The 117,766-nt window shown below is 40.8% G+C and overlaps 3 protein-coding genes and 1 long non-coding RNA gene across 16 annotated transcripts in view; 1 reads left to right on the top strand and 3 right to left on the bottom strand.

Annotated features, from left to right (window-relative positions):
- The window catches only part of PLEKHA7 (pleckstrin homology domain containing A7), a 149,742-nt gene extending 133,306 nt beyond the window's left edge, over positions 1-16,436 (bottom strand). For 2 of the 5 annotated variants that reach the window (XM_066997621.1, XM_066997618.1), the window contains exons 1-3: positions 16,267-16,435; positions 16,078-16,154; positions 15,916-15,973 (exon numbers count right to left, since the gene is read on the bottom strand). In XM_066997621.1, the coding sequence (XP_066853722.1) occupies positions 15,916-15,973; positions 16,078-16,154; positions 16,267-16,349 (218 nt within the window). In that variant the 5' untranslated portion in view covers positions 16,350-16,435. Of the gene's footprint in view, positions 1-15,915; positions 15,974-16,077; positions 16,155-16,266 lie in introns of all 5 variants that reach the window. The other 3 variants (XM_066997619.1, XM_066997620.1, XM_066997622.1) reach the window with 3 other exon arrangements.
- Positions 16,437-16,498: 62 nt separating this feature from the next.
- Positions 16,499-25,180, top strand: LOC106033825 (uncharacterized). 4 transcript variants are annotated; one of them, XR_007165630.2, is made up of 5 exons: positions 16,502-16,705; positions 16,916-17,017; positions 20,792-21,039; positions 21,685-21,854; positions 22,567-25,180. It is a non-coding gene; the product is annotated as an uncharacterized lncRNA (long non-coding RNA). The 4 variants fall into 4 exon arrangements; XR_010831748.1 differs by having other exon boundaries at positions 16,499-16,705; positions 20,792-21,854; XR_010831749.1 differs by having other exon boundaries at positions 16,499-16,705; positions 20,792-21,854; positions 22,652-25,180.
- A 33,567-nt stretch (positions 25,181-58,747) lies between these two features.
- RPS13 (ribosomal protein S13) lies at positions 58,748-62,403 on the bottom strand. The gene is made up of 6 exons (XM_048070205.2): positions 62,296-62,403; positions 62,086-62,134; positions 60,901-60,979; positions 59,995-60,164; positions 59,538-59,638; positions 58,748-58,828 (listed from the first exon to the last, which is right to left on the bottom strand). The coding sequence occupies exons 1-6, from the start codon at positions 62,316-62,318 to the stop codon at positions 58,795-58,797; spliced, it is 456 nt and encodes a 151-aa protein (XP_047926162.1). The 5' UTR covers positions 62,319-62,403; the 3' UTR covers positions 58,748-58,794.
- A 150-nt stretch (positions 62,404-62,553) lies between these two features.
- On the bottom strand, positions 62,554-112,166 carry PIK3C2A (phosphatidylinositol-4-phosphate 3-kinase catalytic subunit type 2 alpha). Of its 6 annotated transcripts, none has more exons than XM_048070201.2 (33): positions 112,024-112,166; positions 99,093-100,267; positions 93,908-94,008; positions 92,514-92,671; positions 90,736-90,856; positions 89,965-90,076; positions 89,316-89,395; positions 89,147-89,210; positions 86,593-86,736; positions 84,437-84,479; positions 84,136-84,349; positions 83,928-84,050; positions 82,097-82,264; positions 79,782-79,890; positions 78,893-79,035; positions 78,078-78,266; positions 77,538-77,631; positions 77,176-77,270; positions 76,678-76,858; positions 75,981-76,085; positions 74,924-75,016; positions 74,038-74,167; positions 72,431-72,567; positions 71,607-71,776; positions 70,673-70,829; positions 70,138-70,247; positions 69,112-69,319; positions 66,841-66,965; positions 66,298-66,415; positions 66,120-66,201; positions 65,603-65,712; positions 65,241-65,366; positions 62,554-64,730 (listed from the first exon to the last, which is right to left on the bottom strand). In XM_048070201.2, exons 2-33 carry the CDS (start codon positions 100,200-100,202, stop codon positions 64,548-64,550), a joined length of 5,103 nt encoding a protein of 1,700 aa, XP_047926158.2. In that variant the 5' UTR covers positions 100,203-100,267; positions 112,024-112,166; the 3' UTR covers positions 62,554-64,547. The 6 variants fall into 6 exon arrangements, with proteins under 6 accessions (XP_047926158.2, XP_047926156.2, XP_047926157.2 ...); XM_048070199.2 differs by having other exon boundaries at positions 93,908-94,014; XM_048070200.2 differs by lacking the exon at positions 112,024-112,166 and adding an exon at positions 110,389-111,623 and having other exon boundaries at positions 93,908-94,014.
- Positions 112,167-117,766: the final 5,600 nt, after the last annotated feature.

Here is a 117,766-nt window from a genome sequence, read left to right on the forward strand (position 1 = left end):
ATTAAAGGCACAGAAGACAGAATCTAAAAGAATCTACTCTGAATACTTAGGCTTTGTGTAACTACAAAAAGCACTGAACAATTCAATGCTAACTAGGAATACAAAGATGCCAAACTATTGCTTTTTCGTTATGAAACTAAGGAGCTTGGAGAAAAGAAGCATCATGTCAATTCTATTTTTCAACAATACACCCAAAGTGAGACATTTAAAAGCACATTTATTCCTTAGTAGCAGCACAGTTGGCACCAAAACCGCCCTCTTGTGGCACAGCAGAAGCCTGCAGAGCCTGTACTCAATTCTTGCAAAGAACAATTTAAAACAAGCATGTATTTCTCAGGTCTTGTTTTGAAGCTAAAATGAAATAGGAAAGCATGTAATAAACTGAACTTAAACTGCAGACATTGTCCAGAATCTGAAGAAATGTTTGAACTTGGTTTCTCTACATGGTGCTTTTGAGTGTTACTGTAAGTAGCGGGAGCATCTGGTCCCTCCTGTAAATCTAAGGATAATCAAACTCCTTGGGAAAGCTGTTCTGGGAACTGAGCACTGGTCCTTTGACGGATTCCTGAAAGGGGAATTTTCATGCCATTTCAAGTCTCTTATTAAAGACTGTGTGTAAAAACAGCTTTGCTGGGAAAGTACTGGTGCATTTCAACGTCGCCAACAATAGGCAACAACTTGCGGGCCTGCCTCCCTCCCATCCCACAGACTGCCGATCCCCAGGGCCGTACTGCAGGCAGAGCAACAAGCGACAAGCAGCATCACTGCACGTTGTCCCCCAGGGAGCACAGCTAACGCACTGCTTATTTCTCTGCAAGACAGGAGTGACCGGGCAGGCCTCAGGTCCGTTATCTGAGGAGGGGTCTCCCCGTGCACGGACAATCCAGCACAGCTCCCAGCTCACTCTCAGATCACCCCGGGCTGCATTTGCCCACCGCTGGGGACGCGGGCCAGATTATTGCTGAGGAGAGTCACCGGCAGCCCATTTCCACAGTCTCGCTCCTATGGAGGCAGTCAGAGGCGAAAGGTGCTGCTCCGTTCTTCCAAATGCAGCCGAAGTAGGAAACAACTGCTTGTAAGCGCAGGAACACCAGATTTCAGCTGCCAGGGAATTTGTGACAACCCAGACCATGGTCGTATTTCCCTAGAACACGCTCGAAATGCCACACGCAGCACTGCTCAGCAGAACAGAGGAGTGAACAGGCAAGCCTGAGAGCCGAAAACCCCTTTTGTTCAAAAAGGAAGCTAGCTATTCGGTCAGTATTTTTACCTCAGTGTGATGATTAACAACAACCAAAAAAAAAATACACAGCTCCTTCTCAGCCTATTATAATCCCTCAACCAAAACCCAAAATTTCAGCTGGAATATTCATACAACCTTAGAAAAATAACAAAACATTTTAATGATTTGAGTATCTGAAACTGTCTCTTTTCAGACAAAAAACCATCTATGTTTGGTTTATAGAAAGGCATTTTCAAAGTTCTCAATTGAGGTTCCAAATTACGAGATAAATTTGTTAAAAATATTTATTAAAAATATTTTTAATAAAGTTTTTACTTAAACATCAGCAAAATTACTTTGTCACTTCAGAAGAGCACAGATAAAAAAAAAATGGACAAGCATCACTAAGCATTTTCTTTAAACTGGTTTGTACGGAGCTGTGGTGCAAGTCTTCCTGCAAAGAGTCGGATGCGTGCACTGTTCAGCGGACTGCCTTGTGTCCTGCAGCAGCCTGGGACCGCCTCCCAGCCCCAAATCGCAGATCCGCTTATGCAGTGGTCATGGAAACGCACAAACGCACACGGCTGACACTGAGCATACAAGCAGGTTCCCCGGGACAAAGCCCGCTAACCACACTGCAGAGCTCCTCGGAGAGTTCAGGAACTACGCAGGAGAATCGTGAGACCATTTACCAACCCAGCATGCCAACACCGGAGATCTGAAGGTTTTGGGGTGGTTTTGATCACTGTGCTCATGCTGCATTTTCAGTAAAGATTCTCAAAGAGACGAGAATCAAGAATCATTAAGCTGTACTCTTCTAGGTGTACAAGTTCAACAGCTCTTTTGTTTCCAAGATTAATCAATTTTTCCACCCTTTTGAAATCAATAAATCAATATTCTCTTTCACAGTTATCCTAGTTCGTGTCTGTTTTCTACATCACAACCCTGCTACCTAAAAGGAAATGTTAACAACCAGACACTGAGTAAAACTATCCCATAGGAAAAAAACTGTTATCTGGTCAAAACCCCAAGCTATCAAAGCCAAAGTCTTTCATATAGTTTTATCTAGCTCTCCTTCATTGCTTGCAGAATATAAGGAACTCATACACACTTATACACGCCCATATAAAAGGAGTGGTATGGGTCAGGAAAGAAGAGAAGAAGAAATCACCAGGTTTCCTTATTGCCTCAAAACAGCTGTGAAGCCACACCTCAGACTCCGATCAGTGGTGCTGCAGCTTTGCACAGCTTCCTCTTCAAGCAGCGTTCCTGGTACATACGGTAACAGTAACTCAGCCCAGACCACCAACCTGCGCGCTGTCCCCAGATGTCGGCAGCTCTCTTAGCCTTCTGCTCCTGGAAGGAAGCCCTCAGCCTCCGTACCCACCCATCTCGACCCAGCAAGGCGCCGCTTTCCCCGCGCAGGCAGAGAAGGCCTTTTCCCAAGCCCTACAGGAAATACCTCCTCACAACCCTCGAGCAGTTGAGTGCTAAGGTCTGCCATTTGCAGCTTCGCTTCAGCATGCGCATGCTGAAACAAGCTGTGTTGACTACGCAGGCCACAAGCATCTGCCTCTGACCTCCTAACAAAACAGGAACACTTCCCCAGCAGCAGCAGCACCTACGCCATGGCCAGTACCAACTCTGTACAGAAGGCGAGCATTTAGCTGCCCACTGTCGATCCCTGACTTGTTTGCAGCTACTCCGAACAATTAAGACCACATATGATATAAGACACCATTACACAAGCCACCTTTAAAAAGGCAGCTGTGATATTTAAGATAAGCCTCCTTAGCAGCCAACCTAAGGAGAAGCCTACGCTTATAAGAAATGTTGATTTTTTTTCTCTACGTACATACTAAGCAGTGGCTCATTTGAGTGGGTTGGTCTGCCTTTTTTCCCCAAGCACTCAAATACTTGCTTTCCACAACAGAAAATCTCCAAAGGCTGTTTTTATTTCTATAAGTTTTTCTTTATTTCCAGAGAAGCATTACCTAAGTATAAACCTGTTTTTCATGCCCTGCAGAAACTGTTCTTAACACCTTTGGGGAAGGCAGGGCGGAGGGACAATCGAGAGCTAGAAAACTTGAAAGGCCATTCCTCTGCTGTGGAATTTCAGATTAGGCGTAAACTCCTTCCTCTAACTTTTAGATCTGTTGAGAAGCAAGTATCCATCCTCTTGACTAACCGGCTTAAATAAATGCTTCACCGTAAGAGTTGCCCAGGTCTATGTGAACATAAAAGGTCCACACTTCAAACAACAATGGAAAATTAACAGGACAACTCTACAAGCTAGAAGTTTACTGACCTTTTAACAGCTGAAACAGGAAAAAAAAAATCAAGAAAGACAGACAGAATTCTTCCCACTGTTTTCCAAAGCTTTGGGATCTTTTTTTTCCCTCAGCATCAAGCAAAATACCCAAAACACAAACATTTCCTTAAACCCATTTGTCTCAATAAGCAGAGTTTTTTGATGATCTTGTTCTACAAAGATGGCAAGTGCTCACTTCTCGGAAGATTTTCCTAGTATGAGATACAAAAAAAGCTTCCACTCCACAAACCCTTAGAGTCTTTGACCTGCTGGAGCTTTCTGAAGAATACTTCCTTTAAAGGACGAGGAGGAGGTTAGCTACATCGTCATAAATGTATTTCAACATAAACACATTTAAACACCAACTGATTAGGTAGTGAAAATAATTTCACTGTTCAAATCTTCCAAGATGAGAGCTCTGCACCTTCCTTAAAGAATGGAAGCCATTATAAATGCATTTGCTATCTTAGATGGAATGACATGAAGAAAAAAAAAAAGTCACATGATTTTTAGTTTTCATACATACAATTTAAAATTCTGGGTTTTGTGTTTGGTTGTTGTTGTGTTGTTGTTGTTTTCCCCCTAATAGCAAACGAAGCACAAAGGCTTGTTTTTAAGAGCTTGATGTGATCAGGAGCTATTCAAAATGTATGCACTTATGATTCTTTAAACACGACAATACTGCACAAATCTTTCCTACACTATCAGAAACTTCACATTTTAACGAGTTAATTTAACTTGCCCACAACACATGGTGATAAAATAATTCTTGTACCTCTGAGCTACTTTGCAAAGTTTGTTTAATGCTTTAGTTTCCTGGCAGGCACAGAGAAAATATTTCCTCTTCTTATTCAGCTAATTTAGTCTACAGCTATGTCAGAAGCTGAGAAAAACTACAGGAAAACACTTACACTCATGTTCATTTTGCAATTTATTACCAGGTAGGAACAGAAGAACAAATTCACAGACTGAGATTAAAAGCAGTCTGAAATTAGAACATGACATCAAGATCTACTGTTTACAGTGATCTGAGGCATTCATAAAGAGTCTATCAAGAAATTCACAAATCTATTTCTATAACGTATCCATAAGAAACAATTTATGTCAGCTCAACTCAGAAATGAAATTCAAGTGGGACCCACATATTTGTTTGCCACGACTTAAGCTGTTTTGGGACCTCTACTCCAGATCACCAAACATTCATTTCTGGAAACACGGGTGCAGCATGAAATAACCTCTGAAAGAATTCTTATACCATATTCAGAAAAATCCAAAACATGACACACAAACAGCTACAAATAAAGAAAGCTACTTCAATTGTTAAGAAGGGTAAGGTTAACAGATAGAAGTAATTTCACTTATGAAGTCAGAAGTTCCAACTAATGCTAAATTCCACAGACTCCACTTTGCACAAAAAAGAAGTTTCTTTGCTTATTAGACAGAAACTGTTTTTGTCTACCTCACAAGTAGTTAAAAGCTTCCAGGAAGGTTGTTTGCTTGTACACAAATCCATTCCTACATGGCAGGTCCAGATGTTTCCTAACCATTTATTTCATACCTTTTGAACAGGGCTCGACCCCAAAACTTTGGAAGAACAGGTTAACTACCTTCAAACCAGATGAAAACACAAGGGCTTTTTTAACACTCTTATTCTACTCTAAGTCTTCACGTGGGCACTCTTCACAGACTGTAGCACTCAGAATTCGTACCTTCTTCAAAATTCTAGTCACCTCCCTGGTAGACAAGCCTTATACACCAATTTAGCATTTTCACTGCAAACTTCAGCAGCCAAAATAAATGGAATGTCAAGTTAATTGGCATGGAAGCTGCTGAGCTAAGTGAATAAAACAAAAATAAGTAATACAATAGAAGTGTAAGTTTTCATATATTTGCAGAGGCCAGCAGATTTCTACATATCTCTAGAACCAAGAAACCTTGTGGCAGAATACTTAAGAACTTGGTTAAATTAATCAAGCATAAAATTGTGCTTAATTTATTTTATCTTTTCACCTATGCATTTTACAAAATGCTGAAATTCACTAAGAACGGCATTCTCAGCATGTTTCTTTAAATCGGTTTCACCCAAAACCATTAAGCAGACCTGATAACACGGGGAAAACACGTTCATTATCAGTACCAGAACTCCTAAAGGTGAGATGAAATGACAAAAGGTTAATTTAGCATTAACTTTAAAAAAAAAAAAAACTGTCCACATTGAACTTTATTCCTAATCTGACTGTCTGCATTGCCCAGGTTTGGAATCATCACAGTTTATTCAGCTCATTAATAGAACTTCCTATTGTGCTTCTAATCACGTAAATCTTAAAAATTCATCAAGAATAAACCATCTGAAACTTTCTCTCTACAGGAAACGAACATAATACTCACTAACAGGCCATTAACAGTAAAAAATGTATTTTTTGCTACACCCACATAAAAAAATGTAATAGGCTTATTTACAACGTACCTCATCATAGTTACAGAAACCACTCTGGAAAGAGCTGTATGACAGCCTAAACAAATCTCCAAGCCTTCTCATCTCCCTACACAAACAAAATTCTCTTCTGTACATTAATAATTCAAAAAGTCTTGTTGCTTTATTCCTTACATCACTTAAAAACACAATCTGCATCTGCTTTTTTAAAAAAAAAGATTTCAGGCAGTGCTTCATTCAACTTCTACATCACCTTTTCCTTGAACTTCTGTTGTCTTCCTACCACACTGACACAGGAAGAGCACGCTGGTAATCAGAGACACCCCTTAAAGCGCTAACTGTAGTTCCTTAATTAGGTCTGTCAAGGAAGACGAACTGTAAAAACTGAACTCCTGTTGGCATCTGTAGATCGTTTCCCTGCGACTGCTGCTTTTGTGGTGAGGGAATAGAAAAGTCACGTTATTCTCATAAAGAAACTTCAACTTCCCCCTTGGTTTCTCTCTTCAACCCTCTTTATTTATCAATACCATAAAACTGGTTATTTGCAACTAATTCAAAGCAAAGCTTTCCAACCCTCTCACATCATTAAATTTTACATCCTGTCCACCAGTCAAGAATTTGTTCTCCTCAGAGGTGGCAGATACATACATACATACATATATGTATTTATATATATATATATATATATACACACACATATATACACACACACACATCGTTCACGCCTTCATCCGTGCCTGCTCATCTTCTCCTGCAGCTTCCAGACCTTCTCATTACCCGGGTATCCATCCCCAAGCTACCAGAACCACAGATTTGACCAGTGAAACGACGAGCATGTCAAGCACAAGAGCTGACTGTTACATCTACAGAAACAGTAAAAGACTGAGATTCCTTACAAGCAATACTGATGCAGCAAAAGTTGCAGAAAGTTGCTTAGGTGTTGGCTGTTTTTTCCTTTTTTCCAAGGCCCTTTAAATCCCCCAGAAACTCTCTTTGAAACAGTCTACAGTATGCAACACAAACATGGCTTCTGAATTTCACACCAACCAACCACATACTGAAGAACATGCCACAAACGTGATGGTCAAAAACATGAGTACTGGTTTACTTCTTCATCACATGGCATTGCCAGACAGCTCAGTAATTCACTTTTCTTTCCCCCACTCCGTTGTTTCAATATTTCCTTAGACAACCCAGTACTCTCCAAGAGTATGGAAATGCGACTCGCAAGAAAGCCTTTGTCCGAGAGGCAGATGCCCAGCTTCTCAACCCAGTTAGCTTTAAGAGCAAAACAAACAGGCAGTGACCCTAAAGAACGTTACACTGATATTAACACTTGGTAAGTAAAGATGCATCACTTCGCATTTTAACTAAGAACTCTAAGTACGCTGTCAAACAAATACATCAAAGCCTGATTTGATGCCTGTAATGTATTGATTAAAATAGTTTCATATGATGATTTTGCACGAGACAAGTAAAAATAAGCCACTGGTCTTTTTAAAAAACATTTTTTTATAAGTGAGCTTGAACTGAGACTCACTCCATGACTAACTGGACCAGCAAAAGGAAGGGGATCAGGCTACTCAAAATTGAATACTGAGACTACACGCACAGTGTTGAAGGAATAAGTCTCATCACTCTCTGAAAAAGTTTCAGATATTCTCCCAATCTCCAGAAAAATATGAAGAAAATATTAATGCTGCTTTCCCAATCGATGAAAATGACATATAGTGAATCACACTCATTAGTACAGTTCTGTCTGCAGATGTGCAGACACTGATAAAATAGAAAATTTATTACTCTAAGTATTTGGATAAGTCCCATTTTCTTTCCCTTTGATCCAAAGTAGGCATTGAACTTGAGCATCAAGAAATTAACCCTCAGAGCCCACATCTAAAACACCTAAAAAAACAGCTTTTAAGGACACATTAAAAAAAAAAAAAAAAAAGACAATGGCCTTTTGACTTCTGATCTACACAGGCTGATAAACAAACGCAGTCCCTCCAGCTTTTCTGTGCTCTCCGTGATGTTAACACCAACATCTTTAGTTCACCAAAATGAGTCAGCCTTCCACCCAGAGAAAGGGTTGAGATACGCTGCAGTTAAAAGCAAGTTCCTGCTCAAGCACTTGGCCAGTTTGAAGACTACTGTGAAACTATGACATTTTGAAACAAATATGTGGCTTGCAAAAAGCCAGTAGCCCTACATTTTTTTCGGATAAAATAAAGTAGAAACTTATGAGCAGCTATGCTGCTTAGTCATATTTGACAGTCCCGGTCTAAACAGAGCTGCCGGTAAATCACCTGCATGTTGCAACACCAATGCACATTTACAGAGTGCTCAGTACTCTCTTCTTAGGTCAGGATATTTGGCCTCTAGGAAGTAAATAAAGAGTAGTAATAAATGTCTTGGCTTGACACAGCACTGTAAATATGATTTAGTATCACTCAAATTCTTCATTTCAGCAGTGTATCCAGAACTCATTCAAAACTTTCTGGCATTTGTGGTTGTATTTTTTTAAGCTAAAGATAAATCCTTCAGAGATACAGATAGGCAACAAGGAAAACAAAGGCTTAAAGGAAGAAACCTTCAGGAAGAAAAGCACATACCTACTACCTACTGGCAACAAGCTTTTGTACCTGTCTAGACAAGTCAGTGATGTTCTTGCCAAGTACTACGTGGCAGACACCCAAAAAAAAGAAGGGTTGGGAGCTTAACCAGATTCTTTTTGGTTTTTAACTTCTTTAATTAGAAATTTGCTTCTAAGGACAATATCTCAAAGCAGAAGTTTTGGAACTGTCTAATAATGCTGCAGGAAAAGACAATTAAGCTACAAATAAAATGAGGTTTTAGCCCCATCTTTTATCATTATGCAAGCCAAGGTCATAAAAGAAATTAAAAAGCGCATCTAGAAGGCAAAGTCAAAACAAATTAGATTTAACAGTAAATTTGAATGTACAGTCATATTGGATAGCATCAGACGTGATGTTAAGTACATGTGACACTACATCATTCCAGCTGGTCCTTGCAGGGATGCAGCATAACAATACTAAAGCAGTATACTTAGTCTGTACCAATGAAATGTAAATGTTCGAGATGATGGCATACTTTGATCAATAGTGAGATAAAAACCTCACTTTAGTGTAACCCATCTGCAGCGAATGGAAGGATTCGAATATGCAGGGCACAGAACCAGGGAGAAAAACCTGCACCTATGTACTTCAAAGCACACACACACTTCTCCCTTCACCAAAGCACTTGCTAAGACTGTTTAGTATCACCAGACTCATCTGTAAAATGTACTTTTTTATTATCCATTATAAAATGCAAAGATATCTTGTATGATATATTTGTCCACAAATCAGTAAAGTTCTTTTAACTAGGTCTACTTGCTACAGAGTTCAATGGTTACTGATAGGTTGATGAAGCAAACTTCTTCAACAAAAGATGTACTGTTAATATCAAAATTCTGCTGTTCCATATATGTTAAATTATCTTTTTTTGATAGATGAGTAATAAACTAAACAAAATTAGAAGCATTGAATAGATTATCTATTTCCTCACCCGATGCAGTAGACATACTACACACTTCTAACATCAGTCTAAAACGTGACGCAAGATGACAAAAACATTTTTTAAGGCTAAATCTAAACCTGTATGTTACAATTGTGTTTATTTTTAGTCTTTACATTTCAGTGAGACTTTCAGAAGCACTGAAACCCTCACTGCAACATACCTCAAACACATGCACATGTTCAGGTGCCCACAGACTCAGCAAGTGCAGAAGTGGATCCTGCTTCAGGAATCAGGCTGAATGACTCAAGTGTGGTTTTGACAGATTCATGTTAAAGGAGCTGAACGTGTGCCAAAATAGGTGGGGATTTTGGAAGAATGATTTCACAGGCTAAGAGGATGCCAGCAGCTCTGGAGAACCAAATCTTACCCTGCTTTCTGAGCTACAACACATCAGTCAAATAACCCCAACCACGACAAAAGAAAATTCCTCTGTTTCCCAGACAAACTTTACCTGTCAGAAGCACTCAACGCCCAAACGACATCTCTACTAAGTGGGAATTATGCTGGAAATGTCATGTAAAGGAGGTCTTGTTGGTGTCCTCAGGTAGCCAAAATTCAGTTTTCCCAACAATTAAGTGTGTCTTTTGGAAGGAGGGCAAATGGGGACAGACAAACCCAGCTAAGTAGTTCTGGTGCAGCCTTGTTTAGAAACAAACAAAACCTGGGGCCTCCCCCGTACACTCCTTGCCCCCCCAGGCACGCACACAATGTTCCTCTTGGTACACGCCGCTGAATCGAACCACACACGGTGTTTGCCTTCTGCAGAGCTCCAACCCTGCTCTTCCAAAGGGCGCCCTGCAATTCAGGCTGTACCCGCGTCCCCTCTTCCCTTTGGCTGGGAGCTAAGGACAGAGTGCTTCTCAATACAGTGCAAGCAATACAATTTCCTTTTTTATACAGATCTTTTTTCCTCACTGTCCAAACAGATCACTTTTCCAATCATAAATTTAAAACAAAAAAAAAAATCCAAAAAGCCACCATGAGTTCACCCAGCAGCTTTTCCCTTGCTGCCCCATTTCCTGCCAGTGAACCAGCAGAGGCCGCTGAAGACCGTCTCTGCTCCTGCAGAGCTGCAGGATGGGACAGCTTTCTCTACCCTTACATTCCACAGCAAAACCCAGTTCTAGCGTTTTTCTTCCACCTGTAAATTTATGATCTATTTCTCCACCCATCTACAAATTACTCTGATGAAGTCCAGTCCCCTCAAGAGCAACTCTGAGCTCTAGGAGCCGCTCATGACCTACAGACTGCTGCATACACTCCCTACCAAGCTTTATCCAAACCAGAGCCTCAGCTGGCGCTGTGGAACCAGACGTTTCTTTCCACAAAAGTTTCTCCACGACACTTTAGAACACGCACAGCCCCTGCACTTTGCCAAAGACTACACTCCAATGCTCTAATGGTGGTGACAGCTTGTGCTTTGGTCGGGTAAGTGGGCACGTGGTCCCAGCTACAGCATTTCTTTCCACTTGAGGAACTCCACGCAACTCAAAGTGGCAATGCAGAGCAAGGACAGAGCGAAGTACTTCACTCTGGCCAGCTCCTTGCAGGTGGATTTCACACCACTTTGTACTTACTTACACGCTAATTGAAACCTTTTATGTAAGCACGGGTCCAAAAACCACAAAGAACATCTTTTGTTTCAAAGATCTCATCATGAGGGATGTCACTGCTCCTCATTCACAGGACTTACGTGCCCCAATACCTTCTGCTTCTATAGCAATAGTCACCACAGGAAACACCATAAGAAAAAACAAACAAACAAACGCATTTAGAGCAGGCCATGGCATCCATGCAGTAAGTAGTGCTTTAGCCCACCTAGACAGCCACTAAAATGCAGCAGCCTTTGACATTCTACTAGGAACTGAGAAGACATCAATTTCTGTAGGGCAAAAGAAACATGGTGATTACACTTATTAATGAGATTATAAAACAATCTTCTCAGATAATCACAATGGCTGAACTCAATCCAGATGGTCTCTTCCCCTTCCGCCTCCTACGATTAAATAATCATTACCTGGGTATCATCTACAGCCCACACGAAGCGAATCCAAGCTCCGGTATGGTTTCCAGTGACAAGGTACCTGAATGGATGCGTTTGGAGAACAGAACCACAGCTACGAACACAGGCTTCAATTGGGTGCTCACTAATTCCCCTTTTTAATATTTCCAAATGCTTGAAACCACATACTGTCAACCTTTCTATACACAATAAAAGCTTTAAAAAAAGAAAAAAAAGGCTCATTATGCAAACAGTTACAGACTTTTGCTACGAACAATGGCCCTTAAAAATGTCTCTTGTACATCCGCTGCTACCTGATGAAGATCCCAGATTGCATATGGTTCACCTCAAAACTGATTTCAGGAATCAGTCAAAGGGCTAACTTTGGCTATTTAAGTGCCGATTTCCACGTGCTTGTGCCTAACTTCAAGCTACACTTTGAATGCAGTATTACCCTTGTGACACGCAGTATTATTTCGGCATTCTAAAACAACCTCCACAGCTTGCAGTATGCTTTTTAAATATATTTTAATACAAGTCTGCCAGGTATTAACAGTGGAAGAACAGATCCTTTTACATACATAGACATCTCAATCTTTCAAAGCTGTAAGAAGGTAACAAAAAAGGATTCTAGATTTTCACTGCCTTTCAACTTCCCAAAGTCTTTTGGATGATCAGAAAAAGACAACAAGCAAATTGAAAGAAAAGCTTGAACTATAATGCATACATGTACTGTTTTTGCATCACCTATATTTTTCCTTGCATGTCACAACTCCTTCCCCCGAAAGCATCTGCTAGCCGTGCTTCGTATCAGCAACCCAGCTACCTGAAACAACCCTAGCAAGTGTTGCAAATCGTCAAGTCAGGAAATCGTGAAGTCAGGAAAGGTGCCTGTCATACTGTTAGACAAAGCAACACCCGGTCCTAGGAGCACTCCTAAATCAATATTCCTCTTCAAGTGGATCAAAGGCTGGCATGCTAAGCAAATTGAATACTCCATTTCTGGGGTTAAAAAAAAAAAATGTTAAATTGCTGTTTTTCGCACATTCTTGTCATCCAAAGAAAAGAGGAAATAAGTCATACAGACAAAAAAAAAGTCTCACAGTTCAGGCAAAGGTGACGAAATTGCAACCTTTCATAATAGGTATCTATACTGAGTAGAGCTGAGCATGCCATGACTCTATTTGATTAAGAAAAGATGTTGAGGTTATGTATACAGAAAGACATAAAGCTGCATATAAAGTTATCCCATTTTCTCCTTACGGCAAGCTGTTTAAGTTGCAAATAAGCTGCAAAAGTGTGATTTTACTGAAACTACCAAATGGAGATCCAGAAAGATAAGTGTACATGTCATTTATTCAATGATTTAGTGATTTCAGTGTAAAAGGCAGGACTACCCCAACAGGGTTTGCCATTATCAAGAAAACCTGAAAAACCATCAGTACAGTCATTCAGGAAGACCTGGATGTGCAGCACTGGGAAGAACTAGAATGAAGCTTCATAGATGACTTCCCAACAGAAATTACAGTCCTAAAAGTAAACACAGCAAAGGAAAGGAAGGCTCTAGATGTATCAGTCAGTTGGCAGCATTCACATGTGCTGTCAGTGTGGGTGTCTGCCCCAAAAAGGCAAACAAGCTCAAACACAGAAAGCTGAGAAATTTGTAAAGCCAAGAAAGCACTTTTGTTGTTTGAGACTCACAAAAGCTCATTCCAGTATACAACTCAGCTCGCTCACATGCAGCAAGGATGACTTCATACTGCAAGAGGTGCAGAGAAGGACTACAGATAATTCACCAGATGGAGAGCCCTTTTTAGGGGACTGGACAAAGAACCTCGCTTACTTAGTTGAGCAAAACAAGACTAAGAAGGCATGCAATTTCATACAAACATCTTATATAAATAACCAAAGGGAAAATAGCCCCCTTTTGCCCACCCTAATGTACAGGACAGCTGCTAAACTATCAAACAGCACTGGCACAAAACAAACCAAAAAACAGATTATAAACCAGAGCACATCAATTCAGGAAGCTCCTACCCATCCTACCCCCTGGAAATTTCAGAGCTCCCAGCACAGGGAAAGGGGAGAAGCAGCTTAACTGGTTTCATTAAGCTTGACCACCTTATAAGCCTTTGTTTTACTACATGATGTTTTGAGACTGTCCATAGTACTGAAGGAAAGAATAAATACACGGAGGTAAATGGACACAGAAATCGTTGATTTTTAAAATGAAAGACAGCTCACATCTAATATTTCGTTTAGCATTTTGATTACTAATGCACTAGAAATTAGTTATATAAGTGAAGTTAGTCTACGTATATTTAAATGTTTGATAACATGTCCCAGGGGAAATTATTTAAAATAGGAATAAGACTTAAAAGATACATAAAGAAATTGATCAACGAGGAAGTTACAACAGGTTGCACCGAAGTGGAAATTGTCACAGGAGACAGTGGTTACTTGTAGCATTCCTCCTAGCCCCATTCAATAAATTAGTAATCAAGGAGTGAGAATTAAGTACGTGGTCACGAAATTTCTGTGGATGACACCAAACTGGAAACTATCACAGGTACAGAGAACTGGATAGTTAAAGAAGAGCCCATGAGTTTTGTGGACAGGAATGCTAGTAAATGGTATTTAATAGTACGACGTGAAATCACGCATTTAGGGACCAGTAACCTTTTCTGTAAGCTGAGAACTCATCACGTGGAAGCAACATAGGAGGAACGCACAGAGCAATGAACTGTGGAAATCCTTATGTAAGGATGCTGATGCTTACACGAGCAAAAGAGGAGCTCAACACATCCACGTAAAAAAACTCCAGAGAAATTCCACCCTGAGATGGAAACAGAGAGGCTGGAGCTGTCCTGGGGGAATTATCACTGCTGACAAGGGTACTGCATCAGGTGAATCGGTGGTCTGAAATAGTACAGATGAACTGAGTTCTGTCAAAAATTGCTGTTGCCCCTCGCAAAACATTTTCTTGACTGAAGAGGACCAACTTTAACTTTTATTTATCTCTGTAAAATACATGCTCCTTTCCGAATTTCATTTCCTGCAGCAATTCCAACTCAAGCTAAAGAATGCTATTAGCGCAAGTTATGACAATGCACTGCACACAAGTGTAATTTAATGGATCTGAAATTAAAAGTTTTGTAATTGCCTGACAATCAAGATACAAGAACACTCTTCCAAATAGAGCAGCTGGGAAAAGGAACCGTAAGCTGATCTAAAAATTGCCTCAGTAAACTTTTGGACAGGACAGAGGAACAAATGGGTGTATTCCTGAGAAGCAGTAGTTCGTGTTTCTGTATTTGTGTAAAGGATCTGTTTACACTACACTGACAGCCTGGATAGGTACCATATTTTAGGGTTCCACTGGCCACCTGTGGAACCAGGAGGACTTTCATTCCTTTCTTTCAAGGCACTAGACACTGGCTGCAGTTTAAGAGCGGCTGCCATACGCAGTATCCAGCCGTGCCCCAGCGCCGTGCTGCTATCTCGCGTTCACAAGCTGAAGGCAAACCTAACCGCCTGGCACCGAGGGCTCCCTGGGTCAGCGCTGCCTGGCTTTTCCCTGCTTTGTAGAGTGGGGCCCGATGCATGTTTTCGGATCACCTGGACTTGTGTTTAACAAACATCCTACTACTGGAGGTATTCCAGATGCTTTCGGTCAGTCAATCCCTCCTTCTCCTAGCACAGGGCGGTTTCGAAGTTTGACCTTTACTGTAAAGCTCAGGTTTGTCAAAGGTTTTGGGGCACGCTCTGGCTTATCAAAACTGAACGTCTGTCACATGGGTGCCAGCAGCGGCCTGGGTTACTGTAACAGCCCCGTACTGAAGCAGCAAGGTACTCTGAGCGTTTTCCAGCCCGTTACGGTTAGTTTCCTGGAACTCATCTTACTTTTAGACTTCCCAAGGAAAACGCAAAGGCACCGCAGGTGACACACAACCACCTACCCGCAGCGCCTCCGCGTTTTACCGACCTGACCGAACCCCGACCTTCACCGCAGCGCTCACGCGTGCGAGTTCGCGCTCACATTTCCGAAGGAGGCTCCCCGGAGCACCCTGTTTCGCTGCAGCATCCCTGCGGCTCGCACCAGCGGCGGCCCCGGGGCCCGGCTCCGCACCCTCCCGCACCGGATCTCCGCGGGGCCACGCGCCTTAACCCCCCGGAGGTCGGGGCGAGGAGCGAACAAAGCCCCGAGCGGGCAACCGCGGGGGGGCAACCTGTTGCCGGGAGCGGCGAGGCCGCCGCTGGGTGCCGGGCCCGGGCCGCTCCCTGAGGGCTGCCCGCCGGGCTGAGGCGCCCCCCCCCGGGTCCGGTGGGGTCCGTCCCGCCCCGCGCCCCCCGCCGCCCCACTCACTCACTCGATGAAGTAGCTGGCGCCCTCCTCCGAGAAGCCCTCCTCCCAGCCGCGGGGCAGGTCTGCGGGAGACACAGAGAGAAAGGGGGAAGGGGGTGAGGGCTCGGCCCCTCGGAGGGGAGCAGGGGAGGGGCGCAGACGCACGCACGACCCCGAAGGGCCCCACCTGAGCGGATCATGTGGCCGGAGTTGACGGGCTCCCCGGTGCGCGGGTGCAGCCAGGTGGTGCTGCGGGTCAGGTCGCTGCGGGGGGGGAAGCGGACAACATGCACCTGTTAGCGGCGGGCGGGCGGGCAGCGAGCGGCCCCTCCCCGCCGCCCCCCCGTCCCCGTCCCTCCCGCCGCCCCCCCCTTACTCGATGAAGAAGACGCGGCCGTCCCTGCAGACGCCGTAGGACCAGTGCTCAGGTAGCGCGTCCCGCCCCACCGCCGCCGCCATGTTCGCCGTGCGCGCAGCCAGGCGGCCGGCCGGCCGGGGAGGGGGTGCGGGCCGCCGGCCGCCGCTCGGCGCCCAGTGCCCGACCCTGCTCGGCAGCGCCCCCGCGGCCGCCGGAGGCGCGGCGGCTCGGCCCGGCCCGGGCGAGGGGCGACGCCTCCCGCCCGTCAGCAGCAGGAGGAGGAGGAGGAGGGCGCCCGCCCCGGGGGGCTGAGGGGCCGCCCGGGCTTTGTCCGCCGCCGCCCGCGCTGAGGGGAGCGCTTGGAAGGCGTGAGGTGGATGGGGAGCGCGGGCGGGAGCGTGAGGTGCCCGGCGGCCTCCCGGCGGCAGGGAGAGGCCGGAGGGAGCGAGACCCTCAGGTAGGAGGGAAGGTGGCCGCGGGGCTGAGAGGGCGCAGTCAGGTAGCGGGTGTCAGCACTGCGCTCGGCTACAGCAGCGAGTGAAGGAAAACGGAGAAAACTGAGGGCACAGCTGTGAGGGAGAACGCGGTAATATGGAAGGGAACGAGGGGAAACTACTGCTTTACGGGGAAAAAACAACGCACGTGTACTTTTTCTTCTTCTACGTAGCCAAAAGATGTTATCAGAAGGAAATAGGAGGTATGAAAAGTGGCAGCAATGCACAGAGGGGGGACTTTGCCCTGCTTCACGGGACCTTCAGCCAACACGCAGGTATGTGCATCTAGATGGCATCGTGTGGAGCTGTGGCACACGCAGCCCCTACCAGCTGCTCCTGGCTGCAGTCGGGATGGTTCAGGGCGATACGAGTGTCAGCCCTCCAGCATGGGGAGAGCACGTCGGGCTCCTGGAGGGGCTGCAGCCCGTACGCAGAGCACCAAGAAGTGACTGGGTTGGTCCTTCACCCTTTTTGGCCACCGGGCGTTATTACCGTGAGACACATTATGGGAGAAATGTTGCAAAGTGGTTTGACTTGAGTTACACATGAGGAAACATGGGTTTAAAGTCCAGTTTAGTGGGGATTTTGTGAAAATCTAGCAAGAGTTTTACAGCTGCAGAACTATTTCTAACTTCTACAGACTGATTTCCTTGACATTACACTATCATATAGTTCTTTCTCAGTTTTTCCATCTTCCTACTGGAAGGAAATTCACAGAATTTTCACTTATCCTGCTTGATTAAAAAGCAGAAGAGAATGACTTCTAGCCCTTTATCCTGTCAAAGTTTTGATCAGAGCTTCCAAAACCAAAAGTTCTGTGCTGCTTTTCTTTGAAACCCTATCAATTTGGGGACATGCTGGTAATATGATTAGAAGTGAATTAACACATAAAGTACCTGCGGTAAGTTCAGTTCTCATGCAATTATACAGTAAATCAAATACTAGTTGCTTAGCGTCATTACATGTGAAATCTGCACGGAAGAGATAAGAATCTCATGCTCTAGAGAGATTAATGTACCTCAATGCCATGGAGCAAATATTTCATTCTCTGTCAGCTGTGTGAACTCATTAAAGTTAGCAGGTAACTCCACCACACTTTGGCCAAATGGATCTCTTCTGTGAATGTGTCCAGACTACCTTAGAGCCTACATCCAAAACAGCCAGTGGAGAGCTCTTCCTGACGCTCATCTTACCTGAAGTGTGTATGAAGAATCGCCTCCTTTTGGTTGCTTTGAACCCAGCTCCGATTTAATTGATTCCCCTCAGTGCTGGCAATGGAAGAGTCCAACTTCTGCAGGGCCAACGTTAAATTTAGAAGATTCTTTCTTTGCATCAAGTTCGAAGCTCCCTCTTTTTCAATTTGTGACCCTTGTCATATTACCAAATCTTGAGCTGATCTATCATAGTGCCTGTAGCATTAGAATACATACATCAGTTAATTTCAGATAAATGCAGTATTTAAAAGCCATGTTCTATTGTAGTAACATGCAGAGCTCTATTCTAAAATTAAGATCAAGATAAAAACAATCTAAATTCATTAAAGTTCGCAAGCTGACTTGTGTTGGGTTCATCATCAGGAGGCAGGTTTATGACTTAGAGCAGTGGAGAAAGAATGCCTCCAGGTATCATTCATTTATAAGTTTACCAAATTCTTCTGATTTTTTTTTTGACTATTTTTCCTGCTTATAGCTGGTGCTAAAGCTCTAGTTTCAGTTGTCCCTGGCTGACCTCAGCCACTTTTATTTTCTTTTACATATCATTTATTGCTCTTGTAGGGAACTGTCTGGAGTAAGTCATTCGGAGTTAAATCAGGAGTTTCAGGCCACAGTATCAGGAATTCAGCTAATGGGAATGAAATGTGCTATTCAACAAGATTAAGAGTCTAATAAAAGCTAAGAGTTTCCAGGCTCCCTTTGTCGATAACTGGATAACCAAAGGAGATATGCTGAGGTCCCCAAATACTATGGGTTTGAACCCACATTTGGCAGCTCTATCTGAATGCATTACTAGGGTTATTTGTTCTGTCTGCATCCTAAGAAGCACTTTCTCAGATAATTTTTGTTAAGTTTCTTTTGCCTAGGGAGGACAGTAATATATTTAAAAAGGTACACCAAAATCTTTATCTACACTTTGCAACTTCAAGAATAAAATCAAACAACCAAATATGAGCACCCTTTTACTTTCTTTTCAGCCTTTTGCTTTACAGTCCACTTTTATTGATCACCAATATCTCACTCATTTCTGGTTTTTTTTCTTTTATTTTTTCTCCCCAATTCTGTATTATTTCCCCTGCCTCATTGAGGTCAGCTTATTTCCCTGCACTTTTTCAACCCTTCATATAACTTTTCAACAAAATATACAGAGGAATCTAGAAATAACACTGGAAATGCTTTGTAAGAATCTCCAACCAAAAAAGTCTTCAAGTATGATTTCCATCAGTCACAATTAGATCCAGTGTCTAGGAGGTTACAGAATCACAGCTGGATTTCACACAGTTGGCTGTGTACTCTAATGATCTATTTTCTATTTTTTCTGAGAATTGAGTATAATTGAATTTGGTGGTCTTAGAGGTCAAGAGCTGCTGCTGTTGCGAGAAAACTTAACTGAAGTGAGCTACAATACATAGAAAAAACTGCTAGTTATGGCTTTTTCATAATTTTTCATGGTCTGAACGTTTTTTAAAGGACAAAGACAACCAATGAAAGGTGAGAGGCCAGTCAGAGGCAGAGCATTTGAGAAGCAATGAATTCAAATTAATGAATTCTGAATAGGAAGGCTCATAAGCCATGTTGTAAAATGTATAATATGCCTTTTAACGTGATTTGCCAGCTCTGCTCAGAACAGCTGAGAATTAAAATGATAATAAGTTATGTAGTGATAGAGATTAATTTGGAAGACCATTTTGGAGCAGTTTGCCCAATTCTTTTTCTGATTACACTCAAACATAGGCTGTGCAACTGAGTTGTTCTTCAAGACTGTGCAGTGAGATTTCCATCCAGAAGTGACAATTGTTTAAGAGACCAGAAATCAAAACCTAAATTCTTACAGGCAGAAGAATATGTTAATCAGACAATAGGGAAAACATGAAAGATCTTGGAGAAATTCGGCTAACCTGTACTCCAGGAACATTTCCGATACTGTTTTGCCAACATTGCAACACTGTTGCAGGTGATGGAGGAACTTCACTAAGGAACAGGTAGGGTTTATTCATTCAAATTAAGGAAAACAACTTCACTGTTAAACTCTCAAACAGCATGGGAAAGTCATCTCAGATAACAGCATTAATGATTCCAAAAATAGCACAATAAGAATAACAGGTTTGCCTATCTCTAGGCAACTCAAGGAAACATGCTGAGGTCCCTGATTGCTATAAGTCTGAATCCACAGAAATGGTAGACTTCAAACACTTAAAGACACTTCCTGGTAGGGTCTCTTCAAAAAGAATTATAAAGAAAAAAGGAGACCATTTGCTGTTGATTACCTAATGTCAGTATCTCAGTGCAGAATAAAAATATTAGTGGCATCAACGGGGCTCTTCAATAACCTGAAAAATCAAAAAAGGCCATGCAAAGCTAGAACCCATGCCGTGCCGTATGATTACAGCACACCATAAAGAAAAAGATCAAACATGCTGACAGTTTTTTGTTTTTTTAAATCCGAGATACAAAAATTGCTTTCATCAAGAAGATGGCCAATAAAAAATATTTAACACAGACAAAATACTACCTTATTAGGTATGAGAAGCAAATAAGAAAGCAAAAATATCTTTTTTCCAAAATAAAAATATAGTATTTTTTTAAATACATATCAATCAATTGTATTCCCTGTTCACCCATTTTAGGGTGAATATTAATTATCTTGATTTATACGAGGATAAATTTGAAGATAGATACTGCATAGAAAATTTCCCAAATGTAATTTTCAATAAAATAGATTAAGTAGGAATATGTCATGATATTCTCTTTATCACCAGTTTTTAAAGGCTGGTCCAGACAAAATTTCTGTCAGAGAGATTCTAAGTATTATTTGTTGTTGTTGTTGTTTTCCAGATCAGGAGCTGTGAGCAGATGATCTTACAAGATCCCTTTTAGCCTACCTTTCCAGGAAAACAGAAGCTGATTCAAAATTATAAGTTTTTTTAGAAATAAGAGGACATAAAAATTTTCATCACCTGCTGCCTACTGAAGAGCACCATTATCAAGTGGCTACCTAGCTCACAGAAAGAACGTGTGGTAACCACATGATCCACAGAAGACAAAAGAGCTAGACACAAGGAAGAGGTGGCAAGAGTCAGGAGGTATGTACAAAAGTCAGGCAAAACATCTGCAAGATGTTGCCTGTTTCCAGCCTAAGTACTTTTCAGGACAGGATTAACATATATCCAAAACCACTATCCAAAGCAAAGTGACAATGGTGGCCTTTTCATGAAGGATATTAGAAAGCATTCAGTTTCAAAAAGATATTAATAACTGATTGCTTGCAATTCCAAATAAATGTTGAAGAGAACCAGAAAGGTATTGTCACTGATGGATTGCGTTTCATCTTTTTGTAATCATTGATATTAAATGAAACAGATCTTTTGCATTTTGTGGACAGTGCAATTTATGCCATGGGGAAAGTGATGGCAAATATTAGCAAAAGTAAGATTTTTAGAGCCTGCTTCCGTTGCAATAGATTAAGAGGTTACCCTAAATTTCCATGGGACTAGTGTCAGGCAAGAGTGCCAGAAGATAAATAGAGCTCATAAAGCAAGGAAGATTAAATAATGTAAAATCTATTATTGAGGGAATTCTAAATACGGAAAAAGGAATTATTCATTTTCCTGACCACTGGAAAGAATATAAACAAGCTCAAATTGTAACCGCGTTTCCTTTGAGAACATTATGGAGCATGGCAGACATTGCACAAGGGTATTATTCAGGCTTACTGTATCACTATGCAGTATGATCTGACTGATGACTGCACACATGGATCAGCTGAGTCTGTAACACTGCTGAGCAAGACAGATGGGAAAATGACATTGAGAAGGCAACACTCGTGCTGCATAACAAATCCAAACTTCTCCTTCCAAAACATGCTGAACTCTCCTAGGAGTAAAACAAAACAAAAAAGGTAACTATTTTTAGTCAAATGGTTTTCTATTCCAAAGCACTGTCAGTGTTTAGAATTGTATTCATGCTAAAAGCACCTTTGTGGAATCCAGAAGATAACTTCAAAAGAATTTTACTTGTTTGTGTTTTCCATACAAATCTTCATTTTTTATCCAGCTGATTTACCTTTTAGATGCTAATATCTGAATATATGTCCAATTCCTTTACTCACCTGAATACCCTGTTGCCTAGAAATTTTTTATTTCAGGAACCAAGTTAAGCTTGTCCCCTAAAATGCACAAAAAAGCATGTGAAAGCAAAAATGAACGAAAACATTGCCTAATGACTATGTCAATTTACAATTTTCTGTCACATGAACTTTTATAGTTACTATATTTAACGCAGTCCTATCAGTTCTCTTCAATTTTTTCTTTTTCAATTCCCAAATTCCCAATAATTTACATATCTCATGCCTAGAATCCTTGAACTAAGTTATATTTCATAATCAATAATTAAACTAGTAACAGTCATAATTTTGTCTACGTATCATTCCAAAATAACACAAGTGTCTATAGTTATCAGGCTGCACAGTGTTCGAGTTATTTGTAGAAGGGAGAGATACATTAAAAATGCAAAAGAACAATTACATGTCAAAGTACAGGATCATTTCCAGAGATTTAAACAAGATTTATAATGAACAGTTAAGGGTCTTTTTCTTACTTTCTTTGGCAAAGGTTGCTGTAGGCCTGACAACACTGAGAAGCACTGAGTTCACCATTTACACATCTGTGGCTGTCAACATATGTTATTTTTTCAAAGCAGAGACCTGAAGCCAGTTTCACGTGTGTCATCCCACAGCCATGTGCACATGGGCATGAAGAGGAGATCCTTTTGTAAGAAAAGGCATGAAATAGAAGATGGACATCTCTAACTGACCATCTAAGACTAAAAGCTGAAAATTTGAAATCCAGCTATTGAATTTTCTCAAGTTTCCTCACTGACTATGCACTTTCCTCCTGCTCCTTTTCCCAGAATTAGAGACCTCACTTTTCTCTCCTCAGTCAAAGCTTTTTTCCCAGCTTCAAGCCCACCATCCTGTGTAATAGCTCCTGGCTGGCATTACCCTTTTCCAGGACCTCTGGCAGCTGTTATGACTATATTTGGCTTTTTGCAACTGCATACCACACCCAGGGCAAGGAGAATGTCACATATTCCCAGTAATCTTCATTATGACCTGTTTTCTAGAGAAACTAAACATCACTGAATTCAATATCCAGGCTCCCCCTGAAGTTTGTTCCTCATCTGCACCGTAAGACTCGAGACACCTCCCTGGAGTCCCCTCAATAACAAACCCCACACAAATCTCCAGACAAAATTCAGTTTTAGTGTCTTCTGTCCAGTCTTTCCAGAAATGTTATTTTCTCAGCAGGCTCATAACTCACCGAGGTCTCAGCCCTCTTTCTAAACGAGTTTTGCCTGGCAGAGCAATCACTTCTCACAGAGGTCTCCCAGTTCCTTTTTCAAAGACTCCTTTGCAGGAGAATCTAAATTTTGGCTACCTGCTTGTCTCCAGGAGCAGGAGATAATGCAGGGCTAACCAAGCTCTTTGATTTTTCTCACACTGTAAATACTTCATCACAGGTTTCCCAATACCCTACTTCTTTTCTGTTTCTTCCATCTTTCTGTTACAAGCCTAGCAGCCATGACTTTTTGCCAATCCTCTGCACCCATTTTTTTTCTCTTCCTATGCTGGACTCTGGTCCTTCCATGGTTTTCCAGTCACCTGCTACACAGCTATATCCCCTTCACCCCAGGCTTTGATGGTTTGGAACAGCAATCAGTCAGTTTCTAAAGGCAATGTGATAAAGCATCTCTGTGTGAGCATGACAGAGCCAGTAGCTATAGTAACAGAAAAGCATACTTTAAACAAAAATGAAACAAGAATAAAATCCAGGAGAGGTCTCCCATCTTCCCTCTACCCCCAAATATTGCAGGGTTCCCTAAATATACTCCTACGTATCTTTACTTAACTGTATCTCCTCCCTAGCCCAAAACAGGGTGAGACAGAAATAAAACTTCCCCCCCCCCTAGTTTAAGGGCAATGGCCTCACCAGGGAGTCCCAGGAGGAGGCTGGGAGGTTAGCCAGGGTTTGGGAGAGGACGTTTTCCACAGCACAGTGGTGCTGCGCTGCCTGAAGACATCTATCTGTTTGCGTCCCAAAGCAGGAAGGCTGCCTGCCGATGCTGGTGACACAGCTTGCTGTTGCGCAAACCTGGACTGCAGTTTCTGAGAATTCAAGATTTTAAAATAGAAATCGTTTAAAACAGTAACTTTTAAACCAGAAGAGCTTTCTGTGAGTTTTGAGAAGAGCTCCTGAACCTCACTGCACGGATAAAGGTATTAAAGAAAAGGTGCTTTTTTCAGCACTCATATATTCTTCACTCCTCTAGAACCTGTGTAGGTGGCCTTCCGCAGAAAGGACCAAAATAGACCTGGTGCCTCAGATTACTTTACAGGTCAGCAGGCTGCAAAACGCTGTTCAGTAATTTAGTGCATTTATACATGTCACACCTTTCCATTCTCTCTTTTTAAAATATGAGCGTGGAAAGAGATAAGCAATGCAGGCTCAATTTGCACAAAAAAAGATGTTTAGTGAACTCCATATTTTACACAAATTACAAGAAATGATTTTTTTTTTATTTACTGCAGTATCACCTTTCAACAAATTATTCTTTTTAATTTGATATTCCCTTTCTGAGGGACTAAGACTGTTCCATATGTCTATTAAATACACATAAATGTGTTCATATTTTCAATAAAACCCACCCGAAATAGATTTCCTTTTAATCATTGAAGTAAGTTACCATGCAATTAAGGAGAAAGAATTACGTGTTTCAGCAAGTTACATCCTAACAACTGGAATATTGTTATACCTGAATCAGTTTTATACTTTGACGTCTTTCCATTGTTATCGTATAATAGTTAAAAATCTCTATGGTTGTTATAAGACATTGTTATAAATAACCTCTATTATTTAGATATCTGACGGATGTAATCTCTACAAATGATGAATTATATCCCACTTCTTAATTACACAGTCCTCTGAAATCTAATTTAAATAGTAGCTAAGCAGAATAAATACAAAAAAAAAAAAAAAACAGTTCGCAAAATGATAAATTTAGGTTTTTGGCTCAGCACTGGTAATTTTTCCACAGATGATTTTGCAAAGTATCATCTTTCGCAGTATCTTCTTAGGTCAGCGTAATCTGGATTTACATATTGATTCATTCAGTTTCTATGTCAATCATATCACAAAAATTTAATAAAAAGAACAACTCTAAGTGTTCTTCAGAGACTTGGCAATAATTACTCCCCTGTCATCTCAGTCAAGCAGATGTCTTTCACATGTTCTGTTTTTCAGGCATAACGACTGTATGTTTCTTTTGGGCACTGCATACTTTGCAAATCAGTGTTTCATTCACTGAGATGTTGATGGCTGCCTTAACAACATGCCACACAGGGGTTACACTTGATAAAATTGGAACTGTATTCTGTCAACAATAATTATGTGGGTGTTTTGCTCGTTTCCTGCCATAGCTGTCCCATGGCAACAGTGTAAAAGCAGCACTCTTCTTAAATACATAAACGAATCCTTACATGACACATTTCTGGCTCAGGTTTGGCAAAGGCATGGTGAAAACAAAGACTTTTTTGAGAAAACATCACAACTACTCTTCCACTGTATGCAAATCTGTCAGGGACGTGCTAATTCCCAAGTGGAGGGTACAGCTTTGCTGCAGTAACGGCAGCAGCAGGCTGAGGTATTTCCAGAGACAAAACAAGCTAACATTTTCACTTCAGGCCATTCTCTCCACTTTCAGACTAATTTCCAAAGAAATACCTCAACTGAAGGTCATTATTACAATTAACCCTGCTTTTGAGGCTGTTGTTGCTGCTAAAGCAAATCAGATAAAAACGTTAAAAATTCTACTTTCTATCAGCATTACCTCCATCAGGACTGTGAAAAACAGCTGCTGTTAATGAAGCTACTGCCCTATAAACTCTTGAAAATAATCAAAGTTTGGTGCATGGGAAATCAGCTTTATCATTTCCAGTTGTAGTTATTTTGAGAATGTTTTTCTAAGATTGTTTGGTCTGATTGTAAATCAAGCTTAAGAACAAAAGGTATCCTACCGTACATAAAGCAGTCACGAGAAGAGTTAGGATGCTGCAGGCTTTTACCCTGGGCTCAGCGAGCATCTGAGTGCCAGGCTGAAAGGGCCTGGTGGCAGCATCAAGCGCAGCTCCAGCTCCACTCCTTCAAACATCAGCTTCAGTGACAAGACTAGCAAAAAAGGGCATGAGCACCCTGACTAAACTTTTTTCATTCAAGTCGATGCTAATGTAATGGGAAACACCTGGCGACTAACAAAGTGGGTCAGATTCGGGGTGGATATGCAGGAGAAACTGTTTAATAGCCCACCATATGTCCCTGGAAGCATCCTTTCTTTGGGTTTTAACATTCTGGAAAGATGTTAAGAATAAACTGTAGCACTTGCCAAGTGTAAGACTACTTGCAGAATTTAAGATGTATCTGTAAGAGCATTCAGTACACAACTGTTTCACACTAGGGGAAAGAAATGCAGCTCAAAATAAGGAGACGTGTAATGACAAGCTGTGTATTGGTATATTGACAAAACCCAGTTTGCCTGGAATGTCAAGAGTTAGTCTCATTTTAGCCACATATCAATTGTCTTTTGTATCGTCACGTGGATGTAAAGGAAGCCCTGAGTGTTTGCTGTCAGCATCTGATTAACCACTGAATTCTAACCATGGTTATGGAACAAAGAGCAATTTTATTTGATGCCAACCATTGTCTGCAGCAGTGCAACAGCACGGCTTCCATTAGAGGAGGATGAATTTGAATTCTGGTAAGATGTGGGGATGAAATGTTAACTTAGGCCAAATGAATATTCATATAGGAAAGTGAAAATAGGTGTCAAGGACTTGCTGCACTTAAGTCCTTGGTTACATGAAAACTGTACACCATTTGACAAAACAACACTGGTTTCTAATGATTCCTTTCCCCATATAATTTATTCATCTATTCCAGAGCAGTGTTTCAGGGCTTAACAACTATTTGTAAAGCTCTGGCTGAAATGCACTCTCTAAATGCAAAACATTACACCATTTACAATGAATGAAGTAGTGTAGATTACTGGTTCAGAAAAGCCACCAAAGCTCATCAGCATGTGCATTTGAAGGGTGTATTACTTCACAGGCTAGGAAAGCCCTCTGGTACCATCCCATCCAGCTGAAAGGCTAAGTGTGTTTCCTTCCAACCGAGTCCTCTCTGAAGTGCACAGAGAAAGGAGAAGTTGGGTAATGTGGTCTCTTTTCTTATTTTCATCCCATTTCACCCTTGTTTTTCCCCATCGGGGGCAATGCCATATCATGTCTTAAAGAACATCTGAGAGAATTACTAACGAGGTTAAATAGCTATATCACTGCCTTTGGAAACAGCTTTCCTTCATTTCTAAAAGACAATAACTGTCTTACTGATATGGCCTGAAGCTCTTCTCAATGCTTTGTGAATTCAAGCACTTTTATCACTATCAATAACATTAAGAGAAGAGCAATGGAATACCAGGAGAGCTGAGCTCTTTCGGCCCATCTCTACCACCTTGGCACACTAATGAAGTCAGCTGCCGATTCTTGCACAGCCATGTTTCTCCTTAGGAGACCAGCTTTCTGAAATAGACATTTCTGGAAGTAGATAACATGCCACTGACTTCCGTCAGCAGAAATGGCAAACAAGATGATCTCGTTTCCAGGCAGGATCTGCACGATGATGCAATTCTCTTGTCCATTGTTGCAGTACCACTGCGTCTGCTAAAGATGCTCTGTGCGATTTTAACTAGTTATATGTCTGTTGGAGAAACTAAGATTTCCAAAATAGTAATTCTCTTAAACTTTTTTTTTTTAAACGTTATCTGTACACTGTGATAATTACATATTATTCCCAGTGATAAAAATTGACATAATGGTAATTATGATGATGAATAGTTCCATTAATTGTAGAGGCAGACTAAGACTTTGTAAGAGCAGGTTTTAGTACAAAAAGAGATACATCAGGTACAATAAACAGTGTGGAATTAAGTAGTCTTTCTTCCCATATTACCTGTCTGTTTCCCAAGCATTTTTTTTCTACATTATGGGAATTTGTGCTCTGGACTGAGAACTCAGGAAAGGCAAAACTTTGGCTTTTAATTGTACTTTTCTGAACATTAATTTGTTTTTCTTACAATTGCTCTTACTTTCCTCATACATAGTTCCTACTATATCTCAGGACACAAGAGAAGATACAGTTTAGATTTTATGCATCTATGCCAATGTAACAACAACAACAAAAAAACTTTTCAATAGCTCATGCTAGCCTCATGGGCAAATAGAAATATAAAACTTTTTTTTTTTTAATAGCCAACTTTAAAGTCAAATACCATTTTTTGTCATTAGCCAAGCATGATAAGTAGTTTGGCTAAAATATAATCTGAGTACTAGGGGTCACTGTGAAGAAGAAAGATGACCAGAATTCTAGATTATACCAACTTCTTTGGCAGTACTGTATATGCAAATAGGATTTATAGAAACCACCATCCATCTGAAAGAGGCATTAATTAAAATGTATGGTAGCCTAAGATTACATTTTATTAATTCCAGTTTGCAGGAAGATTATGTCTAATGATTTTCTTTTGGAGTCACTGTTTTTTGCACGTGGAGCACTGAAGATTTTGATTCTACTGGCAGAGTTACTCACATTGTTGCAAACTCAAGTGCCAATACCTTGATCTTTCAGTGTTCGTTATAAGTTTTTGCCCCAGTGTGATTCTCATATTCTAAAGGGATAACAACTACACATAGGGCATCAGGAGTTGTAATTAATTTTGCATCAGTCCAGAATAAAAGCCAGGCGTGCAGACAACCAGTACACTCCAGCATTCCAAATACCCAGGGTAAATTACTGTAAACAGCCCAACACAGTTCTCAATTGCATCATTGCTGCTTTACCCCAGCTGTGACAAATATACAATTTCTTGTAAATACTTACGGTTGAATTACACTGTATATGGATATTAAAGTATGTATGGCATTTTCAGAGACTCATGTATTCAAAGTATTCTAGATGAAGGAGACACGAATTAAAAAATAATCACCACCTTCATTTTAATTCCTTGAGGGGTGGGAACATCCTGACCACCGTGAAGAAAGTATGTTAATATTCCATCCTTTAAAATATTTTGGAAACATGCAGAAACTGTGAAGAACATCAGTGTGATTAAATGGATAGGCAGAGAGACAAAGATAAGATCAATTTAGCTGCTTAAATAAAAGGCAATGATTTGGCACAAGTCTCCAGAATGTGCCTGTGTCCAATACTACTAGTAGCAGGAGCATGTAGCACACAGCACATTCCAACAGTAAATCTCAAACTCTTCTAAATAATAGTAATTAATCACATTAGTGACCCAAGTACATGGAGAGATTGACCAAAGGGAGTTAACTGTCGTCTGAACGCCCAGCATGACCAGTCCTTCTAAATTTACTGTCAGGACAACTAAAACTACAGCCAGTCCTGCAGACATTTAAGTGCATCTTGAACTTACGTACATTCAGCCACTGAAGTCAATGAGTCACCCTGCTAGCGTAAGAACCTATAGGTGCCTACAGCACCCATGTCTTGCTCTCAGTTGTCTCCCTAGTAAGGACATACAAAAGGGCACTAGGACTTCCCATTCTCCTGCAAGAAGGTCTGTGTTGTAGATCTTCCAAAACATTTGGCCATGCCTGGCAGAGGTGTTGGATGCACAGGGAAGGAGACTTTGGAACCTCACACCTGTTTTGTGCGTCTTAAGGACTCGGTTAAATTGCTCTGGTTTTGGGGCACCACTAGAGCCTGTGGTGATTGAAGGGTCTTGGGGCACCACTGCAGGCTGGGGTTCTGTGCCCAGGTTGCATTCTGGTGGGTGCTTTTAATGATGCAGCATCCTCGAATTCATACCCAAGCTTAGCTGTCTGAAGCGATCAATGCAATATATGTCAGTATACAACGAGTGCAAATATTTGTAATCATGTCTCACCACGGGTGCCTCATGACCCGAGAGCAAAGAGCAGGTACATAGTGAAAAATGAGGAAAGCTCTTTCAGACAGGCATGGGGGAGCAGAACAAGAAAGGTAGCTCCTGCCTAACACGCAGGGATTCAGGCAGGTTTTTGGTGTTCTTTGATTTTTGCTGGTTTTACATGTCATGAATGTGTTTTGCAATTTGAAAATCCTCTTGTCTCGTTATTTGCCTAAGTAGAAATGTCATTCCCAGAACCTAATTTTGAGCTCCTGCAGGAAAGTCTCTCAGTGAAAGCTGCTGTCATCTAAAGAGGCAGCAAATCACTGTCAGAAAGCTGCTGTTGATCAGCTTCCTGCTTTCCCATTCCCTGAAGCAATGAGCATTGAAAGGCTTCTTCAAGGAACAAGAAAAATCAGATGCATACCAAACCAAAGGTCACAGTCATTTTTTTTTATTTTTTAAACTTAAAATGTTACTAAGGCTTCTGTTCACATGAACTATCAATGCAACTAAATGCGTTTAGCAACTTCTTTGGTGAAGCGTTACCCTCCTCTTGTGGGAGCATGTCAGATTATTTAAGACAGCCAGAAAAAACAGATGTATTGTTTTGACCAAGAGCAAAGGCAAATGACTGAGCAGGATCCGGTTATGACAGCAAAGCAATCACAAAGCTGCACACAGCTACAGCCTGCTGCCAGTCCCGTTTGGTCAACGTGCCCATGCCAGCAGCGTAGCAACGGGGACAAGATATGGAGGGTTAAGCATAACCTCCACCTTACCTGCAAGGGAAAAAACTGCTGTCCTTCACCCAGGCTCCTCGTGTGGCATTTTCCTATCCTTGCAGGTGATATCCTTGCCCCCCTTATCCCCTTCCTTCCCACAACTGACCTGAACCAAATCCTGCATTCAGACTTGACCCATACCTTAAAGCATCTTCTAAAAACAATGCAGTTGCAATGGTACAATTGTTACCTGCAGATAAGGCTTGGTCTATTTTATAAAACTGGAAAAATTACAGAATATTTTGTTTTACTGTATCACTTTCACGAAAGCAGGGAAATAAGTCCAGCAGGAAAACTTCCCTCCGTCACACAGTGTATCTTCAAGTATGGGACTGCTATCCTGGGTGCACAAGCACAGACTCAGGTAATACTTACAAGTGTGAGAGATGCAGGTTTTAAAACAGCCTTCCAGTGGGAATAATTGTAACTGTTTTTAAGACAGAGCTTGTCAGATTTCAGAAAGGGACTGAATGCTGTTCTACCTGTGATAGCAGTAGGCTGGATCCAATGATCCAAGAAGTCCAATATTTCTAAGCAAAGAAGAAAATGAAAGCACTGAAGTGCTGGCAGGAGGAAAAAAAAAAAAAAAAAGAGTCTTGGAAAGAGCAGCAATAAAAAGAAGCTAGTTACACATTAGCTAACATACGTGCTTCTATGTGGCTTCCATTGCTGGGTTGCTGAGCCTCCCAGAGAGGAGCGCGTGACCCAGCAGGGCTGGCACAGTCCCTGCCATCTAACAGCTCCTTCGCCTTGGAAGATAAGCAAACATCACAAAGCAAGAAAGAAACTGTGGTGGCACTAGAGACCTTAACCATAATCAAGGTGCCTCTACACCATGCCATGCAAATGTGTGCTAAGGGAGCCTTCCTACTCAGGAGAGTAATGCCTTTAAAAAGACAAGATAGAAGACAAAAAGCAAGGAAAGAGAAGACATGGAAAAAAGCCAAAGTCACAGACTTTAAGAGGCAAGCAGTCTCCTGAGTGTAAGGCCAGTGCCCCATCTACTCAACAACTCTCATCTCACTTGCCTTCCTTCTACCTCCAGATCTTCAGACCAAAACCCATCCGGTGGAAGTCCACTTCAACTGAATTTGGTGGGTATCAGGACCCAGAGGTAGACATGGAACAATGAAGAATTTTTAAATCAAGTACACAGATTGTTTTGCAGAGGGTATAACAGCATCCCAGCCATTGTAGCTAGTGGGATCTGGCAGATTCCCAGCAAAGAGTTACGCGTTTGCTGAGCTATAACTATATTCTGCAGGCCTGGAGGTGGAAGAGGGAAGAGAATAACGCGTTCATTCTAAGCAGCAAAAGTTTCCCACATCCTAAAAACCTGCTTGGAGATTTGGGATGTTCTGCGAACTGGGGAGAAGTTTCCCACTGTGGAACAAGCGATGTTTCTGCCGTTTCCAGTGGAAAGGGATCCATCTCCTTGGTGGCCTCCTGCAGCTTGCTGTATCATTTCTGCTGAACGGTATTAGAAATCCCAAGTTGAGAAGAACTGGATGCAATTCTTACAGCTGCAGTAAGGCCACCTACAATGGCTAGCATCTCTGAAGTGGGATAACACTATTCCTGCGTGGGCACGAGGGAAATTTAGCTATAAGAATGGTTGCACTGTGGATTATTTATCACGTCTGCCTGTGGTTTACTAAGCATGCCTCACAAAACATTTTGATTTACATTTGGTGGCATTTTTAACCTAACAGTTTCATTGACATAAATATTTAGTATACCCCCGCCAAAAAAACACCCCAGAAAATTAACATACAAGGCAAACAGCAAAGGACTAATTCAAATCCCCTTGGAATTTCCTCAGGAATCAAAAGCCACATTAGAATAAACATTTGCCAGCTCAACAATTTGAAATGTCTTATACACATCTCTCTAATGGCCTCTGTAATAACTGACAGAACACAATACGTAGAAGAGATGCCAGCACATCACAAATAGGAGGCTGTTGAGAGGATTAGGCATAATCCTGTCTCACCAATGAACAAAGAAAATAGGAAAATGGAACTGCGTTATGTTGAATAGCACTGAGTCAAAGATACACTTATGACAAGCTTATTGTGGTTGTTTTGTTTTGTGTCCCTCTCCCCCGCCCCCCCCAACAGAGCTTCACTGAGAAGGTCATGCATGAATTCTGGAAAAAAAAAATGGCATTATTACTGAGGAATGCCAGGCAAAGCAGGAAATAATCTTTAATTAATTTGTGAGGAACTTTCATTTGGCAGACACAGTCCTCCAAATCAAGACAGAACAGTAGCTTTTTTATTAAGCTGGTAAAAATCGACCAAAAGTGAAGAAATCCCATAGTTAAAAAGCATTTCAACAATGGATTTTTTACTAGGAGACGTCATAGAAATCCACAGGGAATCCTGGCAACGCTCACGAGGGTTTTTGTGCTGAAATCAAAGGTATTTCTGACAAATGTAAAGGAAGAATCTTAACATTTTCTGCTCTCCTAGACTTTGATTCAGGATTTGATTTCAGACACTGCAAAAATGCAAGTAGCTTCGAACTTATTAATTCTAAGAATTCAAAGTACGATACTTTGTAGTTTTTTCTCTTGTTAATATTATCACTGTTATTCCGTTTCCAATTGCCACCTCCATCTCCCAGCAGCTTGTACAGGTATTAAGAGATATTTTTGTCATTGGTAAAACGCTGCAAGAACTTGAGATAATAGGCACTTCATAAATGTGATGTGTTATTTTAGTGAAACTGGGACAAACCGCTCATTTCAGACATAATTGGCTACCATTGTAAAACTGGAGCATCCATAAAAAACTGGGACATGGTATGTGTGAGTGCTAATATTTATCTTAATGTGGCAGGTTTGTCTCGGGACAAATCTGGCATTCACTCCTATATTAAGGGGTGTAAGAAAAAAAAAATCAGGAGAATCTCATCTTTACTTTTTGGAAATGTTCTCTGGGAATGGGAAGCAATTCAGCAAATCAATGCATTTGTTATTCACATCCAGAAGCCAAAATTTAAATCTAGCCTAAGCCTAAATGGAAACAAGTTGGGCAATTTCAACATAATCCCTTCAGAAATGTATTCTCCTCAAACGAGCATGGCTCAGCACAGTAGCAGCTTTGTACAGGAGAAGCCGCACACTGAACATAAGAAGTGCTACAGTTTAGGCTAAGAAGGAGGGTCTTTTGTTGGCAGCCTTTGTAATAATATCCTATATAAATTCATAAATAATCTTAACATATTGACATCCTGTAAAGGAAATGTGGAAAACTTGCCTACGACCTGCCTGCATTAATCTTCATTCTATCCTGTGCTGGCATGTTTCCCAGTTTCCTATGCCCTAAGTTCACAATATCTGTTTTTAAAGGAACACACTGATCCTCACAGAGCAGAGTCCAGAGAGCCTGATCCGCTCCTAGTTTTAGTTTTTATATCCTCTTTGCCTAAACAAGTAGGTTTTGAAGTACAGTTTCTAACAAGTCAATGGAAAGTGCTTTTACGTGAAAAAACTTGGCGTCCAGATGAGATGACTTAACTGTGTGGATTTATTGCACCGTCAGGCCTCATGGACAGAGCTAATATAAAGGGGGGATGCAGCGAAGCCCAAGCTTATGGTCCAGCCATGCTAACACGCATCAACACCGGCCAACAGCTTTTTATCACGGTCTTTAAGCAAGTGCCAAGGAACGAAAGTCCTAGTTAAAGTCACAAGGCTGTTTCCAGCCATACTCTGCAAACTCCTTGCCATGCCAAACAAATTATGCCTTCATGAAGTGGATTTGGTGTGGCTGTGGGGACTCCTAGTGCCTTCCTCTGGCTGAGACAGCGAGAGGTGAGACCAGAGCCAGCAGCTCATAGTCGCTGTGCTGGCACACTCAGAATGATCCCAGAACGATAAAGTGTTGCATATTGTGGGACAAGGAGGTTCAAGGCTTTCTGTGCTACAGAACTGCTTCACCAGCCCAGGAAACTGTCACAGCAAAACGCTCCTGGTGTATACCCAGGATCTCCTGGCAAAACAGAGCTCATGGTGGGGCCAGAAATCCACCCTCCCTCTCAGTAGAACAAACTGGCTAGGCAATAACTCAGCTTGCCAGAGTACCTGTTTCATGCATGGACCTCTACCGTCACTTCAGGAGCCCAGCAGAGTTCATCCCTCTTCACAGCCCACCACAAAGATGCCTTCAAGGCTCGTTTTGTAGGTCTGACTTGCCCTCACCTGCAAGAAGTCAAGCAGTGAGGGCTGGCACCTGGGTTTTGGGAGGAGACTGCCCCGGGGTAGCTGTCATGGTGCCACTGAGTACAAAGCCCCCAGGTCTCCCTCTGCTGAAGTCTTCCCCCTGCGCAGCACTCAGTTTTCTACCAGCACGGTCACCTCTGGCAAGGCCTAGAGCATCCCAACTACAGAGACAGCAAGATCAGAGCATCACTGGCTCCTTCAGTGAATGCTGGGGAGGGGAGAGCACAAAATCTCTCCTTGAAACCCTGGGGAAAGGAGCAGGGCTTGCTGTTGTCCTGGTTAGGAGATGTCATTGTCACGTTCACGCTAACTGAACGACCGCACCACCAAGTTAGAGGAAGAGCTAATATGGAGTTTTTTGGTGCATGTACATAAAACCAGAGGGACAACTGATAGCGTGTCTGAGTAGTCCTACCTGTGACTATCCCAGAATGTCTCTTCAAGATCTTACTTTCTACTTAATGGCGCTGGCATGACTTCTTTTGGGGTTATCAGGCACCTTCTGAGATGAATACATAGCTTCCGTATTCATCAGCTCCAAGGTTAGCAAAGGATACTGCCTGCTGCTGTTGCTTATCGAAGCCAATTTATTGAAATTAAGCTGGTTTACCTGCTGGCATACGTGACATGAATTCACCGTACTCTCTAACAATCCACGATAATAGCCCCAGGGAAAGTTTGGAGCAGCAGGAAAAAAAAAAAGACTAGTACTATTTAAAACTTTTCTATGCAAAGTTCTCCTGTTGCAAGGCTGTTACCCCATAGCTCCTGTCGTATACAGCATTCAGATTATGGATCGTGCTAATGGAGACACGATGCTAGCAGGTATTCTAGGTCAAGTTCCATACACATTCAGCACAGCTACTGTGAGTTTACTCTGGTCTATTTGAAAGAAGAGTTTATCCCTCACTGAGGCTGGGAGGATGTGAGGGCAATGCGAGATGACCACTTAAAGGAAATACAATGCATCTTTTATGTACTGGAGATCACGAACATCTCTGTTTCTAGCATTTTGAAGTTTTCCCTCTGATGCGCAAACATAATTCCCACTGATATCTGCAGCCTGATCCATGCCCCAATTCCCACAGCCCTGGCACGCTGCTCTCAGTGACAAGGGATGCAGAGGACAAAGACAACAATGAAAGAGCCATATCAAAGCAGGTAAAACTTCTCAAAAGTGTATGTCTTAAAATGTGTGTGTTAGACGAACGGGAACAGAAACGATGTGCCTGAAGTTGCCTTTCTTACTCCACTAAAAGGACATGTAAGAAAAAACATAATTCCACTGCCTTAGCAAGACATGTAGCTGGTATTTGCTCCCTGATCACACTCAGTCACAGCTTTCCCTCATTTTTATACAAACAGTACGTCCGGTCAAGACAAAAGTTCCACCCCTAAGGCTGATTTAATTTGCAGTTTGGCTTTATCGGCTGGGCACAGGAGAGGCAGTTACCACGGCGGGGCTGCCCCCTTCTCCCACCTGACTCAGGCTTGCTGTGAAGGACGAGCTGCCGCAGGAGGTTCAGCGCCCTGCAGTGGAGCACTTTGTGTCAAGGGCGGCTGCCAGCAAAGCAGCATTTTTTTGATTAAATAATATTAATAAAGATGACTGTATTTGCTTTCTGTTTTCTAAGCCCCAGGTTCACACTCTTGAGGTCCCACCCACCCCAGTAAGAACTGGAAGCATTACATCTTCAAATAACATGACTGAAGGCCTCAGAAAAAAAAAAAAAGCTATGAAGTACATAATAAAGCATGAAAATTAGTGATACTCGATTCGGGATTATATTCGATAAAGCTAACAGCCAGAATTATTCTACTGCTAAGAGCTGCTCTAACACAGCAGAACACAAAGTTTAATAAAAGCTCGCAGGTTTACACTTTACTTACGGACAAAAACGATGAATTCTGGCAGGGTGAAAGGCCAGACAGAGACCTGCGCTTTGTCATTTTTCAGAATGTCTTTATTATTGGAGCACTGAAATTTTGCTGCAGCGAAATTTCAACGTATGGGAACAGGGACTAAGGGCAAAGAAAAACACATACAGAAGGAAGCTCAAGAAAGTGCTGCCAAAACTCCCAAGTAGCTTCCAAGAGTTTATTTCACTCTACTCTCATCCCAACCATGCGACAACCACGAAAAACAGAGGAAGGATGTCTTATGTTGGAACACTGACCTGGGGACATCTGAGCTCAGTTCCCAAACATTTCATAGACTTTCAGAGGGACCCTGTGACTCAGTTGTCATCTTACAAATATACAAAGGAAAATAATGTTTCCTCTCCTGCGCGCTGGTTCTGTCCTTTTCTTCATCTCGTGAACCTGTCTCTTATAAACCATTCAGCGAAAGGAAGTCCTGATCTCACCAGGAGCCCTCAGGCACTGTAAGAGCAAATAAAGACTGGGGAGAAACCTGAACTGAAGCCCATCTCAAAGCTTTGCAGAAGTTCAGATCCGGATCTGCCTTTAGGAACAGGAACATTTCTATTGTAAATGGACTCCTCCCTTTGAGCCAGTTGTGAGCAGGCATCCCACAGTCCTTCTTCCATCAACCTTCAGCTTTTTGACTAAAATGCTTAAAGCAATCTAAAAATACAGCAGGAATAAACCGTGCTGCCTGAAATTCCACCTTCCCTCCCCTTGTATCCTATGCCTTTTATTCTGAAATGGACAAATGGCAAAAGCAACAAAAGGGTGATTATTAATCTTTGATCCTGAGTCACTTTCTCTTACAGAGACCTATTCTTAATCTCAGGAAGTGCGATACACGAGCACTCCCACAGGCTGATTAAAGGTCCAGGTATGGGGTCACACAATGCACAAAGAGAGCTGCAGAGTTTCAGAGCGTGATATGTATTTAATGTCTGATTAAACATAACCACGATAAAGAATGAAAAAATGAACATTCCCAATGATTGCTCTGACTGTGAAACTGCCACAGAACTGTTTGAGGTAGTTATGTTAAGAAACTGAGTGGCTTTTTAAGAAAGAAATGACTAAGTCTGTTTTCCAGACAGTTACCCTGGATGATTACAAAAGAGAGCCCTGCAAGAATGCCAAATCGTTGAAAAGTGGCACTGTGCCCTTCTCAACAGAAAACAGCAGTGTGGACCTAGGTTTTACTGGCTTACCCCAAAAGCTAAGGGACAAGAATTGAACACAACTTGAGTGAGGAAGCCAGCAGCTGAGATTTCAGGTTTGTCAGTGAAGAGACGCTTAGCAGAAGGGTCAGAGGTGATGTCTGGAGGTGTAGAAGATAATGACAGAGCTCAGATACACATCAAACTGATCTGGTCCGGCAGAAAGCAAATGATCATTAAATCCATTTTTGATGAGAACAATTTGGCTTTAGACAAAATTTGCATTGCTTCTGAGGGAGGACGCACAAATCCGTCTCTCTCTTTATTTCTTCTGAAATATAAGAAGAAACATTTTAAAAATAACATCAAATTCTGAATTCTGAAAAGAATACACAAACAAACCAGCTGCGGTGGGAGCCCCATTCAATCCCTGCAAACTAAAATAGCAACACGCCTGCAAGCTCTTACGGCCGTTCCCTGTAAAAGTGACTTAGGACAACTCTTCTATCAAGGGATTTGCAGCGCTCTGAAAAGCGCTGAAATTGTGGATGACAACAAAACTGTATCTCTCGGGGAGCAGGCAGCGCAGGGAGAAGGGTGGCCTCGCAGCCAGCCTGCTTTGGGAATGGAATCCGAGCCCCGCGGCCCCGCATTGGGCAGGAGCCGCTCTTTTCAGCCACACAAAGGAGGACGCGTGAGCATGAAATCCACTTTGAGCACTGCTCACCCTGCATAGCTGCGTCTAAAGACCGCTTTGGCTTGGCCACCGTGAGGAGCTGCATTCTGATGTTCAAAATGTCAGAAAGTAACTTTTTTTCTTCTTTCTCCCATCATCCATAGGATTTTTGTGTTCTACCAACGTCACCTTAAGAATCCAGCCAAAGAACTTGATTCCTGCTGTCACTGGAGTTTACAGAGTTTGCAAAGGAAAACAGATGTAAAGATTACAGAGAAGCACTTTTCTGTTAATCTACAAGTCCCTTGAGATTTCTGCATCCTTTGTCAGGAATGAAAAAGCAGATTTGTTCTATAAATTCACACTTCACATAACACTAACATTTTTTTTTAGCTGGTAATCAGAAAAGAACTAGCAAAACCTTACAACAAAATCAACATTTACTGGACCTAACAGCAATTCAGAATGTATCAAGAACTGTGCTCATTTTATCAGCAGAATGGCAACCTTCTAATCAAGCATAAAGGCTTACTCACCTGCTCTGGCAACAGATTGTTTAGCCTCTGAGAGACATTTTGATTAGACAAAAGACAAAAGAGAAGTTTACAAGCATTTTACAACAGAAACCTATAAAGTAGTACGTGCCCTTAATTTAAGCCTGGACTTAGTCAAAGGTATTCTGGGAAGTCCTAAAATATGAAAATATATCAGCTCTTAGATATTATAGGGGCTATTGTCCTGACGACTCTGTATGAGTAGAAGAAAAAAGATTATGTCCTTACTCCTGCATGTACTGGTGAAAAAAATACCTCTGCTTCTGAGGGTCATAAAATGCCATAAATTGATAAAGCTCTAGAAACCCCTGGTCTCATCTCACTGCGTATTAGATATGTATTTCACATTCAAATCTAAGTTGCAGCAACAAACAGCATCATAGCCTGACCTCTTCTGCGGCGGTACAGTTAGCCAGCACAATTTGTGTCCTGTATGACTTCGCTTGCTATAGCTGATGTTTTACAGAAGGGCTGTCAAGGACGCTCCTAAGTACGCTAGGAAAAAAAAAAAAAAAAAAGAAAAAGAAAAAACAGAAGCACCACTAACAATCAAGACACAGCAAAATCCCTACCTATTCTATATAGCCATTACTTAATATGAGGGCTGAAGTAAAGCCAGTAACAGCTACTGAAGGTTAAGTAGAGGCATTTCAGTTTAGCAGCACTGCATTATGTTATTCTTACCTTATTTTTATTTTTTATTTTCTAAAAAAAGCTGCTGTTCTGCATCCATGTGCTGTAGTGGAAAATTCAGTAGGATGAATGGTTCTAAATTTAGGATGCAGGACACTGCAGCTGTGATAACGTTTCGGAAGTGGAAGGCATAGTAGATACATGACATTCAGATAAGGAAAGATAACTATTTTTAGTCAAAACGATGCTCAGTTTTGGCTACTTTAGGAAATGCACTAATTCATCTAATCAGTTCAGATACACTTTATGCCAGCTCTCATCCTTGCTGACAAGATAGCACATACTGTGACTACTTCTGCATATTACTCTTCTGAAAACTAACCGGTAAAGCAAGACAAAAGTAACCAAATTTGCCATTTTCCTTTCCTAAACATCCAGCAGGAGGTATTTCAAGATATGCTGACAGCCTGCTAGTCTACTGTACCCTGCCATACTACAGCCATGGTCTCCCATACTTTTCTCTCACCCAACTGCTTTTGTTGGTCTCCTCCATAGGGATCAAATTAGCTGTTGATGTATTTCTGCTAAGTTCAGCCTTTATTTTATCAAAAGATAATGCAGTCTCTCTCTTCCACTATTTCAAGCTTAAAACGCTGCTCCATGACCAGATCGTTAACTTTTTTTTTTCATAGCAACTTCCTCCCCATTTATATCTATCCCTCCATTAGACACATCTCATCCTCAGGTAATCCTTCCTGCTTTCTTAGCCCACCTTCCGTTGTATCTCATTTTGACACATACTTTCCTTGTCATTTTTAGACAGCAACTTTTCTGTCACATGGACTAGACCGTTGACAGCTCCAAGTCAAGTCACAGTGGTAGTTTTAAAATCAGACTCCGGGCTTTCAACTCAGAAACTACAGTATCCACACTTTCAAAAATTTGCATTGAGTTCTGTTGATAGAAAGCTATCTTTGCACAATTCAGTGAAAATGAGTCATTTTGATTAACACCCAAATGTACTTATATTTTGTGAAACTGAAACAAAATATCATTAAGAAACTGCACACGGATCAAGGTTCATTCCTTCCAAAGAAATCTGCCCTCTCTCCAAATAAGAACTTTTTTTTTTTTTTTTCTCCTGGGTGGGGGGGGGGAAATTCTGAAAACAGGGAGGGTTGACAGTAGTGTTTCAGTTAATGCTGCAGCTCTGGTCCCCAGCCAGAAAGGGGCAGGGAGCAGCGAGTCTACTGGCACAGCTGTAATGGTTTGTGTATGTGGCGCCTGGGCACCTGCAGAGGAGCGGTAGTTTCGCATTTCCCCAACAGCACACAGTTCAGCAGATTAATTTCCGTGTTTGTAAATGAGGCAAAGTCTGGGTGCTGATGAGCCCAGTTCAGCATTAGACGTATCCACAGAGAGCTCCTGTTCTGCAGTTCCACAGAGGAGGAATCTCACCTCTCAGTGCACTCAGCAAAAGCGGGTCTGCAGGTCTGAAGAACTGGCTATTCAATGCACAAACTTGCGTGCATCAGCAATTGTACTCTTAGCTATACCAGAAACAGCACTGATGTCACTGACCTGCACCAGTGAATGCTGGAGCAAACATCTTTGGATTATCAGCACAGTGCGACAAAAACGTATATAAATTCCTTGAAATTCCACAAAGAAAGATCCCACAGTCATTTCAATTAAGTCTCTAAAAAACTCAGTACCTCAAATTAAGCACCAGACATCATTTTTATCCCTTAACCCTGCTGAACTCCCAGGAGATTTGTCGTACTGTATGTGAACTTCTCTTGCAGTACTTCCATGCACATTTTGATGGAAGAATTAGGCTGCCAGAAGCTCACACTCCCCTAGCATATCACACCAACACTGCTCTCTTGTGGCAAACACTTAAAGTGAAATATCGATGCTCTACATACCACAATTTAGCTATAACACAATCCTGTTGGCAAAGGGTATATACAATAAAAAAATCACCAATAAAAATGAATGCTCGGATTTTTGATAGATAAGAGATGAAAAGCAATGACAGATCATTAGACGTTGCCTTCTCAGATGCAAAATATTCAGCTGTTCATCCCCATGCCTATATCAATGCCAAGATTTTCTGCAGAAAGCACTGCTACTGCAATTCCCTTCTCCAACATGTTCTGAGATGCATTTTTATCAGACCAAAGCTTACAGTCTTTCTGTGAGTTTTCAAATGCCTTCCAGAAATTCAGATTTTGCTCCTCAAAATGAAAGACTATCTTTAGTTCTATCTGTCAGGCCTCAGTTATCTCATCACTTGAATTTACACTTCATTTGTAAATCAGCCACTTCTTCCTTTTCTTCCTTAAAATCAGTACAAATGATTATATCCCGGGCATGATTCATATTAGCAAGCTAGTGAAGATAATCTAGTAAACTGCTTCAAGCATTCATTTTCTTGATTTGGAGAGTGCCAATGAGGGGACAAACACATTTAAGCAGGAAGACTCTACCTAATGACTAAAAAGTATGTGCCTACAAATGAGAGATTCCCAATTTACAATTCACAGTTGGGTACCTAACATGTCTAAATCACCACCAGTGTCTGTGGAGTATCATTTTCATGGGCTTTGAAAACACCACTGATTCCCTGCTAGAAAAGCTACTGGATAAACTCTTCCCTGGATAAACACCCGCCAGCAGGTTTTCTACTTTTTCTCTTTGCGTGTTACAAATGCCAAAATAAATCATGTTTTTGCTTCATCGTGGTAGAATCAATTGTGCATAGCATACACAATAACCATTAAAAGGGCAAATATCCTTCAAACAGGTGCGTACAAGCATACACTGTGCTTTGATAGCTGGGTGGATCATTATCAAGGGACTTTGGGACATCATTCAATCCATTCATGTACCGATCAGTGCAAAGTAGGTGAGATCACTAGTGAAAGCAGGTTTTTACAAAGGAGTGACTTGCGCTTCCCATCCGCTGCCTTTTCCTTCCTTGAGGCATAATTTGACTTGCAGAAGTCAAAGCTGCTTTACATTTGTTACTGAAAAACAGACGGCTGCATGCAAATCTCCCACTCTAGCCAGTAGGTGTTTTGTGACTTCTTTTTCATTTTAATTCCTACTGTAAAATTTTTGGTAAGCCAAAAGAAGCTGAGCTATTCCCATTAAAAACTGATAAAAATGCCCTTGAGATTCCTAGGTCTTGATTTAATATTTAGAATTCTTTTCAGAAAATGAAGGTTCCAAACGGGTCTCATCCTCCTCATTTTAGCAAATGAAATCCCACAAATTATTGATATTCCACAGATTTTTCATGTCGATTCAGATTTCTAAAAGTCAGTTTATGATCACGAAGTTGGGCCCGGTGGCCCACGTTAACAAAGCAGAGCCTGCTTTTATAAACAATAATCCCATTTTGTGACACTTCTTTAAAAAGCGTAACTCTACTGCAGCAATCCCCTAGTTTCTTACCTGAAAAGACCACCTAAAGTGACTCTTCGGGCAATCAGGAGAGGAAGCTTTGCCTCCAAAACCAAGTATCAGTTCCCCCAGCACAGGAGCTGAAGCAAGCTCTGTGGGACAGCACCCAAGCTGGCGACAGCCGACCTCCCATGGCCCAAGTTGCCTGTTCAAACTGCTGCAGGACAGGCCGAGGTGACGCATCTTGGAGCACCCTGGAAGTGGTTTGCAGGAGGTGAGAGGAGATCTGGAGCATCTCCCTGTGTCACAGTCAGATGGGACCAGGCCACGCAAGTGGCCAGCTCCCAGTTTATCTGAAAACACCAAGCGGCAGCTGATAACTTACTTTTGACAGCTGGAAATTCAGACTATAACAGCCCAGAGCTCATAGAACATAGTCTGGCTGGGGCATGGCACATGATGTAGTTAGTACTTGATACCCTGCAGAACAACGATGGGCACATTTCCCTTAAGTCACAACATGAACTCGTGCCTTAGACATACTGACTGCTCTTCCAACTTCAATGCATTTTACAATCACGCTGCCCAGAGGAAGAATTTGTGTTTCCTGCACCTTTTACAAACAAGTTAATTGAGCCACCTCCCCAGGGCAGCCCCTAGAAATTGAACCTTTCTGTCCACTCTGCTTTTTCAGAAAGGTCATGGCATCGGTGTCAATCCTTCCTCTAACTTCTCCTCTAAATATGAATAACCCTGGACAAACAACAGCCCCATGCCAAGGCCGAGAACTGCATCTAAAATACCCGGCCCTCAACAGCTACCCTGGGAGCCTGAGGAGCCGGGGAACCCACCAGTCAAACCCACCCCGTAACACCCCTCGAGGGAAGACCAGCAGCACTGCTGCTGCTCTGAAGCTCCAGGAGGGTGACCCAGAGATGAAGGCTGATGACTCTTATGGAAACCCTGCCCTATTCAAACACACACAACTTTCTTTTTAAAGTCACAGCATAAAGACACACGTCCTTACAAAAAAAGTGTCCCAGGCTAAGACTCATTTTGCTCTGCCACTGACAACCTGCCACACGGCAGAACAGAGGCGTCCAATATTTCACTCAATTGTCATATTTTGATTGCATCTGTCACACGCCAGTAGATCTTCAGGTTGAGATATATGATGAGCTTTCAGATTTCCTTTCTTACAGCTTCATACTGTGTGCCTCTACAGGAATGAACTTGTCAACTCAAATGCAAAATGAATGAATGGCTTTTAATCACTTTGATAATGTTAACGTTATTGCTTTGACAGGATAGCAGCAGATACAGTTTGCTGATTCAGCCACTTGTATAACGATCTAACGGGCTTTTCTGACTAATGCCATGCTCTAAAAATATACACTGGGCTAATAAATGGGCTTCTGCTACACTGAAAAACAGGCTCATTAAGACAATTCCTCTGAAAAGTGGCATTTTTATGACAAGATACTGAAGCATTTAATTATCCTGTACACTGACAGAGCTGAAAGAAATTAATTAAGAGAAAAAAATGTGCAGCAATGTAGCAAATCTTGAGGAAAGAAGCGACTTCTCACACAGATGCCCATAGCCGGTAGCGTAAGGGGAATTTGGGAAGAACTGCGAGGCTGTTTCCCCAAGGGAACCAGTCTGCTGATAGGAGGCAGATTGCCATCCACTTACACAGAACAGAAGGCCAGTTCCTACAAGGAGGCCTGTCATTACAGATCAATTAAATCTCTCTGCTGTAGTCTATGTAAGAATATTGGCTGCCGTTGAAGGACAGTGAAGTCAATAGGTTTGGGAGGGATGGAACAGCCCTGAGTGGCAGCTGAGGTAAGGGCCTTATTTTCACCACAGCGTTTACTCGGATTAACTACCCTTAAGCTCCTTCCCTGCTCGTCAAAAATCTGTGCGTAAGGAGAGTCAGAAACACTGCTCAGGCTGCAGCACGCAGCAGCGTGGCTTGTGTGGAGGTTGAGCAGAGCTGGCACACGCTGGTGTCATGCCTGGAAGCTGCTCCGAGTGACTCTGAGTGCGACCCTGCAGCCAGCAGCGTTGGTGCAACTGCGGTGACAGCGCTGTAAGGTAAGTGCGGGTGGTGTTAGCCTGCGGTAGCTCACCTTTTCTGGCCATACCAAACAGGAAAGTCAACCTCATGCAATCCCTGTCTCTTCTTGGGCAGGGATTTGCTCCTGCCTTTGCACCGCTCTCTGTCAAAGCTATTTTTTGCAGTGCCAAAGAAAAGAAATACACCAAACTGATCCCTAACATGTTTTACGACGATTTTTTTCTTCCCAGACTATGAGTTCTCACTCCAACCAAGCACCCTGCTGCATCAGTAACCTTGCCAACACTGCAGAAAGGGCAGTGAAAGGACAGGAACAAGTGCCAAGGAAGAGACTGCTAAATCCTGCTTAAGCAGCACTGGTGTCAAACGGGAAATCCACAGCCCTCGTCCCCACTGCAACATCAAGCAAGCCTCGAGGAAATGTTTCCTTGAAGAGCTAGCACTTAACCAAGCTAAAGACTTCTGCATGTGAATGCAGGCTGGACTAGAGGCAATGCTTTGAGCTGAACTTCAAAGTGTTCTAGCAGTGAAGACAGGCCTAAGGTGATCAGGAGTGCAGCAGACGGAGTTTTTCCTGGGAAAAAGGGCTTCACTGGGCACTGACAATTCATCAGCTGTTGACTACAGTGTGGGTTTGATCTTGCCTTTGTAGCAAGTCTGAGCGGTAAAAGAACTATGGGCTGTGGCCTGCGTGCCACGCACGGCTTGCTAGGGCAAAGCCTCCAGCCCCCAGTCATTTCCAGCAGCTCTTTCCTTTTCTGTCACAGACACCCGCGGCTCACACAGCAGGGAGAAGCCTCAGGAAATCTAATCAAAGCACCCGCAGCTGCTCAGACAGCCCATGCCAGTTTATTTAACCATGAAATAGGGTTGATTTTTCTAACCTTTCTCCTTTTGTCATTTCACTGTTTGGTTGCCGTTCTGAGTCAACGACGTAGGTCTATCTTCGAACCACAGTGCCGAATTACGACAGTTTTGGTGCGAGGACTGTCACAGCCAGCAGCCCGCTGACAACAATGGAGGAACGTACATCTTCCAGAGTTACAGGTTCACCCTACCAAAAGTAGCATACCATTCATTGCTGTTTGCGTTTAATTCTATACACGTGCATGAAAACTAGAGCTTTTTTCGCTGTTGGCACAAAAGCACAGCCACACCTATACCTGCTTGGCTCAAGCCTTCAGAGAATTGTCACTGTTTGTAACGACAGTGTCCCAGCACGAGCATGGATAGCCAACCACCCCTTCACTAGCTCTAAACAAAAGCACAATCCAAGCCACAGCATTAGAAAGCATTTGCAGATATTAGTACCAGCGGGAAACGTGACAGAGGACTGCAAATATTTTAACCAAGGGCACACACCTATGTTCCCTGCCATCCTGCCAGATGTACCTGATCCACACTCCCTGCTTCCGAGGCGCATCTCACCAGTGAGGATCTTAAAAACAGCAAATGAGGCATGGGGCACACATCTGTGGCTGACGCGCCCCGGGGAGACTCGTGAAGAACGTGGAATGGGCTGCATGGGTAAACACGCCGCCTAGAAGGTGGGGAAGCAACCAGCTAGATGGTCCCCCTCGTGTTTCCCTGCCTCTGATTGCCATTGCAAAGCAGGCACGAGAATGTCCCTGCTCCCTCCCATCCTGCCGTCAGTGGAGCGAAATAGCCCTGCACCTGCTGTGCATTCCCGTCTGCGCCGGGAAGGTGACCCCGCTCAGCAGGAGAGGGCTGCAGCGCTCCCCTCCTTGGGAAGGACGCTCCTTCACGAGCACAGCCAGTGCCTCTGCCCGGGATGCACAATATTTTTACTACCTCCACTGACAAAGTGAAGCTGCCGTTTAACCAACGGGTAGTGACAGGTGCTAATAGTTTAAAGAAACATATTCCACTCCAAAGTGTTCGGCACATCTCTTCTTTACGGAGGATAAGAGGAGGGCTGAAAACAGCTGAGTGGACATAAAGAACTCACAAATGCCTTATTAATAAGTGTGCTGGATCTAATGATCTGTGAAACTGAAATGAGATTATTTGGATTATCTCATTAAACAAGAATAATAGCAATAGTAACCAGGCGGTAATTAGGAGTGGGCCAAGCCAAGGACAAACTAAACAATAGGGGCCAAAATGCTCTTAATTTATACTCTGCGTTTTTGTGCCTCTATTTCCACACCCAGAATTTATGAAGAAATCTAGAATCACGGCCAACCAAACAGATCGACTTCAACAAGCAGAAATTGAGCCGCTAGCTACCCCCGGCTGCATGGGTTTGCCATTTCCTCCCTCAGCCTAAAACAACCAGCTCGAGGCAAAACTGTGGCAGAGGCTGAGCACCAAACAGAAACAACACTGATCTCAGGCCTTCGTTTTAACCGCTGGCCATCACAACCTCCCAGCAAGAGCGCTCCTCAGGGTGGGAAGGTAAGCGCTGAACTGGTTCGATACACGACGAAGCACCACCCGGATTTTACCTTTCAGGCTGCACTTATATATAAGCGCGCAGAAGCTCTCCGGCTGAGGCCAACACCTCCGCACCCTCCCACAGACGGATGGGGCACAAGGAATTGAACTCGACAGATGCGGCCTGAGTGGCAGCTAGGCCAAAAGCCCCCATATTGCAGCCCCATGTAACTATCGTTGTGCAAAACACGCTGCTCCCAACGCCTTCCCTGAGAACTCTTTACTTACCAGGAATAGCAGGCAACATGATGTACAGCACAGTGGTAAAAGGCTTTTCCAGAGGACTGAATAAATGAGTCTAAAAAGTTAAGACAAACTGCCCAACGGCCTAGCACTTGACACACAGCACTGTCCTCTCGCGAGCTTCCTAAGGCAGCCTGATGTAGCGGCACTTAATGCCCCAGAGTTATTGAGGCCACACCACAGCCTGACAAACACAGACTGCGTTTATCAAGGGAATTGAAAATCAGAATGTCCATCGTGCTCGTCAGGACGTAAAGTGTTTATGTCCCTCTTAAGGCTTTGCTTCCACGTACTGAATTATTAACATTAGCAACAACAAAAAGGTAATTGAGGGAAGCTGCTTCAAAGAAAGATGTCTTTGTTATTAGAGTTATTTCAGTAAGAACAGAAGCCACAGCCTTACCTAACACGCTCGTAATTCTCCATGGAGTGTAGTGCCATTTGGATTTTGCTTTTGTAGCAAGTTTGAACTTTAAAAGACCTATGGTTCATAAAAACATCATTTCAAAGATGACAATACTGCTGTAATAGTGTGGTAGACATTTAAAAGACAAAGGGAAGGGAAAAAATAAAAGCAAAACCAATGACCGCTCAATTATCCCGAAGAACTAACTCTAGCACAAGAAAAGCACTCAGAGTGATTCAAGAATGAGGGAGGAAACATTTGAACAGCCATAAAACGGGGAAAAAAAACTACTAAGAAATCCCCAAAGTGCTTTGGCACCCCTTTGAGAGGAACTATGATGCTGCTACATATAAGGCTCATTGTCCTAATTCTCTGTTTTTTTTTTGACTTGCCCCTCACAGGGCTGCTCGGGCTGTGTCCTGCACGCCCCCAGGGCACAGCAAGGCATTCCTCCAGCCCGCAGCGTGTTCCTCTCGGCCTTCTCTCTTTTTACCACTGACCTGTGTGGGACACACAGCAGGGAGGGGAAGCGTTCCCCAGAAAAGGCACTGGTGGGAGCCGCAGGACCCAGGAGCTCATCCCATGCAGTTCCCCAGGTTCGGTGGGTTGCTGAGCACAGACTGAATGCCTGCTGAGGGGACAAGCCTTCCCCAGCACAGAGCGAGCTGTGAGCCCTGCACCCACTCACTTTGGTGCTGCTGAGGGTGTCAAAGGTGTTGGTGGCAGGACGGGGATCAGTGAGCAGAAAACAGCCCAGCACCTGGTGGACAGGGAACATGTCCAAAGACATTCTTCTTCACACGATCTTCACCCCTAGAGCAAGGCGAGGTGAAGCCCCTGTCAACACGTGTGAGGTTTGGCTCTTTCCTGAGCCACAGAATCGGTGAAGGTTCCCATTACCAGGAGCCAGCCTGGATGCTGGCAGCTGTGAGAGGGCCCGTTCCTGTGTTTGCGAAACTAAGGCAAAAAACTAGGCAATAAACATGTTTCCCCTTCCTCCTCCACAAAGAGATGCCTGCAATTTAAGATGGGCAGTGATAGCTAAGGTTAGCTTGAATCTACTTTATCCAGAGGGACCACAGCTGGAACAGCAAAGGAAGGCAGACTGCGCTCCCTGCCAGAGTCCCAGGCTGTGGGACCGCCGCTGAGCTAGATCATTGCCACCAGAACTACCTGTTGGCACAGCAGTCACGACTTCATTTGCAGCATGGTCATGCCACCTAGAGATGCTGAAGAAAAGCACAGAGAGAACCGGTGTTTTGGGGGGAAAAAAAAAAAAAGGAGAAAGAGAAGGGCACTTAAAGGCCATAGAAAGGGCAAGATACATCAGGATTGTACGGAAAGAACTGAACACAGACCAATTTGCAACACGACAAAGGTTTTCACTGATTCAGTAAAGTCCAGCTACCGATCTACACAAGTGTAATTCACCAGCTACTTGAGTAATTGAAAAGACAGTTATTTTGTCCTACATCCAAACGGATAAATGGCTTGTGGTTTCTTGTTTGACAGCAGAACAAAATTCCTGGCAAGGAGAAGTAAATGTCTGCAACTTAAGCGGAAGGCTTCTGTTTAAGCTGACTCTTAGCTTGTGCGTTAAAAGGACTGCAGCAAGGGAAACTGCATTTCAACAGGATGCTGCCTGCGTGACTGATGCAGGGGTCAGTGTGAGCCCGCCAGAAACGGGAGTACAGCAATCAGACAGCCCATCTTTGTGCCCTCTGGGGATAGATGCTGTGGAGCCAGGCACTGCTACTTCTGACAAAGACTTTTAGCCAGGTAAGGAGATGTCTTCAGCAGATCTCCAGGATGCGTTGTCTTGGAAGGGCAGTGATGGAAGAGAGAGCACTCAGAGCACCCCAGCTATCTCTCTGGCACACGTCAGAGAAAGCTCCAAATAACGCACATCAGGACGGCAGGCACTCTACCATGCTCCCCGATGGGGCTCTGTACTTCAGTAAGTGCAGGACTACTCAGGGACCAGAAAAAAAAGCCACTGCTCCAAACACACATCACAATTATAACCCACAGCCTGTCACATTTTTGTAGATGTGAAATTCCTACCATCTCCAGCTCACGCGGGAGGGAGTATGAAGACTGAAGTTGTACTGACAGCCAGTACCTTGGCACACATAAGGTGCTTGCGCCTGCTCTGTAGTCTGATGTTAACAGGGCTTGCTTTCTATCACCACTAATATGCCGTCTCAAATGTTTGAAGATTAGAAGTCAGAATGCAGAGAGGAATGCTTATTAGTCAGGTTATTCTGAATAATAATAGCTCTGCTTTTTAAGACTGGCTAAAATACATGAACCAAAATTCTTGCACATTTGCATGAGCTCAGATGGAGCATTACGCAATCCATGAAGCAGCTCTTGTGAAAGTTCCCATGCTGAGTTCAGCAGCTGAATCAAATCCAGCCACATAAAGTCTGTGTAACCCCCCAGCACTTCTGCTTTACTGTTGGTGTTGAGTTTTGCCTGATGCTCACCGCTGTCACTGCTGCCTTCTGGAATGGGTGCTTAGTTTTGTGTGTTTCTGTAGAGTAGCCGTTGCAAATAGCTGCCTGGCGTTCAATATGTGTGCTGTTAACAGCTACCTGGGAGGAACTCTCAGCATCATCGTCCCAAATGCCATTTCACTGGACCAACTGTTTCCCTGCAGAGTAGGTGACATGAGCAAAATACTCCAGTTTAACATGGTTGTTGATCATGTGGCACACTGGAATGAAAACGCAAAATACACGCGTGTATGCAACAGCAAAAGGAATGCTCTCAACCTAAACTACAAGCTGTGTAAACAGTGCTAAACTGCAGCGTGCCACAGGGTTATCGATCTTTGTGATCAACTCAAGTCAAAGGCTCCGTTTTGTTAAACTGTATCTACCATTGGTGGTTGCACTATGACACTTCCCATTATCATTCTTTCAGACAGGCTTCCAAACTTGTTGGGGAGAAGAATTTTACTGCCGTTTAATACCAAACAACACTGCAGCAGGTGCTTTGTGTGAAGAACATTGTTTCATTAAACCACTCACATTCAGCCCTGTTAAGTTTGATCTTTGGATCAGAAGCAAGGCTGATGGGAATCCTTACCTGAAACAGAACCTCTCACCAGACCAATTTGTGACCCTCAGATTTTTATTACACAACTGCAGAAGGTACTGATGTTTGCTAAGTTCCACACAAATGGAACATTTCTAGAGTCCACTGAAACATAACCTCTATCCAAGAGGTAAGGGGAAGCCCAGATATTAAGCAGCTAAACCGAGGGGACAGCTGTGCAGTACTTTACCACTGAGCTTGAAAGTCAAGAGGCTTGAGAAGTGAGAAGTGTCGGTGTCTCAGCTGTACAACAGGACTAAATTCCTAACTTCTCCTGCCTTATATATCCTGCTCTGCGATATCTGAAACTGTCGTACACAGAAAGACAAGATAGCAGAGGACAACCACGTCATGGCTTGCTCTGAGCTGGTAGGAGCATGGAGCTATGTGCCCCGCAGGAGCACAGCCATGTAGACAAAGCTCTGAGACCACATTTGGGTCCATTTGGTCCTGGCACTCTGTCAAGGAAGGAGACTAGGCCCCCACCTAGGACAGGAAAAGGTTGGGGAATTGTTACCTTCACTCTCAACCTTGCACATCCATCAGTGTCACCAGGGGCATCAGTAACTGCCCACTGCTGCCCACCAAGCATCACACTACAGTACCCTGTGTCAGGACTGAGTGCCAGAGTTTATGCCCCGAATGTCACTTTAAACTGCTTCCATGCTCAGCTGTACACCACACACCCATTTGCGTATAAACACCCATCTTTGGTTAAAGTGTAACTTCATTATAGGTTCACCAGGCAGGACACGGGGGGACCCAGAGCATAGGAGCTCCCATACCTAGCACTCCTGCTGCCCCCAGGCAAACTATTTCTCTGCTTAGTGTCTGTCTCACGGTAAAGGGTGAGGAACAGTGAGCAGCACTCTATCCCCACACAAAGAAAGCACTGAAATGCATGGGTCAAAGCACTGTGCAAGAGCTAGACACTGGTAAAATGGTGTTATAGCAGCGCTGAAGCTGCACTCACATTTGGTGAGCTGCAGAAAACCAAACACTTTCTCCAGAAGCTATCCTGGACATTACACAACACTATCAAGTGTAATCATAGTACTTGGTACCACTCAAACAGTTACCTCCCTCTGCATCACAGGATGTCAGCTTCATTTGGTAATCAGATAGGTTTTTGAGATCCGTGATTGACAGGAGCTACCAAAATACAAATTTTAGGTATTAGTCTCATCATGCCTTCCAAATACAATGGATCTGAATGGCAAAATACTAAAACAAGGAGAACCCAGATCTGACTTCATTGCTAAAGAAAGTTACCAGGAATCACTACTGAAGTGAAGCCTAAGGACTTATCTGTAGGACGAGTTTGAGTTTTAAATTGAATACCCAATGCAGAAAATAAGTGTTACTATGTTAGCAGTTTCTGAAGAGTCATTAATTTATAGCCCTAGTTTTTCCAAGAATGTCAGAGCTGAGCAAGGTGGGGTGGACTTGAGTTCAAGGAAAAGATGCTACAATTTTTCCACTGTTAAAAAACCTAAAAACACAAGAAATACCACAAGGAAATATGTTAACAGCCTGAATTTCACCACAGCTTTCGGTGTGTCCCAGCATCCAATAGCGTATGTTATACTGAGAAATATGTTTCCATCCTCTTCCCTGCAAATCTCAAATGCCTTCACCATCAGAACTGATCCTCTGAGATTTGGATCCTCCCCAAGTTCATTTAACCTGATCAATTTTTAATGGCTGTCACTGGTTATTTCACCCAGTCAGTCAACAGCTTCTACAGTTCAAAACACCAGCCACCCTCTTCCCGCTCTGGCATAACACAGGGCTCAGGATCTACAGAAATTATTCATCTGCATCATAAAGAACTTGAAGGAGCTGTAAAAGAGATTGATCCCTGACAGCTGCACTAAACTTGAAAGCCCCTTCTTGGCTCTGAAGAAGGAGAATTCTGACCTGAAAAGGGGTCTTGAGCGAGCAGCCTCAAAGGGAATAAAATATCAGTCTGTAAAACCAGCACTCACTAGAAAACTCAGGTGATCTTTTAATGTAGGTACACCACTTGCCTCAGGCACAGCCAACATAATTACTTGCCACACTAGCTCCAGCTCGCAGGTTGATGTAACAGACCGTACCTCACCTCCTTTTGTCCTAAGTACTGAGCAAGCCCCCAGAACCACCAGAACTTCTACTCTAGTGACCACGTCCTGCAGGACAGCGCTACCATTTATCCTCACACCCAGTACATACTGCTCTGCCGCTAACATTAACCTTTGTGCTGATGCAACGCTGGTTACTAACTCAGCACTGGTCAATGTCTTCACTGCGTACTGCGGTGGCAGGAAAGAACTTGTGCTAGTCAGCAACACCGATCATTTTAAGGCTCACAGGTTTCTAACCAGAAGGAAAATTTATCCTAAAAGCAGGAGACGGTGGAGAGGAGTGAGGAAAGACATGTATCCAACTGCAAGCATGCCTAGAAATCCTCGGGAAGCAAGGAAAGGACATTCACAGACATCCCATTTGTGCAGCGACCACTGCTGAACCATTTCCTGTTGCCAAGGTAGGAGCTCAACGAGGGACGTTACCAAGGCACGGCAGCGAATTGTCATGCAAATGATGCAGGCATTGAAGGGACTTCCCGGCAACAGAGCACGTTTTTTCACCAGTTTGATCCTAGCACTGAAAATGAAACAAAACAACTGCGTGATCGTGAAGCAACATTGGTTTCAACCAGAACCACCAGCTACCCCAGAGCTGTGGGAGTACCAAACCTGCCTTTGGTGAATTCAGTAGGCCCTACTGCTCTTTATTTAAATGGGAACATAGAAAGAAATAGGCCCTTGAGTTTGGAGAAACACGTGCAGTGCTTTTTAACTACATTGTTTTTCATGAACTTAAGTGACACTGAAAACAGTGGCAGAAAGTAACACACAACCCTTCACACAGAAAAATCAGAACATACGTTTCACCCACATTGTGCTATTTGGGATTAACTCACACGCAGTGATTTTGAGTTGAAAGCTCTAAAAGTCTCACAGGCAGAAACTGAAACACTTTAAAAGGTGTTTTCAAGAAAAAGTAGAACATACACTTGCAGCCATACATTTACAAACTTTTTTTTTCTTGTAACAACTGCATTATAGCTTGGATGATACTATTTTTTTTTGCCCTTTTCAGGTTCAGAAATCTATTTCCAGCAGTGGTAATGACTTACCAGAATAATTGGTATTTAATTTTCCTTACTTGAAACAAATTATTACAAGAAGAGTTGCTTAGTTTTCACAGAAGTACTTGTAAACAGAACTATTGATTAGAAAAAGTGACAGAGGTAAGGAATTTTTGGGTTTTTTTTGCATCTACAGGGAAACTAGTCACAAAATCCTCAATGAGGAGCAAATATTTAGCTCTGAGGGAGTCCTCTGGACATGACCAAATCAAAGCTTTCTCTTAAGTTCCTGTCAGGGTTAATCTTTCCCCATCCCTAACAGTTACCTCCCAATCTCTCTCTAAAAACAAACATAGAATTTGCGTGTGGCAATCACTTATTATTTTAACAATAGGAATAAAGACTCACCTTTCTGGACTTACCATTTCAGGACAAACTACAGAATTATCAGGGCAAACACAGAGAACGCATAGAAACTTGGAACAATGAAAAGAAAGGCAAAGGCTGAGGCCAAAGAAAGGCAACGGAAGGAAGAGCAGCGTGCCCACCAGAAGAAAAATGAAATGGCTGGCTATCTGAGTGGAAAAAACAACCTATATATATATATACCAAACAACTCCCTTGTCCCTGTGTCTGTGCCATGTCCAGCGGAGAACTTCAGAACAGAAGGAAAACCATCCGTTCCCTCCTTAACTCATGGGAATGGCAAATAATGCCAGTTACCAGCAGCTCTGCAAGAGGGCAGGGTGCCTCAGCAGCCAAGCTTCAAAAGCAGTTGCTTACGAGCCAAACGAAAGCAGCCTCTGCCATAAACCCCACAGCCTGGCAGCTGTGTTTCTCCTAAGGACAGGCCTCACGGCACTGGAGAGGCAAAGGCAGCAGGGCAAGCCGTGTGCCAAGGTCCACAAGAACAGAGTGCTCCTTTCTGAGGCATGTCCTGCCATGACGCAGGAAAAACCTCACACAGGAATAGGAAAGAAAACCATAATCACTCAGATCTCTAATGGCTGGGAGAGCGAAGAGACAGCAGGAGACAAAGAACAGTGGAGATTCAGCTAAGCTGCCAGGCATGAGGCTGAAACAAACGCAGCTTGTGAAACTCAAGCCAAGACAAAGAAACCATGAAGGCAAGAGATTTTTTGACAGGAGGAAGCAAGAAAGCAGCGTTGCCCAAAGCCCACAGAACACCCCAGACTGCTGGGCAGGAGTAGGCCAGAGAGGTACCTGGAGGTAACCGTGGGACAGAGATGGCTTGTTGCGTTTCATCTGTATTTATTCCTACTATTACATCCCTCCATCCAAGGGAAATGATAGTACCTTCACCCAGAGGGGCAGGAAAGGCTCCACCATTCTCCCAAGCAGCCATGACCTGTGTGACGTCCAGCTGACGTTGGCAGCTGGAGCACAAGTCCTGAGCTGCCTGGGACAGTCCCGCTGCTTGGCTGGCTGGTAGGACACTACCTGAACGAGTTTCACCATCACCCAGGCGCAGTCCTGTCCCACAGCCCCCCAGATTAAACTTACCTCGCATTTCCACAGCAACAGGTTCCCCTGGCCTCGGGCTCCTCTCTCCAGAGGCACGCTGTAGGACCGCATCCTCCCAACGCCAAATTCTGGAGGCAGCAAACGTGGTGTACCTTTCTGTCCTCAGGAGTACCTTTGACACCTGGATTTGATCTTACTGCAGGACCAGGATCTGTCCCTTTATAACTTCGCTCCCGACATCACAGTACAGCATTTACCCAGTACTCCCCCCCTCCTCTGCTCCTGGGAGGCACACCCCACCACTGCAAGCCACCCCTGCCATTCCCTCTCCTTCTGGCAGGGTCAGCAACGTTCAGCACCACTGGAAACGCAAGGTGACAACCAGAGCACAGAGCAACTTGCCCTCAGCCACTCCTTCAAGCCGGGGCCACTCATGCTGAAAAGGACACAAAAGGACCAAAATATTGCAGTAGCATGAAATACAAGTTGCGTAAGCTTCAGTACTACTGTGCTCAAAGCCATTATATCACTTGGCACTGCATATATTTACATCACTATTAAATATAATCTGTTCACCGGTGTGGACAGACTGTTTGCCTTCACACTTGATCTCTAGGTGGCACTGTTCATAATACCAAACTTTTTAAAACTGGTGTTTCAAAGTGCCATCTGCTGGTACTCGAATTATTTACACAGAGCTGGTTCAGAGAAATGGCTACTGAAAGTGACTGCAGAGTTCTCATGGAGTTAGCTGTACCTCAACCCCAAAGACCCATAGCACTTTTTATTTTTATTTTTTTTTGCTATTCTCATAGTTTATTGCAACTACATCCCAAAACACTTAATAGATAAATACAAGAGCCTGGCAGGCAGACACCAGGAGCACTGAAGGAAAACCACTAGCAAAGACTCTTAGGAAAAGCTGTTGCTACACTAATAGGATCTGGCAACCATTTATACTTGAACTTGTGTAGGGTTGCCTACTTTCAAGCTCCGCAAGAGCTACCCTTATGCTGTCTTGTAGTGAAAAATGACACTTTGTGCACTGTCAGCTCTGCCTCCTCTTTCATTTCTGAAACAATACGTAAGCAAAAATTCACACTTGTAAACACCTGGCTGAAAGCTTAAGGACTTTTTTTAAATGCTGGCCATTACAACTAACGAACAGCAAGAAAAAGACTGACCCATATTGCCACGTCAGCTGCAAGCAGAGAGAAATCTCTTCTTCAGCTCACCAATTTCTAGTTACGCAGAAGTAACAGCAGGTATCTTGACAGAGCGTGGAAGCTGGCAATCTAACTTTAAGATGGACCAGACAGCAGCGCTTCATAGAGTTCAGCTGGAGTGCAGTGCTCTTCTTTTAAAACTGTCTTAATCCCAAATGCTGTATTTAGTTTCACGATCAGAGTACAGGAAACCTGTCTTTCTGCAAAACTGGAGCCTGGTGCCTTTTTGATCCATTTCTTACGGCTAAGCAAGCAGTTACTACACTTTAAAAAAAACGTTAGGCCTATTTTAAATTTACTTAAATGCCTTTTAATGCAGCAAAAGTTAAGTAGCGCACCAATACTTAAGAAGTACCGGTCACAACAGCTCAGTAAAACCTCCATTTAAAATTTTATCTTACAAAAGACACAAAAGCCTGTCGTCTGCATTTTAGCAGAAAGATGACTCCTTGGGTCACAACTACTTCGAACCTGGAGGCACAACTTCAGTAACAGTGACTGTAGACCAGCCACTGCCCTTTGGGTTTAGGGGAACTGCCTCAGCAAAGACATGGCATCTGAGGAGCGCTAAACGGTTCTATTTACCCAAACCTCAAAGATGATTCTTAGAATTACTTACAAATGACACCAACAGTTACCCAGAACATCCGTTGACCTATGGCAAGTGCTACTACAGAGGGAAGCAACAGGAGCCCCAGGACCAGGAAGATGCATTTCAAAAAGGAGTTCCTGCTGGCATCCACAGGGCAAGGAGTCCTGAAACGGTTTGTGCAGGTGTGCAGACATGCACACAGAGGCATGCTCTTTCCCTCAGCTGTCAGGAACTGTTTCAGATCCATTTAAGCTTTCTGCACCCGTTCTTCAAGAGGAATGGATCCACATTAACCTACGATGATCCCATCTACCTTTCCAGTTTTGTTTCCCTCCGTCACCCCCAATTCTTTCCTCTCCACCTTTAAGTTTCCAATTTTTCCTCCTGCCTTTGTTTTCTTCCCCAGTTCTTCCTGCAGGACACACACAGGAATGGCACCATATTAAGAAAATGCACTTGCTGTGAACGACTAGGTTACTTGTCTAACTTGAATCTACCAGATCAAAAATCAAGTTCTAGCAGTCACACACTCTACGGCTAATCCAGACCAGCAACAGCCACTACCCAGATGTGCAAATGTAGGATGGCAACGTGGAAACCACCACCACACTTGTGCTTCAGTCCGAGAACCGCCCGTTTACATCTAGCTTCCTGACACTGACCCATGTTTGTAAGACACCAACCACTTAGAGACAGCACAAACGTAGTCAATGGGAATTTATTCTTTCAGTAAGTCATAGCCAGCTCTTATGCGACCAGGGCAGAAGCTGTCGATGATTCACTAAAAAGAGAGAGAAAAATAGAAAGAGGGGGAAAGAGAGAGAAAAATATTAATTGCAGGGACAATTATTACAAACCAGTTGCCAAAAACCACTACTTCAGTTCAAAGCTTTACCCACCAGTCCTGAGCTTAATCACAACTCTTAAAATTCTATATAGGATAAAAACAGACTTCACCCTTCCTTTTAAAATACAAATAGACAACAGAACTAAACCCTGTTCAAAAACCTGGCTGGCTGCACTTCAGCCTTTTCAGAAAGAAAAGTTCTGAGACTAAGACTTCTACAGGAATTCTGCAACGTTGGCTATTTTTTTCCTAGAGAAATGACAACTACAAATGACTATCAATTGTCACCACAGCTACTGAGCCATTTCTCAACAGATTTTCAGACTAACACAAACTATAAAAGTATCTCAGTAAGAACAGAGTGCGCTTTGTGTAAAGTGTTAGAAAAATTGTCTAGTACACAGTGGCTTCACTCATTGAGACAACTCTCCTTTTCCAAGTGTTGTAGCAGTCATTTTACCCAGCAATGAGCTCCATGAATTTACCAGTTAATAAATATGAAAATATCTGTTCTTTGCAAGCTGGTTTACCTGTATGTCTGATCACAAATGCACTCTTGATCCTTCTAACAAAGGACCCAGCATATTGCTTACTAGACCTAGAAGACCGCAGTGAAAACAATAACCTAAAATAGAGGACTTACTACTTCCAATTGGGCGGCAGTACTCTCTTCGTTTTGTAGTAGCGAGCCAGACGATGGATTCTGCTTTCAATCAGAATCAGGCGGAACTTGGCATCTTTATCCTATAAAATAACATTGCATTACAACCAGGATCTACTTTGACTTCTAGGCAACGTACATTTCAGATGAGCTCTAGTAAAGTCAAATATCCAAAGCTACTGCTGCAAAATCCATACTCCCACCGTCTAAGTCCGATGCGTATGGTAAATTCATAAACCCCTCCTTAACGTGATACTGAAAAATCAGAAAATGTGAGAGTTGATAGTGATACAAAACAAGGCATAGGACAGCAGAGGGGCTCTCCCCAGGTGCCTAGGATTGGTTGCATAAAGTTTTAGAATCTATTCTAAGAAGTTATAAGGGAACTACTGTATTATTTGAAAAAACAAGTGGAGTTCCTATTTTGATTAGCACTCACCTTTCTGTTTCTCTCAAGATGCTTGCGAACAGCAACAGCTTTCTTGATCAAGTGATAAAGATCCTCTGGAAGGTCTGGGGCCAGTCCCTTTGATTTAAGGATTCTCAAAATTTTGTTGCCAGTAACAAAGCGAACCTGGGCAACACCGTGAGAATCCCTCAGGATCACACCTGAAACAAACATTTACATACTGCACTGAAGAGAAAAACCTTACACAAACAGATGTTATTACTTTAAGGTCCATTTCACCAGACATCCAAAAAAAAAAGTTCTCTCTAAATATTGGTTAAACCTTTCTGGTAGAAACCATGAACAGCAGTAGACAGTAAGTGAGCAAAATACTATTCACAGAAGCTGAAATACTATCAGAGAGCATGTTAGAGGCAACTGACCCACCCATCACATACAGGCAGGTAATACAGTAAGTGCTACAACACTACATGGAGATCTTCAGCAGAACTTGTTAAAGCTAGGAATACAAACACCCTTTGCTCTGGGGGTAACAAAGACTTCAGGGACTACTTCGGAATTAAAGTAAGCGTGTCCTATTAGAACATTCTGCTCAGGAGCTCCAAGCTAAAAGTTAACAGTAAAGTCAAAACAGGAACTGGTAAACTGGAGAAACTAAGCTTCCCAATAGCACACACTAGTACTCTTAAAGAGAGGTTCTAAAATTAAAGACACCTCACAATTTCTGACTGAAAAAATACCTACTTCATCAAATATGCTTCTTGCAAGAAAGAGACACACTGCATACTTCCAGTGGTATCCACATAGTGAATACATACACACCACAGAAAACCTGTGTTTTCTTAATATATTTAACACAAGTTGAGGTAATTATTACATTTTCACGGTCAGAAAGACGTGTTTTGCCTACATTCCGGTGTTATTCATGAACCTTACCAATTTGTGAGGGAGTCAGGCCTTTTTTTGCAAGCTTGTAGATCTGCTCCTTCACGTCATCAGAAGTAAGTTTCAGCCACTGAAGAAAATTACAAAACAAAACAAACAACAACTGATGAACACTGATTAGTACAAAGGCACAGACTAACTATGAAAGCCTATGATACGTGATGGAAATAGCTGTTTTGTAATGTTTGAGAAAACAGTTGAGAAGTTATACTTTTAATGATACAGAAACTTATTTAGATTCTGTGAATCCATAGTGCTAGTCAAAATGGTGGAGAAAGACAGAGGTGAATGAAGAAAGACTGTTTAAAATACCCCCATGCAGCCTCCAAACAGCTGTTTTATCATTAGCTGCCAGACTTAACACGTGAAAACAAATTTATAGAAAAAATCACTGCCACTGGGAAGGAACTCTTTAACTGGGCCTTTGACAGAAAGGCAAAGCTGAGAACCATTTAGCCATCCATTCCCTGCTACACTACCTACAGAGATTAGTGGAAGTCAGACTCGAAGTACACAAATTAATTGAAAATGAAAGAACTTGATCTCTATCCAGATAGAACTGTGTCTTTTCTATTATTTTATGCATTAACTTGTGCTAATGGAGTCACTGCTCTGTGGTTATCAGAGGAAGAACACCAACAAACTGGGTAATCCCAACTCCTTCCACAAGCTACAACAGCTCCCAAGAGTTTTTCTTCCCCCCTCCCCTCCTTTTTTTACACTGTTAAGTTATAAAAATAGAAATGGTTAAAGACTTATTTGGAAATGCTCTGTTGATTACAATTTAGAAAACAAATAAAACCCACAGGGTTCTTCGCAAGCATAGCATTTGAGCATCCCAATCGTTATCCAAATACTTTAAGCAATGTTAGTATACTTCACGTAGCTTCACGATGTTTTATTTTCAGTTATATTCCTGTGCTTTAGCTTCCCGGTTCTGATGAGCTATTTTTCAGAGTATGGTTTTCTATACACACCACAAACCGATCTTTCTGTCAGCAAACAGATCCCCCAGACCAGTCTTGGAAAACCAGGTGAGTTAAGCAGCTGCTGGCTTAGTGCTTTGGTAAGCCTTAATTTGAAGTGAAAACCCCTCGAACAAACAGAAGGCACGCCGGAGTTCCTCAAGCTTGTACTACGAGCGACAGATCGGCGCTGCACAAGCAGGCTCCTTACCGTGGGCACGCTGCGGCGGTAGGGCAGCGCTGACTGGGACAGGCCCTTCCTGCGGGAGGAAGCACAGCACACGCTCAGCGCCGGCCGGCAGCACCGGGCGCTCCCCGGGGGGCCGCAGCCGGGCCCGCCGCGTTCCCTCCCGTCCCCCCGTCCCTCCTCGTCCCCCCTCGCCGCCCCGCAGCGCGCCCCCGGCCCGGCCCGGCCCCGCACCCGGGAGCGTGCATGCGACCCATGATGGCGGCGGCGGAAAAGAAGGGAGCGGCGCGAGGGGACGGCGCTTCCCGCCCGCCTGCCGCCGGAAGCCGCCTCAGCGCCCGGCCGCTGGCCAATCGGCGGCGGCGCGGCCGCGAGCAGCGCCCCGCCCGCTGAGGGGCCCCCTGAGGGCCGCCGAGGTGCGGTGCGTCAGGGCGAGCGCTAGCGGCAACGCGGCGCCACGCGTTTCTCACCAGTGACCACACGACCATCAAAACCGTTTTAAAATTATTTCGGTTTATTCGTATTTTGTGCTGTAAGACACTGTGCTTCAATAGCGAACTGCGAAAAAGGCAGTACATATTGCTTTCGTTTTATTTCACAACGGAACGTTTCACAAAAACAGTAGTCTACTTTCCTGTGTTTAAGTGACTTGTGATTCTAGTGATGGAATGGAGTAAGTCTCAAAAGCATCAAGTGAGCAGGAAATATATCTAGTCAGTTACATAGAATACTATTTACAGGCTATGTACTAAATGAAGAATATGCAGAAGATACTTAATAAAACTGGGATTTGGGAGTTGTTAGTGTCCATTAGCATCAACCCAGTTTCTAACATTCAAGATATTCTTAGCTTTTTAATTGCAATAATTCCTAAGAGATTGGACCATAACTATTTTAGGCACCAAGAGATTCAAGTTTACTTCTTGCTTCTGTACTGAAGGGAGATTGGTCAGTAGCAGGGGAATAAAATCAGATTCTGAACAAGCTTTTTAGTGTTGGGTAGGCAGAGGACGTTCCTGGATTGAGTTTTCATTCATCGTTGTAAATTTTACTTCTAGTCATACTCAGCGCTGAGAGTCTGTCACCCTTTCTCAAACACGCTTCAACATTTACCATTAAAGTGTGAAACTTAACTCTATCGCTTTGTCTAGACAGAACATAATCACCCTAAACACCGAGTAAGGTGAGTAAGAACACTATACCTGTAGTGCAGAAACTACCTAATTAAGTAACCAGTGGTATTAACAGGAGACAGTAAGTCGTATTTGTACTCCACTATCACAGTATATTTCAAATCTAGTGCTGCTTGAAATTTTTATATTTTTTTTTTTAAGTGGAATTACTGTTGCTGTCAAATGGAAAAAGAAAAAAGTGCAACCAAATTCCTCGCTCAAAAAGTTCTGTTAATGCCACTTATTTCTGGCCTGCAAATATCCAGCAGTTGTGCTTTTTACGTAGAGGCCATCATTTACACGGATGTACAGGTAAGTAACGTAGGTGCAAGTGCCACTTCGATTTAGTGTCCAAATCTGTTATACATTTAATCACTGCTGTTATTTAAGTTCTAGAATTTTTGCACTGTTGTAAAACACTGATAACCTGGATGCATTTCCTACGGCATCACATTCAGACAGTCTTCACTGGCATTGGAGATCATGGGTAGAAGATGGGGTACAAAATTTTAGGTTGCACTGGAGATCAGCATAAGCGATTTTATCTCTAATTAACACATCTCAGGAAAAGACTTCTACTAGAATCTGCAAGTTATCAAATATGAGAACGTTACCCCTCTTTAAGGAGCAGAAAGTTAACGTGTATACATATTTAAATACCAGGAATGAGGTAAAAGAGAAGCATTTGAATTATAAGGCACCATTATTTACAACTTCCATTATTGGCACTCGCTCCAATAAATCTTTGAGAAGCATGCATCTGGAAATAAATGCAATGCTAAAGAATTTTTCCAGCCCTTCAACCTTAATTTCTACAGGCGTGTGTGAAGCCACAGAAATTTTACCCGTCACTGCTTCTGTGATGTTTAGTTAATAGCATGAGTGTAATCCTAAAAGTACATAGTTTCTTTGATATCCTCCAGCATTATGCCATGAATGACATAAAACGGATTACAAAAAAAATTATAAAGCAAAAATGCATTATATCCCCAAGCCTAACGATTAAGTTATGGTTTAACCAGCCAGCATGGTCAAACTGTTCATCTTACTGTTGTGGATGGTTTAAAAACACCTTCCTTTACCTGCAGCTCTTAAGAAAGACTTGTAATAATGCTTTGATAACATTGCATAAAAATAATCCAGCAATGGATTTCTAGAAATCCTTCAAATTAGGCTTCACGAAGGTTGGTCCAACATGTCTGTTGAAATGCAGAGGTTCTTATTTTAAGATGTACAAGTTATTTTCAAGTAGGAAGATGCACAAAGCACAAGTGAATACATCTGTTCTGTTCTTACTCAGGTGTTGGAAAAAGTTCATAGATATGGTACAGCAGTTAGTCGATACCAGTTAACAGTCTCCTTGCTTAAGTTGAAGTCCTTTAGAGAGAGTGTAATTCCACCCAGGAAGAAGTTCTCTCGTAATGATTCCGCACTGAGCACACTTAACTGAAGTTCTCTCTGTTTCAGAGTCTCCATGCTATATCCACTGTACACAAGCTAGAAGGTAAGAAGTCAAGAATTTTTTGGTTATCCAAATGAAATTACAAGGATTACTCCTTTTTTCTGACTGCCTAGCCACTGATACTTTATGACCATGCAGTACGTCTGTTTCTCAGAGACTAGGCTGAAGCACATGCAGATTTTGTTTTGTGCTCTTAAGCGTTTAAGAGGACCAGTGTTTTCAGATGCAAGTACTTTTTACACACCAAGAGTTCTGAATTAATTCTTTTCCTCATCCTGAATCAATGAATCGGGGGTGGGAGACAATGTTTAATTTTAAGATTCCTTTACTTCTCTCCATCACTCCTCAAAGTCAGAGTCAGAAATTTCATTTGTAACAGTACATTTACCTATTCTGATTTTTTTATTTTTTAAACAGGGCAAAGTTTTGAAACAAGTTCCTTTTAAATTCATATATCTTTACAGATTTATTTAGACGTTATTTTAATTACTGCTTAGAATAAAAGACTGTAACTACAGGGAGATGTCACATAAATTTTAACTTGCCATTTCATTGAAAGTTGGATTTCTCGTCTTCCGGGAGATTTTGGTTTTGCGTTTGGATGTTTTGTGCGTGTCTGGCAATAAGTATGTTTTCACATACGGATTTGGATCTGCACCATCTTCTGTAACCTACAATCCAAAACCAAGTCAAGTTAGAAAATTAAGTAGAGCATGCCCATTTGATTATTTTCAAATTGCTAGTCTTAGCCATCAACATAACCAAAACCAGCAGCTGATTTAGGTTAGCGGTTGGAGAATTTGTAGGAAGAGATACACTTCCATCATCTCTACATCAATCCAATTCAAGAAGGTAATTGACAAAATAGAAACAGTTTTTGGCAGGGAGCTCATCTCCTCTTACTTACCAGATCTTTAATGTGCATCACCATGATAAACAGAGTGCTGTTTCTATATGATATGGATAGCTTCACTTCTCCTCCCACTTTGCCTGAGGTAGGACTTGATGGACTTGCATCTGAGAAAAAATATATAATTATTTCCTTTGTAATATTTGTATATCATCATCAGTACTACACTAATTATTTACAGGCAAAAAAAAAAAAAAAGGACATTTTTTAAAAGATTTTTGCATTCTCTTGTAAGAACCAACCTGGAAGTTTAGAGTAAGAACTTAAATAATTTATTCAAGTCACAAGCAAACCTAAGTGATGACACATACTGTTGCAATTTTTGGTATGCTTTTTCATTTCCTAGTAACTGTACGCAAGCACATCTGTAAAGAAGGAATGCTATACAAAATCTCAAGGAGGGAAAACTGCAGTTAATTTTAAAAGATTCCTTATAAAACACATGAAAAAGGTGTCATTCTACAGTCACCCAATTTATAAATATCACACCTCCTGCCCTGAAAATAGTACCTACCTGTAGATCTGGCTATTCCGTCTATTCCTTCCACTTTGTCATCACGAAGCAGTGGATGGAAAAATGTATAGACAAGATCACACTAGATTTGGAAGAAACGTTACATATTAGATTAAATGGTAATGAGCATTAAAATTTGAAAACCTTCATTGGATTTGCTCAAGTTACTTGAACTCACTTCTGACACCTCTGAAGAACTGTTCATCAGACTCTGTATGTAGCTGTTGAGCTCGACTTTTCTTTTAGCAGCTACATCTTTTATGTGTGTTCTTCCCAGAACCATCTTGTTAGGAAAGCTGTAAGGGGAGAACAATATAAAGGTTTTAGTTAATTTCCTTGAAGTTAGTGCAGTAAAAATGTCATTGCAATTTCCATCCTGAAGCATTAACATCCCTTTTTACAGTGAGTGGAGGTACGGCATGCTAATAGGCAATGATGTTTTAAAAAGGTAAAGAAACGTTTATAGGTAACTGTTACAAATGATATATCACAAACTAAAGATACCGTGTTGGTCCTCTGGCTCTCCTCCATAATACTTCAAGATGACAATTTTCTCCCTTAATCGCCATCTCTGAGGTCTACTTAGCTTGAAATGGAGGCAAAACTGCTGAGAAGCGATCTTTAACTCCACCCAGTTGGAATCATTTTTTGCTGCATTATATTATTAGCAGTGCATTATATTTTGCTCATTATAACAGTGATGAGTGAGTGAGGAACATACCCTGGTAACTTCCAAAGAGGAAAGAGAATGCCAAGTTTGTTGTGGAGCTCCTGGAACTCATCAAATGTTCGGAAAACAAATGTTGGCTCAGCTTGCCCTTCTCTCAAAACTCTCACTACATATATCTGTCAAAAATACAGAAAAAAGAGACAGTAGTAGTAATGTTATAGAACTGACTTTGTGTGACCGTATTTTAACAATTAACTCCTCCTACTACGGTCATCTTTCTCCTGCATGTTTCCCAGTAACACTGTTTGAATTTTAAAGTTAGAATTATTAATAGCCCTACTGTAATGCAAAGTAACATTACATGATTTTCCCATAATGTAGGTCCACATCTGACAGTGGGATAAAAGTAGTTAAAGCTAAGCTGTCAGCATTCCCACTTCTAAGCCTCATTCTAAGTTCATAGAGTATAGCAGGTGAACAAACTTTTAATAGATCAGTGCAAGACTTTATCTAGCCACATACCTGCGCAGCCAGTACTACTGTGAAAATTTACAGGTGCAGACTATGGAGGAACCTAATGGCTTCTTCCTCCCCAGTCTAATTCTCTACGATTCTAATGGATTCAACTTTTTAAATATGCTGGACAGATGTAGATGTACTGCATTATATAAAAGGAACTTCAAAAAAAAATACTGGTGATACATCCCTAGGATGCCGTTATTCATGTCATTATAAAAGGGAAATGGAAGTTGAAAAACTGCACGGAAAATTAAGTTCAGTGGATTCAATTTATGGGCAAAGAAGTTAGAGATTTTTTTTTTGTTTGTTTGTTTTTTTGTTGTTTTTTTTTTTTAACAGAAGCAGATCACATCACCTTAGCAATTTCCTGGAAAATAAAAGGCTGCCTTGGCTTAGATCAGGAGTACTCAAATACATTAATAATACAGTGATTCACTGCAAAGCTTTTCTTCGACTCTGGAATTATTTATCTTTACTCTAACTTACCTACGTGGTGTCTAGGAGATTAAGTCATTCACAGCAAAGGCAACTTGGAAACAGATACACGTTACCATATTAGCATAGCACTTTTAAAATCAACTTGAGGAAAAAGTAACTTGGGCTAAACTAGTCTAGGCCAGCAAACAGCCATAGTGAAATAACGATAATAAGGAAGGAAATAACATTGTTGCACATCTTCATAGGGATATGATTATCCATAAAAGTCTTAAAGTGTAAGCCAGGTCTATCAAAATCCCAAATTGTATTGTTTGCTGTTACTTCTGCCCTTTACGCTTTTTTCTGGATACTTTTCAAGGTGCGTCTTCATTTTGAAGAACATTCTTAGATGTCAAAAATACCAATCTCTACTTTAGCAACCAAGTTGTGGGTTTAGCCTGGCCAGCAGCTAAGCAGTCACACAGCTGCTTGCTCACTCCCACACTCCAACTGTCAGAACAGGGGAGAGAATAAAAGCCAAGTAAGAAGACTCAAAGTTGAGACAAAAAGACAGTCCTTGGGGTGGAAAGGCAGGAGGTGATGCAAATGCAATTTCTCACCACCTCCCATATGCAGACCCATACCCAGTCAGTCTCCAAGCAACAGCCACCTTGGAAGATGGTTTCCCACCCACTTCTTCTCCCACCCCCCAGCCCCTCTTCTTCCCTTTTATTTTTTAAGCCAAGCATGATATGCCAGGGTATGGAACATCTCTGGTCAGTTCCAGTCAGCTGCTGTGTCCCCTCCCAACTCCTCGCCCACCTAAAGCCCACTCACTGCAGGAGGCAGCTGCGGAACGGGGTAAAAAAGAGAAAGGCTTGGCAATGGACAACTGCTGTTTGGCAACAGCCAAACCAACGGCCGTAAATCCAAAACAGCACCAAATGGGCTCCCGTGAAGAAAGTTAACTCCATCCCGGTCAGACCCAGTACAGCTCTGCTCTTCTTCAGGAAGCAAGCAAGCAGGCCCATTCCCAGTAAGATCTAGATTTCAGTGGTGGGTTTTGGTTTTACTTCACCCACAGTGGGGCTCAGTTGGGTGTGCACATGTCCAGGCTCCCCTTATAGTCTATGCGGTCAGAATTCAGAAAATTTTTAAGCTCATCCTTATCTGTCATCAGTGCATAATTCAACATGTAAGGCTGTATTTACTTAATATCTGACAATAAAGGAAACCTAGCTGTCTATCTCAAAGGTAGCTACTGAAGGCTAAACCAGGCAAGTCACACCTGGACTAACTCTTTGTGACTATGTACTGAACTTAGAGCAAGACGGAGAACGGATCTCGTTGGAAGAAAATGCATGGAAAGGGATTCTACATACTCACATAATGTTTATCTGGATTATATCTCTTCTGATATGTAAACACAGACACTTGTTTGATTCGGCCATCTTGTTTCAGAGAATATGTCTTAGCAGAAAATGAAAGGATGGGTTCATCATTAGATGGTAGACCTGAGAAACGGAGCTGAGCCAAGTTATGAATGAAAAAATTAAACTTTGTGGCAACGCTTCCTAGACTGGATTCAATCAACCTACGGAAGAAAAAAGTAACTTCAAATACTAGAGCGCATTTCAGAACACAAAAATTGTTCTGTCAATCAGACAAATTTTAAGTCTTTAAGAAAAATAAAAAACCAAGTTATTAATGACAGAGAAACAGAGTTTTTAAACTAAAATTGACCGATGAGCTATATAAATAGCACCACACAAGCATTTAACAGGAGATTCTGTATTCGAACTTTGGAACTGGTTGTTATCCAAGAAGCAACAGTTTTCCAGAGTTAGTAACAAAAAAAAATTAAAAAATTACATGCATACTATTGCAGTCTGTCCCCCCCCCCCCCATATATTTAAAATGCATTACAATAACACATTTTGTAACACATAGCAACAACTCAGTTACACTATATGCACACACCCACTTGCTATATTGGAGTGTCATCCTTCCCTCCCCAGCATACTAAAGCACTTTTTGGAAAGCTTCTTTACACTGCATGCATTTCAAGGATACCAACACATACACTGCTATTAAGGAACTTGGATGCATTCAAAATGCAAGTCTCAAACAGCAGAATAGAATTGCTTGCTCTCACTCTTCCAAACCATTCTTTTGCATGAGGTTACTTTTAAAGGCGAAGTATCTTAGCACAAGCATTAATCATATATGAAACTGGTCTTACTTATGCAGTTTACTGGTTCACTGATTGGTATTCTGCGATTGTACAATGCAACTAACTCAACTTCTACAGATATGCTTGTGAACGTCCTTAGTAAATTTTCACCAAAGCAGGAAGCTCCCATCAGAAGAATGATGCTGGTGGTTATTTTAGTTCTTTCACTTATCCAGTACCTTGTAAAGAAAATGGTAGCTTCTGCATCTGTTGTTTGGGGCTGAAGAGCATCCTGGACATACTTCAAGTCCTGAATACCACTTAGTTCTGGTAATCCAGAAGAAAGCATCTGTAGGAAATTACATTTGCAGTTTTAATGTAATAAACATTCTTATGTGGAAATAATTAAAATTCTTAGACCTTCAAACTTAAGTGAAGCTGCAATAAATTGCTGAATGCTAACAGATATAGACAAATAATTCCTTCCAATCAGCATTTATTCCCTTGTCTTACCTCTGCTGACTTAAAAGCACCTAACAGAGCTTTGCGGTGTAATTTATGGTATTTTTGAAGTTTTACATTCTCAGGAAATAGGTAGGTAGTTAAAAAGGAGCCTAAAAAAATTCACCACATAAAACCTTCCCCAAAAGTACATCTGATATTTCTGGCTTCTAAAGACATGCAAGAGTTCCGGCACCATAAAAAGCTTAGAATGTAATATGAGCCAACATTACAGATCTATCAAGTTTCAACTGAATTTAATACAATGCTTACCAGGGAAAGTAGGTTAAGGAAGAGGTTTGCGTGTTTCCTTATCGAATTGTAAGCTTGACAACAGAGATCCACAAACAATTGAAAGCGAATAGTCGGTTTTTCACCACCGTTAATGACATAGGCCATATCTGATGTTAGCACAAAAGGAGCCCGATCCCTGTCCAAAAAGCACAGAATTTCTATGTTGATTATAAGGTCTATTCACTTTGTCACGTGCTTCCCTCCACTCCCAGGTATTCGTATCAAATAATCCATTAATACCACATTACTTTTCTAGTTTGGGATCAGCTGCTTACTGCCATCTTTGATTCCCAACACATTAACACGGCACCGGACCTACAGATTGCCCAGAGCAATGCTTAGAAGCCAGGTTACCTTACAGTGCCTTTCGTCCCTCATTTCTAGAAGCCATAACACACTGATAAAAATGCAGCGAATATATTGTCACCTGAACTTCTCTGTCCTGATGACATAAACCATCTTCCCCAATGCAGAGGAGTAGTAAAGACAAACTTGCTGCTCGCTCTTGTCTCTAACGTTGGCATTCACTACTGTTTTATAAGCCAGTGACTGTTTTCATTTGTTTCACACTCAGAGGTATTTGGATTATGTAACATTTCTGGCACTCAATTATTCATTCATTGATAAAATTTACATAATAAGCATTTTATTTGAAAGATACACCTATGTGCTTTGGCTTAAAATAGTTCTAGAGATATAACATGGAAACAGAAAGCTGGAGACTTTACGGAATGAATTCTATACAAACAAGTTTGAATGCATTCTGGAAACTTAGTGGTTAAAGTGGAAGATATTGGCTTCTAACTGAGAACATCACTCATCAGGAATTTAAATGTTAATGCTTATAATGCCTATAAATATATACTTTAAAAAAATCACTTCATTCTCTACATTGCTTAGCTACAGAAAATACCTTTTAAAGCTACCAAACATTTGTGCGTGACCCAAAAATTTTCCAAAGTCGATGTGAAACATATGCCCTGTGTTTCGAAGCATTATGTTATCGTTGTGGCGGTCACAAATTCCCAACACATAAGTAGCTACACAGCATCCTGCACAAGAATAAATGAAGTTTTCTGAAGCCTGGGAAGGAGAGAGAAAAAAAAAAAGTCAATTGAGAACAAGTGTCAATGGGAAAAACAGCATTCATACATTCAATAGTCAATCTTGACAAGGGTAAAATTCAAGTCAGACAAGCCAGATCCTAAAATTCCTTTTCGAGTGTTCTTTGCAAAAATCTTTAGAAATCACACTCTCCAGCAAGTTTTTTTTTTTTTTAATAAATACAAGAGAAAGGAGGAGTTGAAGACAAATCACAAGATGTAAGAAGTAAGCAAACAGTGAAAAGGGTACAAGAGATTTACTTTCTAATGTGTTGTAACAGCATCATAGCCAATACAAAACGTTTTACTTTTGGCATCCTATGTCCCAAGAAGCACTGCTCCTAAACCACAATGAAGAGAGCTACCATTCCTTCCTATCTTAAAGTTTAATTTTTTTCTATATCCAATAACCCCCCTCCGAAGTGAATCCTGAGAATTCATCTGACTCATTTGTAGTTAATCCCCTGTACATAAGGAATTTTCATTTACTCTTTTTGAAAAATAGGGAAAAAAAATAAGTTTCCTGGAAATTGCAAACGAGAATTTCAATGGAAGATGTAGAGTAAGAATTACATTCTTTAAAATGGTATTTATCCCTTTTGAAAGATCTTCAAAGGAACAATGAAAAGGTTACCTTTTCATATTCTTCCTCTGTAGGATTATACTTCCGCAACCATTCTGCCAGAGGTTTGTCTTTAAAAGAACCCGTCACCCCATATTCCACTTGAATTTTCCTAAGAGTTTCTGAAGCAGGAACGAGTTCTACCATGCCTTCGTATAAAATAGAACAAAATATATTTATTATCTCCTTAAGTTGCATTGTGTTTTCACTATTTGGTAGAAAGTCTCTTAACAGTGATGAATTTTATAATTTCAGATTTGCTTCTTTCAAAATTGACTCCTACTTAAAAAGACTTATTACAAGGCACGCCATGAAGCATGTGTAGAGATCCAAGTTAGGCTTGCTTTACTACAATTAGTTTTGGATGCTACGATGCACATAGAAATTGTTCTCTGAAAGCATTACTGTGTAATTTACTTTCTACTACATAAACTAGTATTGGTCTATAACTGTAAAACATTTTGATACTGACATTCCTCACAGACACAATGTAACAACTTCTAATGGCTGTTGAGTGTTGAAATAGACCAGACTCTTGCTTCAGAAATAAGGCAGAGTGGGATTTACATGTGGCCTTATTTTGGAGATACCATTTACTAAAAATATTTGTATAGCTAGATCATAAAAGGAAAACACTGACGTGAGTAAAAGAATTTTACTTCTATCCTGGTGAGAGCTACTACAGGCAAATCTGCGATTTACATCTTTTTTATTTTTCACTTTAATCCTTCACATGCTTTAGGAATACTAATATGAGCAGCAACAAAAATGTAACATGCTATGCCATCAATTCATTGCTTAAAGTAGGAAGAAATGTCATCTGTTTCTTGAAAAAACAAAGTCTTACATAAATCGAACCTTTTTGCTTAGTTTTGCAAACCTGAATTTCCATCATCTTTATTTATTTGGGAGTTTTCATCATGCTGTTCTAAGGACTGGCTGAAAAAATAAGTTTCTACACATGCTCTTAAAGATATGTGTTTCCTATTGGCTACCTCTAGAGAATTAGCAACTAAACTAGCAAAAAGCGCGTTCAGGGTGCGAGGCAATCTTAAGTTCTGTGATTTAAGTTTCAAACCTAAAAGCCTCACATTCCCAAGGAACTTTGAGAAGCATATCACGTTAATTCTAGGAGGGCTAGAAAATGGACGCAGTGTTTCAATACTCCCTGACTCAACTTCAGCAGATTCCAAATACCTTATAATGTCAGTTTGGACTTGAATACATTCTTTCACCATAACTAAATTTCAGAATCAGGACTGCCAAGGCACCATTAGTTTCCTGTGTTGCAGTACGAACACCAGAAGCCTTAAGCTTTTATTGTTACATTTATGCATTTGTACCACAGTTCATCAACAGCAGAATGCATAAACCTCAGGACTCAAGAGAAGAAACAAATTTAAATGCAACTCAGCCACCAGGGAATTCCAAACAATTCAACTTTCTATACTTTTGAATATGGAAGTTCCTTGTAAAGAAGGCCTTTGGCTTTCCACTGTTTCTTGAGCCTGCCTTTGAGTAGAAATTTTCTCTATGAGCATGACAAAAAGTTGGGGGGGGGAGGTGGAGAGCAGGAGGGAAGACACCAACTGGATTATAAACAGCATCTGGTTTTGCACCTCGATCTTTTCCAGTTGAGAGACATTTGAAGATAACCATCCGTAGATCTAGTCCCTCCTGCAGCCAGATCTTATCCATAATCTTAATCATTTGTAAAGCCAACATATCTTGTCGCAGATCTTCTCCAACCTTAAATGGAAAAATAAATGTTAACTGGAGACATAAAATGCTTTCAGCAAAACTAAGTTTCAGATTTTAATTGCTTTACATTTCTAGTAAGGGATGCATTATGCTACTTATATCCTCGCAGCTACGAATTTAATAAGAGAAACTACACATACCATTTTCACATGCAGTAGACTGACTTTCAGATCGTACCACTTGTTCAAATGTTGGTTAACTTTTGAAATTGTAATATTTAGAGAAATTTTACAAAAACACTACAGCGTTTCTTATTCCTTTTTATCATTAAAGCTTTACGACCTCTCTGAGAAGATGCTAGGTAATAGCTGTTCCAAGGAAAACTGTACTTGTCCTTAAAAGAGCGCATTAACTCCAAGCACTACCTGTTATCCCATGCAGCTTTAGAAAGGTCATAGCAGTTATGTCAGATGTGCATATCATCTGTGAAAAACATACTCTCCTGACTAACAGGGAAGTTCTATGGATACTTTCAAGATTCTGAGGTGTTCATTTACATGGTGTCATGCCAGCACTAAGGTGGGAGTTTCCAGTTTTACAATTATAAAAATTAGCTGTTTAGTGAAAATTAACCTTTTTCAGACATCCGTTCCTAATTGTTAAGCTGAAGGGATGGTTTCTAGATGCACAGGAGGAAACTCACAAAGTAACTAAGCTTACTGATCTACAGTAAATTTAATCGCTGTTCCAGTGGTATCCATTATCATTTAATATTTTTCTCTCCACCACACACATAAGGCCTACCTTAAACATCACATTAATTTCTTCTCCCAGAGGGTCTGCATTTATCAGTGCAACTTTCAGTGGTACTGCATTGGAGCTGAAGAAAGAACATGCCTACAAGTAGATTTAGTGTTAATACTCGAAAAGGACTACTCCCGCTAGCCCAGAAAATAGGACATTCTGACAACAAGCATGTATGACACACAATGTGCATATTCAGACTTTTAACGTTGCAATTGTGGTGAATACGTGCTTCTTTTGAATAAAGAGCTCTTCGGCTGATACTCGTTTAGTTCTTGTATGAAAGCCAACAGTGCAAAACAGTAATGGTTTATACATTTTGAAAAGTGAGTAAAATATGAATAAATATTTTATCAGCAACTATTTTAAATTTTAATTATAAAAGACAGTTATTTGTATCTCTTGCTATATTCTGTTATCTGCTTTCAAGTACATACCTGTGGTTTAATTAGTAGATATAATAGAGAAGGAAAGCAAAAGAACTCTCTACATAGGAATAAATCCAGCGTTAGAGACCTTTAGGTTCCTAGTCACGCACAATGTGATAAACAAGGTTGTCAGAGCGGATATTGCCAAACCTTGCAGAGTTCTGGAGAAAATTACCTGCTTCTCCTACACTATCATTTGTTGGATCTTCATAATGAAATAACGCTATTGTTTGCCTCCCTTGATTTAGTACATCTCTTGGACATAACCAGTAACAGGTATCTGTTCACTTTTCTGTTTTGATTACCACTGCAAACAAGATATTTTTCATGTACTTTATTTCTCTCCTTTACTACAGCCAGAATTGCTGGTCTCAAAGCAGACAGGCTCTGAAGACGTAATAAACTACTACTTTTTCCTTTTTAAATAAAAGTACCTTCACTTGGTTTTATACAAGGATAACTTTAGTCTTTTCTTAGCTAATTTTACTCCCTCCTTCAATCTATATTTTTAATTAAAACCCTCCCCAACTAGTGCAAAGAGCTTTCAAGAACTCGATTTTCCAATTAGTAAAAGCTTTGCCTATGTGTAATTGTGACAAAAAGGTTTTAAAACTATGAATGTGCTGTACCTTAATATTTAGTTCTTTTGCCACAAGACTGGGATTGAGAGGCAAACGGCATTTGTTCTTCAAGAAAAATGACTGCACACGTTCCATACCACTTTGTAAAGCAGCCTGCAGACACAAAAAAAAAGTTCAGCTGATATTCTACTAACTGGAGCATCTACAGGAAACTTCTGGACAAAGTTATATCTGAAATACACCGTAACCAATGTTTTAACTCCTCAGTGTCAAAGGAATACCAAATATAAGTTCTAACTATTGTTTTGGCTATTAAAAAAATGCATATGCTTAGCAGTACAATACTAATATCCCTTTTTGTTAAAGTTTTCTGACTGAATCAGATAATAGCATCCCACTCTATCAAACTGTAAACTTACATTCTTATCATATAGATATCCCATTCTTTTGCAGAAGGGGATCACTCTTCAGCAGTAATAGCTTTAAATCTAAATCCTGCTTACTGTATACAGAAAGCATCCCGCTTCCTTACCTTATCACCTCACACAAATCCATGCTGCAGTTGACAACAAATTTGACAAAGACATTGACTTCTTTAAGTCATTAGCTTGCTACAATGCAGAGCAACAGATTCATAGTCTTCCTATATATATATCATTTGATTGAACTTAGACTAAAAAGGTAATTGAGTGGATTGCTTTGAAGGTAATCTTCTTAAAGAATATTAAAAATTTAATCTACACACCTGTCGACCTGATACACCTGTTTGCTTGACTTTTTCTGCTACCATTCCAAAAAGCTGAACCAGCCTGGTCTGCTTCTCCAGCTCTTCCCTCAACCCTTTTCCACAGACTGAAAGAAAGGCTCCAAGAATTTGCTCATATCTTACACCAAACTTTGAATCATAGAGCGTATCCTTAAGAAGCCTGAAATAACAGATTTAAATTAAATTTTCATCAAGGAAATACTGTGAACAATGCAATAGTCAAACAGAGAAATATTTTAGCGAATAGGTATTTTTTATATACACACATATATAATCAGTATCTTGATTTAAAAGGCAAGAAGTTTGCGCCTCATAGAAGCACTGTGTTTCTTCACGGAAAAAAGCAGGATGTAGATTTTGTCTCCTCTTCATCTGATGTAACTTTGTTATGAACTGTGCTATTAAGACAGCATTTTTTTCCGGAAATAGTAATCTTATAATTATCATATGTGAACAATGGAACAGAGAACATCTTACCAGTAAAGGTAGTGTGCTATTCGGATACTTCCCAATGCCCGTGCCAAAAGAAATTGGACAAGAGCACTGTCCAGGTAAGTTTCATACTTCAATGCCTAAATGCAAAGAAAATTAAATAAATGGGATATAGATTTACTTCTAGATGAAGACAGATTTTATGACTGGCACACTGATAGAACCACTACAAATCCAGAGGACAGTCACAGAGCAACTACCTACTTAAATTGTTTTCCACCCTATGCAATAATTAAGGTTATTAAGTATAGAGGTATGCAATTGCATTTCCATGACTACTAGTCAGGGACTCCTTCAGATTTTCAAGAGCAAAAAATTCAAACTTCAGCGTAAACAGTAAATCTTACCTGCACAAATTGAGGGAGGAAATCTGTTAATTCATCATCACTTAATGTCTCTATCCAATTCATAGCTGTATTTCGCACTTCCTGATCAGCAAACCTAGAAAGTCATCACAAATCCACATTAAGTTTGTTCTGTTTGTGTAGGACTTACTTCCTTTTTTAAGATTAGCTAGATAGAAAAGAATCAATATAAAGTCTGTAACAGCTCGATAAAGGACCTACAGGTTTCAGATGCTTCAAAGGCATTACGTAAGACACAAACACATGTGTTTAAGACAAGCATACCGACCTCTCAAAATTTCAGTCTTGATAGCTTTGCTATATACCTTGCTTTCTGTTACAAATTACATTTCAGAATCCTAACCGTAACTGTTAGTCTTTGACTACATGACTTGGTTAAGCCTGTCGGAATAAAGTTAGGTATGAGAAATTTTATTTATTTATTATTTATTATTATTTATTTTTATTTATTTATTTAGCTTATCTTCTACTGAAGAAAAGTCATTTGTCTGACACACACAAAACTTTACTTTGTTTTCTTACTTTGAATCAAGTAGTTCCAGTGCAGCTAAGGGTGATAAAGGAGGCCACTGCTGAAGTAATGAATATATTTCTGGAAGACTTGCCCAGTCCCAGTGAGGGGCACTAGCCAGTATTTTTGGTAAGCTATTAGTATGAGTATGACAATAATGTCTCTTCTCCCACAAAAATTCTTTATCTTCTTTTGACAGCCTGCAGACAAAAGCATTTTAGTTTATAACGCAAGTTACAGAACATCACCCACATATCCCCAGTGCTACTGGTCACAGTATACGTACAGATAACCTTGCACACAAAATAGAATGACATGTAAAATGGCTATTTCCTCCATAAAAATCTATAACAGGTGCAAAACAAGACTCAAATGTTATGGAAACAGTTGTTCAAAGTTATAAATTTCAGAGGACAAGAATAGGTTTTAGTGTAATCTGAAATAAACCAAAATGTTCGTGCTAGTTCGGTGCAGATGACTAGGATAGCCTGCCAGAAATGCTTTCATGGCATATGAACTGCTGAAATTGTCACTGCTCCTTGTAACTGAAGAAATATCAAGCAGAAATAGGCATATACAGCAGCCAGGCAGAGTAGCAGTTTTCTAACAGGAGAATATTATGGCACTGGCCAGAGAAAACACAAGTGAATTTATTAAGTCAGCACCATTATTTTGCAGGTTTCATACAATCTCATTTAAATCTCCACAGGTCTTCAAAATATACTAGAAGCACATTAAAGAAGCTTAAGCATCAATTAATATTGCACACCCTAGATGTACAATTGTCATGTACAAAGCGATCATAGCTACAAAGAGGTGAACATACCCAATGGTGTTATCCTTAGAGAGAATGGCGAGGAGACGTTCTCTCAGTGGTTTTTCCAATGTTTCTATGGAATGTTGCACAGTAGTCTTTGCAGCCTGAGGAATTTTATATTCAATATCAAAAGCATGGGATGGAAAGTCAACCTAAAAAAAAAAGTTCTTAAGAACAGTGCAGAAAGCTCCCCTTTCCAGCAGCATCAAGTGTTTAGGCATCTGAATTCTTTAGTTCTACACATGTAACAGTTTTCAGGTATTGCTTCCAGAATATTGCCTGCCCCCATCTCAATTATTCCACAGAATTGTGGTCCTTAACTGTATGACAACTGTGGTGTTGTACAAACCAGTAGTCGGAGTACTCCTCTGAAGTGAAATGAGGATGCTTAGAGCTTCGCGTAAACACAGAACTATTAAAAAACATACCCAGTGGTATCAATCAAACCATCAACTCTAACCATATTTTGGGAGTTCTAAGCCATGCCTAACAAAGTACCTTCCCTTGGGACCAAAATTTGGACACTGAATTGAGAATGAGAGGCACTCATGTTCTATGAAGAAACTGGAATTGCTATTACTTGGATCTAGACAACTCCCCTTTCAGCACACATTTCTACAGATTGCTTTTCAAAGGTTTTCTCTCCCAGTACTGATAGCACGTATTATTAAGGCATTTCCAATGTCTCCAATTTCAACATAGTGATTCTATATCTGAGTTGTATACATTTAATGCAGCTTTCTATCCCTTGCCCGTAAAGGATAGTAATCGCTATTCTATGCTGGCTTTCATATATGAAAAGATTTACACTCTCCCTAGAACAATCTATTACCACTCTTGTATGAGTTAGTCACAACATTCACACAAAATGTAGTCAAGTCAGAAGCATATATATAACCTGCAATACTATTCTTTCCATATTTCCTTTCTTACTGGCCATCCCTGATGCGTGATTTGGATGCGATGAGGTCCAGAGTTGCAAGAGCTTTGTCCCACAAGTTAGCAATCTGAGGGGAAAAGCATGTACAGGTATTAGTGTCAAAATCTGTTTACTTCAACGGAGTATTAGTTATTAAAATAACATCAGCTTAAAAAAGGGGATCACGTCCATCAAGCGTCACTTCCATTTTTTCCTTTCACTGGACATGTTTTATGTTTTAAGTCCCTTAGAATGCTTGAACCTGCATACATCTGTTATTGAAAAAGGCAGAGGAAAAATTCGGTGCTGACATGGTTGACCCCGCTAAATGAAGCGTTCTCAACTTCTTAAAGAAAAAACAAATACTTTTGCCTCTGAGGAATAAACTAAACACATGAACCTCCTTACCCTCTCAGAAGAAAGATATAAGCATATGAATATTACAGAAATTATCACTTCCCTGGACTTTCCACATTACTAGGTTCTCCTAGGGCATATCAGGTGACATTGATATTTGCCAATTTATTTCCAATGTTAGTAGTTTCCAACTGTAATGAGGCACAACTAAGGTATTTCATAAATCAAGAAGCATTGTAATCCAAAGCACAGCAGACTTCTGTCCATCTTTAAAAATGAAAATATCTCTCAAAAGACCGCTCAATGGCCAAGCTTTCAGTATATTTCAAGAAATGGTTTGGTATTCATATGCTTTAAAGAACAGTTCTTTATTTATGTAAATATTGATTAACTGGGAGTTTGTGGCGCCAATAAAAATTACTAGATCATGCCACAAAGCGTAACTGAACAGCTTGTTCTTTTTAAGAGTTTCTCAGTTTAATACACTTGCTATAGCCTTCTGTCTCATCCACAAGCAAAGATATTTTAAGCCACTCCACACACACTTCATCAGATGATTAGCATTTTGGAATATTCATCACTTAGTGATGAAAGTTTCAAGGAACAGGAAAGTGCAGGAACATTATCTGAGGAAAATTACAGTAGGCTTTTCATTCTTAGTGATATAAGAAGTTTAACAGGATCCAACAACCACATCTGAAGAAAGATCAGTTCAAACTAGAAGTACTCCGGAAGTGTAACAGGATTAAACAGAATTTTTAATTTTTATTTTTTAAAGAAACCCAGCTTTGAATCAAAAGGAACCACTTCAGAATATCCCGTGATCTCTATTACTCATATAGGTTAACAGGCAAAATGAGCCATTTCTGCTATGAAACTATACATGTATTTTAAAAGATACGTGTGTTTTAGAACAGTATTTTCATTCTCTTGCTGGCTTATTTATTGCCACCCTATTAACGAACGGGCTTAGAAATTTAAGAGTATTAAAATCAATCTATGCAAAAGGTAAGAGATTTAATCGAATTTAATTCTCTGATTTTGCTCCTGTATATGTAAACTTAATGAAACATGCAGCATTGATTATTTTACAGCCAAAGCAAAGATGCCTCTAAAGAATAATAGTACTTAGAAATACTGCAAACCTTGAATTAAAGGTATTTTAGTTACAACACAGAGCCATCGCCATATTTAGCTTTACAAAAAGAACTGGATGAAGAGTTATTCTTTCCTATCTTAATACAGTTTTAAGGTAAAAGGCCCTCTTACCTAGTGACATGGAAGGACAGTACATTAGTTACCTGCTGTCAGGATTCTGTTCTCTTTTGTATTGCACTAGACACTATTCCTCCTGAATCCATCACTCGCTGCCAATACTTTCTTTTGCAAGTTGCATTCTCTATCACTGTAGCTCATGAATTGGCTGAGAAGTGGCTGCCTGCACTTCATGTGCTAAAATATACATGAATGCCAACTGAACTATCTCTAGCCAATATGATATACTTTCAGAACTCATGAAATGCCACCCATCAAGACGACGCGCTCTCAGTGTAGAAGGGAGGCTTTCAGTTCAGCAGACAGTGACACCTGCAGATACTTTAACTGCATATGACTTATGCAGCAACAGATCCAGATCCAAATGTCAGTGAATTAATTCCTCAAAGGACCACTTGTGGTGGTGGTGTGCTTGCATCCTCAGCTGCTGCATACTTACAAACTGTTGCTGCTACCATGATCTCTTTTGGCCTGCGTGACTATGGGCCATCCAATTGAATTTAACTGAAGATATTATTTCCATAACGATACAGTTGAAGATTCTTACCTTTGTTACTTCCTGCTATGTTCAGCAGCAGAGAAGCAGTTTCTGTAGTTAGGTGTACTAAACTTTATATAGAATAAATCATGTTAACAAACTTACCCATATTTTGCATACTTACCGCCTAAAATCAAAAAGAGGTAGAGAAACCTGACCCAACATTTCTGGGCCCTTTCTCTGCTTATTTGAATCAGGAGAACTTCCACTACTTTGATTCAGAATTCCAAACAAAGTCAGACACAAGACTGATTCCAAAGGCAGTTGTGAAATCTGGATGGGGAAAATTATTCTATAAAATAAAAGTATTAAAGTAAGTCAGACATAGAAGGAAAAACAATTATTAGTAAATTACAGGCTTGTCATCCATATAATCTGTTGCTGCCTTTGGCTTTCAAAAAGGCAATTAACACTGAAGGACAAATGTTTCCGTGCAATTATATTGCACTCCACTATCTCCCACACCGATAGTTCATAAAAACTACCAAGTTACAATTCTGCACTGTAGATAGATTTAGAACAACCCTTTTTAATATGCAGTAGAACAACCCTCTTTAATCTTTGTCTATTAAATCACATTCCTTGCTCAGAACTGCACAGTCCAGCATAACCAGTCTTCCCACTCTACTCACTACCAGGACACATACAATTCCATGTTAGCTGCCTCCTCATCTCTCAGATCTGACTGAAGAGGCAGCTGACAACAGTTTCCTGTCCCAATGTATTAATCTCTGAAGAACTACTGAAATTTAAATTCACCAGATGGTACAAACCCAGCACCCACACTGAAAGCAGCTGAGGAGCATACACCCCACTGGACAACTCAGATCGTTGTTTACAGTGTTTTCACTGCTTAAAGCGTTCTTTGATTTTCTGTAATTTTTTGAATTACATTTTGGTGCGGTATCACAGCACACTACTAAGCCAGTTACAATATAAAAGACCACAATTGTACTAAGCAGCTTATAAGCAGTCTGTTTAACGTCTTTCACTGTAATACACTATCACTTGTCAACAAAAGACCTGACAATTAATTCATTGCAATATCAGAAAAAAAAAAAAAAGTGGCCAGAGTACTCTCTGGAGGCATGTATTCCAGAACCTGAAACTTTCATTCCTGGCCTGAAATAATTTGTCACTGTAGACTTTTGGAGTATTCCTTGGAGTCCATTTCTGACCTTTAAAAATAGTCAGGAAAAGAGAAATAAGGAAACATGGGAGCTCATCTGACACCTCAGTTATGACAGGCTGCCTGGTAACTACAAAGTCAAAAAGAGTAACTTGTGTATAGATAATGAAAGACGTTTTCCCCTCTCAGATATCACCTGCCATCCTTTTTCTCTGCATGCCCCTGCTTTTTCCTTTTCTACCCTTTTCCCCTGCCCCATAAAAAGAGACCTAACTTTAGTAGCTCAAACCAGACATTCTCATATGCTATAGACAGATACTCTAAGCACTTATGCATCTGATCTCTTTATAGAAACAATCCTAAATTAGATTTATTAATTAGATACGAAGTTGTTGTGACATATTTGGAACAAAAAACTATTCAGCATTAATGTCAATAAAAGTCAGCTGCTTTTCCTCCCCATTTAGACAATCTGAGCACTGCTTAAAAGCAAGCTTTATTCATCCTTCTTCTTTAAGCAGTGCAAGCTGTTCCCATTACAAAGAATGCTATGACCTTCCCAACTCATTATAGTTGTATACTATAAATAAATTAGCACAGGGCGCTTGTCCAGAATTTCCATTCCCAGTTTTAAAACACAGGGCGAAATACCATTCAGAATAATATTTCTCATTTTGCTCTCCAGTCTCTCACACAGTTCTTTCAACACTTTGGAAGCAAGAGCTGATTCAATTAGTGTATTCAGCAGCCAGCTAGGTAGGTATTAGCTAAAACAAAGTATTTTGCAGAGGGGGGTGGTGCCGATTAGCATTCTAAAATCACTTACAGTTCATCCCATTTAATCAAGTAGAAGAAGTTCTTGTATGTGCCAACCTTCTTGGACTGAACAGGTTTGAACAGATCTTTTCCATTATGTGTCAGAGAACAAATCAAGTAGTATTTTTCATAACTGGATGAGGAAAAGAAAGTGAAGTAAACAAAAAGTAACTCCATAAAATAAAAAGGATGAATTTTACAACTAATGAATTACTTACTTTGCTACCCAACCAGGAAAAATTCCATGTGCAGCAAATACTGTGAACTGGAGATGTTCCGTGGCAGTCCATGCTTCCTTAGTACTCTTATCTTTCGGAGAAATCGCTGCCAAACTGCTGCTACATGAATTCATGTGGAGTTGCAGAAGGGCCTCAACTGCTCTTGTTAACTGGTCTATACTCACTTTCAGAGGGCTTTCAGGCTGTAGTGAACCTAATTTATAAGTTACCTTTAATGTGTATCTGCCTAAAATAACCACCTTAGAGCAATTTTCAGATAAAATTGAAGAACTTTACTCACCAGATGAACTCTTGCTAGGGTCATCGCCACATTTTAAGGATACCTACACATTAAGTTAGAATAAATTTCAGTAACAAGAAACCTATACTCATTTTCCATTGCCCTTAAAAACTATCTTCTCCAGAAATTACAAAACATCTCAATTAGGGCCATATCTGGGTTTACGCACCATACCTTTTATTCAATTTAAGTTCCCCAAGAGTTAACAGGCAGTGTCAATATTTCCATATCGTGTAGTAACTACTCACTAAGTTCAAAAGCTCATGTTTTGTCAAGTCACAACTATCCTGACATCCTTTATGAACTTTTAAAAGACAAGCTACGTTGGAATATTGCTGAGGATACTCTATCGTCCCCGAATAAAGAGGAAACTCAGGGCTGTTGCAGATGAAAGCAGAAGCCGGTAGCTCCATTATCGACAATTTAAGTCTAACAGCTGTTTTGTGGCATTTGTTCAGGCATCTTTGTATGCATAGTTACCATAAATTTTCTGAATTTAAAAAAAAAGGTTAACCTGAGGAAATTGAGGAGTAAGTACTGCCACTATCTGTTGTGTCTGCTTCTTGGTCTGCTAAAATGGAAGTCTAAACGTGATATGGTATCATAGCAATGTCTAGTCTCAACAAGGACACTGCTGCAGTCTACAGGTGACAAACAAATTATGGGAACTTACTCCCTTCAAATAAGAAAGGATTTCTTGCCAAATTCAACTTTGATAAAACTGTAACTTTTAATGAAAACTGAGCTGGTGATTTGAAAGCAAAACGTAATGAATTCCTTGACTTGCAGAATGAAAGCTCTCCTTACACCTTCTGTGCATTAACTGAGCACCTTGACAACATTAAGTTTCAACTGTCAAAAATTTCTGCTGAAAAAAAAAAAACACAAAAAAACCAGAAACCTGGGGGGAGAGCGGTGTCAGGTAAGGGGATTGCATCTTTCTCCCCCCTCAGAAGAACTGCCATGTCTCCACCATACTTGAAGTAATCCAAGTACTTTGGATGACAGGATGCCAAACACTGGTGGAACAGCACTACAGATGTAATTCTCTGCTTGAGAATCTACTATTTTCTTTTACATGTTTGTCCAGAACATTGAACCACAAACCAATTACTAAAGAAAAAACACACACAAACAGTATCTTACAAAAGGTTTAGCTAGGTTTCTGAAAGCAATCCTTCGTATACATTGCCATTCAAGCCAGTTTTCATCACAAGAAAATTGAAGTTTTTTACTGATAAAGAGGTACTTTTTCCAAATTCTGCTGGGATAGCATTTCTTGTGGAAGTTATTTTTACAATGCAGTCTAATTATTTGTATGGTTTTCTCCTACCAAAAACACAAACACTGGAGAAATACATGTTGTATTTCCCTAAGCTTTTACACCAATTTCCTGTATTTGTCTGCAAGAATTTTAGTGCTGGTGACAGCTATATTTATTCAGACTGTGCATTTTGCAAAAATTCAGCTCAGTATTCCAAATATATCAGTACATTGATGAAGCCAAAAAAAGCAAATAGAACAGCACAGGAATCACCACTCTCTCTAATACAACAGCAAGACAACAGAAATGGCATTACAAGGCTATTTAGCTTTTTTATTTGCATACTTTTTGCTTTAATGACTTTCTGACAAAGTGATGTGAGGCCAATTCTGCTCAAATTACCTGCTCATGGTAAGCCAGTTTTATCAAATTCTGCACTACTGGAGAAATTTTATTTTTGTCCATATGTTCAGGAATCCAGGAACACGGACTGCTACAGTTTTTAAAACGTTGTTACTATTCACATAAATACGGCACAAAAAATACAACGTGAATTCCTTATCCAAGTGTAACTGCATTGATTTCAGAGAGCATGAGCTAGCTGTCAGTTTCCCTGGTCAGATTTAACAGCATCTGCTGTGACTTTAAAACTAGGTTAAAGCTGCTGTTTAGAACAAGAAAGGATTCCAAGACCAAAGTGATTAATGCATTAATAGCAAATTGTTAAAATAAACTGATGTTACCAAATAAAAAAATAACCACCACCACCACCAAAAAACCATAACCCTGACTGTACTGTTGTCAATATTTGCAGCTACTGAAGATTATGAAATAATATTCATTGCTGTTAGAAAGCATACCTCAGAATGCAACTTATAGTGTTAAAGTTTACCTCGGTGTTTTTAGTCCTTGGAAGATTAACAGCCCTCCTTAGCTTCTTTACAGATTCCGTTATTGCAGGAGTCTCTACACCATCCAATGTAGAACAGATTTTTCTGACAGTCTTAATTAATTGATCTACTGCTTTATGCTGGTTCTGATAAGGAATGTATGAAAGAACAGATTGATCTGATCACAATTGTTCAACCCAGTGTTTCTTTAAACTTTTTTTTTTAATGAATTGCCAAGACAATTTTATTATGAGACCCACATCTCAATTACATAAAACTACGATGTAACAATGTGATTAAACAAAAAGCCTCAGTACTGAGAATTTTCTTGTAGCTCAGTTAGCAATGTCATATATCCAGGACTGGTACACATTCTAACACGGTGTCCCCAGAACCATGCGGTTTCCAATCATTTTTCCATTAAGTTCTGAGCAGGTAAGTGTTGTCTAATGAGATACTAAACTCAAATTCCCACATGACGTTTAAAAAAAGCGTAGTTAAAAAATATTCAATTAGTGTGAGGAAGGAATCATGCTAAAGCAGGAGCTTTTCAATTTCAGCCCTCTTAAACATGTAGATTCAAGATACACTTACACTACAGTATAACTTCCGTAATGGAACATTTATCTTTTTGACTTCGCTTTAACATATTGTTTGAAAAATGTTTGTTACAACTATTGCCTTGCATATTACAAAGCTTAAATAGTTCTTACAGATGAAGCAATGGCAAACTGCCATCTTGGAGAAGGAAAGGAAGGGAGATTGCACACTTATCTGGAATCTCCTAATATTGCCTTCCTCCTCCTCTTCAGAGAGAAGAAAAAAATACCTAATTTAAATCCAAAGAATCTTAGATTTTCTTTTAATATAAGCAAAGTCTTCAAAATAACATCTCTTTACTTTTAAAAGGCTTAAAGTATAGGGACCTTTCACAATCACTTTTGAGCAGTTAGAGTAGGAGGAATTAGTATAATCTTCTCTTCTTAAGATGTAAACTGTTTCCCTATACCCCCCCACACACACACCCTCTCTCCTCCAACATTTCTGCAAATGGATAGCAAAGCAGCCATTTGAATTAAAAAAACAAATGGGATTGGCAGTTACCTGGCAACAATTAACTTCGTCCTGGTTTGAAAATAACCATAAAAGTTGGAAGACATTGTAATATTTAAGCCTACTTCGAAAACTAACACTTTGAAGATAACAGCTGTTTGGCATATGAAAAGCAAGGTCTCCACTGTTATCTTCCTCACATGCTCTCAAATTAATAAAAATACAGTAGCTCACTTTTAAGATGTCCATAGATGTGAAATCAAAGGCTAAATACAAGTGATTTGCAGATGACTTCACTTTTACCCTGCTTCACTTTGATTAGCAAGATTCAGCTACTGAATACATACATAAATTCATTTCAGGAAGCATTAAAATGAAATGCAGTAACTGCTGATATTTGGACCTAGTCATTACCTACAAGATCCATCTCCCACCTTCAGAAATACTCTGTGGTTAGAGCAGAACCTAAGTGTGAATTCTGATGTTTTGCATTCCTCATCTCAGCCTGTGAAATTGCAGTTAAACAACCAAGCTGAGGCAGCTGCAAGAACAAAGCAACAAAAACACCACTATCTCAAGGAGCACTAATATCTCATTATTCTACAACAAAACTGTGTTCAAAACTGCCCCTGAAAGTGTGGTGAATCACCAAAGGCATTAGAAAATCTTACGATTGAATGGTATTAAGGGGATATGTAAATAGCAGACAAAAGCTTGTTGAAACCTGCACTCCTGGAAAGGCAATAAAACAGACTTCATCACAATGTTTTTCATTTCCACCAAGGCACTCATTTTAAGACTCTTCCTTATAGAAACTGTTTAAGAAACATACTTCTTAAAGAAGCTATCTAAGGTTTCAGTCTCCAAGTTAAATTACTCTCAGGAGTTAAACTAAGACAGTCCTTCCAGAAATGAGCAAAGTAGGTTATCATCTTCAGCTACCTTTTGCATTCGGGAAATTACTCCAAATTATTTCACATCAACTTGTTTTAGATTATTTGTGATACAGTGAAATAGCCACTGATTTTGACATTGTATTTTAAATTAACTCAATAGCACAGAATAAGATAGTTTTACATGAAGCATAACCAACTTCGCTGTTCCAAAAATGCTTCACTTCTAACTCCCATTGTGCACAAGTATTACTGCTAACTTGTGTAAATTTTTGTTACTAATATACCCTTCATGAATAATAACTGACAGTCAAGACTCAGACCTTTTTCCCTATATTAATCTCTTCCAGCATTTTTGAGGAAAAGGTTTTGCATTCCAGGACTTGGAAGACACATTGATAGTTGTGATGATTAGGTAATGATTACTTTGCAAGAAAAGCTAGAAAGAAAACTGAAAAGCAATGCAAAAATCCATGATTCCAAATTTCATCTGACAGCTTGTTCAGGTCTTTAGTTTCCCCAAGACAAGAAAGTCTATTTCCTCCAACTATCTTATCTGTAAATGTTCTCATGCTACTTTTGGTTCAGCAATAATTTACAAAGAACTTACCTCATTTTTAAGAACTATTTCAATTTGCTTATGATAGACTTCAAGAAGCTCTTCAATAGAACACCTGCAAGAAATAGTAATTGTTGAATGCCACTGCAAGAGTGTAACATAACCTCAAGACAGAAATTCAGCAGTGCACTTGGTAATGAAAAAAAACACACAATATTACCTTATAATAGGTTCTCTGAAAGGCTTTTCTACCTTGTAGAGGTGTTTGGTTAGGTGTATGGGTGTTCTGTCATCTTCTTCCTGCAGTAAGATATTAGATATTCAGTCCAGTTCCCAACTTCCTGTAATTTCTAATACTGTTTTAGAAATCTCATTACTAATACCTGCGGAAGGGGAAGGACGCAAAGTGGTCTCTCAAAGACAAAAAGAAATAACTAACTGGTAGCCTAGGAAAGGTGTACACATTGACACGGGGGGAAAGCGGATAAACAGCGACGGAGTGCCTAACTCCACAAGCATCAAGTACTCTTTGTTCCCTCTTTGATGGTCAGATACCTACCTAACTGAACTCAAAAACTGTTCTCAACTTGGATTTAATGCTGACGTTTGCCACTTCTCTTTCAGGCCTCAAGCTTAGTCCACGTGCTCACGCACATTTTCCAGTTACAATACTTGGTCTCAATAACAGACATTATCGATATTGAGGATATTTCACATACTCTTAGTACAGGAGAATACGATTTCCAACACCGTACAGATTTACTTATTTGTTAATTAAACAAGACAGTTACACCTCAGATCCATCAACTCTGACAAACTCCCATACTCTTGAAGGTTTATATTGCTGCTGCATTTTAGAAGGTACTTACTGTTCGTGCCAGACCTCTGCATATTACGCTGTGAGTCACGAGCTGCAGTTTAATTTCTGTATCCCATTTCCGACAGTTCTGAATATATTCATGGCTTCCTACACAGTGCTTACTGTTAAACAAATGAAAGCTATAGTTATTTACACCAAAAATATTCAGTGTTTTTCAGGGATCTGACGTGGAATATTTAAGGCCACCTGTTGGGTTCACAATAAGAAAATGGTAAATCAATCTTCACATCAAACTTCTTGATACAGTTTTTCACTTCTGCGGAAGTTCTAGTATACTATTACAGATAGCTACATTTTTGCTAAAGGTCTTAACTACTACAGTTAACACTGAAAGCAAATATTCTAATCCAGAAAACCAATGGGGATTTGCAAGCCCTTAGTTTTGAAAGAATTCAGATTATTTCAGATTAGAAATTGCCAGCAGATTTTCTTCCCCTGACTGTTGGGATTTAAAGAGCAGCTGAAAACTATAACATTCATCTACAGAAAAGATCTAGAAATCTGCATCTGAAAAAAAACCAAAACCCTGATGTCAACACAACAGATGGCAGATTAGAATAGACTTCTAGGAAGCTGTTAAGAACCTAATTTGCTGTATCCCACAGCAACTCTAAGGACTTCTGATCTTTGTGCAAAACATGCGTCTTCTACATTTTGAAGAGTTCTGCTCTCACACATTTAATCATTAAAAATATACTTGCCAATTACTGTGCCTTGAAAAAGTACAAAGTTAAACATTAATGAAAAAGAGTTTGCTTACTTCTGTAAAACTTCTTCTTGGCCACAGACCTTCAGGATATAGCTGCCAATGTCCACTTCACTCAAGTCATCATGCACCCAGCAAAGTGCCTGCATTATTATAAGCTCAACAGGGGAACTCACTGTTCAAAGAAATTACATCTACAAGTTAAATATAGGTGTATTGCAAATGAATTTAAGCATAGTTCACTAACAGGTTGTAGTTGTTCTTTATTTAAATTTATTTTTATACTCATAGAAGACTTATGCTTTTATATTCTCCTGAATTTCATCGTCTGAAATCTTCACGTTTTATCGCAAACAAAGGTATATTCTAAAGCCTGCCAGAAATGAATCAATCCTATTTAAATTATGATACAGTGTAGTCACTTGACTAAAAGTACAAAACCAACTAATTTGCAACATGCTTTGCAGGAGTTTTTACATGAGAAAAGCGTGTTATTTTATTAATAAGATGGCCTTATTCAGCAAGTACTTCACACAATTAAGTGAAGCCAAAGCTTACAGAAGTTTAAAAATCATGATCTTAAAAGTTGAAGACAGAACTTTCCTATTTGTTCTGCTTTTGAGGAAATGAACGTTAGCTGTAGCAGAGGCAAGTCCTACTGACAGTTTTCTTTTCCCTTTCTACCTGTCTAAGGCAGTTTCCACATTGTACAGATCAGATCTCAGGAAGCATCACCAAGCTTTTGCAAACAGCAACTCCAATGCTTTTACACAAGGTGTCAGATGCTGGTTTGGAAGTAGTCTTTCCTTTCCACCCAGCAAACACAGAGCAAAAGAAATAATCTCAGCCCCCACATTTATTCCCTTACAGCCACTGACTGTCACTCAGGAAAAAAAAGTCATATGTTTTAACACAGAAGGTTTAAGTACAAAATGCTCCATACACCTCCCTACCTATTTTCTGATCATCTTTAAATCATCTGCCAAAAATATTAAATGCTTCGATATTCCCTAAAAACACTATATAAAGGCATTTTGTTTTTTCAGCAGGACCCTCAGTGTTTTTTTGTTGTTTAGTAGTAGCAGTTATTTTATCACCAAGAGCTACCCGAAGTTGATGGCATCCAGGGTTACAGCCTTAATACAGACAGGCCGTGCAGTGTTGACTGCACAGAATATGATTTTTTGTACAAGGCAAACCCAAAAATTCCGTTCCAAGATAATATGCTTGGTTACCCATGAACTTGGCCAGCTAGTTGCAGCACAACAAACTAGTATTACTTTAGTATTTATGTTCATAAGTACATATTGAACTTGCATGATAGCTAGCATAATTTCAGTATTTATTCTCAATTCCCAACAGCAATTTGTCTGAATTTCCAGATAACCTGAAATAGCTTTATTTCAGCATTCTAGCATACATTTGAATAAAAACTTGATGAAAGTTAAGAGCTTATTTCCCCTCTGCCCACCCCCCCAAATTACCATTAAGTAGGTAATTTGGTTTGTTAGGTCAAACACTAGAAAAGCTGGTTTTAATATTCCTAGTTTTGGATAGAACTGCGCTCCTGTTTACCTGTTTTACTTTTTTTTTTGAAAAAAAAAAACTACTTCGTTTTGTCAGCTTCTAAATATCTTCTGATGGATGGAGGCAGTGACCCACATTCAGGTTCTTTCTTCAATTACCTTTTTCACATTCCCCACAGACAATCCACGCACCTGAGACCCAGGGATTATAAAAACTGAAAGCCACTGGCCTAGACTGGGCATGCAGTCTCAGCCCACCATTCTAAGCCTTACAAGCAAGTTCCAGTTCAAAAAGTAGAAACATACCATCGCATGTAAAAGTTACTGGTTGCTGGAATCCTTGGATTTCTATAGAAACCTTGATACTGGCACTCTCCCCACTTATATTTCTTTGCAGCATGATTGGACTCAGCACATATCCTGGATTTGTTTGCTGATTAGCATATGGAAACTTGGTCCTCAATCTGTAAATAGAAAGAGTTTATGAAGCATCGCAATGGCAAGTTTACGACTAAAGCAAAAGAACATTGTGATAACCACAAGCCAAAGCAGTAAAGAATGCCTATTGCTCTTACCTAAACTGTATACACAAAAACATTTAATTTTTCTACTCTCAACAGAACACTGCCCACAATAATTATATGTCAGTAGTTAGAGGGGAAAAAAATAGTTTTTAATTAGGCAGATTTTTCATATAGCTTAAAATACTTAATAGGTCAACGCTTACAGGACATACCCAGATTCTGTAGAAGCTTAGCTCTAAAACAGTTTTGAAAAAGCTAATCCACAACATTTGCCTAAAATTGAATTTTAAAAAAAAACAGGGTAATTTCTTTCATGTACAAAAGACCACAAAAACTCTTTACCTGTTAAATTTGTGGAAGTCTAGATACTACTCAGAAGTTTAAATTAAGCCGTGGAATTTGACAAAGAGGCTTAAATTAGGGGAAAGGCTGTTCTTTACGACACAAACAACATAAAACATGTTCACCTAGTAATGAATACACAGTACTGTGATAACTGCTTTTTATCTTCCTTGATATCTTATTTAAGAAATTCCACTACCCCATCAAAGCAGGAACAAATTTAGGGTTTGTATTTGTTTTTGTCAGATTTTTCTTAAAGAGCTCCACTTGTGGAAGAAAAAAACCAAACCAACCAACCAACCAAACAAAAAAAGGGTATTTAAGATTTAGAAAGCCATTTGAGTAATAGGATTTGCTGAGGTATATCAGTAAAGAAAAAGACCAAATTCTTTCCAAATAACTTATATTGAGAAACAGTAATATATAAGAAGGATATATATGCAGATACAAAAAATATTTTGAGAGTAAAAATAGAAAGTATTACAAACACAGGGAAAAAAATGAGAGGAAAATCTACAACTGTAGAAGGTCATAGGACCAAAAGAATAAAAAGGAGACAAAAATCACTCAGAAAACTTGATACTACTGAACACCTTAAGAATTTTGTTGCATTTTTGAAAACCATGCTAAAAACAGGAAAAACTGGAACAAGCAAAGGGAAAAAAAAACACATACCAAAAACCTGCTTCATCAAGCAAAAATAACCCCAAAACCTAGGGCTGGCCCTCTCGAACTGAAAACTTCTGACTGAATTTAATTTTTCCAATACAAAAGTAATAATGATTTATTTAACTTCTTTTTCCAAAAGTTAATTTAATTTCATCAATTTCTTACTTCATAACTGTTTGAGAAAAAGCTGACAGTTCTTGATTCTGTCCTTCAATTTCTTGGAGAAGTGCGTTTTCTGTCAGCAAGCCAGTGGTCCCATTGTCTTTCTGCAACTCAAAGAAAATACAGTATTTAAATAACTGCAAACATATTCCTAGAGCCTACAGAGTCACATGTAGCAGACAGAATTTCAGATATCTGGGGTTTATTATTAGTTTTGTCTATTTACATAGTGAGAAAAACATGCGTCATTACCAAGTTGAAAAGTAAAGATTCACTGAACCAAAGAGTTCCTTAAAGAAAGGAATTGATTTATTTGACAGTATCAATACTAGTTAAGAATAAGTTGCAAGCAGAACAGCTCCTGAGCCCTCAGCAGTGAGCAATTACAACAGGCACTCGGCCACACTTCGCTGAACGTGATGAGGAAGGCAAACGTTTTTCCTCCGCTTCTGCCATTCAGCCTTCAGCAAGGAGTCCCACAAAGAACTGTTACACACCAGTTCTGACTACTGCCACCTTCTCCTACAAAGCAGGAAAAGGTAAATCGTACCCTGGAAGGAAGCAGCATGCAGAACGCAAACTGACAGCTCCTCTGGCGGTATCAAATTAGTGCTGTTTTAATACCTTACGCCCCATGAGCCACCAGCTGCTCCCAAAAGTGTAAACCACGAAGTATCTAGAAGGGAATTAACTAGCTGAAATAGTGAATAACTACTTAACCAGTACATGGGTTATTTATTATGAGCTGACAAAATGAGCTTAGCATCTCATCTCATTAGACCGTACCAGGTACCAGACAGAGTCAAGCCAGACAGAGGAAAGGGCTCACACCTGGACCACCCGTAGCTACTTTTTATTTTAGCACTGGGTTTTGCCCAACAAATTAATGTTTACGTACTATAGCATTCACTTAAACAGGATAATATACACAACCAATATGTATCATCTGAATTGCATTTCAATCTAGTTATTCCAGCTGGAAGGTTGGGTTTATGAACACCGATCAGTTCAAAAGGATAAATTCTACGTGAGTGGGCATTAGCCAGACTGTGGCAAGCGATAAAGAGCAGGAAAGCTACAAAGCCTGGAAAGAGATTCAGGAGCAGGCCTTAAGTTTAGAAAGCTTCATCCTAACATCGCAGATGAGTTCTAGCACACAAAAATAGCTTCTGGCCAACTGCGTTAGGACCCGCTGACAAACCTGTGCTATTGTTTCCAGCACATGTACCCTTTATGCAATTACACAATAACAACAAAAAGCCCCACAAGGAAACAGGAAGCTAACACACCAAGCGAAAGGTAAACACCCTTGATAAAGAGTCAAGGAACTGCTGGGCAGGACTCAGCACAAAGCTCCCCACTTTCAAATCCAGAAGCTCGCTAGACGAGCGGTAAATTTTCTGTTACAAACGTTAAATTTTCTGTGAGAAGCGATACTACAAGTAAGCACTTGACAACCCACAGCAGAGTATAAAAGCACTACAAAAGGAGATTCCTTAAAAAAAGAAATTCAAACGTAATGAGCAAAGAAAAAAAAAGTTCATTTGGTTATCCACAGTTCACCTCAGGGGCACATCTGGATGAGGAGAAAGACCTAAAGTTATCACACATGCTTTGTTGGGAATTACCTCCTACTTTAAGAGCATTAAATACCCACTTGCTTCTTTAGTTAAATTTCAATACTTGATTTTGATCATTTTCTTGGAAAATAATTTCAGGAGGACAAGCTTTGATAAACTACGAAATTTGTTAAAACCCACTGAAGTCATTAGGTGGGTGACTAGGTTCTTGGGCTACCAGTAGGATGTGAATTTCTTTACCTTCCAGATGAGCAAATTTAAGAGGTGCAAAAGCTATCAGTCAACCAGGAAATAACTTGTAAGGTAGGACTTCAGGCCAAACTAAACAAGAGGCCTCTTATCAGCACAGCCTGCAAAAATAGAAGTGCTCTGCAAATACAATTTCTCTTAACATTCAAAAAAAATCCCGCCATTCAGTAAACTACCAAAAGTCAAATTAAATTAGATCCCACAAGTATATAATGCTTAAAGACCCTGTGGTTAGGAATGGTAGAGAAGACAACATCTAAACTAGGACAAAATGCCTCTGCTTTCAGAAAGGAGACAGATGAACACTGAAGTATTTAAAGGGCAAATACCAAATACATACATACTTTATCAAATACGAAGCAAAACTCAAATCCTTCTATTGGTTCAAGATATTAAGTACATGATGGAATCAAAATATATGACTAGAAATTTTGACTAGTAGATTTGATTAAAGGAGCAGTGAAACTATAAGGTGATGCAAGAAAAAAGTGATTCAGGCTAGTTAGGATACAAGACTTCAGAAAATACTTTGAAGAAAATACATATCTGGAGGAAATGGGTTAAAATACAAGAGAATTGCGAAAAATAGGGCCTATCTAGAGAGCTCAGCTTCATACTATACCAGATGGAAAGTTATTTAAACTAGAAAAAGTGAGGATGCACAGGACAAGCAAAAGCAACAGGTTACGTGGAAAGGATATCAATTTGAGGGGCTTGTCATTAAACAAGAGACAGAAACAGCCCTGCTGGTAATTTACAGCTTTTATCGCCAGCTAACTTTATAATACAGACTAGAACTGGACTATTATACCACAATGTTGGCTTAACAAGATTCAGATACATTAGCTGACCACAGGATCAATATATGCTCATGTGATGCTGTCATGAATAAAACAAACACAAGAAATATATGAAGCAGGACACCTCTCCCAGTGATGAGAGTTTATTAATGCCACTGTACAAGGCATTAAGGTACATGTGGTCTCATACACTGAATTAAAATTCCCATAAACCATCTTCAAAAAGAAAAAGAAAAAAAAACAGGAAAGAAGCTGTCACACAGGAGATTGCAAAGAAAGCTGTCAGGAATTTCTTGTAAGACATCGAGGGGCAAGGGTTGACACCAAAATGGATCATCTCAAGTTGCTGCTGTTCCATCCTGTTAAGAAGAAAATTTCCTAGGAACTAGTTATAAATGTATTTCTGATGGAAATCAGATGACTGAAAAACAGTGAGGGCTTGGAACAGCCTTTAAATCAGAAGTAGCAGGAGGAAAATAAAACACATGAAGGCAGAGTTTGAGAATTTGATTAGCTGGATAATGTTTGTAAACAGCATGGGATTGGACCCGATGAACAGGAAAGACCCTTTTAAATCCTGCATTCTTGAAAGAATTTATGGAAAATGGAATTGGTAGAAAAAAGATTTAATTCAGCAACAATCACTCCGATATTACTTCCTACAGACAGCGCCTCAGAAGCACCGTTCCGGTCAGAAGTTACATGACAACCACCTGAACATCCCTGGAAGACGGACAAACCCACCACTGGACAACAGGACAAACTGAAGAAGCAAACTGCTGCAGAGCCCAAGCCTTCCTGCCTCTCCAAAAAAACACTTGGCCTAATTCAGCTCAGATGTACCAGCTTAACACTGAGGGGGGGACAAAAAAAAACCCAAACAAAACAAACTTAGACCTGAGATCTTCACACACATCATTTTAAAAATGTGATCGTAGGGAAAGAAAAAAAAAAAAGGTAAAGGTTTAGGTTTTTTTTTTTTTTTTTTTTTTGTCTTTCTCCACTGGCTTTCTATTAGACTTTTGCCAGAATACTGACAACTAGCCCAGAAAAACAGGAAATACTCCAAGTCAGCAGCCAGCAATTTCACCTCAATGGAAATTCAGACATGAAGCTTCAGCCCAGTGGATATTCCTTTTCCTGGGGGGAAGAAACGGCCCCGTTTGGGGTGGTGGGTGGGAAATAAAGGAGCAGTTTGGAAAATGACCTTGACTGGCAACAGTTGGTTTTACAGCTTGTCCCCAGTCTGCTAAAAACACTTAGACAATACATAAGATTCAAAACAGCTGCAATCCTAAATCTCCAAGGCAAACAAACCTTTTACCCCCGCCCCCTACTTTCAGCCAGTTTCTACAAATGGGATTTCTCCTGCCACCACCACCCTTGCCAGGGTGTAGACTTTTCCACTGAAGACTTCTCCTTCAGTCTCTGTACTCTCTCTACCAAAAAAAAAAACAAAAATACGCACAAGCATTCATACTCACTTTCTAGTGAGGTGACTAATATTTTATAAAGTTACATCCTATTTTATGATGGAATTATCGCAAAAACAGGAATTGAAAAACGTAGAAAAATGAAGTAATTTGCAGTCACTTACTGGACTCTTACTGGAATAGGGTAGGACGTACTTTTGAGGGCACAATGAAGCAGAAGAGACAGCCTACAAAGTTATGATCGCCAGAGCATTTATCACTGCTGTATAGTTTAAATAGAAACTGCACGTGCTCATCGTCCAAAAAGAAGAGTGCTATAACCAAAGGTTGTGTTGACATTTTTATCTCGAAATTTTAATGAAAATGACCGCGATTCTCTAGAGCAGAGATGACCTTTTTGCCCTGCTTAAGGCAAACAACCTCACACCAAGAAGGCCTTCCCTCTTCCAGCGCAGAACTACAGGGTTTCTGACCCAACCGCCCCCATCAGGCATCCCACCTTCAACAACAGCACATCCAAAAGGTTTGGTTACCATCCCTCCAGCATTCCTGCACAAAAGGAAAGATTTATGCCTACAAAAGAAAATTACACTGGTCCCGCAAAAGATTGCAAGTCATAACGGGAGAGCAGAAAACTGTTTTAAAACAAAGGCAGTATAGTCAAAGCTAACAACAACAAGCAAACAAACAAAAAAACCACACAGCTTCAAATATAAGGTGGAAAGCCCGCTATTCAAACTCTGAGAAAAAGCCTGCTCATGATGAAAGCTCTCAACATGTAGCTCACCGTCTTTATTTTGTAGCCTTTTCTGATTAACTCATGAATTTAAGAATTTATGTAATTTAAATACTTCATTGCTCTACAGGCTATTTCTTTTCTGTAGTGTGTTGAATACCAGCAGTTTCCCTGGTAAATTTGGAAAAATCACATATAATCCCAGTTACTTTTGGACTTAGTTTAGTAGGAACGTTCAATTTTCTGAATATCAGTATGCGTATGTCAGTAACATCACATTATTTGGACACACAAGCCCAGTAATACTTAACAACAGAACTTGAAGTGTCTTTAAGTACTGTGATTAATCTTTACCATTATACCACTACCTAAAAATACTGATTTACTCACCTGTGATGTTTGGCCCTGTAACTTTGCAAGCTGAGTCGTTCGCATGTTTAAGGACTGGCTCCTTGTAACTGTTGCTCCAGCAGATTTCCCATTAATTTTTCTTTCCAGATGACAAGTTACTAACAACTTTTCTTCCAACAGCACAGCGTCCCATGGATCTTCAGCTGTCATACTTGAAGCCATCTCTCCATCACCCTCTGCCTTATATAAAGTCTCCACGCTATCCACTTTTGGTTTACTTAGGGGATCCAAATCTAACCAGTCAAATTTACTAATGTCCCTGCAGCTTTCCGAGGCTGGGAGGTCAGAAACTGCAGACTTTATAGCAGTCATCTCTAAGTCAGTGCTTGACTTCCCATTTTTCAGAAACTCTGAGGTGCTTGCAATTTTGTCAAATACTTTTGCCATTTCTGGTGTAAGTACTGGAGGATATATAGGTAGGCTTCCTTGCGGATGGAAAGGTGTAGTAGCTGCCAACGGATATGAAATGTATTGCGACTGCCTTGGAAGACCAAGATAAAGAGGTTCTCTAGAGTGATAGGAGGACATACTTGGATGGAATCCGTTCTGAAATACACCAGTCTGTTTTGTATAAGAAGCTGAGGGGTAAATAGGAGGTAAAGTGCATGTCACAGGTGCTGGTATCCCAGGTGTCCACTGTCCTCTCTGACCAGCAGGCCCAAGATAAAATTGTGAAGACAGCGATGGGCTCAAAATAGGAGTTACTGGTAACATAGGGGCTTTACTAGATTCAAAACTGTCATCCAGCAGCAGTTTCTCTAGCTCAGCATGAGTGAGCTTCTCTATGTCAATGGTACTTAGTTTATCTTCCATTCTCTTGGCATCAGACTCTGGAAACACCATGAGATCGTGGTCCTGTTTGTTGTGTGTCTGTGCTTTTTGCCTGGTGCTGCTTACAGAATGAAAAGATTGTTTGTTACCAGCTATACCTCTTTCTTTCTGCATCTTAGCTAATGCCTCAGCTTCCATCTGCAACGCCTCCTCTTTGTCCACATCTTTTGACCTTGCTGTTGCCAAAGAAGGTGACGAGCGCTGTTTAAATCCATTGCTACTGGATATCTGGGCCATACCGCGAGAGCAGATGTCCATTGAAAGAAGCAACACTTCCCTTGTACTGCTTGGCTACCCTTGGCTTCGGAATAGATTCAGCAGCTCTGAAAAGGAAATGAAACATTAGAAAACCATGTAAGAAATCATATGCAGAGAACTACTAAGCCATACACCACCAAATTACAAGGTTGCACATGTAATTCAGAAGCCTAGAGCAGAAAATCCTGAAAGAGAACAGATTTTTTGATCCAAGTTAAGAGAAGCCACACAATTAAGTTCACAGCCTTAGCATTCTGAAAGACCCATCTGTTTTTTTTTTTACTAGTTCTTACCAGTAGGTAGAGAATTACTTAGTTTCTTTCTGCACCACTAAACCTCAGACACGGAAAAGGTGTATTCAGGTACCTAACGGACTTCAGCTCTGAAGCAGTTCTGTACACTTAACCAGCTTCAATCCCTGAAAAATAGAAATTGTTCTGAAAACCATACGGATACTAGTACTGAGAAAGCACACAATCTGGAGGATTCCCAGTTTACTTCAGTATATCGCAACAACAACAGAATTGGCAAATTGGTCACTGTACCATGATTACAATGCTCATGGTTACAATGCTCAATGACCTTACTTCATTTGGAAAATTAAGTTGTACTTTACCCCCTTAACCAGTAAATAGCACTTATGAAATGTTATTCCTTGGACAAGCAAGATAAATTATTTAAGTGCAGCTGCTCATTAAGTAATTGCTTTAATGGCCCCTGAAAGGAAGTGTCATTCACTTATGTAAGGGAAGAAATTCTGGAAGGTTGCTTTTGCTTAAGGCCACCTCCAAGAAAACGACATCTAACATTCCTCCAATTTCAATCTTGTGCTTGGTACCATTATACTACTTCCCATATTCACCACAATCTTTATGCCTCTGTATTAAAATAATCTTACAACAGATCGTCACAAGAAGTGTGTTAGTTTTCCATATTATTTCTGCTGTATTCTACAGCTTTTACACACAGCCGGCTTAGCGTTGACTCCAAGAGATAAGCTGTCTTCCAGCAACAGCTAGTATGCATATCAAGCAGCAAGATAAAAATCACGAATAATGAGTTTCTGCTAGGAGGCTTACATAAACAGCAATCCTCATTAAAACACAGTTTCGCTGAACTAGATGTGCCCTCTCAATGTAAATCATCACGGCTTTAAGTCGTGCAACAAGCAAATCAAACAAAATAAAAGACAAAAAAAATTATTTGCAGAAAATACAGATAAAAACTGTCTTTGTATTCCCTTGCTATTCGTACCCATCAGAAGTTATTTCTCCTCGAATCAGACCAGAGATACGTGCTTCAACCACACTGTACTTCTGTCGACCCGCCACATGGACAGCAAGATTCTTAGCAGATTTCTAACAGATTCTTTAAATTCTTTAAGACTCTGGCCAAGCTTTTGTTTCATCTACTTCACTGCAGTGGCTTATACTATGAAGGACTCTTTACAAAAGGTTCTATACATTTCAGCTAAGCCTGATTCAGGTCAAACCCCTCAAAAAACAAGATTATACCAGAACTGATGTTACAGGTACCACAAGACTGCAGGAAAAAAATGTGTGTTTTTTTTTTCTTTTTTTTTTTTCCCCTTCTCCACTCTCCCAGAGATATTCCCCCATTTTATTTTTAAAACAAGCCCGCTCCAGTGAAGGGTGAAGTCAACCAATTTTTGTAACAACTTTCTAACCACCCTTTAGAGAGAAACTGTACCAAAAAGGTGATGAAAACAAAAAAGACATTTGTATTTGTAATGCCTACAACACGGTCCTAGGTCAAGAACTGTGATGTCCCCTAGAAATGAGGAATATTTTGGTGCTAAGCACTGAAAGGAATAGCTCAAACAGAACAAATGCCACTGGCAGCTCAAGAATACAACATTTTCCTGACCTTAATTGTACAAAGCCCCATAGCACTATCATGCAACTTAGCTGTTTACCATTTCTTTAATTAAGAGCTACCAAAATCCTTTCCCATCAACCTATCCCTTAGCTGTAAGCTAAGAGAGGAAAGGTTTATTCTGTCTTTAAAATGAAACCCCTACTAGTTAGTAAAAAAAAAAAAAAAAAAGGCATGCAAGTTATCTAAAGAATTATTAAATTTAGCTTAGATGATTTATGGATTTATGATGAAGGATGTAACTTCCCTATTAAAACCTAGGACTTTACATTCTTAACAGCTCTCTTTAGAATGGTTAAGACCAATGTGTACAATGTATCTCAAAATCAGCACAATGCTAAACAAACATCCTGTGCTTATGGAGTTCCTGCTTTGTTAGGTGTATTTCAGACAGATGCTGATCACTGAACCAGTGACAGACCAACAAAGTTAAAAACTGAAAGCTACACAACTGAATTCCTGGGGAATGAAGTCTTGAAGAGCCTATTCGTATGCATCCGCTCCACGAAATAATGATTTTCAACACAGACGAAACTCTACCGCAGAGGCAGGCACCAGCTCCATTCCCTTACAGGACATCAGGCTGCACAGGCTGGCGTTCGTCAAAGCCACAACTACTGCCATTAGAAAGAAGTGCTGCCCCACCTACTGCCCACCTGCACAGCAGAGTGTTGGACCCCACAGGGGAACCGATGAGGAAAAATGTCGGGCTGGCTTTCTCCATGGTTAGGACCAGGCCCCGATCGGGTTTACAGCGGAGCTGCAGCCTTCCGCAACATTCGGTCATTTTCTAGGCTCCTGTTGGCAGGACGGTCTCCCTAAATCTTCTCTTAAAGCTATACGGAATACTTCGCAGATGGTTAAAATCGCTCTGTTAAATCTCCAGACGCAAGACCACCCTGCACTTCCCAATTCATGAAGTTTTCTCAGTTATTCCTACCTGGCTTTTCCAGGAAGCAGGAGCATGAAGCGCAGTTTTTGCAGCCTTGCTGTTGCCCAAGGATTCTGAACAGCAGCAGGATCTTTCTCCCGAATTTTATTCAAACAAACTGAAAGATGATCACACTTGCTAGGACTACTGAGAACTATTTGGGCAACAACTTGGCAGAATATTATCAGCGCATTCTGGTGCCGCCTGATAATTGTAGCAGCGAGAGCAAGTCGTTTTTCTGAAGGAGAAAAAACACCACGATTATACGGCCTTCAACGCAACTATATATAAACCAAGTAACAGTAGCTTTGGCTCCTTAAGAAGTAGGAAACCTTATTTTTCTGCTGAACTCGACAGCTTTGATCTCCCTTCTCGCCAAGCCGTCTCCCACTCACAACAAGGCAGTGTTTCAGCGAGTCATGCCTGCAGACAAACACGCATTCCTCGGCGCTCGGAAACATGGTGCACAGCTACTGCAGCACGCCCGCCCGTACATCCAGAGAATCCCACTCTCTCAATAACTGCTCATTTCTTTCACAATTTCACTCGACAGTGCTGCATTTTTCTCGGTTTGACTGCACGCTTGCACTGGCAGAAAGCTGGAGTGCTGACCTGAAGATTAGGACTATCACTTGCTATCTGGAAACCTGAATTGGGTTTTTATTTTTGCAAGGCAGACTCTGCCACCATGTACACCCTCAAGTTTGATCACTTTATTTAAGCCCTGTCCTCAGGACAATTCTAAAATCAAATCAGTGTGTAAATCTCTGTCAAACTTGATAAGCAGACTGCAGCTTTCAAACAGTTCAAAATTAAAAACATCTGATAACACCGCAAGAGTTTTAGCAAAACCTTGTTCTGCACACCAGTTTTATACAGTAAATTCATCACATGATAGAAGATCAGAAGAAAAGCTCCCCCGACTTGAGGATCATTAAAATAAAGGCAAGCCTACTTTTAATGTTAATGACACTGCGTCGGCTAACATTTTCACATAAAAAGATGAGCTTCGCTTTGAACTTTTGAATTTGCAGCCATGTAAATTCAAAGGCAGACAGCTAGCAAAATTTAAACCTCTCCAGCACTTAAAAAGAGAAGGGCAAATTTCACTTGCACCATCAGCAGGAACTTCCCAAGCACCCCGAAGAATGTTTCGGATCAAATCCCAGAGGTGGGAAAGAGAGATCCCTGAGCCACTCGGGGCCACACCGTGAGAAGTCATGAGAGTCTGCAACAACTGGAAGGCATCGAAAGACCTGAAAGTAATCCTTAGAGCCAAGATTGTTCTCATCTCAACTACTGCACACTCTATTTTAAGCAACAGTAAAAAAAGAGAAGTTCTCAGCAAAAAGAGGTTCTCACCTTCAAAGGCACAATTCTCTTTCGAAATCCTTAAAGAACTCGTCAAACGCTTCCCAAAACAAAACCAAAAACCTGGGAACATCTGGAGGGATTACAACGGAGATTTGAAAGCAATAAAACGATCCCCTCCATGACTTACTTTCCCCAAAATTTGCAGTAAAACATACGTACCCATACTTTGTGTAACATCACCATGCTTGCCTGGCCCTAGTGGTAACTGATCAATACTGCCTGCTTCAACATTTCTTTAAAAGAAGGTCTAAAAACCTCAACACCTGACTTATCTACAGTCTTGACTGAAGGTAATCCCTGTCTTGTAGTGAGGCAGGGTACCTGTAAGCAGTATTTTCTGGAAGCGTTCCACCAGATGCAGGAAGGTAGAAATCCACAGGCCTTTCTCTGGCTCGAGTCAGGCTGGGTTTCCCTAAAAGCAACAATTCCTCGGTCGCAATTTTGAATACACTTGTTTAGAGTGCAATGTTCGTTTGCTCAGCCGTGTACCTGTTGATTGCCATGCAAATCTATTTAACAGAATAATGCTTATCAAGTATACAGCAGCAAAACTTTATAAACAAGAGCCAAGAAGCAGCAGACGTCCGACAATCTCCTTCACATCAAAGCCTCTAAACGGGATGAAAATTTATTTCAAAACAGATTCTCACTTACAGAGGCTTACATAAAAACAGAACATATTTACCTACGGACCGCTCCAGCACATGTACAAAAATGAACCAGGAAGCAATTCTTTCTAACGAGGAATTTAAAGATTTTTGGTAAGAAACATCAGGAGAATGATGCACGGGATGTCACATCTCTACCAGGAGAGAGACTCAAAAAATCTAAATTAGTTTCCTACCTTAATAAGCAAGGAACATTTTATCAGAGACAAATCCCACCACCTCAGGCAGAGGTAATCTCACCATCTGCTCATGACCATGCTAACATTCTCCTCTACTTCAGCTGAGTTGCACAACAATTTTCTCCTCAAAAATAAAAAAGCAAACGAAAGCCAATCAAGTTGGTTTTGTTTGTTTGTTTGTTTTTAGCAATCTTTGTAATTTGTTCTAGTGCTAAACAAGCACAGAGTTCATACTACTTGCAATTCATCCTTAAGAGACACTTTATAACGACAACAAATCAGTTCAAAAACACTCTGGAGTTCCAGCACTAAATACAGAAGTAATGATAACGTGTCAGACCATTTCCTAAATTCTTTATAAAGTAAAACCTTCACATATTGTAGGCAGAGCTTCCTCAAAACAAGCACAATTTTCACAATACCTCCCTGTTAAAAAAAATAAAAAATAAAAAAAAATGTAAGGCATTTGCCTAATACTGAATAATAGCTAACTTAAAAATTAACCTATCTTGCCTGCATACCAGAGACAGTAGCAGTTTTGTGGGATAGCCGGGGAAACTTCTGCAAAATAAGACAGCAGTAATATACTACGGAAAGTACTAGTCAGCTGGAAAGGAATTCATAGCCAGACATTTGCCACAGCAGGAAAACTCCTTAGCAAGAAAAAACACAGGAACTCGGACATTCAAAAGCCTCCCTGCCAGGTGCATTCACAGATTGCTACTAATAGAGAAAACTGCACCGATACCTCATCAAGTAAGTCAGCTGAGAGTTACTTACGGGCTTGCCAACATAGTATGTGCATTTGGGGGGGGGGGGGGCAGAAAGAGACTGGAAAGGAACTAGGACAAAACGTTAACAGAGAAGAGATTCTGACGGTGTCATCACCACGCATGAAGTGAAAACAAGATACAGAAAAAGCAGAGAAATCATCCCAGCAATGCTTGAGAGAGCAAAGGCTTTATTTTAATTCAAATACATGCAACAACTAACGTACCAGATACTTTAATTCTTGAATATGCATTAAGCTGGGGTACAACTGTTTATCCCTCCCATGCATCTAATAAAATAATTATTTCCAGGTACATTATACGTTAGGAAACAAACAGATTCTTCAGCTGCGTGACGGACTGTACATCGAGCACAACTTTGGTATTACTTGGTTTATCACTCCTGTCCTGAGCTTATACTCTTTCTTTTTACATCATCACTCTCCACAAAGTACGGGAACTGTTTACTTGTTAGAAAGGTCAAATAACCTAAGCAATTAAGGATATAATCAGACTGATCTTCTTTCAAAATAAATAAGTATATATATATCATATATATATATTAACAGCAGCTGCTTAAAGTCAAAAAATACTTCCAACATCAATCTGCTCATTTATCTTTTCTGTTTCAGTTTGGAAGAACTTAATGGGCTGCAGATACACCTGTTAAGAAATGTAAATAAATTATGTCAAACGAATTGTAAAGAATTTACTGACAGACATGCAAGTTCTACAACAATCCTTTCAGACAAGAAGTCCCTTTTTTCTTTTAAAATACTGTTAGATTTAGATTGCAAGTTGTTCAATAAGGCGTACAGAAGCAGCAAAAGGTTAGCGTTTCAGCTACCGTTCTATCTCGCTACCTTTCCATTAACACTCAACAGCTTCTTTAACACACTCGTAGCAAAATCAGAGGATACCTCCTCATGGATGAGATTAACTGTTAACTGAAAGGTCAAATCCATTTCAGTTCAGATCGTATCTATAGAATTTTCGAAGCCAATTTCACTGGTTTAAATAAAGGTGCGATTTTTAATTGGGCACAAACTCTGACCCAGCACTTTCCTATTTCACTCAAGTCATTCAGGATAGCCTCTAAACACCTCACCAGCTGTACTGAGACCAACATGCACCTCTTAACTGAGATTTTAACAATTCATTTACATCCAGGAAGTACAATTTCATCACAAAGCTTCTGATTTTGAGAGCTAAATAAGAATAGGGTGTTTCTAATACTAGAACCAGAAGCTTCCAGGAATACTTCAAGGTCTTTCGATATTGGCAACAAGCCTCTCGAAAACCCCAGCCTCAGCTGCTTCAGTGTTTATAGGAACACTTACGAAGTCCACTACTTCAAACTATTTTCATCCATGCCACTGTGCAAAAGACTCTAGATAAGGCATACTTTCTAAATGTAGAATCTCGATGTTGGATCGACTTTCCCAGACAGCATTCCAAGGAAGCGTCCAGCACGGTGTTCTAGCCAAATTTCAGCATAGGCAGCTGTAGCTACCTGCACGTGTTTTCTGCTGCCACAAAGTTTTTCTTCCCCTTCTCAAAGCAGTGCCTCGCACCACCAGCCACTGCAACCCACTCCACCAGTGGATGTGGGTACGTGCAGATTGGGTACAGCACGTCTGCCAGCTTCCTGTAAACGTTTGCGCTGTTACACCCCTCCCTTCAAATTCTGAACCCAACAGCCATTTCATATGTCTGTTAAAGAGATACAGGTCTTAAAGAGAATCAAATTCTTGTGCGTAAGTTGCATAAAAACGTGCAACCCAACACAGCCAACAGTGGGTGCCGCAGCTGAAGAAAACAGTAGCGTGAGCTCATAATACTGGACATGGAAGATTTATCACCAGAAAAATCTTTATAAATACTCAAATCACGTCAAGATGCCCTTAAAGCACAAATCAACAAGAAACATGACATTGGTTTCACTAGCTGTAGAAGCGTCTTCTACATCTCCATATTTCGCCTTGTTTTGTTCCCAGCTCTTTAACAGCCTACCTGCAATTCTGTTCCTGCTGCACAGTATTTTCTGAATGCAGATACCAGAAAAAGCAATAATGAAACCAATGGCATCCCAGGCTATTTCACGCCAATGCACTTGGCCAAGATTTTTTCCATCCCTCACAGCCAAGCCTATTACCAGCATTGTTTGACAAAGGCTAAGAATTTTGGTTCTGTTGCAATGTTTCTCCTTGCAGAATAATGCTTTCATATCCACTCCCTCTGCTTATTTCAGAAGTTTGCTTTTAAAAACTTTTTACTAACTCTTCTTCTTTTCAACCAGCTCTAAAATTGCACTTTTCTCTAGTTCACCCATATTTTTCACACGCTTTTCCCATCAATCTCTCTTTTCAACGCACACTTGAAAACCCACACGTAATGCAAAATATTCCACACAGAATCAACATTAGCTGCTGGTTTAAGGTATGCCTTCCTTTTAAGCAATGCCAGTGCCCCAAATACTTGGATTCCCCATCTGAATAATTCACCCAGTAATCCACGGTTTGCAAAGTAATTTTACTTTAAAGCATCACTTTCAAAGAATCATAGAACAATTAAGATTGCAGGGGGCCTCAGATGATCCCTAGCTCAACCTCCTGCTCAAAAAAGGGTCAGTTATGAGAAGAGTGCTCAGGCTCTACCCAGACAGCAACATCACAGAGTTTAAGTTATTCATAAAGCACAGGCCTGCTCACAGTAGGGCATGATGAACTATCCCCAGCATCTACCTGTAGAAGTACTTCCACTAACCCCTCATAGCAGTGGTTTGAAGAAGCTAAATATCCTCTTCAATCAAAAATATACAAAGTCTCGAGGGGTGGGAAGGACAGGGTAAAAGAGGAAAGAAACGTTCGTGCCATCCAATTACTTGAAAAAAGATGCCCAAACACCATATAGCCACGTAAGGCTCTACAGCACAGAGTTTAAAAAAAAAAAAAAGTTTCTTATATGCCCGAAGTAAGCCCTCCAAATATCCTCCTAATTTCACAAAACATCCAAAAACACACCAAAATGCAAGAAGTTCATGCTATTATTTAGGGAGAAAACTCTCCCCTGCAAAGTTCCTATTCTATTAATCTGTTCCCTGGCTCTGCACAGGATATTCCTTTAACATATCAAAAACATTAATAGAATATGGAGAGAAAACCATGTCACCGCAGCTCTGTCCTAGACTTACCTCTGCATCACCGTATTAGTACCAACCTGCTGGTCTAACAAATGCAATTCTGCTGCAGTAGCCAAATTATTTCTACCACTTGCTTCAGCAGACAAGTTTCCCCTCAGGCAGGAAACTTGCACAGTTTCAGTTATAACCAGCAGATGCTTCTCAGTCACCAACCTGGTATGCATGAAAGTATTAAACAGTTGTTAATTACTGACAAAACAAATGCACTGTTTACATGGACCTCTTAGCTTTACATATTAAAATGCTTATGAGATTACTTGAAGCAATGAGCTTTTAAAAAAATAAACAAAATCCACTACACTTCCCTAGTAGAAAAGTAACAGGATGGCTATATTGGGTCAGACCACAGGTTCATCTCGTCCTTAACTTGTCTCTGGGTGGTTTCAGAAGGGCATAGGTGAAAAAAAGTTAAACCAGGACAAGCAAGCAATGACATTTCCTCAAAATCCTCTTCCAGTCTCCACTAATATGCTGCTCAAGGAATTCCTGAGTTAACTTGTCTAATATTTAACAACCGTGATGTGTTCTTCCTGCAGGAATTTGTCCAACTGCACATGGGGCTTGGAACACCTACCTTGTAACAACGCTGTCATCAACCCTGAGCTCTTCCACTGTGACTACAGCCTATGCAGGAGAGCAGATCAGTTATCACCGACCTGTTCTTGATGCGTCTTCGGCAACTCCTAACATCACCAGCAACACTGAGACCTACCAGCTGCAACCTCTGCGCAGACGAAGTTATTTCATCCAGGTTATCCTGCACAAACCAACCTCTAGATCGGAACAAGCGACAGTCTCAACGCAAACACCACATGAGCATCCCATTTTAAATTTTTTTAAACGGATCAACAAAAGGGATGTCAGAATTTTAATGCCAAGCACCTGAAAACTAGGAGGTACACAAAATGTGCAGGCATCTCTCTCTACTTCAATTTCTCAATGAAAGCATTCCTGAGTGATCACCACTTGGAACAAACTGAATTTAGTCTAAACAACTGCAGACTGCATTTCTACTGAAAAGTAGAGATCAAAGGAGCACTTCTCCTAACTTTTTTTTTTTTTTTTTAAAGTGAGCTTTGAAGAAAACATTTTATTCTAAATGACTTATAGAATAAATGAGGTTCACCATTACTGGCATGCTTAGAAACATTTCCTCCTTCACTTACTTGCCCAGTCTGGAAACAGCTTCTGCATTCTTCTGCAGAAAGTGACACCCCAGCAGCCTCTCCATGCACAAAGGGCTGGATGAATGCTCTCTGAGATGACTGATGTTATTGACCACTGCCGATAAAAACTGAACTCCGGTTCTGGTAAGTAATTACACGTCACATCCACATCACAGGAACATATTTACAGTTACACTGCTGTGAAGCAAGCAATTTACGTTTGTACCGCCCTCATTCATTTTTAAATTTGTTGCATTACTCTAAAAATAAACAAACAAATCCATCCCACAGTTATTTCTACACTAACTGCAGACACTAAGAGGCAATCGTTCTAAAATAAGAGCTTTATCTGAACATCATTAAGGCTGGCCTCAAAGCACGTACTATGTTATGAACTCTACTCATGTTATCCTTACAGTGTCCTACCAATCAATGTTACTTTATTTTTCTTTCTTGAAGTTTCCATAGGATGCCCTTCACGTTGATCAAGATTTTTAAAATACACAGTATGCAACCCTGCTCTGATCAAATTCAAATTCCCCATGGGATTAGTTTTTCTAGCTAGTCCTATACTAGTCTGGTTTGGTCCAACACCAAAACCTAACACAACAAAACAAACCAACAGCAAAAAAACATCATCTCAGCATTTTCATGTTTGTAAGCAAGGTTTTAATTCAAGTTTCTCCAGCTACACAGCAGGGACAAATTAATGATAGCAGCATAGGGTAACAAATATCAGCAGTTTCAATTTTACTCAGTCTGAGAAGTAAGAAACAGAAGAACACCCTCAGAAAGGAATTATTTACTTGAAGTTTTGAAAGGCATCATTTTCCATTTCAAGCATTCCCTTCTCTTTGCTGCTGTACAGAGCTCCTCAAGAGAGACCAGCACCTAAGTCACCAATGTATGCTCGTATACGCTGCTTGTTTGTCCTGAGGAGCTTGTACGTTTGCCTCGCTGGTGACGAGAGCAATACTCCATAAAGAAAGAGGAACCTCGAGTTTCCAAAGCAGGATTACTACGACTGTAATCAAGCAGGACAAGTTTACTTTAACAAACAATCAGGAAAAAAGGAAGTTTGAAAGTCTTTTTGAGACCTTCGACGTATATTTTTTTTAAATCAACATCCACCTTCACGTAAAAGGTTATCAAGCAGAGCACAACATTACAGAGGCACAGGCTCCAGTGAGTTTATTGGTTTCTTCAAGGAAAGGCCACTTGGCTCCAAACGCCTTACTCGCCTTCTCCCACCGGCTTTACCTTCTCCACAACTTCCTTCCACCGTCCGTCTGCTCTCAGCGGATCTGCCCGAGTCGCTCCCGAGTTTTGTGCTGAAGGCGGTGGGATTTACCCCCCTGCAGCCCGCTAGCCCCCGGCAGTACCTTGAGCCCCCCGCCTCCACGAGCAGCGGGGGCTTTTCGCCGCTCCTCGGCCCCGCTCCAGGAAACGCAGGGCACCGGCGGAGCCCCGCAGGCCCCGCTCCCCGCAGCACACCTGCCCGCCCGGGCCCGGAGGCCCCCCGGAGGCTCCCCGGAGGCCGAGGGTGGCGGAGCCGCGACCCCCGAGGGGACCCAGCGGAGGAGGGGACCCGGCCCGGAGCGGAGCCGCGGCCCCGTCCCGACACACGGCGCCTACCTCGCAGCGCCGCCGCCCCGCGGCCGCGGCCATTCCGCTTCCTCCCGCCCGCCGCCGGGCTGCAGCCGCCCTCCGGTCCCCCCTCCCTGCTCCGGTCCCTGCCTCTCTTCCCTCCGTCCCTCCCCGTTCCCCGCTCCTCCCTCCCGCCCGCCGTGCGCTCACATCCGGCCCCGCGGCCGGGCACCGAGCGGCAGCCGCGGGCAGGGCCCGGCTCCGGGCCGCCCACCGCCATTTCGTCCCCTGTGGGCCCCCGTCGCTGCACAAGCTCCACACGATACAAAACACCGCGAAACGCAGAAGACGCACGAGAAGAGCCAGTTTAGAAGCTACAACATAAATGAATTAACGAAGCCGAGTCGCAAACTGACTGCCGTTTGCCGTGCGATTATAGTTAAACCCCATCGCTTCACAATCTAAGCATCTTCTGTAGGGTAAATCCTGACCTGGCACCAGCAGCGCCAGTGAAAGCCCTTGCAAAACCAGAACTTGGAAAAGTTAACACAAAGTATGTTCCTGTAGGAGCATCATAGGCGTGATTCTTTAATTACGCAGATTAACAAAGTTCTTACTGCCATTTGACTCTAAGCCATCAAGGAGGTTTCAGGCTGTAGGTTATTCAGAAAAGAAGCTGATGCTTTCTGATAGCAGACCGCTATTTGCAATCAATAAGCACAAAATCCCACTATGACATCTACCCCCCCAAGACATCTACTTGGCTCTCAAGGTCCAGATTTCTTGCTAGGCAGCGGTCTGTCCTTTAAAAGTGCAGCAAGAGGTGCCCATGCGCACATCCTTTCTGTTTGGCAGCACAGATAATGAATAGCATTGTTTTCTTCTAAGAAAATCCTGTAACAACTGACGTGGGAAACCCTTTCCTATGAAGAGGGTCTGCACAGCATGCTGGACATGGATTGGAGGCTCATTCTGCTGCGCAGCTGAGGGTTTCCACCTTCTAAAGGGAGGTGAGATCTCTATACTATCCGCCCTTTCTGTGCAGTGTTGGCTCTAATAAACAGCATTTAGAAGGTCACTTTTTAGAGTATGAGTGCCTTTCTTACTGATGGGCCAGCACCTCCTGGTACAAAGCAGAACCTGTGATGTGTGTGCTGCTTTCCTTCTCAGAAAAGGAAACCGCCCTGGATTTCACCTCCCAGTCACTGGCCACGGGGGTTAGTCCTGGGACAACTATTTTTCTATATTTCATCCATCACTAAACAAAGGAGTGTTAACCTGCTTAGCTGGAATAAAAGGCAGCTACCATATCCAAGAATTCCAACAAGACCGTGACTATTTGATTGACTACCTACCGTCGTAATATTGGTCAATGTGTGACAGCACAAGTGGGTCAAATGTGAACCAGAAGCTGAGAAAGGAAAGATGATTTGGTTCATTCTGCTGATTAATGCACAATCATAGAAGACCATTTTCACGCTTGCGTACAAGTCCCATGATAACTAGAACCTTCTGGGACTTTCCCTTAGAAATTATCTCCTTCTTATCAGGAATTTTCCCTGCTATTTAGCATGTATTTTAACAATTTAATCCCACCCTTTTTAGTGATGTCATTACTGCAAAATATTCTTAAGGTACTTCATGTTAAATAGGCACCAATTTCCTTTTATCACACTAAATACAAACCGCATATGCTATTCCTTCCTTAGCTTTCACCCCTTACACTGAAGAGCAACTCCAACACCAATATTTTTGCCTCTGCTTTCATAGTTTCTCAGTGACATTCGCATTAAATGTATACGAATTATCAGATATGGTCTAGAAGCAGTACCACACAGCTTTTGGAAACAGCGTCTCTATACCTGATGCCAACAAGCATTCTCCGTAGCTTGGCCTTTACTAATGGGGAGCCAAAATGGTTCTGCTTCGAGAGAACTGCTCGGCATTAGAAGCCCACCTTCAAAGTAGAAAGGCACTGTCCCCCAGTTGAGTCAATACAGGGAACAATGACATAGCCTGCAGACTGGCTTACAAATGGGTAATTACAAGTTACACATTACCGCATGAAAACATGACGTCAGTTCCTAAGTATTGCTTACACAGGAAGTTACTAATGTGTTGCTGTAAGTACAATGCGCAAGGTGCGTGTCTCAGCAGTCTCGCTGCCTTGTTACTATCTGTGGTGTCTGAGACATCCACCGAGTATCGCAGCTGCCCTGAGAGTTCTCAGGAAACACCTCGTAGAAATACATCTTGGGGAAAAAAAGGTGTACTGCAGATAGATGAGCACTAAAAAATCCATATAATTTTATGGAGTAGTATTTTTACTAAAATTTAAATTGTAAATTAGAGGCAGAATAAACAGAGAATTTGTTCAAATGTTTGGACAAAGTGCTGTGCTCAGTAGTGCTAATACTCAAACTTCACAAAATAATTCCAACATAGCACATGCAAAAAAACAAATCACCCTGTGTAAATAACCATACTAATACTGGGATTAACTGGCAATCTGATAAACTGCAGCTGGCAGATGCCTTTTAAAACAATACTTAGGATACAAGAAAGCTTGATGTAGACCCAGATTAAAAGCACAGCTATACCCAACAAAAAAACAACAACAAAAAAGTGTTTTGGTGAAGGAACATCTGGAAGTTAAAAAAAAAAAAAAAAAACTTTTAGAAGAAAAATGCCTTAATTTTCCTCTCAGCCTGAAACACATTTTATGTAAGCCTTCTAAATTTAACAGATGAATGCCTTAATTTAACTACTGGAATTGCTACTCACCCTTTACTAATTGGAAGCAATAAACTTGATGCCTATTGTTAGAGCATCCTTTTTGTGAATGAGAAATTGCTAGTAGAAGCACGGGGATTTTAGAAGGACAAATATGTTTCCTCTGAAAATCGGAAGATGGAGCATATTACGCCAAGGACAAAAACCTCTTTGCAAATACCGTGACAAGTACCAGAATATGGTACTTACTTTGTGCAGGAAATCCCCAAACATGTATTCCGAGGAAATTCCCAAACATTTGTTCATCAGGGTGGGGACTACAACATGAAATTCACCTCCGTCCTGTTGAACGCTGTCCTCATCGCAGACCATGTCAGGGCTCCTCGCTGTCTCCTGGAGCAGTGTGGGACAATGGCCCTGCAGGAGCCCACAGGTGCATTTGGGGCTGGTGCACAGCACCCATCCCAAAGCTGCCAGCCTCAACATCACAGGGCCCGTGCAGGTCAAGGAAGCCCTGTGCAGTTGTTACAGCTGGCAAGCTGTGCTTGGGGCTCTAGCTAGTCTTGGGCATGTGGCCCTCAAAAGCATTATGGCCTGTGGATTACACGTATGATGCACCTTAGGAACTCAAGTTTGAAAGAAAAAAGCTTAATTGTGATACACACTAAGACTATGCAGGAATTTAAAATTATTCATCTACGTTTATGACTCCAACGTTAGGCTGCTTTTCAGGAAAGCTATGGCATTCAGTGATGTTTGACTTAGAAGCTAAACAGTTTAAATTAATCTTAAATTATAATTTTAGAATATACTTAGAATCCATTAGCTTGAACAGTGACTGCTACACAAATCTACCAATCTTCAGTAACCAAGACAGATCTAATGTCCTCGAGGTGACTATTGCTTACTTAAAGGCAACAGTTTTAAGCTGTTTTGGTAACTTGCATTTGGTAATTTGCATCAAAGTTTTAGCTAGTTCTTTTTTTTTTTTTTTTTTTTTTAACACTTTTTTTTCCCCTAAAACCAGCAGAGGGAGACAGGTTCTTTTTTACTCCAAAACAAAAGTCTTATTTCCTCAAAAACATGCCAAGTTGAACTTTCAGTACAACTTCCTCCATTAGTCTCGCAATACCTTTTCTTGTTAATTTTAAATTGTATTATTAATACTCATTTGGCTTGCTTTAAGTGTTTACTCAAGCTTAAATACCTACTGCTTACATCTATAGATGTTTATTTAATAGTATGTTGTTATTAATAATTCATTGTGAAGTTCTTTCAGGAAGAAATGGGATATCAATGTTGGTAATGAATGAAAAAGATAAATAGGCCATGGTTGTTTTTATTGTTTCACTGTTATGCAATAGATCACGTGTTTTCACTGGGTAAGGTTTATATATAGCTCTTAAAATCTACACAATAATTTCAGCTATGTAAGAGTTACATTTAAGCTCAAACATAAGAAAGTTCCCCTTTGCAAACCAAAATAGAAGAAAAAAAAAAAAAAGCCAACAACCAAAACCAACAACAAAGAAAAAACACTAATAGTTGCAAGTGCAAGTAAAATCTTCTCTTAGGTTAATTTCTTAGGACCCAGGTCCTGTTTCAGTAAGCGAGAATTTAGGTACTAGAAGCCAAAACACTATTACAGATCTTGGCACAGAGAATTAGGTATTCCCTGCATCATTTAAATAGCATCTCTATGGCATAGCATGACAGGGCACACATTTGAAATTCATAAAAGATTTCTCATATTTACCCCAATTTTCTTCAAGCAAATTATGTCTAGAAGAGCTGTTGGACCAGGAAACCTAAGAACATAAACAATTTAATATATTTTACTACTGGTTTTACTGTAAATATTGTGATAAATTTTCCATATAACTTTTTACAGATTGCTTGCATAGAGAGGAAATTATATGAAATGGTTTTGGATAGGAATGACTGTGCTCAACTGAAGACACGCACAATTTCTGTCATTTGAAGGTTTTAAATAAAAAGAAGCTTCTGAACATTCCTCAAATGGAGTGGAAGTGGAAAAGTTAGAAAACACAAGCAGAAGCTGTGTCAGTGCTGCAACATATTCGGGAGGCACCATGGGATAGTTTATAGCCTACAGTATGCATTGGTAAGGACAATTAATGTAAGAATGATGTCAGAAAAACCCGAGGGAGAAACTGTGGACAACAGGATGCGTACCTGGAAATAGCAATCATTCCTTGGTAAAGGTAATTGAGGTAATTGGGAAGACTTCTGGCAAATGAGGTGCTTGAAATCCCAATCACAGCAAGTCATGCTTAATCAGACATCTAAAGACAGAGGATGATAAATCTTCATATTGACTGCTCACCAGAATTGCCCTTTATTGAAGGATTACAAGAAAACAAAACCAGCAACAGCCGTAGGAATCCTACAGCATGAGACTTCCACAGCGATCTTTATCAGGTTGTTGAGAAAAAGGCTACAGGGACTTCTCCCAGCTGCCCCAAACCCTGCAGCCCCATGGACAATCCCAGCCCTCGCCAGCAAAATCTGATATTCCTTTCCAGTATGAGCTAACCGCCTGAGGCTTCCTGTAGTCTTGTAGTAACCCTGGGTTCATCAGTGACATGACTTCTCAGGCCTTCAAGCGTTGCAAGTCAATGGAGATATTCTACCCTTAAGAAAAAGGAACAATTTCTTATGTCATACGTTTGTTCATAATCACACAGTATACGATGCTGAGAAGAAATGCTCGTATCAAATGCATTCAGTGAGGTAGTTTTCATACCCCCGTCCAAGCCTAATTCTATCATGGCTTGGCCCTTAATCCTTGTATTCTGCTATACAATTTTTTTGTGGTTTCCACAAGGGAAGTTAAGCACACAATGTGTTTCCTGGAGGACATTAGTAAAACTGGTTATCAGGTTAAGGGTCAATGATTCAAATTCAAGATTTTACTTAGTGGATGCTCTGGAAGCAGCAGAATTGATTTAAAATGCTTGAAATCCTTGCCAAGATGCTTTAGTTGGTAAATAAGCATCTCAAGCTTAGGAATGACACTTATGTAAGAGCAGAGTAC

This window comes from Anser cygnoides, chromosome 5, assembly GCF_040182565.1.
Source record: "Anser cygnoides isolate HZ-2024a breed goose chromosome 5, Taihu_goose_T2T_genome, whole genome shotgun sequence".
Classification (NCBI taxonomy): Eukaryota; Metazoa; Chordata; class Aves; order Anseriformes; family Anatidae; genus Anser; species Anser cygnoides.

Bases quoted from the DNA above. Each gene is read 5' to 3' on its own strand.
- PIK3C2A (XM_048070199.2), bottom strand. From the start codon at position 100,202: ATGGACATCTGCTCTCGCGGTATGGCCCAGATATCCAGTAGCAATGGA. The intron at 94,015-99,092 runs GTGAGTAAATCA...ATTTTCTTTGAG, and splicing joins TACAGGGCCAAACATCACAG to TTGCAGAAAGACAATGGGAC. The intron at 70,248-70,672 runs GTAAGCATTGTA...AATTTCCTACAG, and splicing joins TCCTTAACCTACTTTCCCTG to ATGCTTTCTTCTGGATTACC.
- RPS13 (XM_048070205.2), bottom strand. From the start codon at position 62,318: ATGGGTCGCATGCACGCTCCCGG. The intron at 60,165-60,900 runs GTAAGGTTCATG...TGTTTGTTTCAG, and splicing joins CCTGACTCCCTCACAAATTG to GTGTGATCCTGAGGGATTCT. The intron at 59,639-59,994 runs GTGAGTGCTAAT...GTTATTTTATAG, and splicing joins ATCTTGAGAGAAACAGAAAG to GATAAAGATGCCAAGTTCCG.